The sequence below is a fragment of the Somniosus microcephalus genome, chromosome 22, assembly GCF_052327205.1.
Source record: "Somniosus microcephalus isolate GS21.2 chromosome 22, FLI_Smic_1.0, whole genome shotgun sequence".
NCBI lineage: Eukaryota > Metazoa > Chordata > Chondrichthyes > Squaliformes > Somniosidae > Somniosus > Somniosus microcephalus.
In genome coordinates this window covers 59,706,869-59,819,985 of record NC_141008.1, presented here as the reverse complement: position 1 = coordinate 59,819,985, position 113,117 = coordinate 59,706,869, and the positions used below count along the sequence as shown (strand labels likewise).

The following is a 113,117-nucleotide window of genomic DNA, read 5'->3' as shown; positions in this document are numbered from 1 at the left end:
GGCGCCGCGGGGACTGGAGTGCATAATTAATTTAGACAACCAAATTTTAATTTGATTGGTGGAGGGTTATTTAAAAGGGTTATTGGTTTTTTGTTCATTTATTTGTGAACTTGTTTTGGTTGTACAAAAAGAGGAACCCGCAGTCATCACTGGAGTGCATAATTAATTTAGACAACCAAATTTTAATTTGATTGGTGGAGGGTTATTTAAAAGGGTTATTTATTTTTTGTTAGTTTATTTGTGAACTTGTTTTGGTTGTACAAAAAGAGGAACCCGCAGTCATACCAAATTTTAATTTGATTTGTCAAGTTTTGTTTAAAAGGTTATTAGATTTTTAGTTACGGTTTATTTGTTTGATGTTTATTAGTTTACATACAAAGAGGAACCCGCAGTCATCGAGTGAATTATTGATGGACAGGTCGTCGTAACTATGATTGACAAATAAACCTTTGCACGGTAACGAGACCTCTTTTACTGCACGTTACCTTTGAAATTTGGATTTAAACTCACGACCACAGGGCGTGGTTGAAGCGAATAGTATAGATGCATTTAAGGGGAGGCTAGATAAGCATATGAGGGAGAAGGGAATAGAGGGTTATGCTGATAGATTTAGATGAGGAAAGACGGGAGGAGGCTCGAGTGGAGCATAAACGCCGGCATGGACTGGTTGGGCCGAATGGCCTGTTTCTGTGCCGTATATCCTATGTAATAATCCTCTTATCTATCTGTTCCTCAAATAATAATAATAATAATAATCAACTTTATTGTCATTGTTAGTGCACAAGTGCAGTACAACGAAATGTAGGCTTGCGGCTCCCGAGAGTGTACATTTAGATTAAGACATTTAAACATTCAACATTCATTTGGCTTGTAATACATTAACATAAACATAATAAAGTATCACTAATGCATTTGAGCAGTAGACATTCAGAAGGTTTTCACAGAATCATATATTAACATAACATCCGGAAGTTACTGACCTGGAACAACATTCAATATCCAGTTTCTAATAAAACAGTAATGAATGATCCTGTAGATTTGGTGCTGAAATAAGACGCCTCCAGCAGATTAATTGCCTCCCACCTTAATTAGCTCAAGCCCTTATCTTAGTAGTCGATCCCCAGGATTGCTATTTTATGACTATTTTTGGCAGATGTGAAAATGAAGACCATTAGAGATAGGTAGCTAATCTCATCACTCCCCCTTGGTGAGGGTGAAGAATGAAAGCCTGGACAGCGAACCAGAGAGATATGGTGCTGGATTGGCCATAAGCAGCAGCCTGTTTTGTGCTATGCTTTGTGACTGCCGCTCTTATCAGTGCTGCCTGGGCACAGTTTCAATCTCTGGCTGACCTCAACCATCACCACCAGAACCGATGAACCAATCAATCGTCCCACTGCTGCCTGTGGGACCTTGCTGTGTGCAAACTGGCTGCCGCATTTGCCTACGACACAACAGTGACTGCACTTCAAAAAAGTAATTCATTGGCTGTGAGGCATTTTGGGATGTCCCAAAGATGCGAAAAGCACTGTATAAATAAAATAAAATGTCTTTCTTTCTTACACAAGTATGGCTCTCTGCACACGTTGGCTTCATACTGAAGTTTTCATTGCCAAGGGGCTGGGCCATGTTCTCATTTATCAGCACAAGGTCTACCGCTGTCCTTTGTAGCACCGCCACACTCCAGCTCTGCAAATTGTCATTTTTGCCCTTTCTGGGAAATAAAACATAAATAGGAAAGAAAATATGAAAGAAAGACTTGCATTTATGTAGCACCTGTCAGGACCAGCGGAAGTCCCAAAGTGCTTTACAGCCAATGAAGTACTTTTTGAAGTGTAGTCACTGTTGTAATGTAGGAAACGCGGCAGCCAATGTGTGCACAGCAAGCTCCCACAAACAGCAATGCGATAATGACCAGATAATCTGTTTTAGTGATGTTGGTTGAGAGAATAAATATTGAACAGAACACCGGGGATAACTCCCCTGCTCTTCTCGAAATAGTGCCATGGGATCTTTTACTTCCACCTGGGAGAGCAGATGGGGCCTCGGTTTAACGTCTCATCCGAAAATAGGTAAAATCTTGAGAGCAGGAAGCCAAGTGAGGAAATATGACCTGTGTGCATGCATCTATCTGCGGAATCTTGATTGTGAGGAAGCAACTCCAGTGATAATGTACTTCTCTGATCGATTGCTGATCACGCACCAGTGCTATTGGCCCAGAATTTGTGGTTGTACCGACAGCGAAACTGTCAGCATTCGCCATCATTACGCTGTAAAATTGACAGCAACTTCTGGAGTCTGCACATGCGCATTTAATCGTGGAAATCCTGAAGTTGCTATCAGTGATACACTGCTCCTCCACAGGACGCATTGTTGCAGTCCTCACAGATGGAAATCAATTAGAAATCACTGAATTGATGTGAACTTCCACTTTTTATGCTCTATTCTTGCTGTAAACACCCTTGAAAAAGGTAAGCCTTGTTGAATGAGGTTTTAATGGCTTACTAAGTCATAATTACTGCTGAACAACCTCTCTGGACCTGAAAAACTAATTTTATATTTATGGAGTGTAATTTTCCATAGATTTTTAAAATTTTGTGTTTATGATATTTCAGCTTCTACCTTAATCCCATGTATATCTACCAATCTTCATTTTGCTTTCTGTAAAATTATAAAAAGTGAATGATAAAACCTGCTTGTTACTTCCTGGTTTGCTGACTGAGAATTCTTCAATGTGATTGGCTGCTTAGCCTGCTTGGTGGCATCACTGCTGCTGGACGCCACAGATCCCCTATAGATGGCGCCAGATTGAAATTCACACCGAAAAAGGTGAAATTGACGCCACAGAGCCCGCTAAAAGTTTGTGGGCAGCTTCCGCCGAGGTCAGCGGCGAGCGCCGTCACTTCGCCGCTGACCGCAAAATCCAGGCAATTTGCATTTATAATGCACACTGGTCCTGAAGCGGAAAATAAGCATTTTATTAAATAGTAAAACTGACGGTGCGGATGCTTTAGTACTTTTCCTTCAAGTTTAGCAGGTTGATGATGTGAACATTGTACCCCGCCTTTGGTAGGATAGTGCAAGGGGGTGTTAAGCAATATTGTGTATGCCTTTTATAATTTAACCAATAAGGATGGACTGGGTTGTCCCAGTGACATCAACAAGAAAACAAATAATAAATGTAACCCCTTTTTGAAGGCGCACAACTTATAACACAACTTAAAAGGAAAACGGAAGCTTATCAAACTAAGCAATAATGTTATACCTAGTGCCCACCAAACATTCCTGTCCTTGCGGTGCCCACTGGTTGTGGAAGGCCTTGAGCGTACCTGTGAACACCACGCGCTCCTTCACCAAGGCCACCCGGGTATGGACAAGACCGTGGAAAAGAGGCAGGCAACCAGAGCGACCACCCCCATGGGCCACATCCAACCGGGGCCTGTGGAGGGCCACCTTGGCCAGGTCCAGGAGCAGGCCCACGAGGAGGTCCTCCGACCCCCCCCCCCCAGCTCCCTTTGCATTGGGTGGCCAAAGATCAGGAGCAATATTGTTGTATGTGGAAGAAGGAAGAGAGCATCTTGTTAGAATCATAGCCCTGTTGAACCTAGCTCAGTGATATCATTGCTAATGGGTCTTATGCTAATAACTCATGGCATGAAGCAGAGGCTGTGGAGATGGGAAGAACAGATTGATTTGTTATGCAAAATGTTGCATTTTAATTTTCACTCAGAAGATTGCAAGTAAAGATGAATTAATATGTTCCTTGGTTTTTTTTTAAACGATCCTAAGATAGATACAGTTGAGGAACATCATTGAGCTTGCTCTATGTCAACCACCCATCACACATGGGGGTGGTGTTAACCCTACTCGTTCAGCAGAAACCTGACAGGTAGGCGGTTAAAATCGCCCTGGCTCTTACCTGTCTGAAAGCCGCCATGATCGCAACATCTGCAGTTTTAACCCTGCTCTCCTGAGCAGGCAACAAGGACACGGGCCCGGGGCCAACAGGGTCCTTCTTTACATATGCGTGTTGCGGCCTGATGACATCATTGAGACCCGACTGTAATTTTAACTCAGGCCTGAGCCGGGAATCCACCTGGAGTTAAAACCGGGGCCTTAAGTGTTTCTTAATGATTCCACTACCCTACCCAGGGGTCTCATAGATAGCCTTTGAATTCCTTAGTATTCCTGCTGTATTTCAAATACATTAATGTGTTTATTTCTATATGTATTATATATTGGCAATGTGTAAAAATACATCCCAGTCATTGCATTCAGCTGATGAATGCTTGGCTTACAGTGGGGCACAGTGACAAGATACATAGAGGCTGCATAACAGGCGACAGTAAGATGCAATAAATTTACTAGTGAGGTTGACGAGGTAACTCATGGACGAAGAGATTGAGGATAAGTTACAGTCAGGCTAACGAGTGGAAATATTTATCATGTCTCACTGCTGCCCATGGCCTGCTTTATTTATAACATGAAATATGTTTTTAACTGCAAAAAATTAATTTGAGTAATTTTGTCATTTTTGTTTTGGCACAAGAATATCAGCTAATAATGTCATTTTGCTTGATCGTATTCTATGACCTGAATTATGATATTTATTTCTAAATCTCCTTAAGGAGCAATTTAATAGCAATTCTAAATATGTAACCATTAATTCATGAAAATAATAAAGACAAAAAAATGAGTTACACCTCCATAAATCAGACAGCACTTCGAAATCATGACTGCCAGGTCTATGTATATTTAAAAAGGTTGGTACTGCTTTGCGGAGCTTAAGAGGGCTGCTGCTCGTTCGGGTATATCTTGACCTGGGGCCTGGGTCATGATCCTTATCACTAGATACTGGGTAAAATCTATTAGCCGTGTCAGCCGTGGCTCAGTAGGTAGCACTTTTGCCTCTGATAGCAAAAAGGTTATGGGTTAAGAGACTTGAGATGTTAAACCGAGGCCCCGTCTGCTCTCTCAGGTGGACATAAAAGATCCCGCGGCACTATTTCAAAGAAGAGCAAGGGGAGTTATCCCCAATGTTCTGGCCAATATGTATTCCTCAATCAACATCAATCAACATCACTAAAAACAGATTATCTGGTCATTATCACATCGCTATTTGTAGGAGCTTGCTGTGCGTAAATTGGCTGCTGTGGTTTTTTTTATTCGTTTATGGGATGTGGGCGTCGCTGGCAAGGCCAGCATTTATTGCCCATTCCTAATCGCCCTCGAGAAGGTGGTGGTGAGTACAACTGAGTGGCTTGCTAGGCCATTTCAGAGGGCAGTTAAGAGTCAACCGCAGTGACTACATTTCAAAGGTATTTCATTGGCTGTAAAGTTCTTTGGGATGGCTTGAGGTTCTGAAAGGCGCGATATAAATGCAAGTCTTCCTTTCTTTATTCAGTTTATGAGAATCATAACTGTATCATAGTAAATATTAGCAACCCACTGTAAGCTGGAAAAGTAGCTCAGAAGAGATCAATTATGATTATCCTGTCCATAATCATTATTCATTGTGTTTGCTGTTTGTGGGTCATTGCTGGCACAGAGTGGAAATGAATGGAAACCCTATTTGCCTGCAGTCACAACAGTCAATGTACTTCAATGAAAATCCATCACATAAATGGTACAATTTTAAAGGGGTGTGCAGGAACAGAGAGACCTGGGGGTGTATGTACATAAATCTTTGCAGGTTTCTCCACTCCAAGTTGAGAAGACTTTTAAAAAGGTACACAGGATCCTTGGCTTTATGAATAGAGGTGGAGAGTACAAAAACAAAGAAGTTATGCTAAACCTTTATAAAGCACTATTTAGGCCACAGCTGGAGTATTTTGGCTCATTCTGGACACCATACTTTAGGAAGGATGTCAAGACATTAGAGAGGGTGCAGAGGAGATTTACTGGAACGGTATCAGGGATGAAAGACTTCAGTTAGGTGGAGACAGAGATTAGAGAAACTGGGGTTGTTCTCCTGAGAGCAGAGTAGGTTAAGGCGTGATTTAATAGAGGTGCCCTAAATCACAAGCGATTTTAATGGAGTGAATGAGGAGAAATTGTTTCCAGTGGCAGAAGGTTCGGTAACCAGAGGACACGGGTTTAAGGTAATTGACAAAAGAACCAGGGGCGACACAAAGAGATTTTTTTTTAACACAGCGAGTTGTTGTGATCTGGAATGCGCTGCCTGAAAGGGTGGTGGAAGCAGATTCAATAATAACCTTCAAAAGGGAATTGGATAATTACTTGAAGTGCGAAAATTTGCAGGGCTCTGGGGAAAGAGCAGAGGAGTGGGACTAATTGGATAGATCTTTCAAAGAGCCAGGACAGACCTGATGGGCTGAATGGCCTCCTTCTGTGCTGTATCATTCTTTGATTCTCTAGAAAGCATTTTATATAAGTCCTATATAAATTAAGCATGCTATAAATACAAATGTTCCTTTCTAATGTGGTGATTCCTCACTAGCTCATGATGGTGTACGGCTCTCCTTTAACTTGTGGTAGGAAATGAACATCCCATTGTCTCCTGTTGCCTAAACGAATTATGGGCAAAGTACTCTTCCTATAGCTCTTTAGTGAACATCTCTATACAATATTAAAAATCCTTGGCACTTCCCGTCCACAAACCTTATTGCTTATCCAGGGACTTGAGCACAAAAATCTAGGCTGACACTCCAGTGCAGTGCTGAGGGACGCTGCACTGTCGGAGGTGCCATCTTTCGGATGAGACGTTAAACCGAGGCCCCGTCTGCTCTCTCAGGTGGACCTAAAAGATCCCACGGCCACTATTTTAAAGAAGAGCAGGGGCGTTACCCCCGGTGTCTTGGCTAATATTTATCCCTCAACCAACATCACTAAAAACAGATTATCCGGTCATTATCACATTGCTGTTTGTGGGAGCTTGCTGTGCGGAAATTGGCTGCTGCGTTTCCCACATTACAACAGTGACTACACTTCAAAAAGATTTAATTGGCTGTAAAGCGTTTTGGGACGTCTGGTGGTCGTGAAAGGCGCTATAGAAATGCAAGTCTTTCTTTACAAAGTCAAATGGCCCAGGGGCAGAGAAATTGCAGAAGACGTCAATGGTCATGGTAGCATTGAATGAAGTAAACCAGTCTTTCTTTCTTATTTGGCTTCTCTCATATCCTCAGGACGTCCCAAAGCACTTTACAACCAATCGATTATCATAAAAACGATTTAATGTTTAGTTCATTAGTCAGTTTAAATCTATCCTCTCAAAGGAAGGGGCTGATTCAACTGATCCCAGGTACTTATTGTAATCAGTATTCTCCGTTAGGTAATTAAATATGGATATGGGAGGTCTCAGGAACAGGAAAGCACCATTTGGCCCAAAACGCTCCACACTTTGTTAAAAAAATTGATCTCGATGTTCCCTTATCGGCATATCCACCTATCCCTTCTTTGTTTAAAAACTCACCTGGTTCTCTCTTAAACCCATTTAAACTATGGTCTCGTCCAATCGCTCGGCATTCAATGGCCTTTTCTGATAACTTATTCCATTTGTCTATTAGCCGTTTTATAATGTAAAATCCATTTTGCATTCGAGAGAAATCGCTGCCGATTGCTGGTGACTAATTTGATGTGATGTCATATTTACCATTTCTGTTTGCGGTGGAAGACTCAAGGAATTTAATTTTCCTACTACATTACCTGGTTATTGCAAATTGTGAACGACAGAATCATTTGTTCTCCACTGTAGACTGTAACCAGTGAATTGGAAAACAGTAATTCAATCAAGGAGTGGCTGGTCAGGTAACAAGCAGAAACCTTTTGATTCACTCTTGATAATATCTTTCTTGTCATTCTATATCTCATTCCCAAATATAATTATATACTTATCAAATGCTGTGGTATTTGTAAGGCAGCAGTTAGTATGTGTTAATAATGAAGAAGAATTTGATACCCAACTCTTTGTATCATTAAAAATTCCATTTGTGCTTTGATACAATTTGGGACTTTGATTAACAGTGGATTAACAGAACCCGACCACAAGAGGGCACTCATAGCACAGCATCTCGAACTATTTCAATGGTTTGCAAATCAGGCCAAATGTTTTATTTAGGTTTTGTACCTGGAGGTAATTGTAATAATGATCAGTGTCATGACTTTTTTCCACTGTTCTTTCCCCCCCCCCCAATTTTCTCCGCTATCGCTAGTGCACACTGGGGTACAGTTCCATGAGCGACAGCTCCATTCTCTTCCCTGCCCAAGAGCTCAGTTTTAATGTGTCGTGGATCGCCCCACCCTCTCATTTGTTGTGTATGTACCTTTAAGAGAATAACTGGTCTCAGACTGCAGTACCGGCAGTGACCACCCCTGTATAAAGGCGCTATTGAGCCTCTGTGTTTTTAGTTTCACTATTGACTTCCACCAGTAAAGACTTACTTTGTTCACTCCTGCTGTCCGTGTCTCAATTATTCACGGACGTAACACTGGCGACGAGTAAGAAACGAACTTACCTGCAACTCGGCAGCACCTCAGACGACGTTATTGAAGGTCGAAGCCAGAAGAAAGAAAAAAAATAAATAATAAAATCCAAAGAAACTCGAGAAACGGGCGTCGACCATGGGCAACCGCCCTCCAAATCGTCGGATTGGAAACTTGCAGGAGAGACTGTCCAGAGCCAGGCTTGGTTCCTCGGTCTGTGGTTTCCCAGCTAATCGGGCTGGTGGCAGGTAGTGCACTGATCCTTCCTGGGCTGCGGCGGGCTGAAGCTCGATCGGGTGGCTTTTCAACGGGGCCGGGCAGCGAGTCGGGAAGCAAAGAGAGAGAGAGAGGGGGGAGCACACAGGGCGTGGCCAGTGCTTCGGAGCCGGGCAGAGTTCGGACCTAAGAAGAGGGAGGAAAGTGTCCCAGAGGGTCCGCTCCACGACGGGAAAATAATAAAAGAAAAAAAAATCAATATTAAACGCGCAAGAAACCGTGGAAAGCAGCGCTAACAACAGCGGGGAAGAAGGCAAAGCGTGGGAGGCACCATTTTGTTAAATCGGGGAAGAAGGCAAAGCGCGGGAGGCACCATTTTAGATTTGCAAGATGCCGAAGACTGGCTGTATCACTGCTTTTGATAATACAATAGAGGACTGGACCACGTATGTGGAAAGAGTCGAGGTATATTTCGAGGCAAACGAAATAGCGGAGGGGAAAAAGGCATCGATATTGCTAAACTTAATGGGCGCTAGAACGTACGGCCTATTGCGGGACCTGATTACTCCAGCCAAACCGAAGGCGAAGAGTTTTAATGAAATTGTTGCTATCCTACAGGAACACTTAAACCCTGCACCGCTGTTGATAGCAGAAAGATTTAAATTCCACAGGAGAACTCAGCACAAAGATGAGAGCAATGCTGAGTATCTTACGGAACTACGCAAGCTATCAAAGCACTGCCAGTTCGGAGCAGGACTGGCAGATACCCTACGGGACAAATTTGTCTGTGGACTCCTGAGTGAAGGAACACAGAAGAAGTTACTCTCAGAGAAAGAGCTGACGCGAGATAAGGCTTTCAGCGTGGCAGTATCGTATGAAGCAGCAGCCAGGGGAGCTGCAGAAATTCAACAAAAACCACAGGAATACGGCACCCACGAAATGACACGGGGATTTGCAAAATGTTATCGCTGCGGCAGAACTAACCATGACCAGAAGGACTGCTGGTCCAAAGACAAAATATGCAGGCAATGCGGGAAGATGGGACACATTGCATGAGTTTGCAGGTCTGGGAAGAAGACCAGCGACAACAAAAAGGCTACTAAGGAACCGTACAAGAAAGTACAAAAGATGACGGACAGTAGTTCCGAAGACCAGATGAGCGATAGTGAATCCGGGAACAGGAGACTAAGCTGTCTCAAACTTCACAATGTAATCGCAAAAGAGGATCACCAAACCATTTGGGTCACCCTCACGATACCAGGGTCCCAAGTTAAAATGGAATTGGATACAGGATCAGCGCTAACCGTCATGAATCGACGAAGACTACGATGCCGCTTGGATTTGGTTAAGCCAAACGTCCGAAGAGATGTGGAGAACAGGCAGTTTCAGAATATGAATGAAAGGCCGACCAGGAGTTTTAAAATAGGTCAACCAGTTTTGGCCTGGGACTACCGCACTGAGAAATGGCAGCCAGGAACGATTTGTACACGACAAGGACCTCTCATGTATACCGTAGACGTTGGGGAGAGCATTGTAAGACGCCATGCTGACCAGATTCTAGAGTCACGGGAAAACGTCAACTCCACACCACGATCTGATACACCTGGTAATGAAATCGACGTTCCAATTGCAGCTACCGCAGAACCGGTAATATTGGAAGCAGATGAACCACACAACGACATTGATCCCGACTCAACATTGCCAGAAGAACCTGATACCCCAAAGAGGCGTTATCCAGACAGAATCAGGAAGCCTCCTCAAAGACTGAACTTATAATTGCTTAAACTTAACCAATGTATCTAGCAACAGTAATTGTGATTGTAACTAGTTATCATTTAGTTGTTAAATGAATGTTATGTACTGTTTATCTAAAAGGGGAGGAATTGTTGTGTATGTACCTTTAAGAGAATAACTGGTCTCAGACTGCAGTACCGGCAGTGACCACCCCTGTATAAAAGGCGCTATTGAGCCTCTGTGTTTTTAGTTTCACTATTGACTTCCACCAGTAAAGACTTACTTTGTTCACTCCTGCTGTCCGTGTCTCAATTATTCACGGACGTAACATCATTGGAAATGAAAATCGGGTGGGGGTGTAAAACGGGTGGCTGATCTGCTACTGCCCATTTCCCTCTTGAACCAGATGTGGCTCAGAGGGTAGCACCCTCACCTCTGAGTCAGAAAGTTGTGGGTTCACAGTCCCACTCCAGGGACTTGAGCACAAAAATCTAGGCTGACACTCCCAGTGGAGTGCTGCACTGTTGGAGGTGCCGTCTTTCAGATGAGACGTTAAACTGCTCTCTCAGGTGGACATAAAAGATCCCACGGCACTATTTCGAAGAAGAGTAAGGGAATTAACCCTGGTGTCCTGGGCCAATATTTATCCCTCAATCAATATCACTAAAAAAAATCAGGTTATCTGGTCATTATCACATTGCTGTTTGTGGGAGCTTGCTGTGCGCAGATTGGCTGCCGCGTTTCCTACATTACAACAGTGACTACACTTCAAATGTACTTCAATGGCTGTAAAGCGCTTTGGGACGTCCGATGGTTGTGAAAAGCGCTGTAGAAATGCAAGCCTTTCTCTTGCTCGGCCATTTCAGAGGGCAGTTGTAGTCAAATCATGTTGGTATGGGACCAGAGTCAGATATGGGCCAGACCGAGGAAGGACAGCGGGTTTCCTTCTCTAAAAGACATTCATGAACCAGTTGGGTTTTTACAACAATCCAAGAGCTCCGTGGTCACGTTTACTGGTAATGGCTCCTGGCTGGCCTTCTATCCTCCATAAACATCAGCTCATCCAAAACTCTGCTGCCTGTCTCCTATCGTGCATCATGTCCCACTCGCCTATCATCTCTGTCCTCGCTGACCTACATGGGGTTCTGATCCCCAAAGCCATTGGCAGCTGTGCCTTTGGGCACCTAGTCCCCACGATCTGGAATCCCTCTCCTGCCTCTCCACCTCCCTCTCCACCTTGAAGACCTCCTTAAAACTCTCCAATTTGACCGAGTTTTTGGTCAGCCCTCCCACGGTCTCTTCCTTTGGCTTGACATCCATTTATTTCGATTACGCCTCCGTGAAGCGCTTTGGGGTGTTATGTCCATGTTAAAGGCACAATGAGCAAGTTGTTGCTGTTGTAAGTTTGAAATGGGCAGCCCATCACTTTCTGATTTCCGTCTCACAGGCAATTGTGTATAACACTCCCGAGAAACTGATGGAGGTATTCTTCACTGTATGCAAGAACAGCAAAGTACATGATACTAAACAAAGAGAAAGGAAATACAATATGGAGTTGTGAAATGGGATGGCATGTCCAACGAGCATGTAGAATATAGTACGATAGCAAAATGCTGCAGATGCTGGAAATCCGAAATAACAGTGCTCCCTCCGAGACACACTAGTCCACTCCTCTATCACCCCCAGCATCCCTTCCCCTTCACCTGGCACCTTCCTGTGCAAGCGCCGGAGATGCAACACCTGCCCTTATACCTCCCCTCTTCCCACTGTCCAGGGCCCCAAACACCCCTTCCAGGTGAAACAGAGATTTACTTGTACTTCTTGCAATCTAGTATACTGTGTTCGCTGCTCACGATGTGGTCTCCTCTACATTGGGGAGACCAAACGCAGATTGGGTGACCGCTTTGCGGAACACCTCCGTTCAGTCCGTAAGGGTGACCCCGAGCTTCCGGTCGCCTGTCATTTTAATTCACCGCCCCATTCCCACTCGGACCTCACCGTCCTCGGCCTCTTGCATTGTTCCACGGAAGCTCAGCGTAAGCTCGAGGAACAGCAGCTCATCTTTCGATTAGGCACTTTACAGCCTTCCGGACTCAATATCGAGTTCAACAATTTCAGATCATAACCTCGGCCCCCATCACATTTTTACTTACATTTTTTATCCACACCTTTGTTTTGACCCTCCCCCCCTTTTTTTTTCTCCCACATGGCAGCTGTCTCCCATTCTGCCAGCCTCATTCACACCTAATCTAGAGCCGTCTTTTGTCTCCACTACTCCTATCACCATCTCCTCGTTTTGAATACCTCTTAATGGCCTAGAAATTGGGTTTTGGCTTAGCCAGGGCTTTAGCGCCGGAAGTTAGTGCCGGCGCTAAGTCCCCCTGCGCGCGCCAAAAATTCAGTAGCGCCGTGCCCAAACGGCTGCCGGCGCTACTGAAGGGTCTTAGCGCCTGGAAAAGGGCGCTAACTGCCGTTTAGCGCCGCAATTCCGGCGCTGCGGCACCCGATGCGGTGCGGCAGGCTGGGGAAGTGCAGGCCTCCTCCTTCCGTTAAGGAGGAGCTGCCTGCACCCGGCCGCGGCCCGCGCAAATCTGTTTAAAAATGAGCCCGGCACCTCGGACAAGTGCCGGGCTTGCATCTGTTCCGGGGGGGGGGGGAGAAGTCCGGGGAGGGAGCTGCAGGCAGGCGGCCGGCGGGAAAGCGGCCGGCCGCCGCGGGGCCTTTAATGCGCCGGCGCAAACACATGTTGGACTCTTTTGCCAGAGTCTTAGTTGCAGCTGCCACGGGCGAGGCGGCCGCAACTGAATTTCGGCGCTGGGGCCCATCGGCATGGCAACCGGGACGCTGCGCACACCGATGACGTCATCGGTGCCGGCGCAGCGCTACCGGTGCAACGCCGCTTTAGGGCCCCAGGGAATTTTTCAACTGGCCATAACTCTGGCGCTAGTCCCTCTAGCGCCTCAAAAGCGGCGCTAAGGCTAGTGAATTTCTAGGCCAATATCTCTTCACTTCTCTTTTGTTCTCTCCCAGCCTCCAAACTGGCCTTTTAATCTGTTTCATTTCCTGAGCTTCTTCAGTCTTGACAAAGGGTTTTGACCTGAAACATTGTCTCTATTTTCTCTCCACGGATGTTGCCTGGCCTGCTGAGTTTTTCCAGCATTTTCTGTTGTTATGTAGAATATAGGTTTGCACTAGCAATTCCCCACATGGTAGATTTCTGATCTGAGTTTAGCCAACATCATTCTCTTTACCTTGCTGGTGCGCCCACTGTACTTTGCCAGTATCTTCTGTTTAAATTTTAAACCTGATCTCCAGATATTCTGTTTTCCAACTCCCCAATTTTCTTTAGGCCTTCCACTGTATTTGTTAATAACTTCTATTACTTGACTGAAATGATCTTTTTATCAGCCAGCAATCATTCTATTGGTGCTTCTATGTTTTAATATTTTCCCCTTCTTGCCCCCTTTCTCTGATCCCTATTAGTCTGCTTGTTCATCTATTTTCAGTTCTGAAAAAGGGTAAAAAACCCAAAACATTGACCGTCTGTTCTCTCCACAGATGTCGATTGCCCTGCTGTGTGTTTCCAGCATTTGCAGTGTTTTTCTTTTCGATCATAAAATGAATACTTGTGTTTATATAGCACCTTATAACTCACTGAAATGTCTCAAAGTGAATCACTTTTGGGGTGCAGCAATTATTATTTAGACAAATGCAGTACTGTATCTATTCTGCAGCTGAAACAGCTCACAAAAGGCAATGATCTACATGGGTGGTTAATCTATTTATTGGTGGTATTTGTTAAGGCAGGAATTTTGGCCAGGAGTCCAGGAGAACTCTTCTTTGAATAGCATCACAGGATTTTTAACATCCATGTGAACAAGGGCAAGAACTCAGATTAGCGTTGCAACTGAAGATGGGGGATTCCTAACAACACAGCACTACCTCAGTACAACACTCTAGTGGCAACCTAGTTGATGTGCTCAAGTGGATGTTGAACAAGCTTCTGAATCAGAAGCCAGAATACTATCACCTGAGCCATGCTGACAAATAACATGGGTTGAGCAGAAGCCAGGTGCTTCTCCACAGGAAGAGGGGTAATATCAGGCAGACAGCATCCTTGGGCTGCACTTGTGGATTTCACTGTGGTGAATTTCAGGTTAGCATTGATTGAGGCTAGGGAGCACATCCCTGCACCCAATCGCCCAGCTAAGGATGATATGCTGTGTGGTTGATACTGAAGAAGGAAGCTGTAGACTGCAGGAAGATATCAATAAATTGGTCAGGTGGGCAGAACAGCAGCAAATGGAATTCAATCCGGAGAAGTGTGAGGTAATGCATTTGGGGAGGGCTAACAAGGAAAGGGAATACACATTAAATGGTAGGACACTGAGTAGTGTAGAGGAACAAAGGGATCTTGGAGTGCATGTCCACAGATCCCTGAAGGTAGCAGGCCAGGTAGATAAGGTGGTTAAGAAGGCATACGGAATGCTTGCCTTTATTAGCCATAACACAGAATACAAGAGCAGGGGGGTTATGCTTCAACCGCATAAAACACTAGTTAGGCCACATTACAGGAAAGATGTGATTGCACTAGAGAGGGTACAGAGGAGATTTACAAGGATGTTGCTGGGAGTAGAGAAACTTAGCTATGAGGAAAGGCTGGATAGGCTGGGTGTGTTTTCTTTGGAACAGAGGAGGCTGAGGGGAGACCTTATTGAGGTGTATAAAATTATGAGGGGCTTAGATAAAGTGGATAGAAAGGACCTATTTCCCTTAGCAGAGGGGTCAAAAACCAGGGGGCACAGATTTAAAGTAATTGGTGGAAGGCTTAGAGGGGATTTGAGGGGAAATTTCTTCACCCAGAGGGTTACATAGAAACATAGAAGATAGGAGCAGGAGTAGGCCATTTGGCCCCTCGAGCCTGCTCCGCCATTCAATGTGATCATGGCTGATCATCCAATTTCAGTACCCGGTCCCTGCTTTCTCCCCATACCCCTGGATCCCTTTAGCCTTAAGAAATATATCCAACTCCTTCTTGAATATATTTAATGAGTTGGCTTCTACTGCCTTCTGTGGTAGAGAATTCCACAGGTTCCCCACTCTCTGGGTGAAGAAATTCCTCCTCATTTCTGTCCTAAATGGCCTACCCCTTATCCTTAGACTGTGACCCCTGGCTCTGGACTCCCCGACCATCGGGAACATCCTTCCTGCATCTAGTCTGTCTAGTCCTGTCAGAATTTTATAGGTTTCAATGAGATCCCCTCTCATTCTTCTAAACTCCAGCGAGTACAAGCCCAATCGTCCCAATCTCTCCTCATACGTCATTCCTGCCATCCCAGGTATCAACCTGGTGAATCTTCGCTGAACTCCTTCCATGGCAAGAACATCCTTCCTCAGATAAGGCGACCAAAACTGCACACAATACTCCAGATGCGGTCTCACCAAGTCCCTGTACAACTGCAGCAAGACAGCCTTGTTCCTGTACTCGAATCCTCTCGCTACGAAGGCCAACATACCATTTGCCTTCTTAACTGCCTGCTGCACCTATATGCTTACCTTCAGCAACTGGTGCACAAGGCCACCCAGGTCTCGTTGCACTTCTCCTTCTCCCAATCTATTGCCATTCAGATAATAATCTGCCTTCCTGTTTTTGCCACCAAAGTGGATAACCTCACATTTATCCACGTTATATTGCATCTGCCATGTTTCTGCCCAATCACCCAACCTGTCCAAATCATCCTGGAGTTTCTCGGCATCCTCCTCACAGCACACACGCCCACCCAGCTTTGTGTCATCTGCAAATTTGGAGCTATTACATCTAGTTCCCTTGTCTCGATCATTAATATATATCTTGTGAATAGCTGGGGTCCAAGGACCGATCCCTGCGGTACCCCACTAGTCACTGCCTGCCACTCGGAAAAAGACCTGTTTATTCCAACTCTTTGCTTACTGTCTGCCAACCAGTTCTCTATCCAAGTCAATACCTTGCCCCCAATCCCATGTGCCTTAACTTTACACGCTAATCTCTTATGCGGGACCTTATCAAAAGCCTTCTGAAAGTCCAAATACACATCCACTGGTTCTCCCTTATCTATTTTGCCAGTTACATCCTCAAAAAATTCCAGTAGATTAGTCAAGCATGATTTACCTTTTGTAAATCCATGTTGACTTTGTCCGATCCTGTCACTGTTTTCCAAGTGCTCTGCTATTACATCTTTTATAATGGACTCTAGCATTTTCCCCACTACCAATGTCAGGCTTACCGGTCTGTAATTCCCCGTTTTCTCTCTACCACCTTTTTTGAATAGTGGGGTAACATTAGCTCCCCTCCAATCCATGGGTACTGTTCCAGATTCCATCGAATGTTGAAAGATGATCAGCAATGCATCTACTATTTCTAGGGCCACTTCCTTAAATACCCTAGGATGTAGATTAACAGGCTCTGGGGATTTATCGGCCTTCAATCCCATCAATTTCCCTAACACCATTTCCCTACAAATACTGATTTCTTTCAGTTCCTCCCTTTCATCAGACCCTATGTTCCCCGACATCTCTGGGAGGTTATTTGTGTCCTCCTTTGTGAAGACAGAACCAAAATATGTATTTAATTTGTCTGCCATTTCTTTGTTCCCCATTATAAATTCCCCTGATTCTGACTGTAAGGGGCCTACACTTGACTTCACCAATCTTTTTCTCTTCACATATCTAAAAGCTTTTACAGTCAGTTTTTATGTTCCCTGCAAGCTTACTCTCATATTCAATTTTCCCCTTCTTAATTAATCCCTTTGTCCTCCTTTGATGAATCCTAAACTGCTCCCAATCCTCAGGTTTACTGCTTTTTCTGGCCAATTTATATGTCCTCACCTTGGATCTTATGCTATCCCTAATTTCCCTTGTTAGCCACGGTTGAGTCACCTTTTTTGTTTTATTTTTATGCCAAACTGGGATGAACAAATTCTGTAGTTCATCCATGCGGTCTTTGAATGTTTGCCATTGCCTATCCACCGTCAACCCTTTGAGTGACATTCCCCAATCAATCCTACCCAATTCGCGCCTCAGACCATCGTAGTTTCCTTTATTTAAATTCAGGACCCTAGTCTCTGAGTCAACTACTTCATTCTCCATCTTAATGAAGAATTCGATCATATTATGATCGCTCTGACCCAAGGGGCCTCGTACAACAAGATTGCTAATTAATCCTTTCTCGTTACATAATACCCAGTCTAAGATGGCCTGATCTCTGGTTGGTTCCTCGACATATTGGTCCAGGAAACCATCCCGTAAACACTCCAGGAATTCCTCCTCCACAGTATTGTTACGAATTTGGTTGGCCCAATCTATATGTAGATTAAAGTCACCCATGATGACTGCTGTGCCCTTATTGCACGCTTCTTTACTTTCCCTTTTAATGGGTTGTGGGGGTCTGGAACTCACTGCCTGAAAGGGTGTGGGAGGCAGAAACCCTAACCACATTTAAAAAGTACTTGGATGTGCACTTGGGATGCTGTAACCTGCAGGGCTACAGACCAAGAACTGGGAAGTGGGATCAGGCTGGATAGCACTTTGTTGGCCGGCGCGGACACGATGGGCCGAAATGGCCTCCTTCTGTGCTGTAACTTTTTATGATTCTATGCATGACATGGGGAAAGAAAGACTTGCATTTATATAACGCCTTTCCCGGCCACCGGATGTCTCAAAGCGCTTTATAGTCAATTAAGTACTTTTGAAGTGGAGTCACTGTTGTAATGTGGGAAATGCGGCAGCCAATTTACGCACAGTAAGCTCCCACAAACAGCAATGTGATAATGACCAGATAATCTGTTTTTGTGATGATGGTTGAGGGATAAATATTGGCCAGGATACCAGGGATAACTCCCCTGCTCTTCTTCAAAATACTGCCACGGGATCTTTTACGTCCACCTGAGAGAGCAGACGAGGGCCTCGGTTTAACGTCTCATCCGAAAGACAGCACCTCCGACAGTGCAGCACTCCCTCAGCACTGCACTGGAGTGTCAGCCTAGCTTTATGTGCTCAGGTTCCTGGAGTGGGACTTGAACCCACAATCTTCTGACTCAGAGGCGAGGGTGCTGCCCACTGAGCCACAGCTGACGCAGGGAGAGAGGGAAAAGGGTAAGGAAATAAAAAGATTTTTAAAAAATGAAGATCCAAAGGTACAATCAGTAGCTGTGTAGCTTATGCTTTGGTCAACCCATCTTCCTCCTAATATATCCTTCTTTGGCTCGGTGTCCAGTTGCGTCTGATTATGCCTGTGTGGAACCCTGTGCGACGATTTTTTCCTATGTTAAAGGCACCATATAAATGCTTGTTGTTTAGAACAATTTAGGACTAAAAGCACTCATTCAGTACAGAACTGGTTTACGTGCCTACTTGTAGTGGTTCCTGTTGCTATCACCTTGCTTTTCGTTTTCAGGTATCATAAGATTTATGAATGAAGCAGCAAACTGTGCTGGCCTTTTGTCTGTGAACCTGCCTTGAGAACTTCATATTCTGAGTACTGCCGCTGTAACTACCCTCGTGCCGTGCATGGATCCGAGTTGTTACCTTAATGTTGATGTTCTTGCATGATACAATGACACAAAAGTGCAGACTCCAACATTCAATTAAAATCGTGGTCGTCTTCATCCCTTCGTGTGACAAAAACAAATTTGCTTACTACAGTGAGCATCTCCGTCGCAGACAATTAATTTATCCTAGTCACATTTTTTCTTCACTTTGTTAGCACAATGTGGACAGCTAATGTCCTTCTACATTCATTATGCTTCCCGCTGCATATTAAATCTTCACTATTATGCTTTCTGAAGCGTACTAAATCTGCAATATTGTGCTTTCTGATACATACTTCATCTGCAATACGGCTGCTCCTCTGGTGGATTTTCCAGTGTGGTGTGACTCTTCAGAATAGAACGTCTTAATCTCCCAAAATCCAAAGGGTGCAGCAGGCGGTTAAGAAGGCAAATGGTTTGTCGGCCTTCATAGCGAGAGGATTCGAGTACAGGAGCAAGGATGTCTTGCTGCAGTTGTACAGGGCCTTGGTGAGACCACACCTTGAGTATTGTGTGCAGTTTTGGTCGCCTTATCTGAGGAAGGATGTTCTTGCCATGGAGGGAGCGCAACGAAGATTCACCAGACTGATACCTGGGATGGCAGGAATGACGTATGAGGAGAGATTGGGTCGATTGGGCTTATATTCGCTTGAGTTTAGAAGAATGAGAAGGGATCTCATTGAAACTTATAAAATTCTAACAGGACGAAACAGACGAGATGCAGGAAGGATATTCCTGATGGTGGGGGAGTCCAGAACCAGGGGGTCACAGTCTAAAGATAAGGGGTAAGCCATTTAGGACTGAGATGAGGAAGAATTTCTTCACCCAGGGAGTGGTGAACCTGTGGAATTCTCTACCACAGAAGGCAGTTGAGGCCAACATATTAAATATATTCAAGAAGGAGTTAGATATATTTCTTATGGCTAAAATGATCAAGGGATTATGGGGAGAAAGCAGGGACAGGGTACTGAATTTGGATGATCAGCCATGATCTCATTAAATGGTGGAACAGGCTCGAGGGGCCGAATGGCCTACTCCTGCTTCTATCTTCTAGCCAATCCAGTTCTTGCAGAGGCACAGAGACTCTCAGGAAGGCGGCTGAGTGTTTTTGGGGGGACTGTTTCTCTGGCTTCCAGGATACAGAAAAACGCAGGCAAACCAGTACAGCCCAACATCACTGCTAGCATAAAATTCTCGCAAAACAGTATTGTACCATTCCGCATTAGATAAACTCTATGTAATTGTGAAACTGGTGTAGGATCATTAATATGTTTCAAAATGAAACTTTGGTTACAATTGGAAACTCTGCCCATCGTGGGGGGTCTTAAATAAAGGTAATTTACTGAGAAAGTACTGTTTTTGCAGGGACAGAGATTCCATTCCCACACGAGTAGCTCACAAGGCAAAAACATTGTTTGTCTCTTCCTGTGACTGGCTGATCCTCCCGCACTCTACATTTGTACGTCACCCTCCGTCATCGTCCTCATATAGCTGACTTTTCCACAGTTGCTCCCCCTTTCTGTAACTCTCCTTCCCTGTTTCTCAGATGCTTATTTCCTTGTATATATCTCATTGGCTGTGTGCCTCACAGTTAATTGTTTCACATTTACTTTACCCTCAATCACATCCCATGTTTGGTCAATGTATCGTTCCATATGTACAGCCCCCTCTCAGCGAATGAATTACTCCGTTTGCCAGTTGGCCACTCTCTTCCCATTGCAGTCTCACCAAAAGGTGCAGACCCCGCCTGCCCCAAACTTAAAATAAAGTGCTTACAGGTAAAGTCAAAGCTTGGCGGAGAGAGGAACGAGGTCACATAAACCGAATTGTTTATCAGGTTATTGCCAAAAACACTAATGTATTCGCCAAGCCTCTCGCAGCCAGGAGTCAATTTGAGTTAACAAAAAGGGTAAACGTTTAGACCAATAATCCCTTCCCATCCCATTTCATACATACAAGCATAGAAGATAGGAGCAGGAGTAGGCCATTCAGCCCCTCGAGCCTGTTCCACCATTTAATGAGATCATGGCTGATCATCCAAATTCAGTACCCTGTCCCTGCTTTCTCCCCATATCCCTTGATCCCTTTAGCCTTAAGAAATATATCCATCTCCTTCTTGAATATATTTAATGAATTGGCCTCAACTGCCTTCTGTGGTAGAGAATTCCACAGGTTCACCACTCTCTGGGTGAAGAAATTCCTCCTCATCTCAGTCCTAAATGGCTTACCCCTTATCCTTAGACTGTGACCCCTGGTTCTGGACTCACCCGCCATCGGGAACATCCTTCCTGCAGCCAGTCTGTCTAGTCCTGTTAGAATTTTTTAAGTTTCAATGAGATCCCCTCTCATTCTTCTAAACTCTAGCAAATATAAGCCCAATCGACCCAATCTCTCTTCATACGTCATTCCTGTCATCCCAGGTATCAGTCTGGAGAATCTTCGCTGCACTCCCTCCATGGCAAGAACATCCTGTCTCAGATAAGGCGACCAAAACTGCACACAATACTCAAGGTGTGGTCTCACCAAGGCCCTGTACAACTGCAGCAAGACATCCTTGCTCCTGTACTCGAATCCTCTCGCTATGAAGGCCAACATACCATTTGCCTTCTTAACCGCCTGCTGCACCTGCATGCTTACCTTCAACGACTGGTGCACTTCCCCTTTTCCCAATCTATTGCCGTTCAGATAATAATCTGTCTTCCTGTTTTTGCCACCGACGTGGATAACCTCGCATTTATCCACATTATACTGCATCTGCCCAATCACCCAACCTGTCCAAATCATACTGGAGTTTCTCTGCATCCTCCTCACAGCACACACGCCCACCCAGCTTTGTGTTGTCTGCAAACTTGGAGATATTACATCTAGTTCCCTCATCTAGATCATCTATATGTATTGTGAATAGCTGGGGTCCTAGCACCGATCCCTGTGGTACCCCACTAGTTACTGCCTGCCACTTGGAAAAAGACCTGTTTATTCCAACTCTTTGCTTCCTGTCTGCCAACCAGTTCTCTATCCAAGTCAGTACCTTACCCCCAATCCCATGTGCTTTAACTTTGCATGCCAATCTCTTATGCAGGACCTTATCGAAAGCTTTCTGAAAGTCCAAATACACCACATCCACTGGTTCTCCCTTATCTATTCTACCAGTTACATCCTCAAAAAATTCCAGATGATTAGTCGAGCATGATTTACCTTTTGTAAATCCATGTTGACTTTCCCTTGTAGCATGGGGAAAACAAAAAAATGGTGCAGATTCTGTAGTCACAGGCTGGCCCCTTGGTTTGTGAAGTTTGGAGAGTTTATTTATTTATTGGTAATAACCAGTTAAAAAATTAGACCTGGTTTGCATATGTAAATTGAAAATAAAAAACAAATCTTAGCCCCCTTTCTCAAAGCCACATTCTGCCTTTATGAAACGTATTTGGTATTAAGAGATTAATTGTTAATCAATAATTCAAGTTAAACCCAATTTACATATGCAGAACTTTTAAGGCTATGATCTCAATAGGATCGTCAGATGTTGCATTCATTAGTTATAATGGTTAATACTCTCAGGGTTTATTTAAAACCCTTCCACGGTGATGGACCACAACTACTTATAAAGTACCTTTAACGCAGTAAACATCCCAGGAGCTCCACAGAGGAAAAAGAGATGATTCATGGCATGGTCAAAGCGAACAGTTTGGAAGCTTTAAAGGTCAGGGAGAGATGTAGAAAGGTGGAGACATTTTTGGAAAGCTGAAGATCCTGCCCCCGATGGCAGAACAAGAGACCAGTGGTGGGAGGACTGAAGGGAAATGGGGCTGGAGGAGCGCGCAGAGGTAGGGTGGGACCAGACCATGGAAGGGTTTGTACACCACGAGGAGGATTCTGAATTCCTTGCCTTAGGGTACAGGGAGTTTGTGTAGGGCAGAGTTCGGAAGCTGGAGAAGGAAGATATTTGAGAGGTCAAGTCTGGAGGTAATGAAAGCATGAATAATGGTTTCAACAGTGGTGGGGGCGAGGTAAGTGTGAATGTCAAAGTAAGTATCTTGGGTGATGTATGATATGGATATGGGGTTTAAAACTCAGCTCAGGGCCCAAGACATTGAGGTTGTGAACTGTCAGGATCAGCCTCTGTGAACAGCTGGGAGTTAGGGCTTCAATGGGGACTGCAATTTTCCCTGGAGCAGAATAAGCTGGCTTCCGTCTCTCCATGTTCAATTGGACAAAGCTCTAGCTCATCATCACAAAATATTTTGCACTGAACTTGTCGGTTGTGATTTTTTTTGCCACTGACCAAACAAGGAAGGTTTCCTTGACCCGCTCCACCACACCCAATCTTCAATCACTGGAGGGTCGATATCCTCCTTCTTGGTAATTCAAGAAAGGGCTTCCTAAAAACTGAACATGGAAACAGACCAAGTAAGTAGATAAAAGATAGTTTACTTGGGTAGTCCGTCTCAGATGGAGGAAGGTGGAGGGTAGCAACTGCAATGGCGTGTCAACAATATGAAGAGTTTTCTGTGTAATTATATCAGAGCTGGTACTAAGCACTCTCTCTCTTACATGTTATGTGCTCAACAAGATTGAATGGATGTGTAAAACTGGGCCTTGAACACTGAAGTAGAAAGATGGATAGCAGCATTTGTGTTCGGCTGCTACTGATGTACGCTGAAAATTAGTCGGGACAAGAGAAATGACGAATGAAAAAGATCCTTGAACCAGCACAAGGTACAAGAGGCAACAAGGCTGATTACGGATGAGAAAAATGACATTTTGTGGCTATATTATTTGACAACCACAAAGGCAGCTGATGATGATAATAGATCAAGAAGCAGGCAAAAGAGATGACGACGTGGGCAGGTGTAACATCAGGGAGTGAGAATATCCATCTGTGCAGAAACTAGAAAATATGCAGTGCAACTCCAACAGAGAGCAAGGGGGGGGGGGGGGCGGAGAGCGAAGGGGGGGGGGGAGCGAGGGGGGGAGAGGGAGAGCGAGGAGGAGAAAGGGGGAGAAAGGGGGGAGAGAGGTGGAGGGGGGGGGGAAAAAGAGGGCAGTAGGCAGGGGAGAAGGAGAGAGATAGATGCGGATTTGTTTAAAATAATGAAGCACAATTGAAAAAAAAGCCTTTAAGGTGTCAAAGAAATAGAGAACATTAGCAGTGTAGTCACTGGGTTTATAATTATTGGTGCCAATAGGAAGAAAATCTGAAATCTCACTATACTACGAGGAGCTTTTACAACAAGTTACAGTCAACATAGTACAAAAACTGAAATTGTCGTGAGCACACTGATTAGGATCTCTCCCCTCCCCTGCATACTCACAAATGGAAGAAAAACAAACACAAATCACACCATTCTCAATAATATATGTATTTTAAATCAAACACAATTAAATAGGTATGATTTTAGATTAAGTACATGAATACTTATGCATCCGAAAACATAGAAATGGTACATAGTACCAAAAACCTAGACGCAGCCTTTATTTGCTCGTGTGTCATAATACTCAATCTCAATACAATTAGGTAGCATCTGAGTAAATACCTCCATTTATCATCTAGAAATGAGATTTTCCAAACCTTTTACAAAAAAAATCATACATATACAGGTATATAGATTTTTTTCCCCCCTCTGTGCCAATTTTCTGAACAAAAATCCTGAAGGTATTATCTAAGGGCTGACAATAAAACAGACTGCAACAAACCAATGGAGTGGCATTTAGAACACAGCAAAGCTCTATTGTAATAGTCACTTCAAATGTTCTCAAACCATACACCCAGAACCCAGATTTAAAGAGTGCTTTGTAACCCTTTGATTTGCACCCTGACGCAGCAACTTCATGAGAAAACCCTTCATTGTGCCCTGACTGGTATTAAAGTTGTTGAAACGTGTGCGCAACTCGAGGCTGGAGATCCTGGAATGCATAGGTTTCTTCATACAAACGACGGAGTAATATCAGACTGTGTAAAGTACAGTGTTGTTTCATGGCTGTGTTAACAGAAAGGAGGAGTCTTCTGCTGGACGTGGAGTGAAGCTGCTTGAGCAGAAGGGTACAGGAACCCATTCTTCTTCCTATTAGTCATAGCTAGAATTAGAACGAAGAAAACACACACAGCAATCAACTTCAAAGTTTGCAAAAAGCCAAGTTGCCTTCAGGGAACAAAGGAAAAACGTTCGATAGCTTTTATTGTAACTGTGATCTGGCATATATGGAATATAGGAACAGATACAGCACTTCAGCTACTTAACGCTGCACAGCTTTCATAACAGCCGTACATCTGGTCCATCCAAGTCTTATCCCTCTAACAGTCAAGCATGGCAGATGCAATATAATGTGGATAAATGTGAGGTTATCCACTGTGGTGGCAAAAACAGGAAGGCAGATTATTATCTGAATGGCAATAGATTGGGAGAAGGGGAAGTGCAACGAGACCTGGGTGTCCTTGTGCACCAGTCGCTGAAGGTAAGCATGCAGGTGCAGCAGGCGGTTAAGAAGGCAAATGGTATGTTGGCCTTCGTAGCGAGAGGGTTTGAGTACAGGAACAAGGATGTCTTGCTGCAGTTGTACAGGGCCTTGGTGAGACCACACCTTGAGTAGTGTGTGCAGTTTTGGTCACCTTATCTGAGGAAGGATGTTCTTGCCATGGAAGGAGTTCAGCAAAGATTCAACAGGCTGATACCTGGGATGGCAGGAATGACGTATGAGGAAAGATTGGGTCGATTGGGCTTATACTCGCTGGAGTTTAGAAGAATGAGAGGGGATCTCATTGAAACTTATAAAATTCTGACAGGATTGGACAGACTAGATGCTGGAAGGATGTTCCCGATGGCCGGGGAGTCCAGAACCAGGGGTCACAGTCTAAGGATAAGGGGTAAGTCATTTAGGACTGAGATGAGGAGGAATTTCTTCACCCAGAGAGTGGTGAACCTGTGGAATTCTCTACCACAGAAGGCAGTAGAGGCCAATTCATTAAATATATTCAAGAAGGAGTTGGATATATTTCTTAAGGCTAAAGGGATCAAGGGGTATGGAGAGAAAGCAGGGACAGGGTACTGAATTTGGATGATCAGCCATGATCGCATTGAATGGCGGAGCAGGCGTGAGGGGCCGAATGGCCTACTCCCGCTCCTATCTTCTATGTTTCTATGACGCAAACTCTCACTGCAGGTCAAATCAAGCGATAAACGAGCACGTTCTTAAACCGCTTCTCTCTCTTCCTGCTGTTCTTTGTCCATTAGTTGCTCACCACCCAGTAGAGTGCTCCAAGGCATGTCTCTGTCTAGAGATGCAAGCAGCTGTAACCTGTTTGCCATTCTATAAGCAGTATATAATGCAAATATTATTTGCCGTTCATTAACAGCAAATGCATTCTTGTATTTTGAGCCCTTCCTGTACCTCTTAAGCCTCAACAGGTGATTTAATGTACTCAAGGTCTTTCACCATAACTGTGGTTGTACCCACTGATTCAGCCACATCGTGCAGCATACACTCCTGCCAGTCTTGGGAGATAGCCGTGGTAGATAACGCCACTGTATTGCAGCAAAAAAAAACCATTTGTGCCAGAGTTCCCTGCACCTTGGGGAACTCTCGTGACTGCACAAGCTTCACTCTTTCGGTTTAAGTCGTCACGACTCATGCTGTTCTTCTTTGCTGCATCGCTGTTATGAAAGCAGGTGTAGCATTAAATAGCTGAAGTGTGGTATTAAAACAGCAGCTGCATGAAGAATCGTCACTCGCTGTGATCAGCAGCCCATGAAAGAGAGCTCAAGAATTGTCGAGCAGGACTTTTTCTGCCCATTTCGTGCTTCTATTATTTCACACAGCTTGGGAGATGAAGCTGTAAACAGACAATACAGCCCTTATTCACTGACAGACTACATTTAAAACAAAATCACAAGCTGACCAACACAACCCAGTGTCACCATAACATCACAAATTCTAAGTGCATTTACAAAAGTGGACAGGATCACCTTAGTGTTCTTATGTATTTTGTATAAAATAAATGCAAATTTAACAAGTGCAAAATTGGATGTTGCACGTCCATCCAATGTGGAATTAATGGACATTGAGAAAGCAGAGAAGTTTAAAAAACGGAGTGAAAATGAATCAGAAACCCTTTAAAACAACAATGAAGGTATGGTTTTCAGTTAGTATGCAAGAACTAAAGAAATGTCATTAATATAGCACAGACAGGTTATAGTCAGTATAGACACTGCACTACATCAACAGCTTCATTCATTTTGACAAACGGTGTAATCTCCTAGGAACGAACTGATGAATCCACTAAATCTTCACAAAAATGATATACAAGTGGGGAAAAATTGTTCCATTGAGATATTGGATACATATTCAACTATTCATAAACTGCTCGAGACAATGAGATCACTGATCTTGCACTTTAATAATTCACATCTCTACTATGGAATGCTAGCCAATAATTCTATAAGTAGTTCATATAAAACAAAACTCCCTCGCAATAAAATACATTAAGATATATCTGAGAGTGGATTTGGATGATGGGGGTCATTAACTGAAGTTAGCTGCTGTACAAATTTTTCTCTCTTGGCCTGTATATGTGCTGCAGTCTTCAATTTATCTCTATCTGCTATACAGAATGGAGACAAATTGCAAACGATGAGCAAGGGATACAGCAGTAATGCAAAGTGACAACAGATAAACAAAGGAAAACAGATCGTCAGACTGGGAATGGTCCGGGGTGGGGTGGGGCGGGGCGGGGCAGGGTGGTCGAGGGAAAAAAATACAAAGAAAGAAAGACGGGTTGTGGAAACTTTAACATGTTGGTCAAATAGGTGGGAGAAAAATTTTTATTTGGCATTCGATCGAGAAATTTAAAACAAAATATGTGCTGGGGTGATCAGATATTAACACCAAATTAAGCAGAATGCACCGTTCTGCATCAACTTTAACTGCGTTATGTAATTAAAATATCTTATTTCAAAAATGAATGGAATTGCATGATTACAACTGAACATTGTTAATATTAGCAAACAAGGGGACTAAGTATGGTGACATGTGAAGAACATTTGGAGACATTTATTTTATTCCACAAAACAAGCGTTCAGTTAACTGGTTTTCATTTCCACCTGGGCCTGCTGTCAGATGCTGTTATCCAAATATGCTTCAAGAGGATGACATTTTAAAAATATTGAGCTAAATAGTTCCAATTCTTCATTCCAATATGAAGAACCATTTATCTTATGGAAACCTCAAACTTGAGCTCAGTGAGTTTACCCAGTGGACAACTGAACCATATTCAACCAGGCTGTGAGTGTTAGCAGGCCTCAGTCAGGATCGGGTGGGGTGGGGGAAATTAGTCTGATTTGCCCGTGTACAGGACCAGGTTTGACTGCGATGGCCCCTGTAGTTGAACAGCCTGCCACCAGTCACACGTCGATAACTGAACGACATACCAGTGCCCATGAAACTTTACTGTGGCAAGGAGTCAGGAGAGAGAGAATGAGAGAGAGAGAGAGAGAGAGAGAGCGCGCGCGAGAGCAACAGTGAGGAAGAAAAAAGAAAGGAGAGAGAGAGAGAAGGAAAGAGAGAATTGACCTGCTGATGGGGCATGCTACCAGTGCTTTGCTAAAGGACCAGTCCACCACGGCCATGTAGCTTTCTTTACATAACTGCTTAAAATTCACAAACCGTTTAATGTTTGCTATTTGTTGTCATTTTCAATTCTCTTATACGCTTGACAGGTGAAAAATAACCACTTACCTGAGACACATAAATGTTTCCTTTACATTCTGGTCCACTGTGAACAACACAACATGTTATTTCAGGAGTTCTTAATAGTAAAAATGTTAAAGATGCAGTGTTTCAGTAGGACCAATTCATTACCTTTGTGGTCTTTGCAACGAGTGGCTCACTTTGTGCTTGTTGTATGACATCATTAACAATCATTTTGGCAATCTTCCATGCCATCTCTTCCTGGGCCTAAAACAGAAACAACTTCACAGTCCTGCATTGTTATATGGGTAGATGAGTAGAGCAACTCTATTGTACAGAATAACCCAATTACTTCTCTAGTTTCTTCCATTTCCTGCCAACCTCCCTCTGTGACATACTCCTTATGGCCATCTGGATCTGAAACATTGCACAATGAGGGGAATTAGATGGTGTTGCACTGCAACCTTAAAATGGGTCAGAGTAGAGGGTGTATTCCATATCTAACACATGTTGTTCTTGACCTGGGGGTGCTTGGGCAGGGAGCTTTACTCTGCTTTGAACACATGGTGTACTGCATGAGGAAGTTATCATGAGCAATCAATCCACAAGGAAGGAAGACAGACATGGAACAAGAGGGAATATTCGGATTAAAACCAGAGAAAGCAATGGAGCTGTGCCAACATGACAAGGGTCCATTAACAAGCCATAGGGATCAGTGCAGGGGCTATTGATGTTCACCACGTATATAGATGATTTGGAGCTGGGGACAGAAATAAAGTGAAGATTGCAGATGATACTAAATGGAGAGGGGGGGGGGGGGGGGGGAAACAAACAATAGGGAACAGGCAAATCAAATACAAGAGGCTGGAGTATAAACTAACTCACTCCAGACTACAAGACAACACAAGATAGGAACCTGGGGGTATTGGGGATAGCCATTTGCACTGTGTGCATCAGTAAGGAAATCTAACTGGATCTTGGGATGTATAACCAAAATGACAGAGAATATATCCCAAGGAGTGAATCTGAAAGTCACTGATACAGCTATGCCTTAAGTACAGTGCACAATTCTGATCACCATGCTACAACAAGGTATCCGAGCAATGAGGAGCATTTAAAAAAGTCTGGATTGTTTACTTTGGAGATCAGAAGGTTGCGAGAAGATAGTCTGATTCTCAAGGGATTGATAAATTGAACCCTGACAATATATTCAAGATTGACACACACTAGAATCAGGAGACACTGGCAAAACTTAGATGAGATTTTTTAAATTCATTTATGGGATGTGGCGTCGCTGGCAAGGCCAGCATTTATTGCCCATTCCTAATTGCCCTCGAGAAGGTGGTAGTGAGCCGCCTTCTTGATCCGTTGCAGTCCGTGTGGTGAAGGTACTCCCACAGTGCTGTTAGGGAGGGAGTTCCAGGATTTTGACCCAGCGACGATGAAGGATCGGCAATATATTTCCAAGTCAGGATGGTATGTGACTTGGAGGGGAACTTGGAGGTGTTGGTGTTCCCATGAGCCTGCTGCCCTTGTCCTTCTAGGTGGAAGAGGTCGCAGGTTTGGGAGGTGCTGCCAAAGAAGCCTTGGAGAGTTGCTGCAGTGCATCTTGTAGATGGTACACACTGCAGCCACGGTACGCTGGTGGTGGAGGGAGTGAATGTTTAAGGTGGTGGATGGGGTGCCAATCAAGCGGGCTGCTTTGTCCTGGATGGTGTCGAGCTTCTTGAGCGTTGTTGGAGCTGCACTCATCCAGGCAAGTGGAAACTATTCCATCACACTCCTTACTTGTGCCTTGTAGATGGTGGAAAGATTTTGGGGAGTCAGGAGGTGAGACACTCACTGCAGAATACCCAGCCTCTCACCTGCTCTTGTTGCCACAGTATTTACGTGGCTGGTCTAGTTAAGTTTCTGGTCAATGGTGACCCCCAGAATGTTGATGATGGGGGATTCAGCGATGGTAATGCCGTTAAATGTCAAGGGGCGGTGGTTAGACTCTCACTTGTTGGAGATAGCCATTGCCTGGCACTTCTGTGGTACGAATGTTACCTGCCACTTATCAGACCAAGCCTGAACGTCGTCCAGGTCTTGTTGCATGCGGGCACGGACGGCTTTATTATCTGAGGAGTTGTGAATGGTGCTGAACACTGTGCAGTCATCAGCGAACATCCCCATTTCTGACCTTATGTTGGAGGGAAGGTCATTGAGTGGAAGGTGCAGAGACAGTTCACATTTAACTATTTTACGAAGAGGGTGGCAAAAGTATGGAATGGATTTTCCAGAGAGGCAGATAGCGTGAAAAGAAATTGGATCACTCTTAAGAGGGAATGGGAGATTAAAGGCTATTAGATTCTAGGAATGGCCAGATGGACTGCATAGACTTTCCCGGTCCTGTACTTTCCTATTTTGTCTGGCTTGTCTGACTTTGTAGTTAGATGCTGCAGCATGTACTCTTTCATGCAGCATTGTGTGGTCACATTGTGTGGCTGCTCGTTTTAATGCAAATTATTTTCGATTTCCAAATCGGCACTCATGGAGTTGGGAGATTTTTCCTATTTATAAAGTAGGAGAGAAAAATCACAGAGAAAGCACGAAAGTCACATTCATGTCAACGTATCAGTACAATTACATTACTGTCAACGAAAATCATTTGGTGTTCATCACATGCTTTGGTGTGAGGATTGACTGCTGCTAGAACGCTGCGAAGTACCGTGGGAGGGATGAGGAAGACTGATTCAAATCAGTCACTGGATCCGCAGAAAGTAATAATCTTGTGACACTTTACCATCATTACCTTAAGCAGCCCAACAGAGCTGAGAATTTATTTGCAAAAATTACCAGTTACTGAAATTTCAGAGTAGAGAATGGGCAATTTAAAAACTGATTTAAAAAAATTAATTAAATTGGTCTCATAAAATGTACCTCATCTGTGCTCCCCTGTACCCATTTCTTCATGGCCTGTGAAAACATGGAACCTGTTTGAAATATAAAAATAGGTTTACAAATGTAATTGAGTACATAAGTAGAATGCCTCCTAACGATAAGAGTTTTCAGAAAAACAACACAACCCTCAGTTTACTACCTAGTAAGCTGACCGCTGGCATTTTAAAACAGTATTGATGCGGATTTTGTGTCCCATTTAGCACAGTTGCTGATGTCAATAACTGTTACACAGATTGCTAATTGCAAAGATCCACTGGCTGAGTGAGCCCTTAATCTCCACCAGCTCTGTCGAGGGAAAGCATCAATTCAAGGGATAGCGCTGGGGGAAGAGGAGGAATAAGCAAAGGGCAATTTTGGCTGGGTTAAGGGCCGTGATCATTAACAAACTTTATTTTTCTACTTTTTTTTTCGTCTCCATTTGTTCATTTCTTTCCATCTTCTCAGATCTTCTTGCACGATACATTGAACAGGTTAATTTGTCATGCCATGGCATTTGTGAATTTCTACACTTACCATGGACAGCATGCTGCACTAGACTGCAAATAATGCACGAGGCTTCCTCAGAGCAGATCTGAAGAATACCAATAGCAACTTGCATTTATATAGCGCATTTAATGTCGTAAAACGTCCCAAGGTGCTTCACTGGGGCGTAGTCAGATAAAACAGACACAGAGTCAATGGCTGAAAGATAAATCAGCTGGGACATTTCTCAAGTAAAAACAACGTGGGTGAACACTTACCTTTTGATTTTTTCACATCTGGCTCTGGTTCAGACTCTCTTATAAACTGGCCAAGTTCATTTATCTTCCCAAATGTCATTCTCCTGCAAAATAAATCAAGAAGAATTCTGACACAATTGACATAAACTTGTTACAATTTAGTGCTCGCACTTAATTTTCTTATTGGTTAGGGACTAATGGTGCAGTAATCTGGATGACACACGGCTCTCTACTGGAACTGGGAGACCCTGTAAGATAATGAGTCAGTCTAAGTGCAAACTGAAGGACTGAATACACAGGAGAAACACATGGGGTTCGAATTTCCAAGCCCCGTGGAGGTTGGTTTGGAGGCGGGGAAATTGCAGAATCGGGGGGGGGGGGGGGGGGGGGGCACGAACCCTTCCCGCCCCCATGCCCGTTTCCCAGGGGGCGAGTACTCGACCTGTGCTGGGAGCCACCTCCCTGAGGCGGGAAGGGGATTAGTGCCAATTAACTGCCTGTTAACAGGTAGTTAACGGGCAGTTTTTGGCCTAATCCCTATTTTTAGCCCTGAAGTGTGGGCTGCCCGACGGCTCCAAACCACGCCAAGTTACCGAGGCGGACCGTCGGGCTAAAGGGCTTGGAGGGTTCGAGATGTCTGGTGTGCAGGTGAGTGATGGGTGCATGAGTGCAGAGGTAAGTGTGTTTGGTGTGTGTAAAGTGTTTAAATAAGTTTTACTTACATTCACTTACTAATGCAGGCTTCCTTCCTTCAGGTCTCGGGAGTCCGTCATCTCACCGGCACAGAAAGCAGAATGGCCACGAGTTGTCAAAAGTTGCAGCATTCTGCTTTCTGTTCTGGAGAGATTTCTAACTGAGTCTGTGGAGAAGGACTCAAGTTAGAAGTCAGATTGTCAGTGTTTGACAGCTTCACAGAGCTGTCAAACGCTAATATTTCATCTGTCAAAAGCTCTTGACAGATGAAATGTCAATCCCTTACATCACCTGTTACCGGGTGTCCCTTAATTGTCCTGCTGAGCCCGTTGGGCGGGCTCAACAAGGTCAATCAAGGGAAAATCGCGTGGGTTGGCCACAAATCGATGGAGGCGGGACTAAACCCAAAAAGTGGGAGTCCCGCCTCCATCACGTCCCCAGTGACAACATCCAGCCCATGATCTTTGGTATGGCTGATGGGAAAGTTAAATGTGACCCAAGTTAATAAATGTTCAGAACAATATAAAGGATGGATAAAATTGATGAAACTGCTGATGGTTATGTAGGTATGAAAGCTATTGGACTACATCCAGATCCAAGTGTTTGTTTACATTTAAAGCCATCTCCAGTTAATGCATCAGAACTAAGGTGCGTCTGAATGAATCCCAGGAACCTTACTGTTCGCAATTTCCAGTAATAAGATCCGCTTTTTCCAAAAGCTTTCGAAATTGTGGTTTCAAGTTGAAGCACGAGTTACTGTAGTCCAACAGAAACTTGAGCGGACTAACCTTGCAGGTTCTGAAACAGTCTGAGTAATTGGAGGACAAATGAGTTAAAAATTATTTTTTCAAATTAAAAACTTTTTTTTTAAACAACAGACTGTTCAGTCAGCCTTGACGTCGCATAGTTAAAAGTTTTAGCGATTTAAAAAATGGCCTGTAGGTTTTGTAAGCGTTTTTTTCTCCCGTATCTTCGCTGGTCAGCTGTTACGCAGATATGAAAAATGACAGACAGGAAAAGACCTACTGGTCCATCCAGCCTGTCCCACAAAATGTGATGTCTTCTGTACCACAATACACACACTCCCGCACTCATCCGGCACCATGTAATCTCCTGGGAAGTGCGAAAAAAATAGGCCAATTAGGGAAATAAAATCTGGAAAATTCCTCTCCAACCCCTCAAGTGATTGAAACTAGTCCAGGAGACTACTCTGGCCCGGATTAATGTTATACAGTACCTAACAGTTTTTCTGTCATGTCCCATTTTGACATTAGCAAGTATTCAGTGACAAGATGGCAGATCATAAACTGCTCAGCCTCAATTATTTCCAGCAGTTGCCGTGACTCACCCCGCAAAGGTCCTGTGATATAAAGATTCCGGTTCTAGGCTCGCAGCGTCAACCACTATTGCTTCATCAAAGTTTTTCAGGATTTTTACCGTGGCCTTTCTGACGCTGTGCTATTTTAAAAAAAAAGAGAGCAATGTTGACACGAAAACAAAATTATACTGCTTGACATTTGCCCTGGTCAAGGTGGTTCAAGGGGAAATTAAATATTACACAAGAGATTGTACAAGGAAGGTAAAACTGCATGCAAGGTGTAAATGCTATTTGACCAATATCCAGCCAAATCACAAAGAATGGTTTGTGTTTTGCACCTGTCCATCCATCCTAGGCTCGTGTGGAGCATAAACTCCGGCATGGACCTGTTGGGGTGAATGGCCTGTTTCTGTGCTGTAAATACTATGTAATCATTGGGTCAGTGCAGAATTCCTCCAGATCGTCCAGGCAGTAAGCCCAAGCCTCAACCTCAAACGATTTCCTCAATGACATTTCAGTTCTTGGACCTATCCTATTGCCTCTTCCAGTGGGCATTGCGTATTTTTTACATAGGATCTACGGCACAGAAACAGGCCATTCGGCTCCACTTGAGCCTCCTCCTGTCTTTCCTCATCTAACTATCAGCGTAACCCTCTATTCCCTTCACAGTCTTGTCTAGCCTCCCCTTAAATGCATCTATACTATTCGCTTCAACCACGCCCTGTGGCAGCGAGTTCCACATTCTCACCACTCTCTGGGTAAAGAAGTTTCTTCTGAATTCCTTATTTGATTTCTTGGTGACTATCTTATATTGATGGCCTCTAGTTATGCTCTGCCCCACAAATGGACAAACACTCTCTGTATCCACTCTATCAAAACCTTTCATGATTTTAAAAACCTCTATTAGGTCACCCCTCAGCCTTCCCTTTTCAAGAGAAAAGAGACCCAGCCTGTTCAATCCTTTCCTGATAGGTATACCCTCGCATTTCTAGTGTCATCCTTGTAAATCTTCTCTGCACCCTCTCCAGTCCCTCTATATCCTTTTTATAATATGGCGACCAGAATTGTACGCAGTACTCCAAGTGTGGTCTAATCAAGGTTCAATACAAGTTTAGCATAACTTCACTACTTTTCAATTCTATCCCTCTAGAAATAAACCCTAGTGCTTGATTTGCTTTTTTTTTTTTTTTAAATGGCAACTGTTAGTGATTTGTGTATTTGTACTCCGAGATCCCTTTGTTCCTCTACCCCACCTAGACTCGCACCCTCCAAGTAATATGTGACCTCCCTACCAAAATGTAATACCTCATGTTTATCTGTGCTGAAACTCATCTGCTAATTATATGGCCATTCTGTAATGAATGTCCTCCTGTAATTTGTTGCAGTCCTCCTCAGTCTCGACTATCCCCCCCAATTTGGTGTCATTTGCAAATTCAGAAATTGTGTTTTTGATTCCAAAGTCTAAATCGTTAATCTAACTTGTGAACAACAGTTATTAATACTCACTTTGCTGAATTCTAGAGCAGCTTTGTGCTGTTCACGACATACCCACTGATTCCTCCTTCAACCAACACCAACAATATAGACTAACTGGTCATTCATCTCATTTGCTGTTCATGAGACCTTGTGAACAAATTGGCTGCCGCATTTGGCTACATAACATTCAGTACATTTCAAGAGTAATTTATTGAATATGGGGCACATTGGGATATTCTGAAAGCATGATAAGAAGCTATGTAAATAAAAGTTTTTTTTATTTTAAGATGTCAAGTTGGTCATTTTTTTAATACGCTGCAAGTAACAGAATATGGTGGGCCCTTCACTCCAGTACACTTTTTTTTGTTCATTCTCGGGATGTGGGTGTCGCTGGCAAGACCATCCCTAATTGCCCTCGAGAAGGTGGTGATGAGCCGCCTGCTGCAGTCCGTGTGGTGAGGGTACTCCCACAGTGCCGTTAGGGAGGCGGTTCCAGGATTTTGACCCAGCGGCGATGAAGGAACGGCGATATATTTCCAAGTCAGGACGGTGTGCAACTTGGAGGGGACCTTGGAGGTGGCGGTGTTCCCATGTGCCTGCTGCCCTTGTCCTTCTAAAGTATGGACTATCCGGTGTTTCACCAACTGAGCTACAAAATCGGATATATATTAAAATGTTCTTAAGACAAAGCTTTTCCATACCTGTGCCACACTACCATCAGAGCTGCCTGTGCTGGAATCATGTTCATGAGGGCTATTTGGTCCTTGTCCAGGAAAGGGAGTATAGGCTCCTGTAAATTCATCATTTCGCACTGAATGGATGAGATCATTCAAGTATTTGTAGTACAAATTACTAGACAAGAAACCAGGTAAGTAAACCTGAAAAGGTATAAAAAAAAGACAGGCTATTTTTATAAATAGGATGAAGAAAATAATCTTGACATTGATCAATATTGATGGTTTTCAAGCACAGTAAAAGATGTTTTACAGGTTTCCTCTGTTCTACAAGTAAGACAATTGGCAAATCACATTAGTGCTTTACCCCAATCTATCTCACCATTGTTAAGTTCTTTAGGTTGTGATAATAATTGTTTTATTTTTGTGCTTCTAGGTTGTTAGGTGCTCAACCGCAGACAAACTCTGGTGTGCTGAACAGCTCAGATACCAATTGTACCTGCACAAGTAGATTAAAGTGCAAGGAGCTCTGTTGCTAACTGAGCCAAAGTTGTGAAACTGCATGCATCATATAAACGCAAGTTATATATTTAACAAAGAAAACAGAATAAAAGTTAAAAGCATGCACACAGTACCAACAGAATCCATGTTTATGTCCACGGTTTTCCCCCAGAAAATATTTTCAAAATGGGTGCCAAAAAGTCCAAAGTGGGTCTAACATCCACTTTAAATAACAGGAATAAAGTCGATTATCATTCAATGTGGATTTAAAATCAGTAAATGTTGGAAGAGTTAAACAAAGTTAACTCACTTTTTCCATTGTTGTCCAGGCTTGCCTTAATGGAGTGGTGAAACAGTCAGGGAGTGGTCCTCCTTCTCTGCAGATATTTGACTCTATTTCTAATCGGACAAAATCATCAAATCCTAAAGGGTGTGTAGCTTGCAAAGAAAAGTACCTATAAACAGAAGCACAGCGTTTAAACAAGTGGTACTACAGGTCTGTCTTGCATTTCCACGGTAACATAGCTTTGTAGAACCACCCAGTACAACATTCAACCATACAAATGTTACAAAAGGACTGTAGGATAGAGGTGCTGAGGAGCATTTGCTCAAGTGAAGTTGCGTTGCTGCCAAAATGGCAACAGAAAGCTTAGCGACAAATGCGATGGCCAGCTCAAGAGCAGCAAAAAAAAAACTGGCTTTCAACATGCTCATGGCTTGTCATGAGACATGAAGGTAAAAAGGGATAATAAAAACTTGAACAGAAACACCCATCCTGATCACCGAAAGATTTTTTTTCTCTGCTAACAGCATGGCACAATGGCATTAGCACTTGGTTTCCTCTTACTGAATTAGAAGCCACATGTTTCATGCATACCCCGTAGTCTCTTAACATTATCTTTGATGTTATTGCTTTAGCCTAGGGACCTCGAGATATAATGCACCGCTGGCATTCACTTCCACAAAGCTGCACTATGAAATACAATGCTCAATCTGTCGTGGCCTACACACCAAATTTGACTCTTATTTTTTTTAGACTTACTTGTCATACAAGATCATGGCATCATTCTGTGCTTCTTGACCATCGTACTGCCCGTTTTTAGCAGCAAGTTGAGCTTGGAAGTTGTCTGCAGCCAGCCAAAACTGCAGGATATTTACAGCTTCTTCTTTCTCCATATACTGGAAAGAAAATAAGGACGAAGAATTAAATGCACTCCAAACATAAGAACATAACTTAAGAACTAGGAGCTGGAGTTGGCCATTTGGCCCTTCGAGCCTGCTCCGCCATTTAACAAGATCATGGCTGATCGCCTACCTCAACTCCACCTTCCCGCACTATACCCATATCCCTTAATTTCCTTCGTTCCCAAAAATTTACCGACCTCTGTCTTGAATATACTCAATGACCGAGCAACCACAGCTCTCTGGGGTAGAGAATTCCAAAGATTCACAACCTTTTGAGTGAAGAAATTTCTGCTCATCTCAGTCCTAAATGGCCTGCCGCTTATTCTGTGACTGATCTCGTGTTCTAGATTCCTCAGCCAGGGGAAACATTTTCACAGCATTAAACCTGTCAAGCCCCTTAAGAATTTTATATGTTTCAATTAGATCACCTCTCATTCTTCTAAACTCCAAAGAATATAGGCCTAGTCTACTCAATCTCTCATATGGAAATCCCCTCAACCCAGGAACCAGTCTAGTGAACCTTCACTGCACTCCCTCTAAGGCAAGTATGTCTTTCCTTAGGTAAGGAGACCAGAACTGTACGCAGTATGCCAGGTGTGGCCTCACCAATGCCCTGTATAACTGTAGTAAGACTTCTTTACTCTTATACTCTAATCCCTTTGTAATAAAGGCCAACATACCATTTGCTTTCCTAATTGCTTGCTGTACCTGCATGTTAACTTTATGCGATTCATGTACAAGGACACCCAGGTCCCTCAGAGTGCAAACATTTCCCAGTCTCTCACCATTCAAAAAAATATGCTGCTTTTTTTGTTTTTCCAACAAAGTGGATAACTTCACACGTCCCCACAAACCAAACCCTACAGTTTAGATAGCATCTTATCACAACCAAATGGATTACTTTACATTGAGAACATAAGAAATAGGAGCAGGAGTAGGCCATTCAGCCCCTCGAGCCTGCTCAGTGTGGTCCTCATTAAGTGCACAAAAGAAGCAGCCATTTTTTAGTGCAAAGCAAAACCACGGCAAATGACTAACCATAACCTGTTTTTGTAGGGATTGACTGTAGAAGCAATGTTAGCTAGATTACTGGGAGAACTCCATCCACTTCAAATAGTATTGTGGGCTCTTTTATGCCCACTTCAATTGGCAGACTTAGTTTAATGTCTCTTCTGAAAGGTGGCACCTTCAACAATGCAGCGGCTTCTTAGTACTACAGTCACGTGCCTTCCTAGATGAGATGCTCAACTTCTGTAGTACAGCTTGTACCTCCAACCTTCGGACTCAGATGCGAAAATGCTACCAAGCAGACACTAAAAAACTTGCACAAAACGTTCAATTTTCTTTTGAATCCTCACACAGTGTAAGAGAAGTGTTAACTGCTTAGCCTTCACCGCCTCTACTGCAAAAGATCATGGTGGACATTAGACTGTAGAGGAAAACTTTACAGAAAATCCTACACCAGAAGCAGCCTACACATTATCCATATGTGTTACAGAAAGTATACATAAGTTACTGCTTAAGCATACTAATTTATAAGACGCAATTAAACAAATTCTCCTCAATTTTGACACTATTTGACAGAGTCCTAGCCAATATTTCTCCCTGAATCAACATAACAAAAACAGATTATCTGCTTATTTTCACATTGCTGTTTGTGGGAGCTTGCTGTGCACAAATTGGCTGCCGCGTGTCCCACATTACAACAGTGACTATACTTCAAATAGTACTTCATTGGCTGTAAAGCGCTTTGAGATGTCCGGTGGTCGCGAAAGGCGCTATATAAATGCAAGTCTTTCTTTTATTGGGTCTGTTTTAGATAAGCTTTGTAATATGTGATGCATCACTGTAGACAAAGTTGTGCAAAACAATCTGTTGGAGTATACCATTTGGGAGATACTTTGTTCTAAACTACCATAATACCAGTAGAAATATTGAGTTATCATCTCACCTGTGATAGCATCATCATTAGTTTTAACCATTTAAACTCAACAGCAGGATTTATTTCAAGAATAATGATTAACAATAACGTTATTTCCTTCTGTAAATGTCCCTTTTTTACCAAATCAAGTTGAGGGATAACTCTCTTTAGAACATTTACTGATTTAAATCCACATTTCTCACATCCCTCTCCGCTGGTCTTTTCCTGAAGATGTTCCCACAGGTGGCTGCAGTGTGCTTCAACTTGTGACCCAGCCTCAGTCCAGACCTTGAGCTACTCCCTATACCCACCAGCCCGAGCCAATTTAAACACTCAATTCTTGCCCCCACCACCTCCCCCCGTCCTCTTCGCAAAACACATGACTTTTCCTGTGAGTTTCTGTAAGATCGCCCCTCATAATATAGTCAAAAGTTTCAATTTGTCCTTTCGCTTGGGGAAGACAGATAATCTCCTGTGAGAACACCATTTGAAACTGCTGCAAGACAGCTCAAGTTCCTGGGAAGATTACTTGCTCGTCTTCTTTACGTTGTTACTTAAAGAGTTTCACAATTGTATTTGCATTTTCAGTTTGGGACAAATGAAGAGTTTTGAGTGATTTCTTATTGCTCACGATTAAGCTAGTTATGAAACACCAAAGCTACTTTGTGCATGGCCCTTAGCGATCAATAAACATCCATTAACCTTAAGAGAAACTTGAAGCTCATGTTTTTAGTCACTAGGACCTGCTATAATAGTTTCATGAATTATTGATTTTTTTTTTTTTTTTTTTTTTAAATCAATTTCACTTCAGTATTATTCATTGTGCAAATAACTGAAATCACCTCAATTGCTAAGTTGTGAGCTGTATCACAGCAAGGTGACACCAGAGTAGGGTCGCCAACCCTCCAGGATTGTCCCGGAGTCTCCAGGAATTAGAGATTAACCTCCTGGTCACTGCCGCCAGCAACCCGGGGGGAAAAATCATCAGGGCATTAACAAAAGTGCGTTTTTTTTCCATTTTCTGTGAAGACTTTCTTGATTAGTTATAAAAAAATATTGGAGATGGGGGAAGAGAGTCGGTTTGAATGGGCGGGGCGGTTGGAGACAGGAGGTCATGAGATGAAACCCCTAGGTATACACGCAACCAGAGTTGGCACCTCTATACCAGGGAGAAAACACAAACCCACTCAACTCTATTGGTCGCTGTTTCCAAAGTAATACGAGAACTCCTGGAAGATGCAGAAAAAAAAGCTACAAACACAAACCATTTTCTCTAAATAAGATAGAACTACAAAAACAGGACTTCACATAAATGCTCTGCAGGTTCTCATGGGAACTGAAAAGGAAGGAGACAGGAAGGCTGTGCATTGATTGTCACAGGCTCCAAAGTAAATCAGTTCATTTTTATTTTAAAAATGATTCTCAAATTATGGAGTAGCATCAAGCAGTTGATGTACATAACAATGCAGGAATGAGAAAAAAGCCACTCCGATCAGTTCCTCCCCAAACCAATCTTACTGTTCACTTAATCAAGAACTGATCCAATTCCCGATGAGTATTTTGAGTCTTTATTTGCTACATTAGATTATAGAATCACTGCTTTATTGAATAGATGACTGGTGAGTTGTAGTACTGCTCTCGTGTCAATCCAAAGCAGCTTCAGGCTTGGACATGAAAGTGGCAGTATCACTCGGAAGTCAGGCTGCAATCTGACTAAATCGCAATAAAGTGCGACTTCCCCGCTAGGAGGCTGTTTCACATTGTTAAGTTTGCACCACACACAATAAAACAGGCTGATGCAAAGCCACATTTTAAAAGTGGCCACATGGCCACTAGAAGCTTTTTAAAGTTACAGGAAAGCCCCGAGTTTGCCTGCAGAATGGAGCTCCGTGCGTGTGCCCAGGTGAGTACACACAAAGCTCCTCAGTGTGATCTGGTGGGATGTGCAGTTAGTTGTGTAACTCTAGTGTGCTGAATATACATTCAAATCCAAGGATACCTATTTGACATGAGTAGTTTCAATAAAACTACAAAGATATCTCTTAACTTGCAGCCTCTTTCTGCCCTAGCTTTGCACAAAATACCTCAGCATCTTTGTTAAATTGCTTCCCTCAATTTAGAAAGAGCTAATGCTTCACCTCACTTTTATCCCCCCAGTAATGTTTTGACCTTTCTTACATAACTGAACGACATAAAATCTGGCCTCATCCTCAATCACTAGCTTCTGTTTATTATTTTAGACAATTTATTCTCTAATTTGCAGCTTTCCTATCCCAAGAACTTTCAATTTAACCCCAACTCTGATGGGACACAATAAAAATGTGCTTCTACTGTCCAACCACTTTCTCTCCTTAGTTTGAGGATCCAGTAAGGTAGCGTTTGAGCCCTCGCGTAATGTAATAGGTGGTGCCTCGGTGTTTCCAGTTTGTCACACTGTTGTGTTGACTAGAGGTGCAGTACCATTGCAATTCTGAGACCAATCATTGTTTGTAATATATTACAAATAAGTGAGAAGTTTAGAAAAATAAGCCTTCGGAAACATTTCCTAGCCTGGTTAAAAAAAAAGTTCAGCATTCTTTCTGGTGACCTCATTGATCCAGTGTTTTCCCCAGTTGGCATTTATGTTAAGCGTTTTCTCCTTAACTACAGTTAACTGTTAATTAGACCAGGCAACACTTTACTGTAGATTACAATATTTAAGTGTCAATGATTGTGTTAAAAAGCCTTTCTTTTAACAACTTGTATTTATATAGTGTGGTAAATCATCCCAAGGTGCTTCACAGGAGTATTAAAAGATAAAAAATTTGACACCGAGCCACACAGGAGAAATTCGAGCAGGTGACCAAAAACTTGGTTAAAGAGGTAGGTTTTAAGGAGCGTCTTAAAGGAGGAAAGAGAGGTAGCGAGGTGGAGAGGTTTAGGCAGGGAATTCCAGAGCTTAGGGCCTAGGCAACAGAAGGTACGGCCACCAATGGTTGAGCAATTATAATCAAGGATGCTCAAGAGGGCAGAATTAGATGAGCACAGATATCTTGGAGGGGGGCTGAAGGAGATTACAGAGACAGGGAGGGGCGAGGCCATGGAGGGAGTTGAAAACAAGGATGAGAATTTTGAAATCGAGGCGCTGCTTAACCAGGAGCCAACGTAGGTCAGCAAGTCAGAACAAAGGGTTTGACCCGAAATGCTGACTCTGTTTCTCTCTCCTCGATGATGCCTGACCTGCTGAGTGTTTCCAACATTTTCTGTTGTTATTTAAGTACGTTGGCTTCTAAGGAAGCAAAAGAAGTAGAAAAATTAAATCAGTATTAACAAAAGTGAAAATCTATCAGCAAAATGTCTCCCAAGACAGTTTATTAAGTGCAAGCAAACGCATGTTTTGGTGTTTAGATGAGAAGATGATTGGCCAGCGACTGGAAGAAATAAACGCCTGTTGTTTTGAACAGTACTGTGGAGTCATCAACTTCAAGATCTGAACCACTGCAACAGGCAGACAAGACCATAGTTGAACATTTCATCCAAAGTACAATAAAGTGACAAAACATCCAATTGGCTGAGTGACAGTTGAAGCTGTACATTGGTATTCCAAATGTCTCTGAATGGGTTAAGTTACATTTTAGTATTCAGAGGTTGTGGGTTCAAGTCCCACCCTAGAGACTTGAACACAAAAAGCTAGGCTGATACTCCAGTGCAGTACTGAGGGAGTGCTGCACTGTTGGAGGTGCCAACTTTCGGATGAGACGTTAAACAGAGGCCCCGTCTGCTCTTTCAGGTGGACATAAAAGATCCCACAGCACTATTTTGAAGAGCAGGGCAGTTATCCCCAGTGTTCTGGCCAATATTTATCCCTCAATCAACATCACTAAAACAGATTATCTGGTCATTTATCACATTGCTGTTTGTGGGAGCTTGCTGTGCACAAATTGGTTGCCGCGTTTCCTACATTACAACAGTGACTCCACTTCAAAAGTACTTCATTGGCTGTAAAGCGCTTTGGGGCGTCCGGAGGTCATGAAAGGCACTGTATAAACACAAGTCTTTTTCTTTTTATCTGTTCATTCATTCTCTCACTGCACTTATTAAATTTGGTCTTATATTCGCTAACTTTAGACAACACCTTTCAAGTTGAGCAGTAATTTCTGCCACGATATCTTCAAGACTCATCTCTGCCACCCATGCTGCATCAAATGGTCCCAAACTCATGACATCAACATCTCCTTTCACTTTCAATGCCCAAGATCTTCCCGTCAATGCACAATTACACCAACAAGCTTCTGTTCCCCCTCTGAGGATAGGCTTCACCTCACGAATGCAAGCCAGAGGCAATTTCTTTTAGGAAGCGGTCACTCTACATCAGGCAATCCATACTTGGCACAGTGGTGGTACTCTTGTCTCTGAATCAGAAAGCTGTAGGTTCAAGCCGTATTCCAGGTACTTGAGCACAAAATCTAGGCAAACATTTCAGTGTAGTACTAAGAGTGCTGCATTGCCATAAGTGCTGTCTTTTGGATGAGACAATAAACTGAGGTCCCATCTACCTGTTCAGGTGGACATAAGATTGATTGGCATTATTTGAAGGAGAGACACATGGGAGCTCTCCCGGTGTCCTGGCCAGCATTTATCTCTCAACCAAATACTAAAAATTAACTTTTTTTTTTGTGCTGTTTGCGGGACCTTGCTGTGCACAAATTGGCTGCCACATACGCCCACATAACAGTGACACTTCAAAAATACTTATTTGGCTGTGAAGCGCCTTGGAACATCTACAGATATAAAAGATGCCGCCTGAACAATTCAATAACACTGATCCCCTGTTTAAAATCCCTCTAATCAAACTACTTCATCTACATGGTGCCCTTTGGCAACATCATCTGCAGATATGCGATCAGCTTTCACATGTACGATGATGACATCCAGCTCTGTCTCTCTGCTGTCAGACTTCTTGCCTGACATCCGTAAGAGCAGGAGTAGGCCATTCAGCCCTTAAGAGTTTGTTCCGCCATTCAGTTAGATCATGGCCGATCTGTCCATCTACTCGCCTTGGCTCCATGCCCCTTAATACCCTTGCCTAACAAAAATCTGGCAATCTCCATTTTGAAATTTTCAATTGAGCTAGCCACAACAGCTTTTTGGTGGATGACCGTTCCAGATTTCCACTACCCTTTGTGTGAAGAAGTGCTTTCTGACATCACCCCCAAAACGGCCTAGCTCTAATTTTAAGGTTATACCCCCTTGTTCTGGACTCCACCCACCAGAGGAAATCGTTTCTCTCTATCTACCCTGTCAAATCCTTTAATCATTTTCAACACCTCAATTACATCAACCCTTAATCTTTTATACTCGAGGGAATACAAGGCTAATCCATGCAGCCTGTCCTCGTAGCCTTCCTTGTCCCACCACTGGCAGCCGTGCTTTAGCCACTTTGACCCCCACGTTCTAGAATTCCCTCCCTAAACCCCTCCGACTTTCCAACTCCCACTCCCCCCCTCTCAAACCCTCCTTAAAACTCACCTTTCTTTCACCAAGCTTTTGGTCTGTGGTAAACCACTGTTTGTATTCCACTGTGTACATGCCTGGACATGCCTCGGCTGACTCCTCCCACAAGTCCTAGTATAAAGGTAACTGCTCCCCAGCCCTTTGTATTTCTGGACCGGTCGACCACTCGAGGCAGACCTTCATTCTTTTGTTAATAAAAGCCTTTAGTTACTCTCTTAACTCTCAGCGCATCAATTTTATTAACAAAATTTTTATAATGGAGAAGATCCTCACACCAGCATGCCTGGACTTAGATCATCGGGAGGCGGACTCATCCACCAAGTTTACTCACTGGCTTAAGTGTTTCGAAAAATTCCTGACCGCCTCCGCAGCAATCAAATCGGACGAGGACAAACTGGATGTCCTGACCTCCAAAGTGAACCACCGAGTGTACTCGGTCATCCAAGACGTGACCTCGTACGCGGACGCTATCAAGCTCCTCAAGGACCAGTACACGCGCCCAGTGAACGAAGTGTACGCCAGGCACCTTCTGGGGAGTCGTAAACAACAACCTGGGGAATCGACCGTGGAATACCTTCAGGCACTGTCTGTGCTTGGCCGGGCCTGTGGTTGTAAGGATGTAAAGGCCGCCGTGTACACAGAGGAACTTATCCGGGACGCTTTTGTAGCGGGCCACAGATCCAATTACACCCGACAGCGACTGTTGGAGCAGTGACCTCGACCTCAACAAGGCCTCTGAACTCGCACTATCACTGGATGCAGCCTACCGGGGCATGGATGCCTACTCCTCTGCACCGTGGACGCCGCGGGGAATGACAGCCTGGGACACGGTAGGACCGCCTCATAGTGCCGTGCCACCCCAGCCACACCCCAACTACCGCAGCAGTGTCCCAAGGCTAGACAGCAGTGCCCCAAGGCCAGAAATGCTACTTCTGTGGCCAGGCAAAACACCCCAGAGCGCGCTGCCCGGCGAAAAACGCGATCTGATGGTTTGCATCCCAGGGTCTTGAGGGAAGTAGCGGTAGGGATTGTGGATGCATTGGTAATAATTTTCCAAAACTCACTGGACTCAGCAAAGGTCCCGGCAGATTGGAAAACTGCTAATGTAACACCATTATTTAAAAAGGGTAGTAGGCAGAAGGCTGGAAACTATAGACCTGTTAGCCTAACATCTGTGGTTGGTAAAATGTTAGAGTCCATTATTAAGGAGACAGTAACGGGACATTTGGATAAACACAATTTAATAGGGCAAACTCAGCATGGTTTCATGAAGGGGAAGTCATGTTTAACAAATTTGCTTGAGTTTTTTGAGGAAGTAACATACAGGGTGGATAAAGGGGAACCAGTGGACGTAGTGTATTTAGACTTCCAAAAGGCATTTGACAAGGTGCCACACAAAAGATTATTGCTCAAGATAAAAAATCACGGGATTGGGGGTAATATTCTGGCATGGGTGGAGGATTGGCTCTCTAACAGAAAGCAGAGAGTTGGGATAAATGGTTCGTTCTCAGATTGGCAACCAGTAACTAGTGGTGTTCCGCAGGGGTCAGTGCTGGGTCCCCAACTCTTTACAATCTATATTAACGATTTGGAGGAGGGGACCGAGTGTAACATATCAAAGTTTGCAGATGATACAAAGATGGGACGGAAAGTAGTGAGTGAGGAGGACATAAAAAACCTGCAAAGGGACATAGACAGGCTAAGTAAGTGGGCAGAGATTTGGCAGATGGAATACAATACTGGAAAGTGTGAAGTTATGCACTTTGGCAGGAAAAATCATAGAGCAAGTTATTATCTTAATGGCAAGAAACTGGAAAGTACTGTAGTACAAAGGGATCTGGGGGTCCTGGTGCACGAAACTCAAAAAGTTAGTATGCAGGTGCAGCAAGTGATCAAGAAGGCCAATGGAATGTTGGCTTTTATTGCTAGGGGGTTGGAATATAAAAACAGGGAGGTATTGCTGCAGTTGTACAAGGTATTGGTGAGGCCGCACCTGGAATACTGCATACAGTTTTGGTGTCCATACTTAAGAAAAGACATACTTGCTCTCGAGTCAGTACAAAGAAGGTTCACTCGGTTAATCCCGGGGATGAGGGGGTGGTCATATGAGGAGAGGTTGAGTAGATTGGGACTCTACTCATTGGAGTTCAGAAGAATGAGAGGCGATCTTATTGAAACATATAAGATTGTGAAGGGGCTTGATCGGGTGGATGCGGTGAGGATGTTCCCAATGATGGGTGAAACTAGAACTAGGGGGCATAATCTTAAAATAAGGGGCTGCTCATTCAAAACTGAGATGAGGAGAAACTTCTTCACTCAGAGGGTGGTAGGTTTGTGGAATTTGCTGCCCCAGAAAGCTGTGGAAGCTACATCATTAAATAAATTTAAAACAGAAATAGATAGTTTCCTAGAAGTAAAGGGAATAAAGGGTTACGGGGAGCGGGCAGGAAATTGGACATGAGTCTGGGTTCGGAATGGTCATGGCCCTGTGGGTAGTGGAGCGGGCCCAGGGGCCGTGTAGCCTTGTTCTGCTCCTACTGTGTTCTAATTCTGTTAGATTTCAGGAGATGGTTTTATTCCTGTTCCTGGCTGGGGTGGAGATCGCCTTTACAGAAGGTAAGTACTGTAGAAAATATAGGGACAGAGTGATCTCCTGGAAGAATTTCGATCGCCTAGATGGGTCGGAGAGGAATTTCCCAGATTTTTTTCTCCCAAATTGGGTCTTTATCTGGTTTTTCGCCTCTCCCGGGAGATCACATGGGTTCGGGTGGATGCAGAGTGATAGAAGATTTGAGGTTAGGATCAGATCAGCCATGATCTTATTGAATGGTGGAGCAGGCTCGAGGGGCCGATTGGCCTACTCCTGCTCCTATTTCTTATGTTCTTATGTTCTTATGATCTGCTCGGGCTGCGGGAAGAAGGGACACTACGCTAGCGTCTGCAGGGCCAAAGCCACCCCGAACCCCAGCAGCGCCGCGTGTGGGCCATGCGGGCCGCCATCTTGGGCCTCCCCGGCCATGTGCGAACCACCGGTACAGCAGCCATTTTGGACGCCTCCAGCCACATGGGGATCATGGACGCCGCCATCTTGGACGACAGCCGGAACGCAGCAGACCCCCAACACCGCCTCATTTGATACCCGCAGCGACACACCGACCCCTACGCTGGCATCCGTTACACTGGACCAAGCGAGACCGCACCAGCTGGCCAGTTCCACAATGGACATTAAGGTAAATGGTCACGATACAATCTGCCTTTTTGACTCTGGGAGCACGGAGAGCTTCATCCACCCCGACACGGTGCGGCGTTGCTCTCTCCCAGTCCTGCCTGCGCACCAGCGGATTTCTATGGCCTCCGAGTCCCAGTCGGCGGACATCGGCGGCTACTGCGTGGTGACACTCGTAGTAGACGGGACTGTGTACGATCATTTTAAACTTCTGGTCCTGCTGGGGTTAGATTTTCAGTGCCACCTTAAAAGTGTTACGATGGCGTACGGTGGACCCCTACCCCCACTCAGTCCGCAGCCAGCAGCTTCCAAATTGCCCGCCGCGCACCAGGTGCAACCTCTCCACACTCAGAGTCACCCCCCCCCCCCCCCACTGTTTGCTAACCTCACCCCCGACTGTAAGCCCATCGCCACAAAGAGCAGGCGATACAGTGCCGGGGACAGGGTTTTCATTAAAACCGAAGTGGAGCGGCTCCTGAAGGAAGGGATTATTGAGGGCAGCACCAGCCCCTGGCGAGCCCAGGTTGTGGTCGTTAAGACCGGCGAGAAGCAGCGCCTGGTCATCGACTACAGCCAGACAATAAATCGCTACACCCTGCTGGACGCCTACCCACTCCCCCGCATAGCTGATATGGTCAACCAGATCGCGCAGTACCGCGTCTTCTCGACCATTGACCTGAAATCAGCGTACCACCAGCTCCCTATCCGCCCTGAGGACCGCCAGTATACTGCCTTTGAGGCAAACGGCCGCCTCTATCACTTCCTTAGGGTTCCCTTTGGCGTCACCAACGGGGTCTCCGTCTTCCAAAGGGAGATGGACCGGATGGTAGATCAAAATGCGTTGCAGGCCACTTTCCCATATCTGTACAATGTGACCATCTGCGGCCGTGACTTGCAGGACCATGACGCAAACCTCGAAAAATTCCTCCGCACCGCCCAACTCCTGAACCTGACATATAACAAGGAGAAGTGCATATTCCGCACAAACCGCCTCGCCATCCTTGGCTGTGTTGTGGAACACGGAGTCATCGGCCCCGACCCTGACCGGATGCGTCCCCTTATGGAACTCCCACTGCCTCAAGGCCCTGAAGAGGTGCCTAGGGTTTTTCTCCTATTACGCCCAGTGGGTCCCCTACTATGCGGACAAGGCCCGTCCGCTGATCAAGTCCACCTCTTTTCCCTTGACGGCAGAGGCCCGCTTAGCCTTCCACCGTATCAAGGAGGACATTGCCAAAGCCACCATGCACGCAGTGGACGAATCCATCCCCTTCCAGGTGGAAAGCGACGCGTCCGACTTTGCCCTGGCCGCTACCCTCAATCAGGCGGGGAGACCCGTGGCCTTCTTTTCACGAACCCGCCAAGGCCCGGAGACCAGACACTCCGCTGTTGAGAAGGAGGCCCAGGCGATTGTGGAGGCTGTGCGTCATTGGAGGCACTACCTGGCCGGAAAACGATTTACCCTGCTCACTGACCAACGTTCAGTTGCTTTCATGTTTAACAACAAGCAGAGGGGCAAAATCAAAAATGACAAGATCTTGAGGTGGAGAATCGAACTTTCCACCTACAATTACGAGATCTTGTACCGGCCCGGGAAGCTCAATGAACCCCCGGATGCGCTATCGCGTGGCACCTGCGCCAGCTCGCAGATCGATAGACTGCGGGCCCTCCACAATGACCTCTGCCACCCGGGGGTCACCAGGTTCTTCCACTTCATCAAGGCCCGCAACCTGCCTTACTCTATTGAGGAGGTCAGGACCATGACCAGGAACTGCCAAGTCTGCGCTGAGTGCAAACCGCACTTTTATAGACCAGACAGGGCCCACCTGATAAAAGCCACTCGCCCCTTCGAGCGCCTGAGCGTTGATTTTAAAGGGCCTCTCCCCTCCTCCGACCTCAATGTGTACTTCCTCAATATTATTGATGAGTACTCCCGTTTCCCGTTCGCCATCCCCTGCCCGGACATGACCAGTGCAACGGTCATTAAATGTCTGAACGACCTCTTCACCCTGTTCGGTTTCCCCAGCTATATCCATAGCGACCGGGGCTCATCGTTTATGAGCGACGAACTCCGTCAGTACCTGCTAACTAGGGGTATTGCCACAAGCAGGACCACCAGTTACAACCCCCGGGGGAACGGACAGGTGGAAAGAGAAAATGCGACAGTTTGGAAGGCCGCCCTGCTAGCCTTAAAGTCTAGGGGCCTTCCAACCTCTCGCTGGCAGGATGTGCTCCCCGATGCGCTCCACTCTATTCGGTCACTGCTCTGCACTGCCACTAACGCCACCCCTCATGAGAAAATGTTTGTCTTCCCAAGGAAGTCCACATCGGGGACATCGCTACCGCCATGGCTGACGTCCCCAGGGCCGGTCCTACTGAGAAGACACGTGAGGACCCATAAAACGGACCCCCTGGTCGAGAGGGTCGACCTCCTCCACGCCAACCCCCAGTATGCTTACATTGCATACCCGGACGGGCGGGAGGACACAGTCTCCATAAGAGACCTTGCACCCTCGGGGGCCGCAGTAACCCACTACTCACTACCACCCCCCCCCACGATCCGATATCCAGCCCCAGCAGACGGCAGGCCTGGGCCCCGCGACCCGCTCCCCGCGACCCGCTCGACATCTACGAGGACGACACGCCTGTGCCACAGCCTACGCAGGACTCGACGCCGGAAGCTCCACTACCCCTGCCGTCGCCACGCCGATCACAGCGGCAGACAAGACCTCCGGAGAGACTCCAATACACTAACTTTTAATACACTTCACCCCGCCGGACTCAATTTTAAACAAGGGGTGAATGTGGTAAACCACTGTTTGTATTCCACTGTGTACATGCCTGGACATGCCTCGGCTGACTCCTCCCACAAGTCCTAGTATAAAGGTGACTGCTCCCCAGCCCTTTGTATTTCTGGACCAGTCGACCACTCGAGGCAGACCTTCATTCTTTCGTTAATAAAAGCCTTTAGTTACTCTCTTAACTCTCAGTCTTTTATGAGTAATTGATAGCGCATCATGGTCACCCCTCTTAATGCTCCTTTGGCTCACGGTGTTTTTCAATATTAAAGGCATTACAGAAATGTAAGTTGCATTTGCTTTAGATACTTATCTTGCATTACATGCTAGAATTCTGTATTTCACAAATTTCATAAATGAGAGACAGTAAATCACTACACAGAACATTTGGTGGCATTGTGAATATTTGATGACTGCCCATCACATATCCCTGAAGAATGACCGTCTAATTTAACACAAACATGTTCGGTTTTGTCCGCTGACTCTGAAACAACCAACCAGTGATTTCCGCACGGTACCAGCCAATGTGTTAAAGACTCCGCACACTTACCTCTGAGAAATAGAAGAGTGCTGACTCATTGAAAAGAATATCAGCCAGGTAAACAGTGCCACTAGTCAACACTTCAATTTGGTATTTACAAAAATGATGACTCCGTAAAAATTCTGTAAAGTGCCTGTTGGAGAATGAAAAATGTCACCATTCATTTTTTATATGGTGCACAAAAGAATAATATCTGAAACTTCCCTGAATAAATGTCTCCTGGAAATTGCATTAGTACTTTCAGTATTTACCGAAGGAAAGTTATGCGGTTTTAAAAATGTAAATTTAGGTACAATCCAAAAAAAATTAATACTCTTCCTTAACAAAATAAAACAAAGTTAATATCCGCGATATTAGAGCTGTTTATCTTAATTTTGCTAAATGTGGTCTCTTTTCAAAAGTTATCCCTTTTAATAATCCAGTTTCCTTGGAGACTAAAAGGTAAAATGGCTGTGTAAAATAAATTGCTCTTCTCTTCGATTGCGGCTCAATTATGGATGTCCCATTATTTACAACATCCCCATTGTGACCTTATAATAAATCTGTTTGCAGTGCTGGACGATATCCGATGTCTTGTGCTGTAAAAAGCCAAAAGATTTGGCAGAGCAGTTACAGTGCAGTGAAATGCATCTGCACGGGCCATCTTTGGGATTGACCAAGGTGGTCTCCTAATAAAGAGTCAAGTTTCAATAATTTAATGTTGGGGTGGGTGTTAGGTGCCCATTGCTTCAACAGCCTGTCTACTTGTACAAAGTTACAGGCTCATATTAAAAGTGGAGCAAGCAATCAGGCAAATTTAACAGTAAGTTGAAGTAGTTATCTGAAAGATTACTGAGAGCCTTGCTTTGTTTTCACTAAAGCTAATTTACCATTTTTTTTAAAATGCGTGTTATCAACCATGAGAGATCTTTATGAACTATTTCAAAAGGGAATTGAATATATACATGTAAAGGGAAAAAAATTGCAGGGCTAGAGGCAAAAGAACAGAGGAGTGGGACTAATTGGATAGCTCTTTCAAAGAGCCGGCACGGGCACGATGGGCCAAATGGCCTCCTTCTGTGCTGTAAGATTCTATGAGAACTTGAGCATGCGTTTCACTGTAAAAAGTGCAGCAGACACTAGCAACACTTATCAACACTAGCAAGTCCTGGATTAGCAGAATAAAAAGGAAAAACTGGAAAACTGAAATAAACAGAAGTTGGCTGATCTGCTTTGCATTTCCACAATTTTAAATGCAGCTTTTGACATCTTTAAATGTGACATGCAAATTGCAAGCCTTAAGTAATTTCCACAAACTGTTGAATTCACAAATATCAGCAAAACTGCAGTTATGTTAACCACCCCCATTGCATAATACACGGTTAGGAACATGCAAGATTAAGTGATATTTTAGTTCATGGAAATAGTTTACAATTCCCCAAACCCTGAGAGTATTACAGCCTTGAACACACTCAATCACCTATAGATGTAAAGAGTGCTGCATTTTTTGGGGAGTTTTTGCACAGTTTGGATAACTTACATACATTACAACAGTGACAACACTTCAAAAAGTATTTCATTGGCTGTAAAGCGCTTTGAGACGTCCAGTGGTCGTGAAAGGGGGTATAGGAATGCAAGTGTTTCTTTCTTCCTTACTTGTTGCAGCTCCCCACAATCTGAATGTAGAGTATCGGTGTGTAGTTCATTCTCACCCATTAAAGGGTTCAGGGCAATAAGGAGAAAAATGGTATGATGCTGGACCATGAGTGAACTGGATGGAGAACATTAATGAGATACAATACACTGTTTACAGAGGTATAATGTTGTACGTATTGACATGAATCAGTCATTCATGAAAGAAAGACTTATGAAATAATACTGAGCGGCCTGCGGGTGGCGTTGTCCAGGGAGAGTATAAATACTCGGGCACGGGCCCAGCTTGCGCAGGACATTCTTAACAGGAACTAGTGAAGGACACAACTAGACCTCCATGTTGTAAAACAGTTGATTAAAGCTTTGTTTAACGCTTAGACCAAGTGCCTAGTAGTTTTCTTACGTCATATATTATCAAGTCTGAAAGTTTAACAGATAGGGGGAGATTGATGGATATTTCAGCACTCCACTTCTTAGTAGTTACGATACTAGTTTGTGCAACACAGGGAATTGTTGCACTTCTGAAAAATAAACTACGAATTAAGAAAAGACCATCAGTGCTATTGAGTCTGCTCCTATTCCATATCGAGCACGAGGGGGCAGGAGAGTGGAGATGGAAAATTACACAAGGGATAGGGAGCTGTCAAAACGGCAAACACATAAGCTTTAATACAAAAGCAAAATACTGCGGATGCTGGAAGTCTGAAATAAAAACAGAAAATGCTGGAAATACTCAGCGGGTCAGGCAGCATCTGTGGAGAGAGAAACAGAGTTAACGTTTCAGGTCGATGACCCTTCATCAGAACGGTCATGTTCTGACGAAGGGTCGTCGACCTGAAACGTTAACTCGGTTTCTCTCTCCACAGATGCTGCCTGACCCGCTGAGTATTTCCAGCATTTTCTGTTTTTATTATGCATAAGCTTTCACTGCTTCTGATCCTGCAACAGTAGATGGTAAGCTTCCTCCCAGCCCTATGCATGATGCAGCTATGATGACTGAAAGTTACTTTCCACTGCCTTTTTTGAATAAGTATTAGATTTTGGTTCATAAATTGTGGCGTAGTAGCAGTCAGAATGCATAAACCACAGCCAAATTTTAGTTCAGTGTTTAACCACAAGGTGGCAATACATCATCAGTCACAATTTCCTCAGTCTCATCAAGGAGTTCATTTCACTTTATATCTGTGTCCGAGAGAATGATCAGCGTGCGCCAGGGAGCGTCATTCCAGCTGAAATCACACTGCCACCTTAGTAATGCAGAGTTTTATCAGTAATTCTATTGCAGGTACCATCGCAGCTCTGAAAACATAAAATAAACCTCCACATGCTTGGGACAATGTGCTGTTTACTGAAGCAAAGGTAGACGACTGTAAAGGAGTAACTATTGCCATTTACGCAAGAGTGTAAAGGAAATATCTTTGCAAATTATTACTTTGCCCTGATTCTCTTGCACTTTGGGAAATACATGTAGATTATCCCAAATGTACCACACAGATCAAACTATGTGTAGCTAAGCACAATAAGGGTGCATTGGTGTGAAGTGTTTTAGCTTTACACTGACTTGGAGCTATGCAGTAAACGCACCCTGAATTTGGAATCGGGGCTCTCCCCGACACTGGAGCAAAGCAGAGTTATACTCACTAGAGGAGAGTCTCTCCACTTTACCTTGGAGTCAGTTCGGCCTTAACACCACTATGCAAGGCACAAGTGTTTCGGACTGACGCTAATGCACCGTAAGGTCTTAGCGGTGGTGGTAAATCCTCAGTTACTAAGACGGCAACATGCACCTTTATAGCACGTTAGCATTTATCATCCAGTCCAATAACATCACCTGTACAGTTTTGTTTTAGAGGAAAAGTGCATCAGTAAATTTACCATTAAGATATTGGGGCAGTAATTCCTCCCCAAACGCGTGAGTACGGAAGGGGTACTCACGCGTCTGGCCGGAGGAAATGCCGGTTTTCAGCATGCACAGCGCATGCGCTGAAAACCGGCATTTCCTCTCCTCTAGCCCAAGAGGTGAAGAGGCTAGCGCGTGCGCTGTAGGGGGCAGCGCGTGCGTCTTGGATTTCCTCTGTTTTGGGGGATTTGCGCATGTGTAAAGGCCTCCGGTCTTTACGCTTGTAAAAAGCACACGTAAGTATTTCTTTTTACAGGTAAGTGGTGTTTTAGTGCAATTTAGAATTTTTTTCCCCCACAGGTTTATTATTTTAAAGAATCTACAATAAGGTAAGTTTAGTTTTAGACCTTTATTAAAATTTAAACAATTTTTTTTTGAAAAAATAAAAAAAAAAATTTTTAAACTTATTTATACTTAATTTAATGATTGGGATGTTTCTTAAAATTTTATTTAAAAGTTTAAGTAGTGTTTTGGGGTGCAGTACTTTTCATGAGTTTGACAGTTCTTACTCTCAAACTTATGAATGAAGTTTCCCCTCCCCTGATTGGCTGAACAGTGCTCACCTGATCCCAGCCAGCACATCGCACTAACTACGCCGCTGGGTCAGGTTAGCACAGCGCGCCGACATCAGAACCTGGCCACTGACAGGAAATCCACTGCGGGCCAGGTTTCAGATGTCGGCGCGCCGGGTAAGTGCACATCGGGGGCTTGCACGCGCGGCAAGCCCCGACACCAAGTTCTGGGCCATTATAGAACATTGACATGACACATTTTACTTTGTTTCGCCCCCAGAAACAATATGTCTAAATTGTTTACTGAACGATTTTGCTGTTCTAAAATGCATTCATTATAATCTGCAAAAGGCATATGGTAGCACAGTGGCTATGATACTGCACTAGCAATCCAGAGATCTAAAGCTCAAATGAATTCAATAAAACTGGTCATTTGTGGGCTCGCATCAGAAAATGACCATGAAAGCTGCTGGATTGTCATAAAATCCCAACCGGTTCACTACGGTCCTTCAGGGAAGGGAACTGCTATCCCTACTGGGTCAGGTATATTAAAAAATTGTTTCTAAATTTACCTCAACCATAACAATTAAGTTATTATTGGAACAAGTAGCACAAATGTTGTTTGGCGGAAGGGGAAGGGAACGCGGGCTTCACTGTGAACTGAATCAGCAGGAATTCCTCCTCCTCCTCTCCCCTGGCGCCACTCTTTAGAGAAAGAATGGCTCGCTGTCATATGTGACAGTCTGTCAATCGCTTCTAACAATGAACTAGACCTCACAGCACAGTGCGAACAAAGGAACAGAGAAGATATTAGATTTGAGAACACACTGCAATACAAGTTTAAAAAACGGTGTATTTATTTAGAATTAGAAAGTCATGACAGCTTAAGTAAAGTTTGTACTGGCTTCAATTTCAGAGTTTCTATTCAATAAAACTGAACAAAGCTTGCTACAATTGTAGTTTTTTTTTAAACATATAGTGCGTGCCCATTGCTACAGATATTGCAACCCAGTCAGTCAGCTAGCTGTTTTAGGGTAAGTGACAGACATCTGAACTGTCCGAATCAATGCACGGTTTGCAAACAGTATGGAGAAATCTCCTGTACCTAATTACGTTATCAAGTAAGTTTGTTTACTGTGCTTTTTGCTAAGTAATTAGAACATAAGGATAACAAAGGTTTTTTTTAAAGGTGTCAGTGGATGGTGATTTGGGTAGGAGCTCTGACTGATTAACTTTTATGTTCCGTATTACTCAGTACCACACTAGACAGTGTACTTAAGACAGGCACCAGTGAGCCAGCAGAGCTTTTCCTCCGGCTTGCTTTTTGGTACACTGGGATGCTGCAGTATGACATGGCATGACGCCCCATTACTAAACATACACCTCCTCCAAACTTTACCATGGCAAACAGCAGCTTTCGCACTTTTTTCCAACAGCCACGCTGTTTTGTGGTACAGTATTACCTGCTCACCATGTATCCAGTTTAGACAAAAATCCACCTGTAGCAAATAGATTGCAATGTCTCAAATTGAATATAAAAGCAAATACTGCGGATGCTGGAAATTGGAAATAAAAACCGAAAATGCTGGAAATACTCAGCAGGTCAGGCAGCATCTGTGGAGAGAGGAACAGAGGTGCTGCCTGACCTGCTGAGTATTTCCAGCATTTTCGGCTTTAGTCTCAAATTGAATGCAGGTTTTGGGTCAGCCCCAATTTCGATATTTAATATTTGCCTCTAATCGGGTAAGCTCTTAATACGCTGAACTAATTATTTCAGTCAAATTTACTCACTCTTGTTCCATCATAACGTACACTACATCTTGTGCAGAAACAAAACAGTTGGGATCTACTTGTCCATCTTCTCCACATATCTTAGCTGTTAAAACAGAAGCACATATATTTATTCAAGGCCAGATTTCAGCACTGCACAATGATGTACAACAGGGATACAGAATTATTGCATTTAATATTTTCAAAAACAGACCATTTCTAATTATGTCCAAACCACAGCATCAAGAGAGGAGAGTTTTCGGTAGATTTTTTATGGCCCATGGTACCAAACACAAACTGCAAGGGAGCATTAGGTGTCAAAATGAAAGTAAAATGTGCAGTTTTAATCACTTTTAGCAGCTTCCAGGGGTTTTGTACAGAAATAGAAGCCTCATTTCACAATCTGCCACCCAGTATCTCTTGCAAACTCAACGCATGAAATTCTGGATAGACACTCTTCAAAAAAATAAGAGCGCTTCTTTCTCGGATACACCAATCAGGTCAGTCAATTAACAGGCGGGAAGTTCAAAATTCAGATGCCAGCAAAATGAACTATTTTACCATTGCAGCAAACTTTGTTGTTCGACAGGAAGATCAAAGTTAAAACCTTTCCGAAGAATTTCAGTTCTGCGCATGGGATGAGGGGGAGAAGGGGGCTATGAAGGACCATAGTCTCAGAGGACTGATGCAGAGCACAAAGAAAATCAGCCCAACTGGTTAAGTAAACTATAGTTAGATTGGGCATTTCAGACAGCTCAGTAATTAATGTTTGAAGATTCGAGGATAGAAGGGAGGCAAAAGGAAATGTCACATTGACAGCGAAAAGTACCCTTCAGAGGCTCTACTGAAAATGCAGAGTCAGGGTGTTATACGACATACGACATTGCTCCCTCCTATTCTGTATTGCTGATGCCATCCCACTTAGGAAAATTAAACATAAGTACAGTTATTCCTCTGCTTGATAAAATAAAGCTCCATGTACTTTGGAAGAAAAACTCTGTTCTGGGCCACAGTTTATAGCTGTTAACGGGTATAGATTATCATGTCCATAAATAAAGCCTGAAACTAAGGCCCCAGGAATGCAAAGATGGCACTCTAACTCCGACATATTTCATCTGTTGTCCTGAAAATTGATGAAATACTTGGCACGGTCTTGAGTTTTGGTTTGTTTACAGGATGATCCTCTTTAAAGGTACCTCCGTAAAGTGATAAAATAGGAATCACATTAATAGACATTCACTTTCATCAAAAGCTATCAAATCAGAAACATTACAGTATTTTACAGATAATGATTGTGTTGCAATGAAATCTTGAAATCACAAGGACAGCAATAAGAGTATTATTCTCAAATTAGAATTGCCACTAAGCATGTGTACATAAAAACAGTCCAACCATTTAACAGCTTAGTCTGAGAGCAAACAATCTCCCTTTTAGATTCAACTCAAACTGCTACATAAGTGCTCCCAACATGACCAGATTTGCATATCCAAGCCACCAATCAGATGATCAGAATACTACTTTTTGCTTACAAACTTGTACGGTTAAGATGTTACAAGATCCACATACAAAGGGAAAATGTCCACCCTCCCAGGCTTCAATACGACTGCCATGGCAAGCTCACAACTAATAGAATCATAGACTAGTACAGCACAAAAGGAGGCCTATCGGCCCATCGAATCTGCGCCGGCTCTTTGAAGAGCAATCCAGTTAGTCCCACTGCCCCGCTCTTTCCCCATATCACTGCAATTGTTTCTCCTTCAAATATTTATCTAATTCCCTTTTGAAGGCTACTATTGAATCTGTATCCTCCACCCTATCAGGCAGTGCATTCCAAATCCTAACCACTCGCTGCGTTAAAAAAAAATTTCCTCATGTCACCTCTGGTTCTTTTGCCAATCACCTTCAATCGGTGCCCTCTCATCATCGACCCTTCAGCCGCTGGAAACAGTTTCTCTTTATTTACTCTCTAAACTCTTCACAATTTTAAACACCTCTATCAAATCTCCTCTTAGCCTTCTCGGCTCCAAAGAGAACAACCCCAGTTTCTCCAGTCTATCCACGTAACTGTAATCCCTCATCCCTGGAACCATTCCAGTAAATCTCTTCTGTACCCTCTCCAAACCCTTCACTACAGCACAAATGTTAAAAACCTGGAAAAAAAGAAATGTTTTAAGGGGTTTCCATTTCAACAGGTAGTGCAAGACAATCTCCTTCCGTATACAGCTACTCAGTGAAGTTCAGCAGTTCAAGGCAACATGACAGAGCGTACTGGAGCAGCCACAGTGCGGTGCCTTGGAGTGACAGGACACAGATCTACACTCCTGATTCTCTGCATGCAGTTACCAATGACACATTTTCACTGAGGAGTCAACTGAAGACCAGGTGCTTCCTACAGGAAGGGGGAAAAGAAAAACTGGAGGAAGCGTGTGCCAGAACAGTCTCTCAAAGCACATTGCGGTTGGTTACAGAACAGACCCGGCAGAACCATGGGAACAGAGAGTCAACCTACACTCAGCATGGGTTGGATTTTAATATAGGAAGAAAATATAAGTAACTTAAAGTGTACTTTAGTGAAAAGTCATGGGCCTAGAAATTGGGTTGGGGCGTCAAAGTGGCGCAAAAGTCGCCTGAGCGCAGGATTTAGCGCAGCGTTCGCGGCTTCAGCGATCGTCCGATATTCAGTTTCATTGCCCGAGGGACACGGGGCGAGGCTCGAGGCGCTCCGCGTCCCTCTTAGGGCGCTGAAACTGAATATCGCAGCGCAACGTGCCGCAGCGCCACACGCTGCGGTACTGCAGGCCTTCCTCCCACTGTTAAGGGGGAGGGGCCTGCAACAGCGCGAACCCCGATCGCGAGTGCCGGCAAACGAGCCCGGCACCAAGGAGAAGTGCTGGGCTCTCAGGAAACAGCCGGCAATGCCGCGGAGGGGGGGGGGGGTCAGGAGACCAGGGACGGAGGTGCTGGCAGGCAGCCGCCGAAAAAGGCAGCCGCCCCGCACCTCCACCTTAACTTGCGCCGCTGCCGGCACAGTAAGGCCCCGTGAACCAGGCGCGGGTAGCGAACGGCGCAACTGCGGCGTTCGCTACCAAATATCGCGAATGGGGCGCTGCGCACACCGATGACGTAATCGGTGGTGGCGCAGCGCAAAAGACTAACGCCACCATTATCGCCCCAACTCAATATCGCGGGAGGCGCAGCCAGTGGCGCTACAGCCACTGCCTGCCTCTTTAGGCGCTAACAAGTGGCGCTACTTACCCAATTTCTCCCCCGTGTACTTTAGTGAAAAGTCTAAAAGGAAGATACCTGGACATTTAATATCCCTCACCTATTGCCCCCACTGCCGCCTTTGGATGCTGATCTTTCAGTCACTGGCTCTGCTCTTTGGAATTTTCTCACTAAACCATTTGTTACTTCTCCACCCACACCGCACTCCACCCCCTACAGCCCATTTTCAAAAGCCTCCTAAAAAAAAATCTGACCATGCCTGTGAGGAGGCCGACAAAAATGCAACAGAGTGTTTCTTAGTCATCCTGCATTATTCCAACTCAGAGCTACTGTTAGAAATAGTCAGAAGACGAGCATTTTGTGTAGAACTCACCCTGATGAGACATGAATAAAAATCCACTCTCGTGGCATCAGGAACTGGAACAGATTGAAGCAGCGTTCCCCATTCGTGACATTAATGAACTTCATGACATCACACAAGGGGGAGTTCGACACAAACTGTTTATACTCAAACTACCACTAACCAGAAGTACTAAAGCATAAAACAGTAACATGGGAGGGCCGAATGATGCAGGTACTGTACGGGTAACTCCCTCTGTAAGATTTAAGATTATAGGGCAATTAGACTGCACTGCCCATTTAAAAAGAGAGACCGTCACCAAAAAGACACTCAGCAGTTCAGGAACACCTGTCCAATTCGCTATTTCTATCTAGCACATCTCCAGAAGTACATGTGGATAGGATCCACCTCATCGGTGAAGGCCTCCAGAATGGATATGCCCAACACTCATTACCCATGTTCATACGAGGTATGGCCACAATGGCAAGATACTGGAAAAGCACGTGGAACAGCAGCCCAGCTACTACCGTGAGAGTCGTTCGGAAGAATGGCACTAGTAGGAAATTTAATTGGGGGGGGGGGGGGGGGGGGAAATCTAGTTTTGTCACATTTTTGTTTGCTTAACTTGCAAAATAGATCAAATTCCCAAGGTCGGCTCGTCCCACCCCTCCCCCCATTCTAAAGAGCAATTCAGCCTGTTACTTACCTACTATGTCATTTCTCATTGCTTCTATAATTGGAATTGGTCTAGAAGCATCTGGTGAAATGTATTTAGTAAATATATTAACTGCATCACGCTCTATACCTGCAGAGGGAAAAACAATCATGAATTTAACTGTTCAAAGTAAAACCCTTGGGTGCAATAACAAATGCATTACAAGATACTTTTTTCCACAAGCCTGTTAATTATGGTGATTGAAATTTTATTATAAACTGAAGAACATGGAAAAAGGAAAACCTATTGATCAGCAAGTTTCAAAATTGCCACACTACAGAAAATTCATTTTGCATGGTGGGTCAGAAGTGGGCACCATGTGTTTTACATCTCTCGTGAACAGAAATCGCCTCATTAGCAGTACTGTGCAATCGCAGCAGAAACAGCAACTTACGATACCAGACGCAAGAGGCGTTGCTGCCGAACTTTCAGCAGCACCTCCCAAAATGAACTGGCTCACACTCGGCCAGCCCAAATTATTTTAAAGCAATTTGGTGTCAAATCTATCGATGGGGTTTATTGCCGAGGGTGTGGAGTCTTCTGTTACAAACACATTGTCCTGTCGCGATTCACAATAACTTTAGATTATTTGGACTTGGCTGTCCATCTGTTGTAAAATTACAAGATTTATTTTAAACATGGCGCAGTGTATACATGTTAAAAACGAAAGTTCCTAGATTCAGTCAGGATTACAAAAATGACCTTTCCTTGGGTCCTCCAGTTAACTGGCAAGTTCCCACTACAGTGAGGATGAAGGGAATGCTATCCATTTGTACGAATTGGGAGCTTAGTTGGGTGAGAGATTGGAGGTTTGCAAGCGATCACGCACAAGATACCTTATACCAACCACGGGGTAGGTAATAATTTAATATGCTTTAAATTTCAGTGTATAAAGTATTTCCCCCTCCAAATCTGTCTCTGACTAGTTAATGGTCTCAAAATCTGTGCAGGAAATGTAAGCGTCCTTTACTGTTCCTATTTTGTGTTTGAAGAATTTTTCAAATATTAGACTCAAGTACAGGAAACTTTTTTTTAAATCCAGCACCGACGTGGTGCCGGTTCATCAAAAATTCTGGATAACCGAAAGTTATAGTAAAAGATATGGAGCGGAGAGCTCCGTATAAAGCAACAAACCCTGTTGCTTAGCAACAGGTTCAGAACAATGGCCACAAGTTCCAAGCGTCTCTGTAGCTTAGCAACAGCTGCAGCCACACCCTTGCACAGCAACAGATGGAGGAAGGCAAGTAATAAAAGTTACCTGAACCTACCTCTGAATTTTGCCGGTTAACCGAGATTTCCGGTTATTTAGGTGCCGGTAAATCGAAAGTTTCCTGTATTGTGGCTTTATAAACTGAGGACACTGCAAGCCTACCTTGGGACACTTCCTCAAGCAAATCCTTCTCAGATTCGTAATGTTAAAATAAAAGCTGCACTGCACGTAGTATTTTATTACAAACTTTTTTTTTCGGGGGGGGGGGGTGGGGGAGGTGAAGAGGAGAGGGTGTAGAGTTTGACCAGTCCTAGAATATGCATGAGTTTAAGAATTGGCACTGGGATGGAGAATCCTGAAATTTGAAACAATAACCAATCGAAGCCCGTGGTCTTTCATTGCACTGGGTGAAAATATAAATCTAAATGAGTTTGGTCTCATTTAAAATTACGACAAATCTGAACATGTATTTAAACCAGGAGCTTGCACCATTTTTGAAGGATTAACGTTAAAAAAAAATTAAATTCCCAATAACGTAACATTTGGAAGAATAATGGACCCTTTATTATACAAGTGCTGAAAAGGCTTAAAATACTGAATATACACTTCCAACTCGTCAAATACTGCGCTCTCAGTGGATTGATCACTAATGCGGTCTGTTGAACCTTTATCAAGCTTCCGACATTATCTTTCAATCGAAGGCACCATGCAGTGTAATAATTCAATCGAAAAAGAGGGGAAATATTTAACTGTAGATTCAGAAATCCAAACACTCAATTCAAGCGATCAGATTTCCAGTTCTGATGAAAGGTCATCGACCGGAAACATTAACTCTGTTTCTCTCTCCACAGATGCTGCTTGACCAGCTGAGTATTTCCAGCATTTTCTGTTATTTTAGATTTCCAGCATCTGCAGTATTTTGCTGGTGTGTCAGATTTTAAGTACCTGCTCAGTTTGGGGATTTACTTTGTCTGAAAATTGTACTGTATTCATTCAATATTTTGAAGTTTTGAGTACAATTTTTATGTCATGATTGAAGAGCGACCACATACTGTAACTAATTAGGTTTGTCACTGAAACTTTGCCTTCTGATAGTTAATTGTTTTACCAAAAGCTCTTGTTTTGGGGGCTGGGGGGGGTCAGCACTTGTACAACTAGCACACCAGCAAAAACCACAACATTGTCAAAATATTTGTCTTTATAACAGCACCACACAATACCGGAAACTCTCGTTTAAACGGCACCTAAATATCCGGAATTCTCTATTAACCGGCAAAATTCATACTCCGAAAACACCTCAATAACCGGAAATGTTGCCGAGTTCGAGTCCGAGTCTCCCGCAGTGGCCGAGTTAGTCAGTGGGGGTAGTTCTCCAAACTGCCACTACTCGGCTTCTTGGCACTGTCAGAAGTCCGAACACCTCAATAACAGGAGTCTGACTCGGTAGATAACCCTCTCCGTCATCCAGAATTTTTAATCAACCGGCACCATCCCGGTCCCATCGGTGCTGGATACCAAGAGTTTCCTGTATTGCTGAATTGTCTCAAACCACTTCACTAAATGAATAACTTCCAAACTGCAGTGACTTATAAAAAGACAAATGTATCAGTGATTCCATTCCAGCAACTTCCCACAAAGCAATTAAATAGATTACTAGTTAATCGGTTTTGTTTGGTGCTGGTAAATCATTGGAAGACCTCCTAACTCTTTTGATGGTCTTGATTGAGTGAGAAATGTTGGCCAGGATACCCAAGAGAATTTCCTGCTCTTCAAATAGTCTCAGAATTTTTAGTATCCAATTGAACAGGCACATTGGACTATGGTTTAATGTCGCATCCAAAGGACAGTACCACCGACAGTGCAGCACTCTCCCAGTCATGCAGTGGAGGGTCAGTCCAGAATCAGATTATGTGCGCAAATCCTGGTGTCGAGACTGAAAGTCCATCTTCTGACTCGGTGGTGAATGCTACCAAGTTGTTCATACAGCGTTATTCCAGAATTATACTTCATTCTTTGTAAAGTAATCTGGATAGTTTAAACTGAACCAAGTCATTACATATACAGATTCTTACACACATACACTACAAGAGAGCGTGAGATCGAGCCAGAGATAAACGGCGTGACTGAGCCGACCAGTGGGGCTACAAGAGAGCGAGCCCGGAGCAGCGCCAACCGGCCTGGGAGGGTAAGAAGCAGAAAGATTCAAAGTGTGACCTCACAGGAAAGTAGGGAAGCGATTGGTTGGTCAGTATTTCTCTCTTTTTCTTGGGCATTGGTTTAAATTAAGAGCCAGGATTAAAAACTAAACGTTCAAAACTTAAACACTTAATTAATTAAATACATTAGAGACGGCAGGGCAGGCGATGTGTTACTGCTGCAACATGTGGGAGCTGGTGGACACCATTGAGGTCCACGTCGACCACATTTGCAGTAAGTGTTGGTTGCTTGAGGAACTTCAGCTCCTTGATGATGAGCTGGAGTCCCAGCTTCAAACACTGCGGCACATCAGGGAGGGGGAGAGTTACCTGGACGATGTTCCAGGAGGCAGTCACACCCCTTAGATTAATTAATTCAAATTTGGTCCGTAGCAAGGACAGGTGGGTGTGAATGCGAGCGAGGCAGGTATGAGGACCCAGGACGCAGTGGTGGAGGAGTCTCAGCCCTTGCTCTTGTTACGAGGTTCTTTCTCTCTGTGTGGGCGAGAGCAGGGACTGCAGTGAGGACGAGCAAACTGACCACAGCACTGTGGTACAGGGAGCCATTCAAGTGGGGGGGGGGGGGGGGGGGGGGGAACAAAAAGAAATGTGGCAGTGGTAGTGGACAGTATAGTTAGGGGGATAGACACTGTCCTCTGCGGCCAAGAGCTCGAGTCCCGAAGGCTGTGTTACCTAGGTAAAGGACATCTCCTCTGGGCTGGAGGGGAACTTAGAGTGGGAGGGGAAAGATCCAGTTGTCGTGGTCCATGTAGGTACCAACGACATAGGTAGGACAAAGAAAGAGGTTCTGCTGAGGGAGTATGAGCAGCTAGGGGCTAAATTAAAAAGCAGAACCACAAAAGGTAATAGTCTCTGGATTACTACCTGAGCCACGTGCAAATTGGCATAGGGTCAATAGGATCAGGGAGATGAATGAGTGGCTCAAAGATTGGTGTGGGAGAAATGGGTTTCAATTCATGGGGCACTGGCACCAGTACTGGGGTAAGAGGGAGCTGTTCTGTCAGGATGGGCTTCATTTGAACCAGGCTGGGACTAGTGTCCTGGCGAATTGAATAACTAGGGCTGTAGATAGGGCTTTAAACTAAATAGTGGGGCGGGGGGGTGGGATCCGCTAAGCGGAAATTTAAAAAGTCAAAGAAAAATGAGAAGACAAAAGTGCAGGGTAGCGATGCGGTAATGATAACCAGAGTGTGTGACAGGAAGGGTCAGAGCGTATACACAAGAGTGCATCAGAAAGAGGGGTCAGAGTAGGGGAAAATGGTAAATAGACAAAATGAAAAGCTCTATATCTGAACGCACACAGCATTTGTAACAAGATAGACGAGTTGACAGCACAAATAGAAATAAATGGGTATGATCTGATAGCCATTACAGAGACGTGGTTGCAAGGTGACCAAGGCTGGGAACTGAATATTCAGCAGTATTTGTCATTTCATAAAGATAGGCAGAAAGAAAAAAAGAGGTGGTGTAGCTCTGTTAATATAGGATGAGATCAGTGCAGTAGTGAGAAATGATATTGGCCTAGAAGATCAAGACGTAGAATCAGTTTGGGTGGCGATAAGAAATAATAAGGGTAAGAAGTCGCTGGTGGGAGTGGTCTACAGGCCCCCAAACAGTAGCCACACTATAGGACAGAGTATAAATCATGAAATAAGAGGTTTGTAAGAAAGGTACGGCTATAATCATGGGAGATTTTAATCTTCATATTGATTGGACAAAGCAAATTGGCAAAAGTAGACTTGAGGAAGAGTTCTTAGAGTGTATGCGGGATGGTTTCTTGGAATAATACGTTGTGGGACCAACCAGGGAGCAGACTATTTTAGATCTGGTAATGTGTAACGAGGCTGGATTCATTAATAATCTCGAAGTGAAGGATCCTCTTGAGAAGAGTGATCATAGCATGATAAAATTTCAAATTCAGTTTGAGGGTAAGAGAAGCTAGGTCTCAAACTAGTGTCCTGAACTTAAATAAAGGCAAACTTGGTTAAGGTAGACTGGGAAAATATATTACAGGGTAAGACGGTAGAAAAGCAGTGGCAAACATTTAAGGAGATATTTCATAACTCTCAGCAAAGATATATTCCAGTGAGAAAGAAAGACTCCAAGAGAAGGATGAACCATTCGTGGTTAACTAAGGAAGTAAAGGATGGTATCAAATTGAAAACAAAGGCATAGGTACAATGTTGCGAAGAATAGTGGAAGGCCAGAGGATTGGGAAATTTTTTTAAACCAGCAAAGGATAACTAAAAAAATAATAGAGAAGATAGCTTATGAGAGTAAGCTAGCAAGAAATATAAAAACAGACAGCAAGAGCTTCTACAGGTATATAAAAAGGAAGAGAGTAGCTAAAGTTGGTCCCCTAGAGGATGAGTCTGGGAAATTAATAATGGGAAACATGGAAATGGCGGAGACTGTGAACAAATATTTTGTATCGGTCTTCACGGTAGAAGACACTAAAAGCATCCCAATAATGGATAATCAAGGAGCTATTGGGGTGGGGTGGGGGGATTTAAAACAATTACTGTAACTAGAGAGAAAGTACTAGGCAAACTAATGGGACTAAAGGTGGACAGTCTCCTGGACCCGATGGCCTGCATCCTAGGGTCTTAAAGAGGTGGCTGCAGAGATAGTGGATGCATTGGTTGTAATCTACCAAAATTCCCTAGATTCTGGAGAGGTCCCAGCGGACTGGAAAACTGCAAATGTAACGCCTCTATTTAAGAAAGGAGGGAGACAGAAAGCAGGAAACTATAGGCCAGTAAGCCGAACATGTGTCATTGGGAAAATGCTGCAATCCATCATTAAGGAAGTGGTAGCAGGACATTTAGAAAATCATAATATAGTCAAGCAGAGTCAGCATGGTTTTATGAAAGGGAAATCATGTTTGACAAATTTGCTGGTGTTCTTTGAAGATGTAACGAGCAGGGTGGATAATGGGGAACCAGTAGATGTCGTGTATTTGGATTTCCAGAAGGCATTCGATACAGTGCCATGTAAAAGGTTACTGCACAAGATAAGAGCTCACAGGGTTGAGGGTAATGTATTGGCATGGATAGAGGATTGGCTAACTAACAGAAAACAGAGAGTCTGGATAAATGGGTCATTTACAGGTTGGCAATCTGTAACTAGTGAGGTGCCGCAGGGATCAGTGCTGGGGCCTCAACTATTTACAATCTATATTAATGACTTGGATGAAGGGACAGAGTGTAATGTAGCCAAATTTGCTGATGATACAAAGATAGGTGGGAAAGCAAATTGTGTGGAGGACGCAAAGAATCTCCAAAGGGATATAGATAGGCTAAGTGAGTGGGCAGGAATCTGGCAGATGGAGTATAATGTGGGAAAATGTGAGGTTATCCATTTTGGTAGGAAAAATAAAAAAGCAAATTATTTAAATGGAGAGAGATTACAAAATGCTGAGATACAGAGGGATCTGGGGATCCTTGTACATGAATCACAAAAAGTTAGCATGCAGGTACAGCAAGTAATTAGGAGGGCAAATGGAATGTTGGCCTTTATTGCAAAGGGAATGGAGTATAAAAGTAGGGAAGTCCTGTTACAACTATACAGGGCGTTGGTGAGACCATACCTGGAGTACCACGTACAGTTTTGGTCTCCTTATTTAAGGAAGGACATACTTGTATTGGAGGGAGTTCAGAGATGGTTCACGAGGTTGATTCCAGAGATGAAGGGGTTGTCTTATGAAGAAAGGTTGAGCAGGTTGGGCCTATACTCACTGGAGTTTAGAAGAATGAGAGGGGACCTTATTGAAACATATAAGATTCTGAAGGGGTTTGACAGGGTAGGTGCTGAGAGGATGTTTCCCCTCGTGGGGGAATCTAGAACCAGGGGGCATAATTTCAGAATAAGGGGGCACCCATTTAAATCGGAAATGAGGAGGAATTTCTTCTCTCAGAGGGTCGTGAATCTTTGGAATTCTCTTCCCCAGAGAGCTGTGGAGGCCAGGTCATTGAATATATTTAAGGTGGTTTTTGAATGGTAAGGGAGTGAAGGGTTATGGGGAGCGGGCAGGGAAGTGGAGTTGAGGCCAAGATCAGATCAGCCATGATCTTATTGAATGGCGGAGCAGGCTCGAGGGGCCAAATGACCGACTCCTACGTCTTATGTTCTTATGTACATTCACCACTTCCTATTGGCAGCAGAGTTCTCCATAAGGTTAAATCTCAGGAGCCTCAAACTAGAGCTCATTTTAAGAGCTCTTCGTTCGAAGTCAACAGAGAGAATCGTATCTTACTCTGCTATAAAGTGACGGTTAATTTCAAAATATGCACTTTACTTTACAAAGGAAGAAATTGTAAGCAACGTGATGAACTGTATACCACTGAAAATTATTAGGAGGTCTGAATGGCACTTTAATTGAACTGCACAGCCCTGCCTTGCTGCACCCCCAAAAAAACAACCATCTTTAAAAATTAGACATTTTTCTTCCTCATTCTTTCTCTAAGCACAGACTAGGGTGGAAGGTGGGATGTCCTGTTTCGTCTGGCTCCGCTGCTTGTGGATCAACTCACTAAACCATTGGGGGAGGGCATTTTATTATTAAAGTTAATCATTGTTTGTCCATCCTAGTTAATTATAACTAGCCAGCAATGATTTAGGGAGCCTCTCAATGCCAGCAACAAAGTGAATTCTAGTATCACAGATGAACACATCTGTGAAGAGAAAATGGGATCAAGTAATTATCTTTGAAGGAAAATGATACAAGCACACTTACTTTTTATCAGTTTGCCCGACAGCCCTGTTGGGTGTGGATGTCCTTTGAATGCAGGTTTGAAAGATTCTCGACTTGCAGCCTCAGTCTGAATGGTTACCATTCTTGATGTCTCAACGTGCAATGGATTGAGATCACTGCCATCCTGGTTTAATGAACGGTTTGGAGATGTTTTAGTTCTACCTACACAGTCCAGGCTTGTGGGGTCTGCAACGCTAAGTTTTCCACCGCTAGAAACCCGACTGCCCTTTGCCTCCAGCTCAGGAGACGTACTGGAGTCAAGCGATACCGGCACATCAACATCACAATGTCTGTTTGCAGGGGAGGCTGGTTCTGCTAAAGAGCTATGTTTTACTGTGTTCAGGCTGTGGGCTCTGATGCGAGACCAGCTTGTGGAGCGGAAACTTTCTGCTTCCAACCAGAATTTAACTAAATGTCCAACTCCTTGCATCTCCATGAACTGGATGATATACGGGAGGGCAGTGCTGTCCTGCAAGACTTGTTCAAGAGTCTTTGAGAGTCTGGAGTTAGTCTCTTCAGCTTTGTAATTCAGGCAAGAATGACCTATTTAAAAACAAACACATGAAAAATAGGATGAACGCTTTTTATTCCGTACAATAGTATATTTGCACCAAAAGAGTGTGTCAAACCAGAGCACACTGCAGGAGGAAAAACATCTGTTCCAACACATTCTGGATTCTAATTCTATTAATAGTCAATAATGTTTCATATTTGCTGAAAAAACACTTACATAACTGTGAAATTGTTCCAATCAATTATTGTTGGATATGGTACAGAAAAGCTACTACCATCCAGAGTGGAATAAAGCAATTATATTTTAAGAAGTAATGCCTTCTTTTAGTTTTTTTTAAATGCAGCACTTGCAGGATGGCCCAGTTGCACTGTGTGTTGCATCATCATGCACTGGTAGTTGCACACCCGCCATATTGCAGATTACCAAACTCAGCCAAGCCCTTGGGAGAGCTGTCAAAATGGAGACAACACATTTTCCAATGCACCGAATGTGGTGGATCCGTATATAGCCCACGATGATGTTATGTTTTATTGTAGGTCCAGACAGCAACTTTCACCCAGTAATTCTTCAATGTCTGACCTTCTAGGGAACTCACTGCACACTTCACTGCAGACAGCTGTCGACATGCACCTCCTGTTGTAAAAGGTACACATACATCAGTTATACAAACAGCTGGTTGCAACGAAGTATGAAGTGTGTCTATTAGAAATTCAGAGAATGCAGCACAAATGGGGGACAAATGCTGCAAGTTAACTCTAGATGTACTGTTACACTGCCAAGGCACTTGAGCATAGAAAATTATATATAATGTGGGATACAAATGTGTAAAGATATGAAATGAGACCAAGTTATTTGGCCCATCATGAAACTCCTTCCAAATAAATATGCATAACTTGAAATGCCATGAATTTTCAAGAATTGTTTCATCTTTTGAGGAAGTCAGATATACACGACAAAAACCTCCAAAATTACTCGTGAATTCCCAAGGGCAATAAGAACAAAAAACTCATATCAATTTAACATTAGAATATACATTATTCAGCACGCACCCCCCTGCAAACTATTCCATGGTTCCCATGCTGTATAATTCAGTACATATTATTAAATACTATTTCTAGAAGGTAGCCACGAGAATATTTGATATTATGCCTCTTAGAGACTTATTCTAAAGAGCAATCTAACCCAGCAAGAAATCCGCACTATGAATTCGGTTTATAGCTAGCTGCTTCATAATTAACTCATTTGCTGCTTTGGATGAATTTTGTTCACATTCTGAACCTGACTTCCCCTGCTGATGTGGCACAATTAAAGAGAAAAAGACACAAGGTATTCTAATAGATGCTGCACAAGAACCATTTCCTGGCTGTGGCTCCTTCTGCTCTGCAACTTGTGCAGTGATGCTGTGCAATTCAATACACTGCCTGTCGCCTGGATTGCCTCACAAAGTCTGCCACAGCACATCATGCTTCTGCATTTAGAGCCATAGATCTCATTTTTCTCAGCAACACTACTTCATTCAGAATTAATATTTCTCACTTGCCCACAGGGTGCTTAAACTAAATTCACTGCTGAATTTTCAGTAGCGCACACAAAAACCAAACCAGTAATTTCTGGAAACTATTACAGCTGCAAAGTGTAAGATCATTGAATAATTTTTAAATTGACCTGCATATGAAATTAGAAATTCAGATAATTGTCTTTAAGAAGCAATTCAAATCTCCATTTGCACCATTATGGCCCTGACAACTTTCATGATCTTCAAATGACCTGTCATACTCTATTCCACTTACATAACTTTGAATCAATTCTTGAGTACCAAATACTATTTCAGAAATTAGATTATGTACACAACACTACAATTTTTATTTTATTCAAACAATACAATGAACAAAAAAGCCTTAGGTTCTTTATTTCCCCTAATTCTATTTTCAAACATTCAGCATTAAGAAGTTTATAGACACTGTTGTAGAATTTATATGAAGGTATCTTGTCTCATTTTTGAAAGCCGAAATATTTCAGGAACCACAACTGTCTCGATCAGTAATTTCTCAGCATGAAATAAATTTGGCCGTGGCAAAAGAAAACCAATGAGATGCTCGACCAATTTTAGCTCTAACCCTCACTCTCTACTTTTCCAGGGTAAAGCGTGGTACTGGATGCGAAGCAAGCTTAATAAAAAACAAAAGGGGCCTGAATGGCCTACTCCTGTTTCTATGAAAGGAAGTACGCATGTTGTCGAAGATAGATGGGGGGGGGAGCGATCCTAGGACCCCTGTTGCTTCTAGTCTACATTAAATAGCCTAGGTGTTGAAACCAAAACATAACGCTGTCAAATATGCTGACAACACTAAATTATAAACAGGCGCAGAGACAGATTTGTAGTAAAATATTAATAAAGATTTGGATTGGCTATGCAATTTGGACACTGACTACAAACTAATCCGGACCACGGCCCCAGTTTCTTCATCACTGTTCCATGTTCTCCCATCTCCCAACCGCGCAACATCCTATTACTCCCTCGGTCACCTACATATCTGAAAATTTTCCTGCTCCCCACCTCTTTCACTCACCAGCCCTCAACTCTCATTCACCTGGTCCTTTGAAGCACAGTGGCCAAACCCCTGACGGCCACAGGCTTATTTACAATGTCAAGCTGAATTCCTAGACTCCAATACACCAACCTCACATTGCCTCTATGAAAATGTCTCAACATATTCCAAATAAGATACACAGCATCCAAAAACTGTCTTATGGAATTCCAACATAGGAACATAAGAAATATGAGCAGGAATAGGCCATTTGACCCCTCGAGTCTGCTCTGCCATTCAATATCATGGCTGATCTTGGGCTCAAAGCCACTTCCCCACCCGCTCCCCATAACCCTTCACTCCCTTATCTTGCAAAAATCTGTCTATCTCCACCTTAAATGTAGTTAATGACCCAGCCTCCACGGCTCTCTGGGGTAGAGAATTCCACAGATTTATGACCCTCAGAAGAAATTCCTCCTCATCTCAGTTCTAAAAGGGCGACCCTTTATTCTAAAACTGTGTCCCCGCATTCTAGATTTCCCCACGAGGGGAAACATCCTCTCTGCATCTACCTTGTCGAGCCCCCTCAGTATCTTATGTTTCAATAAGATCGCCTCTCATTCTTCTAAATTCCAATGAGTATAGGCCCAGCCCGCTCAACCTTTCCTCATAAATCAACCCCCCTCATCTCTGGAATTAACCTAGTGAACCGTCTCTGAACTGCCTCCAATGCAAGTATATCCTTCCTTAAATAAGGAGACCAAAACTGTATGCAGTATTCTAGGTGTGCTTTCATCAATAACCTGGTGCCAATCATGTGAAACATCACAGAAATTAACGCTACTTTCAACGCAGTCTTAAAAAAAGAACTTTAGGGTAACCACTGGTCTTTCATACAAGCTAGAATGAAGCAAAGACAGCTCTGATCTGGAAATTAACACTGATCAATTAATTAATGAAAACTGCTGCTAACGACAAAGCCATTACAGAGCCTAAACCGGGAATACTCCTTTAAATGTTGAGGGAAAATGGCAGGATCACTGGCATTGTTCTGTGTATACTGAAAAGCTACAATAGCCCCAGAAATCGTCTGGCTGCTGTGTGTAATACAACATTGATCTTAATCTTTGATTAATTTGTGTTCCCCCATTCAAAAAATTAATTGTTACTTAAATGCACGTCAACAACAACAACTTGCATTTATATAGCCCCTTTAATGCAGTAAAATGCCCAAGGCGTTTCACAGGAGCGATTATCAATCAAAATTTGACACCAATGTACACAAAGAGATATTGGGCCGTATGTTGCGACCCCTACAAGGTGTGTACGTGCCAGTAGGGGCCACGCAAGTGCCGGGTTTAGGCATGCAAAGCACACGAGCTGAAACCCGGCACTTGCAATCGGTTAGGAATTCTCTTGACAGATCCTCCGCATGCCCAAGAAAAGTGTCTCTGCGGGTGGGGAGTTGGGCTATTTGCACAACTTCCGCCCACTGAAATCCTGTCAAATTCTTACGCCTGGTAAAAGCAGGCGTAAGGCCTGCTTTTACCAGCATAAGAGTTTTAAAAAATAGAAAAATAAAATTTTATCACTCATTTATAAATTAAAAATATTCTTCAAAAAGTTTATTTTTAGCCCCGTAAAATATTTTAAAATAATTAAATGGCATTTTAAATATGTAATTAAAAAAATTATTTTGTGTTGGTGTTTTTTTTTTTTTTTTTTTGAGTGATCCCCATTCATACTTTTGACAGTTCTGTACGTACGGACCCAGCAAAAGTATGAATCGGGATTCTCGTCTTTTATTGGTTGGGCCAACCCATGTGATCCCAGGAGCGCCTACGAACCGCATGCGCCCCGGGATACGTGGGGCTCTGCCCGCGCGGACCCGGAGAGGCCCAGGAGCGCAAGCCGCCATTCTCCCCGGGCCACCAGGCACTTTCGTAGAAATTTTGCAGGTCGGAGGCGTCCGCCCGCGGGAAGCCTCCAATCGCAAATGTTGGCTCGTTAGAACAAGTGACCAAAAGCTTGGTCAAAGAGGTATGCTTTACGGAGAGTCTGAAAGGAGAGAGAGGTAGAGAGGCGGAGAGGTTTAGGGAGGGAATTCCAGAGCTTGGGACCGAGGCAGCGCTGCCAAACATATTTCACTGCACATAACCGAAAAGGTAGCAGTGCAACTTGATCCAGTCAATATTCACTGCACACTCAGAAGTGTTGAGGATGATTTACTTCAAATTCTGAAGTCCATCACAAGGGAAAAAAGCAGTTATAACAAGAGCTTTGTGATAATAGAGTTTGTCATTGGAGGTTTAACTGTATAGATTTATGCTGTCACATATACCAAACTGGATATGAACATTAACTGGTGAAGGCTTACAATAGATGTCTCCTCAATGTTGATACGATAGAAATTCTAGAAGGCTGGAGGGTGACTGCACTGCATTGATAAAGTCAAGGTGGCAATTTGTAAACTTGCTCGCTAAAGTTATAATGGGATAGTTAGTGGTGCAATCACCCAACACCGATGCAGTAGATATATGAACACACAAAGGACATTAACAGCTACTGCAAAAAGGGTTCAAAATGCTTTCAAAGGCTGATGGCATTTTCCCTAGTTCTACATAGTCCCTTCAATATTTAATCCTGATCTCATATTGAACAGCATGCTTGGTTTAGCAAATATAAAAGTCAAACCTGGATCAATTTAAAATTTAACTCCATGGCATCTGGAGAGTGTCTTCCTAACATTTCTACTATATATGCACAATTGCTAAATCATTTTATTGAATGTTTTAAAACTTTTACAATGTTGAGACAATAATTTATTGCAGCTTTAGCAATTATAACTCCCTCTGGTACAACAACAGCACCATAACTTCAAAAGGTCACATGTTGACTCTCTAGCCTTGTCTGAGGATATATATAGTTAATTATTATTTTACTGCATATCATGGGTTTAAATTAACAAATATAACTTTACCCAAGTCTCCAAAATGTGCAGCTTCCATAAGAATCGGCTGTTGCTTGAGAACTGCTGTTCTGCCCCGGGCAAAGGAGTCCATGTTGGCAGAGATTGCATTGATCGCCACGTTACTCGGTCCTGCAGTTTCCAGAAGTGCATGGTTCCTGCTTGGTGATGGGGTCGCAACAAGAATGGGGGCTAGGACTGCCACAAAAAAAGAGAAAGCATCGAGAATAAAGCAGACTCAATTACTTTGCGAAAGCCTACCCTGAATCATAATTGTAATTCATTATTGGTAAAATGACTTTGAGATCCATCTAAAAGATGACTAGTGATGGGCAGACAGCACATTAAGAAGGGTCAAACCCGAAACGTCAACTCAAATTTCTCTCCATGGATGTTGCCTGACTTGCTGAGTTTTTCCAGCATTTTCTGTTGTTATTTCGGATTTCCAACATCTGCAGTATTTTGCTATCGAACCACCAGGACCTTGTTGTCTTGTTTCCACGGTTCTGAATTCCAGGTCTTGGAAATTTTTATACATTTGAAAACAGTTGAGCAGAGAGAGAGGATGAAGGTTCTTTTTGGAGATCCTATCAAGGATCCGAAGTGGAGTGAATTTGGGCAGTCTCTGCCCAGTTCCTGATAGAGCCAAGTCCCCCAAGCACAAGACATTCGTTAACACAAATTAATTTTTTTTTTTTTTTTAATTAAATGTTCATCCTATTCCCAGTAGGAAAAAACTGAGCAAAATACCAGAAGAGGTTTACTGTGGCTGGACACACTGACAGAATCTTAAAAACCCACAACAGGGTTAATGCCTCTCGTTACGTGACCGTATATTTAATGTCAATTAATTAAAATAATCTTTTTTGTTGCCCAATTACATCCATTCTAATTTAATTGCATAGTCACATAAATATACTTTATATATATATATATATATATGAGGGACACCCAAACTTAAGTCAGCCACGTGTGTTCTACCCATTAGGAGATGGTATCGGCAGTTCAGTGGGGAAGAGCCAAGTGAAAGCATACGTTTATTAATACTTAGCTATTCTGCAAGTTCTTTTTAAATTTTAAAATGTAGAAACTTATGGACAGACAGCATCAATAAAGCTGCCATTGTGCACTGCACAGAGTTGCCCAACTCTACTATAATTTAATACATATTTATTTTATTTTAGTCCAACAAGGAAAAAAACAAATGGGAAAAATGAACTCTCAGCCTTATCTTCCAATTACTGTAACACAACTGTCCTCCATTACAGCCTACTTTATTATGCTTATAAACACTGAATCATAAAACTTTAACCAATTTACCTTTCACTATCATGTTACTGAAAACATTGCACCGTGTGTACACAGTGATAAAACCTCAATGGTGCCCGCCTCAACAATGATCCTGCTACTGAACTATAAATGGAGGTAGTCATCACTAAAAGTAATAAATTAACACGGGAATTGTAAGGGAGCTAAAAACAAATTGTTATGAACTAGAACATCATTTGGGACCACAGGAGAATAACTCTACTAATACAAGCGCCTAGAAGTAGGGAGCACTCACGGTCACACAATACAGTTCAGTCTTCATCATTAGTATACAGGAACTGGCCATTGCCAATGTACTGGTGCATGTGTGAAGCCTTGTTAAATGCCAAGATCTCCGTCATTCAGTAGAACAAGAGCTTTATGTTTTTTAATGTTATCAGAGTATTCCAGTGAACAATGCCTTCGTTTGTTAGTAATTACTGTTAGAACTCCTGCAACAGAAAAAATGCTAAAATAAAAGGAATTTATTCCATTTAAATAGAATTTATGCTATTTAAATAATTGTGGATAGGTTGCCTTAGGCTGATATTTGAAGGAAATACAGGTATTGATACTGGAATTATTTTAAATCACTAAGGATGAGTATTCAAAGTTAGATTAATTTTTTTTTAACATATTAAGAGGAGCTCAATGATAAGTGACCAAGTTATATAGGTATTTGGTATTACATAATTACATCAAATGAAAACACAGATGCGATAGGAATTGAGTATTAAAGTAAAGATTGCTTGATGATTAGATCATCACGGAATAAGCTCCATATACAAAACCTTCCTTAGACCCCAAATTCAATCGAAATGTTAATATTGGTGGCAGTTCCCACTGAAGTTTTATTGCCTCAAAAATGTCACATTTTCAACAGCACGGCCAACATTAGCCGAGCCTGCAGGAGATCCTCGCTGCTTTCCCCTTCCACCCCCAGCTTCCCAATTTCCATCTTAAATTTTTTAAACCCTGCACTGTCATTTTTATTAGTGTCCTATTTATACACTGCCTTTAATGTAGAAAATTATCTCAACGCTCTTCACTGAGGCATAAGGAAATAAATATTGAAGCAGAGGCAAGGAGGAGATATTAGGAAGAATTAGCAAAATCTTGGTAAGAGAGATGGGTTTTAAAGGAGAGTCCTGAAGGAGAGGGAGGCGGAGAGACAAAGGGATTTAGCGAGGGAATTGCAGAGTGTGGGGCCTAGGCAGCTGAAGTTCTTAGTGTTCTGATTTAGGATTCATCCACCAATGAGGCAACAGCCCTTTCCAAACCTCCAAGCCCACAATATTTAAAAAGGACAAATGTAAAAGTAATAAATACAATTAACAATAACAACTTGCATTTATATAGTAACTTAAATGTAGCAAAACATCCCATGGCACTGAAGTCAATCATTAATAAATACAATCAGTGAGAGTGAGATGCCCTGGGCTTCATATGGGTTGTCAGGACTCAGGGAACACAGCCTGTAGTTTGGACACCACTGGTTTAGGGCGCTATTCTTTTCCTGGTGTTTCAAATCCCTCTACGGCCTCGCCTCTCCCCATCTCTGTAAGCTCCTCCAGCCCTACAACCCTCAGAGATCTCTGCGCTCTTCCAATTCTGGCCTTTTGCACATCCCCGGTTTTTTTCATTCCACCACTGGTGGCCGTGCCTTCAACTGATGAGGCCCTAAGCTCTGGAATTCCCTTCCTAAACCTCTCTGCCTCTCTCCTCCTTTAAGATGCTCCTTAAAACCTACCTCTTTGGCCAAGCTTTTGGTCACCTGTCCCAATATCTCGTTATGCGGCTCGGTGTCAAATTTTGTTTGATAATTGCTCCTGTGAAGCGCCTTGGGACGTTTTTTACTACATTAAAGAAACTATGTAAATGCAGAGTGTTGTTGTTTTGGGACCCAGAGTGAAAACTGCTCGACTAAAGCGATAAAATCCACTCTTTGTCCGCTGATTATAAGGGTTCTGTGAATTTTGGGTGCTTTAACTTAGTTATAGTGGGTGTGGGCCACAGCACAAAAAATGGTAGAAATTGGGAGCCTCAGTCAGAGACTAGTGTTCAAAATGGAAATGCCACACTGATGCACTAGAGAGCAAACAACTGGGCTTGGGAAATTTCCTCATGCTATACCAGACTTGGGATTGCACTGATGCTGAAGCTGGGAGCATTCTCTCCTCGCTAAGCATATAAATTCAAAGCACCATACCTGCTATTTTAGTCATAGAAACACAGAAGATAGGAGCAGGAGTAGGCCATTCGGCCCCTCGAGCCTGCTCCGCCATTCAATGCGATCATGGCTGATCTTCCAAATTCAGTACAGTGTCCCTGCTTTCTCCCCATATCCCTTGATCCCCTTAGCCTTAAAAAATATATCTAACTCCTTCTTGAATATATTTAATGAATTGGCCTCAACTGTCTTCTGTGGTAGAGAATTCCACAGGCTCACCACTCTCTGGGTGAAGAAATTCCTCCTCATCTCAGTCCTAAATGGCTAACCCCTTATCCTTAGACTGTGACCCCTGGTTCTGGACTCCCCTGCCATCGGGAACAGCCTTCCTGCATCTAGTCCTGTTAGAATTTTGAAAGTTTCAATGAGATCTCCTCTCATTCTTCTAAACTCTAGCGAATATAAGCCTAATCGACCCAATCTCTCTTTATACATCATTCCTGCCATCCCAGGTATCAGTCTGGTGAATCTTCGCTGCACTCTCTCCATGGCAAGAACATCCTTCCTCAGATAAGGTGACCAAAACTGCACACAATACTCAAGGTGTGGTCTCACCAAGGCCCTGTACAACTGCAGCAAGACATCCTTGCTCCTGTACTCGAATCCTCTCGCTATGAAGGTCAACATACCATTTGCCTTCTTAACCTCCTGCTGCACCTGCATGCTTATCTTCAGCGACTGGTGCACAAGGACACCCAGGTCTCGTTGCACTTCCTTCTCCCAATCTATTGCCGTTCAGATAATAATCTGCCTTCCTGTTTCACCTTGCAAGCCATTACAAGTTTTCTTTGTTTGGTGGTGGGAGAAGAGGAAGAAGTATTTTTATTCCACCTCGTCACCACGGAGGGCGAGCAGATGATTTGTTTACAGGTCACCATCAATGCTGCCTTGGACTGGGGCTAGGAAGTGTCAAGTGATACAGGCAGATTTTTTTTTTTTTTTTTTTTTTTTTTTTAAATCCCTCTTCCCAATTCTCTCCTCGCATCTGCAACGAAGCACATCACCTTCATTCAGCAGATTCCCAGACAAGCTGCAAAATTGTGTTGGGAACCTGGTGCACTGCAAATTTAAGAAAAAGAAAATGCACGTACGAGGAAGGAAAGAATAGAAACAGACAAATCGTTTCATTTCATAGCTAGGAAAGTAAATGCCAGTACTAAGGACACTGCTTCTGCTCTGAATAAACACAGTTTCTTAAAGCTCACGGCTGCTGATTCTTAGTACAGGAAACGCTCTTTTAACCGGCAAAATTCAGGAGTAGGTTCAGGGAAGTTTTACTATATATTAGTGGCCGTGTAACTGGGGTTCCTGGATCTGTGGCCATACAACAGGGACTCCTGCACCTGTGGCCGTGTAACCGGGACTCCTGCACCTGTGGCCGTGTACGGGGCTCTCGTACCTTGGTAAGTATACCACTCTGTAATCCGGACTTTTTGATCAACCGGCACCATGCCGGTCCCGTCGGTGCCGGATAAAAAAAAGTTTCCTGTAATACATTCAAAAAAATGTTCCATACCCCCAACGGTAACAAATAGCAACAATCCTTCCAAATACCTACATAACAGGATCCATTTACCCACATTATTAAAACATCTGATTACCACCATTGTTCCAGGTAGAATGTTTAATTCCAGTTTAATTCAGACACAGTTGGATAGGTACTGATTCAGAGACATGCCTGCTATTTAAACAGGTAGTGCAATTGTTTAATTAAAATGAGCAGATGATGTTTCATCCTGTTCACAGCACCTACAGTTTATGCCTGCGACTGGCAACAGGAAATGTTGACAGCATTTGACTGCAATTGGCAGGTATAAATTTACCGTGCAGCAGCCAAGATAGTGGGGATGAATGGATCCAGCATCACTTCTTGTTGAAGGATTTCTACACGTAGATGAAACCAAACTGTGAATTTCCATGTAAAACAATGGGAGCTTCTGAAACTTACAGGTGGGAATACTCCAACACGGGTTCATTCAGCATTTCGGAAAAGAAGTGGCATTTCACCAACTTGGACAAAGCGCATAATTTTCTACTCAATAAAAAAATTAGAACCATAATCACATCTTTATTGTTCAATTCACTCGAGTTATCAGGATAGATGCTGCATCAAGATGCAATAATGTCATAATTTGCATATGCTAAAGGTCACACGACAGCAAGATGTGATACTCTAAATGGGCAGGCATTTCAAAATTGACAGTTTTACACCATTCCATGTTCTGCAAATGCACTGAATCACAATTATTTGTCTTGAAATCATATTACTTAGTAACATAACTAACCCCATCAACACCGGAGGTTTAAATCCATTTGGAAAGTTTGCACAATTCAACCTAAAGCAATTTATTTTCATGGTGTTCCAATTCCAGTCTGTCAAACATCACTTCATTGCATTGAATGATGGATCAAACTAAATCATTCCTTAAAATCAGTAAAAAGAAAGAACTTGCATCTATATAGCGCCTTTCACGACATCAGGATGTCCTAAAGAGCTTTACAGCCAATGAAATACTTTTGAAATGTAGTCACTTGTAATTTGGGAAATGCGGCAGTAATTTTGCGCACAGCAAGGGCCCACAAGCACCAATTAAATAAATGACCAGATAATTTGCTTTAGGTATTGGTTGAGGGATAACTGTTGACCAGGACACAGGGAGAACTTCCATGCTCTTCTTCCAATCGTATGGTGGGATCTTTTACATCCATCTAAGAGGACAGACAGGGCCTCGGTTTAACATCTCATCTGAAGATCTGCACCTCCGACAGTGCAGCACTCCCTCAGTTCTGCATTGAAGTGTCAGCCTAGATTCTGTGCTCAAGTCTCTGGAGTGGGACTCAAACCCATGACCTTCTGACCAAGAGTATCACTGAGCCAAAGCTGACACTTCTAATAGGAACAGGAATCAACATTTATGGGGAAATAATTTTGGCTTCAGACAAAATAAGCCATTAAAATACATTTTCAGCATTTAAAATACTTTTGAGGAATACTGAGAACTCCTTTCTTTGATGTTTAATTGTAACGTTAGCAACATGTGTTGAAGTTCTCATGAACTAAATACAGTCTTTTTAATGGCCCTCCCGTCTTCTTTTTCATCTCCTACAAGCAATTTATATAATGCAGCTCACATTGACGTGGAGCAGTTTCACTTTCACATCAATACAAATGGTGCTGTGTTAGAGAGGCATTAAGTCACCTGAAGCGGACTAAAAAGCAAGAGGCAGGAGCCAACTCCAGAAGGTTGTCTCACCATTTCAGCTTCACACCTGCTGCACTACAACTCAGGTCAGTGTGAAGCAAAGTTTAAAAAGTTCCCAGCAATACAGCATCTTGTGCAAACCACCCTAGGCCCATTATTTGGAAACCAGAATTTGGAATTTATTCAACAGATTGTTTTTAAGTGCTTTAAGAGGTGATTTTCTTATAGTAATATTTTTAGTTACCCCTTAAATTAAAAAACATATCTATAATTCCCCATTCCAGCTAGTTCTTTACAGCTGTTGGAATTTCTACTTCATAGAGAGTGTCAGCCTTGGCTCAGTGGTAGTATTTTCACCTCTGAATCAGAGGGTTGTAGGTTTCAATCCCACACATAATCTAGGCTGACACTTCAGTTTAGTACTGGGAGAGTGCTGCGATATCAAAGGTGCTGTCTTTGAAATGAGACCTCCACCTGTTGAAGCAGACGTAAAAGATCCCAGGGAGCTCTTCTGGTGTCCCAGCCACCATAAATATCCCTTAACCAACATCATCCGGTTATTTATCTCATTGCTGTTCGTGGGACCTTGCTGTATGCAAATGGCAGCTGCCTTTGCATATGTTACAACAATGAATCACACTTACGAGTAAAACACTATTGTAGGATTGTTGGACATGAAGGAGCTAGGGGAAATCACATTGAAGCCGATATGCTTTCATTTGAGATACGCTTTTTGCCTGGGTCAGAAGATTGGGAGTTTAAGCCCCACTCCAAGACTGGAGCATACAATCTAGGCTGACATTTAACTGTACAGCGGGAGTGCTCCATTGTCAGAGGTGATGGGCTGGATTTTCATTCAGGGGACGTGATGGAGGCGGGACTACAACTTTCGGGGTTGTTGTCCCGCCTCCATCGAGATGTGGCCAATCCACGCGATTTTAACTTGATTGACCTTGTTGAGCCCGCCCAGCTCTGAAATTTCATTGGTCAAGAGGTTTTGACAGATGACAGTGTTTGAAAGCTCTTTGAAGCTGTCAAACACTGACAGTCTTACTTCTAACATGAGTCCTTCTCCACAGACTCAGTTAGAAATCTCTCCTGCACAGAAAGCTGAAAGCTGTCACTTTTGACAGTTCGCAGCCATTCTGCTTTCTGTGCCGGTGAGATGAGGGACTCCCGAGACCTAAAGGAAGGAAGGCTGTAAAGGTAAGAAAAGGTAATTTAAACTTCTTTAAACACTTTAGACACACCAAACACACATCACTCACCTGAACACCGACATCTCGACCCCTCCAAGTCCTTCAACCCGACGGCCCTCCTCGCAAACTTGCCGTGGTTTGGAGCCGTCGGGAATCCCACACTTCAGCATTAAAAATAGGTATTAGGCTAAAAACTGCCTGTTAACAGGCAGTTCATTGTCACTAATCCCTTCCCGTCTCGGGTAGGCGGGTCCCAGCACAGGGCAGGTACCCGCCTCCTTTGAAATTGGCATGGAGGCGGGTTGGGTTCGTGCCCCCCGAATTCGCACGCCTCCAATCCCGCCTCCACGGCCCAATGAAAATCCTGCCCGATGTCTTTCAGATGAGATGTGAAATTGAAGCGAAAGGTCATCGACCTGAAACGTTAACTCTGTTTCTCTCTTCACAGATGCTGCCTGACCTGCTGAGTATCTGCAGCATTTTCTGTTTTTATTTCAGATTTCCAGCATCTGCAGTATTTTCTTTTTGTATTAGTGTGACATTGAAGCCCTGCACTACATTCCCTGGCACTACTTTAAGAGCAAATGAGTTTCCCCACTGTTCTGGCCAACAGTTATCCATCAACCAATACCAACAGAACAAGGTAACTGGTCGGTTATCTCATTTGCTGTTTATGTGAAATAACAGAAAATGCTGGAAAAACTCAGCAGGCCAGGCAACATCCGTGGAGAGAAATTAGAGTCAACGTTTCGGGTCAAAACCCTTTACCAAGACTAAAGAGGCACAGGGAATGAAATAGATTACGAGGCCGGGCTGGGAGAGAACAAAAAAGAGACATTAAGAGGTATTCAAAACGAGACGAGATGATGATAGGACGAGTGGAGACAAAAGACGGCTCTAGATTAGGTGTGAAATGCGCTGGCAGAATGAGAGACAGCTGCCATGTGGGAGAGAGAAAAAGGGGGGGGGTGGAAAAAGGGCCAAAACAAAGGTGTGGATAAAAAAAATATATATAAAAATGTAATAGGGGCCGAGGTTATGATCTGAAATTGTTGAACTCGATATTGAGTCCGGAAGGCTGTAAAGTGCATTCTTCTCTTTTGTTCTCTCCCAGCCTGGCCTCGTAATCTATTTCATTCCCCGTGCCTCTTTAGTCTTGATAAAGGGTTTTGACCCGAAACGTTGACTCTAATTTCTCTCCACGGATGTTGCCTGGCCTGCTGAGTTTTTCCAGCATTTTCTGTTGTTATTTCAGATTTCCAGCATCTGCAGTATTTAGCTATCGTGCTGTTTATGTAACTTCTGTTATGTGCAAATTGTCTGCCACATGTGTCTGCATCACAGTGACTGCACTTCAAAAGCAATTTACTAGCTGTGAAGTGCTTTGGGGTGTCCTGATAACATGATAGTTGCTATAGAAATGCAAGATCTTTCTTTAACCTTAATTTATCACCTCAAACTGCTCATTATCACCACCAGTGATAGATCTGCAATCATTAGCACTTCACCCTCGTGTTATGCATCTCAAAATACTCTCTACAGACGCAATCAAGTTCTGAAGGACAAAACCTTTAGTTATTCTGTATAAGCCAGGTGACCTTTCCAGTTCAAGTAGGCAAGTCTGAAAGTTTCACATATCCACCATTACACTTTATTATAATAATAATGGATGGAAATGGCTACAATAGAGCTTCCTTAAAACTGACACTCTTCATCGCTGCACTTTACTGAAATTCTACTGACAACACTATGAATAATGCTGCTCAGTGGCCGGCAGTTAAGCAACAGTGGGGCGAGGACAAATCTATCAAGCAGCTCATCTGGAAGCCAACAACACTTGAAAATCTCGTTCAGAGTCTGGAATTCTATTTTAAGCTCCCTAATGTGAGAGAACTGTTGCTACTCTATTTTCAAGTCACTTTAAAAAAAAAATCTTTTGATGTTAAGATATAATCTTTTCTCTCAAAGGAGTGAGTCAGTCACACCACCAAAGAAAAAAATTAAGTCAAATCAAATGTGGAGCGGAGCACAATGCTCCAAATAGTAACAGCCCCGCTATCCTCTTTGCATTCACTTTGGTCAAACTTTATTGAAAGCATTAAAGACACCGAATGATTTGCCAATCACTGTGCTAAAGGTTTATAATTCTATTTCAAGGAAAAGTCACACAGGTATATTGCCACGGCTTTTAGATAATACATTTAAATGTGTGTAATAAATATTACATATTTTAAACATACACCTGAATATCTAAAAACAAAATGACTAACAACAACAACTACCTACAAAATGTTGCTAGGAGTTGGTTGAGGAAACCATTAAAAAGTAAGCAGCCTAACACCATGAGAACACAAGCAAACGCTGGCAAATCTCACTGCAAACAGAACATCTTTATTTGTGGATTACAGGCTATATTTGATTCAAGCTTTTTAAGCGTTAGTCTCTACGCTATGACTGAAACGTGTGAATGCAAATTCCAGAATCGCTTCCAGAGACATAAAGCTGAAGCAGGTCACTGAAATAGGACAAGGCAAGACCACGGAGGCAAGTGAAGGATAAGGACGTTGAAATTGATTCATGGGGCGCAGGGAGCCAATGGAACCTGGCCTGGACCATTGTAATGGAAGTGCAGGGACTGAGCAGGTAAGCACTGCCATTCCAGATGAGTTGCAACTTATGAAGGGTGAAAGTGGTGGGACCAGCTAGGACAGCTTTTCAAAAATAAAGCCTTGAAATTAAAAAAGTTCTGAATTGGAGTCTCTACAGGAGAGGTAGTGACCAAGACATGCAATGTTACGAAGATAGAAGGTGGCAGTCCTGGTGACAGGAACATATGCAGAAAAACAAACTCAGCTCAATATCAAATAGCATGCAGAGGCGCTATACCACTGAAAGGAACTGGAGATGGCAGGCGGGAACGCTGATGCAGTGAGGGGCAGAGGTGGTTAGAAGTTTACAGGAACCAAAAACAGTAACTTCAGTTTTTCCAACATTAAGCTAGAGGAAATTTCAACAACGTCAAATGGATAGTTGCAGTGAACAACTGCCTTAGAATCAAAAGAGCTGGAAAGATAAAGCCGAGCATAAATATTGAACCTGATCCTATGCTTCTAGGTAATGTCACTGAGGGGATGCATAATGAAAAGGATGAAGAGAGGAGTAAGGATGAAGCCCTGAGGGACATCAGCTGTGATCAGCAGGAAACTTTAAACGGCACCTAAATATCCAGAATTCTCTATTAACCGGCAAAATTCTCACTCCGAAAACACCTCAATAACTGGCAATGTTGCCAAGTCTGAGTCTCTCGCGGTGGCCGAGTTGGTCAGTGGGGGTAGTTCTCCAAACTGTCACTACTCGGCTTCTTGGCGCTGTCGGAAGTCGGAACACCTCAATAACAGGAGTCTGACTCTCCCGCGCTGCCGGTAGTCTCTTCTGATCCACCATTTTACAGGGGTACTGTGTGTCTCCCACACTGCTGGTAGTCACTGCATTGCATTACCCTCAACTGGCAGTACTGTACTTAATCAAACATCTTCCACCATCCATTTAACACAACATTCTGTAGGTGAGTACCCAATTACTGTATATTGCACATATCTTGATTTTTTTTATTTTTCTTTGTTAAAAATAGCTTCGATAGATAACCCTCTCCGTCATCCGGAATTTCTGATCAACCAGCAACACGCCGGTGCCGGATACCAAAGTCTTTCCTGTATGTTGTTTTTGGGACAGGCACAATTGGAACCAGGAGAGAAAGCAGTGCCACAAAGGTGGACCATTGAGAAATGTTAGAGGAGGATACAATGATCAATGGCATCCAAGGCAGCTGTAAGTTCAAGGAGGATGAACAAACCAGAGTCAAACAGAAGACAACATTTATGACTTTGACAAGGGCAGATTCAAAGAATGGTGGGAGATATCGGGAAATTATCACTGGGTGACACCAAGTTTTAAAACCTTGTAGATTACAGGAGGCCTTTGGTAAGTTGCCGTTTAGCAAAAATGCAATTGTTGGAAATGCATTTGTCTTGCACTTTTGCCAACATAATAACACTGCGCTGAAAAAATGGAATTGTGTGAAACTCCGATGTTTCAGAAACATGATAATGTGTCATGTAAATGCAAGTCTTTTTTTCTTTGTTATTGACCTCAAACATTGCTCAAACATTCCAGCTATTCTAGGTCTGACGATCCTAAATTACAATTCAAATAATATTATCAGAAAGCAAACACTCAAGCCAATTACGTTTTTAAAAAGTCCTTCAGGAAGTACATGCAGTAAATTAGTTGATCCTTTTTCAACACACTGTGAAGGAATCAATTCAAAATAAGTAAAATGCCAGACAAAAAAAGTTAGTAAAAATAAAAAACCTCTCAAGAACCATAAATGATTTTCTATTTAAACATTTTCAAGGTGCCAAGGTTGCAGTTGAATGGCTCTTCGCCTTCCCCCCCCCACCCCCACCCTCTCAACAACTCCACAGTTACAGAAGAGATATGTTCTTCTTTGGAGTAGACTGAAATATCTTCCAATGGGTTCGATTTTATTGCAGGTAGGTCGAGGTTGGGCAATTCGGAAAGCGATCGACAAGTTCTGGATCATTTTTGAGCGGGGGACAGGCTCGAGGGGCTGAATGGCCTACCCCTGTGATCCGAGCTCAGCGTTCCTCACAAAAAGCTAAATATTTGTTAGCTGACCAGGTGTCACAACAGAAATCTACATTATTGTAGAATAAAAATCAAATATTTTTAGACTATTTACATTCATGAATTCCCAAGATTGAGGCACTTCAAATCATGAATACTTGTAATAAAAAGACTGGGATTTTTATGCAGGTAAAGAATTTAATAAAAACGACAAAGTAACACTGACCTAGATTCTCAGCCACTTACTGCTCCAACACACAATCATTTTCTACTGTATATTTCTAGCATTACATCTGTACATTACATTGAGCTTCACTGCATCATATCCAGAGAATCAAATATCTTCATCCTCACCTTCAAATTTCTCTACTGCTTTGCCCTCTCTACCTTGACGATCTTCAACTACATACTATCGTCTCCTCCAAAACTGACCCACTTCTCATTCCCGCTTCTTCATGAAGACCTTCAGTTTTGACAGTGCTTTAGCTTCTTTCCTATACTCTTTCGGCCTCCTGCTTGGTGTCCACTTGATATTCACCGCCCTATAATGCACTCAGACGTCTCTCTCTGTACGTTAGAACAGCTACTGAAATATGTGGGGAAGTGTAAAATTATCCACTTTGGTAGGAAGAATGGAAAAGCAGAATATTTTTTTAAAAGGTGAGAGACTGGTAAATGTTGGTATGCAAAGGGAATTTAAGGGCCTTGTATACAAATCACAGAAAGTTAACATGCAGGTATAGCAAGCAATTGGGAAGGCAAATGGTATGTTGGCCTTTATTGCAAGGGGGTTGGAGTATAAAAAGAATAAGGAAGTCTTGCTGCAATTATATAGGGCTTTGGAGAGACCACACCTGCAGTACTGTGTACAGTTTTGGTCTCCTTACCTAAGGAAGGATATACTTGCCTTGGAGGCATGCAACAAAGGTGCACGAGATTGATTCCTCGGGTGAGAAGATTGTCCTATGAGGAAAGATTGAGTAGAATGAGCCTATACTCTCTCTGGAATTTAGAAGAATGAGACGTGATCTCATTGAAATGTAGAACATTCTTAGAAGGCTTGACAGGGTAGATGCTGAGAGGCTGTTTCCCCTGGCTGGAGAGTTTTGGAACCAGGGGTCACAGTCTCAGGATAAGGGGTTGGCCATTTAGGACTGAGATAAGGAGGAATTTCTTCACTCAGAGGGTGGTGAATCTTTGGAATTCTCTACCCAAGGGGGGTGGATGTTCAGTTGATGAGTATATTCAGGACTGAGATCAATAGGTTTTTGGGCACTAAGGGAATGAAGGAATACCTGGATATGGTGGGAATGTGGAGTTGATGTAGAAGTTCAGCCATGATCTTATTGAGTGGCGTAGCAGGCTCGAGGGGCCGTATGGCCTACTCCCACTCGTATTTCTTATGTAATATAAAATGCTATTACAGTTTCTTCAAGGCCAGTGAATAATGCTAAAAAAAATTATTCTCCATGTTGAGTAACAGATCCCCTTTTTTCTCTTTCGCTTCCCACCCCCACTGTTGCACAGTCAGCATGAAAACAAAAGACAAGAATCTACAAAAAAAAGACACAGGCACAAACAACACAAGTAGGAGGGGAAAAATTCTATACCACTTAGAAAGGATATGTTTTTAAAAAGCCAATATTTCTAATCTGCTTACAAGCTTATCCTGCATCAATAGGCCATCTAATTGACCTCTGGATGTCCCTCGGAGCAATTAGCCCCCAGATGACCCCGAAAAAACTCCATGACATTTGCATCTAAAATAATTAATAAAACAAATTACAGCTGAAGAATGTCAACTTCCATCAGCAACAATAATTAAGACTCCGGCTGACATCAGGATGCGCCGATTTATATTACTTCTGCACGGGGGAGTCCACTTGATGGTCTTAAAAGTAAAGGCCGAATTAAACCACCCCACTGCCTATCCTCCAACTTGCCATCAGCAATGACTAAGCTCAGCTGTTACAACACGATATTTCAGTTACACGACTCTTGCCAAATGTCCCCAGTGCTTTGCTTTTACAAGTAGCAGAAGAGGTATGAATACTAAATGCACATTTCAAAAAGAGTTTACTTAAAACTAGGGGACCACACCTCCTTATTCTCGATAATGATAACGCTGTCTAAATTCCAATTGAGACAGGAAGTGTTATCATTCGACACCACCGAGCTGTGCATGCGGTATCTGCTAAAGCAAGACGTCACGTGTTGGAAGAGACTGATTCAAGAAACTAATGGACGAATAATCCCAGCATTGCTGAACATTAAAACCCCCCTGACACAGCAACCTCATTCGAAATGTCCACTATAATCATGAGGCAAGCAATGAAACTCAAGCAACTTTAGAAACATAGAAACATAGAAGATAGGAGCAGGAGTAGGCCATTCGGCCCCTCGAGCCTGCTCCGCCATTCGATGAGATCATGGCTGATCATCCAAACTCAGTACCCCGTACCTGCCTTCTCCCCATATCCCTTGATACCTTTAGCTCTAAGAAATATATCTAATAGAATATTTGATGTTGCGGATTTATTGAGACAGCCTCCTTTTGTGGGGAGCTGAGCTTTGCTCCAGTTCTCACCAACACGCCCACACGGCGCCCCGGCCCCGCCCACACATTACTTTTTTTTTTTTTAAACTTACATTTATTGGTTTGTGGCTCTGAGAGTTTCTCTTTTTCTCCTTTGGCTTTACCTGTAGAAAACACAAATATAGTCATTAATTGAATGCCCAGTCAGGAGGTTTAGTGTGTCTGCAGTTAGCATCATAAAAGTTCACCTTGGTACATGCGTGCACTCCTTAATTCACTTTAAATGAACAATCTGGGGATTTAACTACATTTCTTCAGATACGGGTATATTCAGCAGAACAGGGAAAGATCTTACAATAATCTACTACACCAGCGAGGGAAAAATCTCAAATTTGAGGTCCCAATCTAATATTGGGTTATTTACACCGGGCAGAATGCTAGCTGTTGTTTTAATGCACTATATGGAAAAAGATTAATAATTTTCACATCTGACAGATATTTTTCCCTGAGGCACAAACAGAGAACGTTTACTCAAATTTGCTAAAAAGTGACTGAACCTGGTCAATGGTGCAAATAGATGTTACCTACATAAAAGGAGAATGGCCAAGAACATCCACCATAAGACTTGCATGCAGCATATTCCTGACATCTTTATATGTACCAATTAATTTTTGTTTGAGTCTGTGCATTTATGAGAACGTCATCGCTGGGCATAAAGTTGCATCCTCTACGCTGCGGATGGTGAACAGCAGAGAAAGATTTTAAGGGAGGAGATAATACAACAGAAAAATAAAGTTACAGCAACGGTAATGGGAACAAACTTGATAGCTTTAAAGCATTATGTAGAAAGAAAAGTGGACCAATGGTCCATTGCCGAGTACCGATATCCGTTCTCAATACATTATAATTGGAATGTGCACAGCACTTAACAGATGGAATCGAGTGATTGTGATCTAATCGGGCAATGCCAGAGTGGAGGAATGCACTGTTCTGATCTCGACCATGCAGCTTTGAGCTTTGGGAAGGTGAAGTCCTGAAGCTGCAGGAAACTGAGGGGGGGGGGGTGGGGAGAAAAGATGGGAAAATATTGGTGTGCCTCCTCAGGGACAGCAAGAGAACAGCATCGGCAGTGGCCTGACAAAAAGCTCCTTGCCCTCCCGGATACAGCAGATGCCTGGCACAGAATGGAGGCAATGAAAAACAGAAAGAAAACTGAGAGGGTCAAGAGGGGAAAAGAGGTCACCGTTTAAAAAAAAATTACAATCTTAACCCTAGGGTTCAAATCCTATTCATAAGACAGCTGTATTTGACCATTGCTGTTTCGGATGTCACTGGAATCCCTCATTTAGATGATAGCAGCACTCACTATTACTCTACGCTGTATAGCTTGTTTCCCAGTAAACCACCTGATGGGCAGATAAATAAACCCAGAATATTGGTCACTTGATGCCATCCATCCGATTTATTATTTTTGTTACCATTTCACTTACAGTATCCAAGTCCAGCACACCCACCATGCTCAGGTACAACACTAAAACAAGTGTTAAAAGAAATATGCACTATAAATTACAATAAACAGCCATAATTGATGATCACAGTTCTACTAATGTTCTTAAAAACCAAAAATCAAGCTTCAAGATTTTATCAGAACCAACTTGCACATTTGTAATTCATTATTCCTTGTCCTACATATAACTGACAATAAATTTACACTCCTTACTCAATTCATCAAACCAGTCAGCATGTGCACATTAGAGTATAAAATTATAGTATTTAAAAAGAGCAAGGCTACAACAACAGATGTTTGCAAATTTAAACTAGAAAATAGCATGGTGGGGAGGCAAAGAGTTGAAGATGATCACTGGGTGCGATTCTTTTTATGCCTGTCCTGCCTGCCATGTAGAAATGTCTCATTGGCCCGGATTTTGCGGTAAGAATAACGGCGAGGCTCTCAGCGCTCACCGTGATTAAAGGGTAAATCAGACAGCAACTTCCGGCGACTGCACATGCGCAGTTAAACATTGCGATCAGGAATTTTGTGCATAATCTTTGCATGTGTCAATTGGCTTAATGACCGTCGCCTAATCCATTTTCCACGTCAATTACAGAAGTTCACAAACTGCCTCAACAGTATGACTCTAAGTGAAAACAAAAGCAAAATACTGCGGATGCTGGACATCTGAAATAAAAACAAGAAAATGCTGGAAATACTCAACAGGTCAGGCAGCATCTGTGGAGAGAGAAAACAGAGTTAACATTTCAGGTTCTGACTAAAGGTCATCAACCTGAAATGTTAACTCTGCGCTTCTCTCTCCACAGATGCTGCCCGACTCTAAATGAACACTGGTCTCCCAGATCAGGGCCAGTAATTTGAGGGATGGACCAGTGACAGTGAAAGTACTACTGGTTTGGCAGACCAATAGATGCAATCATACTACAGTACTTGTAGCACCGTACTTCCCTGCAGAATTGCAATTTTTTTCTAAATCAAGCATGTATAAAAGGTAATTTTAGTTTCTATTTTGCCAGATTAATGCACTTTTTTTTTTTAAATTGAACACCAGCTCCCTTTGTAAACTGCTGCTTCTGTGCCTAGTTACATACTCAAGTTCAAGCTCTGCCAGGTGGAGAAAGGGAAGGGAGGAAACCAATTCATTGTAAAAATATCACTGTTTTTACATAATTGTCATCTTCTGCACACACAATTATCCTACTTAGCACTGCAGGTAATTACACACTCCTACATCTGCAACATTCATAACCATATATCCATAATGATACGTTACACCCTGCGGTAAATGTCAAAACCAGAAAATACAATCTGACAGGTAATACTTCAGAGTGTAAACCCCGAGCTGTCAGACCAGTTTCACAGGCGAGGCAGATTCAGTCATTTAGCAAATTGTATAAAATGTCAACAATACAATGCAACTTGTACCCATTCTTTCAAATCAACACAAAAAGTGTCAGAATTTGAGAGAGAGGATGCAACATTTGTAATACCTTACACCCCCTTCTGGTTCAATGAAACAAAAACTGGTCCAAAAAAAGTACCAGTAAGTCGCTTCCCAAAATTAAATTCGGGAATTTATTTCCTGGTCTAATAACTTGTAGCTGCAGGGCTCATGGATCTCTTTATTACCAACGTTCCCTCTTATTTTTTTTGGGCTGCGATACCATTGGATCATTGGTGGTCAGATCATTCACGAGTGCGCTCAGTGGCAGGGACACCATGCATCTGCTGTCAATGGCACTCCGAGTTAAAAGCACCTGTACATTTATTCAGCAGGAAACATGGCCATTTCACAGCAACATCACCACACTGAGCAGATACATCCATCCCCCCCGAAAAGTAAAATCACTTATTTTTCAAAAAAAGGGGCAATCTCACCACATGGCCAGGTTCTGGTTGGCAGTGTTCCTGGAACAAGAAAGATGTGTTCCAAAAACTGCTAACCTCTGCAAGAAATTTTCCACTGCAGATGCTGATAAATGTTGCAACATGAACTTTGTGAAACTTTCTCTCCCCCCCCACCCCCAGTTCTGATGAAGGGTCCCAGATCTGAAACGTTAACTTTGTTTCTCTCCACGGATGCTGCCTGACCTGCCGAGTATTTCCAGCATTTTCTGTTGTTACTCCAAAAGTACTTAATTGACTGTAAAGCGCTTTGGGACATCCGATGGTCGTAAAAGGCGCTATATAAATGCAAGACTTTCTTTCTTTACTGTACAAGCTCCAATGTAACAACTCCAAAACCAAATATATTTGGGGAATTTATAAAAGGAACTTTGCAAAGCCGGTTTGAGCAGCAGCACAGTATATCCTCAGGCAATCGACAACAGCCACAGGATAGTCCCGGAAAAAGAAATACGTCTGCCTAACAAACCATACATTCAAAAAAGAAGTTTATTATTGTTACTTTTTCATACTTCCGTTCAGTAATGTGGTTTATTACATAATCATGATTAATCCAGTGGCCTAGAACCTCAACTCTGTACTCTATTAAGACTTCATCTCCTCTGTGAAATTACCTCATCTCGCCTTGATGTCTCAACCTAGATGTGCCTGCTGAAACTGCAAACTAACCAGGCGAGAAAATCAGGAGCAAACCAAATCCTTAATGCCCATGGTACAATATATCACGACTTTAACTCAAAGCCACTTTTCACTGCTAAATTTTCTTTCGACTTCCGACCGCAGTCTTACTTGCTTTTTAACAAAATTTCTTGTACTTTCAGGAGCAGATGGAATCCCTGCCGAGGCACTAAAGCATGGCGGAGAAGCACTACTGGCGCGAATTCATGAACTCATTTCTCTTATCTGGAAGGAGGAGAGCATGCCAGGGGATCTCAGATACGCCGTAATTGTGACCATCTTCAAGAAAGGGGACAAGTCCGATTGCAGTAATTACAGAGGAGTTTCCCTGCTGCCTGCCACAGGGAAAGTCATCGCAAGAATCTTCCTCAATCGCCTTCTTCCAGTGGCTGAAGAGCTCCTCCCAGAGTCGCAATGTGGATTCCACCCACTAAGGGGCAAAATGGACATGATCTTCACCACAAGTCAATTACAAGAGAAATGCAGGGAACAGCACCAACCGCTGTACATGGCCTTCTTTGACCTCACAAAGGCCTTTGACACGGTCAACCATGAGGGATTATGGAGTGTCCTCCTCAAATTCGGCTACCCTCAAAAGTTTGTCACCATCCTCCGCCTGCTTCATGACGACATGCAAGCCGTGACCCTGACCAATGGTTCCACCACAGACCCAATTCATGTACGGACCGGGGTCAAGCAAGGCTGGGTCATCGCACCAATGCTCTTCTCGATCTTCCTTGCGGCAATGCTCCATCTCACCCTCAGTAAGCTCCCTGCTGGAGTGGAGCTAATTTACAGAACAAACGGGAAACTGTTCAACCTCCTTCGCCTCCAGTCCAGATCCAAGGTCGTCTCATCCTCTGTCGTCGAATTACAGTATGCAGACGACGCGCGTGTCTGCGCTCACTCGGAGGTCGAACTCCAAACCATCGTTAACACCTTCACCGAAGCTTACGATAGCATGGGCCTTACACTAAACATCCGCAAGACACAGGTCCTCTACCAACCTGCCCCCGCCACACAGTACTGCCCCCCGATTATCAAAATCCATGACAAGGCCTTGGACAACGTGGACCACTTTCCATACCTCGGGAGCCTACTGTAACAATTACTTTGCAACAGTCACATCACACAGTAGTTTTCAACCTATGTAGATTATCAATGTCAATCTTACAATCTTTCACAATTGGGTGCAATTAATTGGATGAAATTTACAACTGACACATGCACTTTCACTCTGTTGTAAACACACTAACTCAAACATCGAAATCATACTTTACCAAACTCTCCGTGAAGGGATAAATCCAAGATGTTCACCAGTGGGACTTCTATTTTCTTGTAAACACCACATAGCACAAACTGGTGCGTTGATTCAACAATGGCTTGCTGCAGCCTTTCATATACAAATATTGCTTTCTTTTAAAACTTGGCATAACTGAATAAAATCCAAAAAAGTCACCATAATAAATTTGAACGGGTTTGGTTTGTAAGAAAATTTTACGCCATAATTTCACTAAGTATGCTGCGCTGAGAGAGGGGGAAAAAAATATATATAAAATTTTTTAAAATTGAAAAATTGAAAAATTCAGACTGCTGCAATTCTGCTTCAGCTGCTCCGTGGGGGAAGCTTAATGCTGCACCGAACCCATGCTAAACCTCACCTGGGAATGATCATTCCATTATCCCACATCAATATCTCGAAGAGAGCCAAAAATTCACCCATTCTTTTTTTAAATGGTGTATATAATGAACCCCTATGAAAGAATAATATTGAGCATTATTCACAGATCACAGAAACCCCACAGTGCAGATAGAGGCCATTTCGGCCCATCGAGCCCGCACCGACACATATCCCACCCGATCCCTGTAACCCCTACACCAACACATATCCCACCCTATCCCCGTAACCCCACGTATTTAATCCCCCTAACACTAAGGGTCAATTTATCATAGCCAATCATCCTAACCCGCACATCTTTGGACTGTGGGAGGAAACCGGAGCACCCGGAGGAAACCCACGCAAACACGGGGAGAATGTGCAAACTCCACACAGACAGTCACCCGAGGCCGGATTCGAACCCGGGTCCCTGGCGCTGTGAGGCAACAGTGCTAACCACTATGCCACCGTGCTGCCCTCTGTCAGGGGATAAGTATTTCTGGAGTACTTTAAGAGGCAACTCTCTCTGTCCTATCTTCCCAGAGATACCGGTTTGAGGAACAGGCTCGATGGACCAAAGGGTCTTTACCTTTCCGTCATTGTTCGTATGAACTAGCCTCAGATTGTCCTCAGCTTCAAGACGAATCTTTGTTTTTGATGCCCTGCTTCTGGTTCTGTTTATATTTTGATGGCAACAATTACTTTCGGTTTAAATTCAAGCCACAAATGCAACTGCCTGCTAGCATGCAGTATCCTGTGCACCCCTCCCCCTTCATAGCATTCAATTTGTATGTGCTTTGGATCTATTCATTGTTTTAATTCATTGCTAGATCTCCTTGGCTGATTTTGATCGCCTGAGGGGGTCGGAGAGGAATTTTCCAGAGTTTTTTCTCTTGTTTCTTGCCTCTCCCAGGAGATTACATGGCTGTGGGAGAGGGGAAATATCTAGTCAAGATGCTCCAGGCATCGTGAGTGTGGAGCAGGCTTGATGGACCAGCTAGTCCTTTCCCTATCTGTCATTTTCATATGCTCGCATTGATTAAAGAATACGAGATAAAGCTCCTGTGGGCGTTATCCAGTTTTAAATATCAGATTCTCCATTTCCTTACTTTTATTTCCACCCACATTATGTTTACATTCCCTCAAGCCTCCTTGCATAACAGACTCAACAATTTATGCCATTAATGTTACTTCTTGCTCAACCATCAGGGAGCATGACAAGTAGGGTACAAAATGGAGTGCATCAGGTTCTACTGCTTTACGGGAATAACACTCTGCAGCAGTAACGCACAACTGGATACTGGCAAAGCTTATGAATATGCGGCTACTTGATTCCAGTGTTACTGTAACCTGGAACTTGAAGATACAACGGCTCGATCCACCGGCAAAATTCAGGAGTCGGTTCAGTAAGTTTTTTTTTCTTTTCGTTGCTTTTTTTTTTCCACCAGTCAGGCTCTGCAAGGTCTAGCTAAAGCTGTTGCTTAGCTACAGAGACGCTTGCAAGCTACGGCTGACTGTTTAGAAGCAACAGGGTTTGTTGCTAGATACTGAGCTCACTCCGTATGTTTTAACATTAGCGCTGGTTTGTCCGGCAGTTTTGATGGGACGGCAACAGCTCGGTCCCGTCGGTGCCGGATATCACAAAGTTTCCTGTACGTGAAGTAAGCGTCTTAACTGCTGCAATACTCAACCTAGGTTTCCCATGAAAGGTAGAGAGTCTACCTCACTGACAACTGTACAGCAACATGGCTCCTTTCATGAAATTCACATGCATGACATCAGCTACACTGACACACTCCTTAGCAAAAACTTCAGCACAAGAATAGGTCTAGGGCCCAGATTCTTTGGTATTTAAATGAGGCAGATGAAAGGGAATCTTATTAAAGTACAAGCTGCTAATTGTAATAGAAAAGGTTAATCGTGAGCACTGTTACAATAATTAAATGACGACAACAGGACAAGGGGACGTAGGTTAAAAAACTGGAGAGAGAGATCAGGGTTCTGTCAGGAAGCAATTCTTCGCAAAGAGTGGGATTGCCTGGAATGGTCTTAAGGGTAAGCTGGCGGAGACAAGCTCTGGAATTATTCAAGAGATAGTTACATGCTCTGATGGGGGAAGGAAAAAGAGGGAGGGGGGAATCCTGGGTTTTTACTAAAGACTGCGCTAGATGGGCTCAAAAGTGGATCAATAACAGCAGGTTGTAGCACAATCTGTGGCTCCCAAAACAGACTCCATCCCAACTGATTGCCATTATTTTGCAATTATGACAGATGTAAAAATATTCAGAAATAGCTGTGCGACGGCATTCAAGAATCTGCATGTTATGAGGCCATGGAACGTTAAAAAAAAAATTTTAAAACAGAAAATTGTGTTTCTAAACATGAAACCAGATGATCCAAGCAGAAAAGCACCAATTTTCGCAACAGATAGGATTGTGCACATTTTAAATGATGGAGGATCTTGCCGGGGTTAACCTTGTTATTTTCTCTCTTCTCATTTGCAAATTTCCCCTTGCAATATACATCAGAGGCAAGTCGTACATGAACTACCCGCCCTTGAGTCTCCACCAACGTCGCTGTTGATCTTGCTGCCAAGATGTGTAAAGTGCCTTGTGATGGCTTACAGTTGTTGTTTTTCTTCCTTTCTTCTCTTTAGCTTCATCATTTGGGGGCAAAGCAGTTGGTCTCTGGTTCATACCTCTCTGGAAGGCACAGCTGCGATTGGGAATTTGCTTTGTGGGCACAAAGTTGCATCCTAGCATTGTTACAATACATTCAATTTGATGTAACATAAGAACTAGGAGCAGGAGTTGGCCATTTGGCCCCTCGAGCCTGCTCCTCCATTCAATAAGATCAGGGCTGATCTTCTATCTCATCGCCACTTTATCTCATCTCCACTTTCCTGCGCTATCTCCATATCCCTTGATTCCCTTAATATTCAAAAATCTATCAATCTCTGTCTTGAATATACTCAACGACTGAGCCTCCACAGCCCTCTGGGGTAGAGAATTCCAAAGATTCATCATCCTCCAAGTGAAAACATTTCTCCTCATCTGAGTCCTAAATGGCCGACCCCTTATTCTGAGACTGTGACACCTGGTTCTAGACTCCCCAGCCAGGGGAAACATCCTCCCTGCATCTACCCTGTCAAGCCTTATAAGAATTGTGTATGTTTCAATGAGATCACCCCTCATTCTTCTAAACTCTAGAGAATATAGGCCTAGTCTACTCAATCTCTCCTCATAGGACAATCCCCCATCCCAGGAACCAGTCTGGTGAACCTTCGTTGCACTCCCTCTATGGCAAGTATATCCTTCCTTAGGTAAGGAGACCAAAACTGTACACGAGGTGTGGTCTCGCCGGGCCCTATATAACAGTATCGTGACACTGCGTGGGGAATAAGATGTTTATATGGAAAATATGATTGACCTGGTTAGGGTTCTGCTGCTTTGAGATAAAAGTTTTTTTTTGGGCGGGGGGGGGGTGGCAGTGGTGACGATCTAAACAAATACCTGCTGAGATTGTTGTAAACTAATAGGCCAAAAAAAAAACAAATCTGCTTGGATCATCCACCAATCACAGCATTAACAGTGACAGACATAGCCCCAAGATCATGGTATACTATATCTGTGAAGCAACTGCCTTGAGCGGTTCTACGTCATACCTTCACCATGCATCAGATGCTAAAACGTTCTGTAGTGTCGTCAATGTACTGATTTCATAAGAACACAAGAAGTCAAGGACACAAAAAGACCATTCTGCCATTGAAGCTCATCCCTAGCATCTGGTCGACTACTGCAACCATTTATCACTCCTTAAGCAAAGTAGTTCTTAATATTTGGTTTAAATTTACATCCTTTGGCTCTGCTTTGCTGGATTAGTTTGAAGCAAGTTTCAGGATTTACATTTTCTGCACTATTTAATATTTTAAAGACCTTAAAGAAGTCCTCCCTTGACTGCAGTCTCTCTAGACTTGAGCTTCTTTAGTCTCTACTCGCAGATCACCCCCTTTACTAGTGGGATTGATCGTGTTACTTTCCTCTCCAATTCGTGTAAATGAAGGTTTTATAGTCGTCAACCTCCAGTGGCACTGCACACAGGAAGTCAAGACCAAGTATAGTAATTCAGGTCTAGCAGGTTAGAAAGCACTGCAATAACTGGACCCATGGGGAGGGGAGGATTATTGGAGAAGTGCAGACTCAGGTTTTTAAAAAGATGATGGTAATTGTCATAAATCTCATCATCGAGAAACTACCTATGAAATAACACTGGGCGGCCAGCTGGTGGCGCCGTCCAAGGAGTATAAATACTCGGGCGTAGGCCCCAGCTTTGCAGGGACATTTTGTAAGACAAGAAACCAGTGAAGTACAACGAGACCTCCATGTTCTGAAACAAGTTGATTAAAGCCTTGCTTTATGCTCAAACCAAGTGGGTAGTGAGTTTTATTACGTCAGTAATAATACTGTTTGGATGGATAGGTTATTTGAGCTTTATATGGATGGGAGAACTAGGGGGAATCAGTGCAATAAAAACCAAAACACAGTTGAGATAGATGCTATGAAAATGTATTAATCACAGAAAGCAATCAATTGCTCCAGCTTCCTCCTTAGATTAGCTACTGTTACGTGCTATTTAGACAAATGAGTCTGTAGTGGCCTTGGTCAGACGCATCATCTTTTTAAACAGAGATATAACCTCACTAGTGCCCAAATATTCCCTCATGCCAATAGCCACACCCCACAAATTTCCACAAATGGCCCATGGGATTTGTTGGGGGGGTTTTATTCGTTCATGGGATTGGGATGTGAACGTCGCCGGCAAGGCCAGCATTTATTGCCCATCCCTAATTGTCCTCGAAAAGCTGGTGGTGAGCTGCCCTCTTGAACCGCTGCAGTCCGTGTGGTGAAGGTACTTCCACAGTGCTGTTAAGCAGGGAGTTCCAGGATATTGACCCAGCGACGATGAAGGAACGGCGATATATTTCCAAGTCAGGATGGGAGGGGAACCTGGAGGTGGTGGTGTTCCCATGCGCATGCTGCCTTTGTCCTTCTAGCTGGAAGAGGTCGCAGGTTTGGGAGGTGTTAGTTGAGTCCCTCAAGTGCTCCTTTCACACAGACCTCAAAGGCCTCTAGGATATTGGGAATACAGTACTACAAAAATTGAATAGCAAGTTAATATTATCCTGTTGGTCAAATACTTCGAGAAAGTATTCACTTAATATTTTAACTGCAGTCTCACCAATTTTACTTTAGAATTCTAACTTCCTTGCTTATTACTCCTTTATTGCAGTGATACTGGAAGGACACTATAGCCGCAACATCTTTAGTTCTCACCTCATAGACCTCTTTTAACCTGTTTCAGTAATTCCTATATTCCTCCCACTCTTATTTCTTGTAATCATTGTACCTTTTTGTAGTGTCCGTGTGTAGATAAAGACACTGAAGACAGAAGTTGGTTCATAGGTATTTACTAAGCAAGTCTTGGGTGGTGGGGGGGGGGTTTCTAAAGGATATACACAATACACAGGCTTATATAGCCCAAGTGGCAATTACCGGCATTACGCACACCTGGGGCTCTTAAAGGCACATACACCATAATTGCTCTTAAAGGCACATACACCACACTTTTCTTTATCTCTTTTATTCCTATTTAATTAATTGCCTTATGCATCCATCTTGAAGACTGCTCATTTAGTTTACACTTATCTATCTTAAATAATTCAACACTCTTTCCTTCTATGTCAATTATAGTAGACAACTAATAAAAATAAAACATATACACAGATGCTAGAAATTTGAAATAAAAACAGAAAATGCTGGAAACACAGGCAGCATCTGTGGAGAGAGAAACAGAGTTAACGTTTCAGGTCGATGACCTTTTGTCAGAACTGGAAAAAAGTTAGAGATATAACAGGTTTTAAGCAAGTGCAGAGGCGGGGAAAGATCTGTGATAGGGTGGAAGGCAGGAGTGATTAAATGACAAAAGGGATGATTGTACAAAGCAAAAGGAGATATATACAAAAAATATATTATATATTAAAGCAAATGTGAAGCAGTCACATAGCAGATAATGAAGCAGTCCATGCCCAAATGCAGCAAGACCTGGATGACATTCAGGCTTGGGCTGATAAGTGGCAGGTAACATTCGCGCCACACAAGTGCCAGGCAATGACTATCTCCAACAAGCGAGAGTCTAACCACCGCCCCTTGACATTCAATGGCATTACCATCACCAAATGCCCCACCATCAACATCCTGGGGGGTCACCATTGACCAGAAACTTAACTGTACCAGCCACATAAATACTGTGGCTACAAGAGCAGGTCAGAGGCTAGGCATTCTGCAGCAAGTGTCTCACCTCCTGACTCCCCAAAGCCTTTCCACCATCTACAAGGCACAAGTAAGGAGTGTGATGGAATACTCTCCACTTGCCTGGATGAGTGCAGCTCCAACAGCACTCAAGAAGCTCGACACCATCCAGGACAAAGCAGCCTGCTTGATTGGCACCCCATCCACCACCTTAAACATTCACTCCCTCCACCACCGGCGTACCGTGGCTGCAGTGTGTACCAACTACAAGATGCACTGCAGCAACTCGCCAAGGCTTCTTCGGCAGCACCTCCCAAACCCGCGACCTCTTCCACCTAGAAGGACAAGGGCAGCAGGCGCATGGGAACACCGTCACCTGCAAGTTCCCCTCCAAATTGCAAACCATCCTGACTTGGAAATATAGCGCCGTTCCTTCATCGTCGCCGGGTCAAAAATCTAGGAACACCCTCCCTAACAGCAGTGGGAGTACCTTCACCACACGGACTGCAGCAGTTGATGGCGGCGGCTCACCACCACCTTCTCAAGGGCAATTGGGGATGGGCAATAAATGCTGGCCTTGCCAGCGACGCCCACATCCCGTGAACAAATAAAAAAGTCACTGACACTTATGATTTTTAACACCCTTGCTCACAAGAAATATATTTAGTCACAAAAATAATTCAAAATAAATTGCATTTCTAGGTTAGGTAAAGCCTTGTTTACTGACCAGCATATACAAGTGTTCACAAAGTTACTGTCTGCTCGCCACCACCCACGTCCCCGTCCCCCCTGAAAAAGTACCTGTTATATAGTGTAATCAACTATACACAAGTTAACATAATCCGGCAATTTTCTGGAAAAATACGAAATACATTTTCAGCTGCGAGGGTGGATGAGTAAGCAACAGACGTCAACAGCCCTCAGTGTTAAACTGACAGGAGGTGCAATTGCTGCAGGGCCCGACGCTTGCTATTTTTACATGCGTTGGCAGTGCTGATCTTACTGTGAAGCGAACCTGTTGTCTCCAAAAACCGTTCCCAAACTCTTACTTCAGGCTGAAGCAGACCTTAAAATTATTAAGTGTGCGTATATACTGAATATATTGCAACTAAAGAGCAATGTCTTCGCAAACATTGGGGAACTAGGTTTATGAAAGGCAGCACATGTTTTACAGGAATATGGACATTGAGTCTTTACATGCACGTGTGTGCGAGGCCGATGTAGCAGAGCCTGGTCTCCAATCGTCTTGGATCCCCTTGCCATTGGACCAAGACCTTGCTCTGTCAAGCCCGTGTAGTAGCTGGTGTGCAACGACCACCCCACGGTAAAATAATTCACGCACCGGCACCTTCCACCCTTTAAAATGAAGTTCGGGACCTGGAACGTCAGGACCCTCATAGACAACCCCAACAGTAACAGAGACTGAAGGTCCCGCATTGGACTCACGGTCACCTGAGAACTCATTTTTAGTGTGGAAACAAGTCATCCTCGGTTCCGAGGGACGGCCTAAGAAGACGACGACGACATGCATTTAAATGCAAGAAATGTATTTTGTACATTAAAACGCAGTGCGTATTCTTTTTGTAAATCTTCTATCCAAGGTGTGCATATTACATCAAGCTTGCAATGGGCAGCACATATGTATTCCTGGAAGAGGAAGGAATAGGTCCCAGTTCGGAAAAGACCTTTTGGAAGGCTGAGATGGCAAACAACAACAACTACTTGTATTTATATAGCGCCTTTAACGTAGTAAAACGCCCCAAGGCGCTTCACAGGAGTGTTATCAAATAAAATTAGACACAAGGAAATATTAGGACAGGTGACCAAAAGCTTGGTCAAACAGGTAGGTTTTAAGGAGTGTCTTAAGGGAGGAGAGAGAGGTGGAGAGGTTTAGGGAGGCAATTCCAGGGCCTAGGGAGCTGAAGACATGGCTGCCAATGGTGGAGCAATTAAAACCGGGGATGCGCAAGAGGCCGAGGAGCACAGAGCTCTCGGAGGGTTGTAGGGCTGGCGAAGGTTACAGAGAGAGGATGGGCGAGGCCATGCAGGAATTTGAACACACGGATGAGAATTTCAAAATCGAGGTTTTACCGGACCGGGAGCCACTCCAGGTCAGCGAGCCCAGGGGTGATGGGTGAACGGGACTTGGTGCGACATAGGATATGACAGCAGAGTTTTGGATGAGCTCAAGATTATGGAGGGTGGAAGATGGGAAGTCGGCCAAGAGAACACTGGAATAGTCAAGTCTAGAGGCAACAAAGGCATGGATGAGCGTTTCAGGAGCAGATATGCTGAGGCAAGGGCGGAGGCAGGCGATGTTACGGAGGTGGAAGTAGGCAGTCTTGGTGATGGATCAGATGTGTGGTCGGAACTCATCTCAAGGTTAAATACGACACTATGGTTGCGAACAAAAACGAACTTTCATCAATTTAATGTTCTCTGGATGAAGCACTTCTGGTGTAGTCACTGTTGTAATATAGGGAAAGTGGTAGCCTAGTTGTGCATAGCAAGATCCCATAACTTGGTTTTAATTGGACTTTCAGAAGGCTTTCGATAAGGTCCCGCAGAAGAGATTAGTGTGTAAAGTTAAGGCACATGGGATTGGGGGTAAGGTACTGACTTGGATAGATAACTGGTTGGCAGACAGGAAGCAAAGAGTTGGAATAAACGGGTCTTTTTCCGAGTGGCAGGCAGTGACTAGTGGGGTACCGCAGGGATCGGTCCTTGGACCCCAGCTATTTACAATATATATTAATGATCTAGACAAGGGAACTAGTTGTAATATCTCCAAGTTTGCAGACGACACAACGTTGGGTGGGCGTGTGTGCTGTGAGGAGGATGCCGAGAAACTCCAGTGTGATTTGGACAGGTTGGGTGATTATACTGCATCTGCCATGCATCTTCCCAATGTGGATAAATGCAAGGTTATCCACTTTGGTGGCAAAAACAGGAAGGCAGATTATTATCTGAACACAATAGATTGGGAGAAGGGGAAGTGCAATGAGACCTGGGTGTCCTTGTGCACCAGTCGCTGAAGGTAAGCATGCAGGTGCAGCAGGCGGTTAAGAAGGCAAATGGTATGTTGGCCTTCGTAGCGAGAGGGTTCGAGTACAGGAACAAGGATGTCTTGCTGCAGTTGTACAGGGCCTTGGTGAGACCACACCTTGTGTGCAGTTTTGGTCGCCTTATCTGAGGAAGGAGGTTCTTGCCATGGAGGGAGTGCAGCAAAGATTCACCAGACTGATACCTGGGATGGCAGGAATGACATATGAGGAGAGATCGGGTCAATTGGGCTTATACTCGCTGGAGTTTAGAAGAATGAGAGGGGATCTCATTGAAACCTATAAAATTCTAACAGGACTAGACAGACTAGATGCAGGAAGGATGTTCCTGATGGTGGGGGGAGTCCAGAACCAGGGGTCACAGTCTAAGGATAAGGGGTAAGCCATTTAGGGCTGAGATGAGGAGGAATTTCTTCACCCAGGCAGTTGAGGCCAATTCATTAAATATATTCAAGAAGGAGTTGGATATATTTCTTGAAACTAAAGGGATCAAGGGATATGGGGAGAAGGCAGGGACAGGGTACTGAATTTGGATGATCAGCCATGATCTCATTAAATGGCGGAGCAGGCTCGAGGGGCCGAATGGCCTACTCCTGCTCCTATCTTCTATGTTTCTATGTCTATAACAGGAATCAGATAAATGGCTAAATAATATGTTTTTAATGGTGTTGGTTGAGCGATAAATGTTGGCCAGAACACTGGAAGAAATCCCCTGCTCTTCTGCGAGTAGTGCACGGGATCTTTCACACCCGCCTGAGGGGCCAGACGGAGCCTCGGTTAAATTTCTCATCCAAATGACAGCACCTCTGACAGTGCAGCACTCGCCGCTCAGTATTGCACTGAAGTGTTAGCCTAGGTTATGTGTTCAAGTCTCTGGAGTGGGCTTGAACCATGACCCGCTGACACAGAGGCGAGAGTGCTGCCACTGAGCTAAGGCTGACCCTATAGGTAGGAACACAAACAAGATAATGACGTGAACTTGCATTTTTCACATCTCTCAAAAATAGTCCAAAGTGCCTCACATACAATTAATTAATTCTGAAGTGCACTGACAGTCATGTATGCAAACTGATCTGAATGGAAGAGTGGTATCTGACAGACAGCTGCAGGAACTGGCAGAGGACAGAATTGTACTCATGAAAGAAAAAGACTTTCATTTCTATAGCGCCTTTCACAACCACTGGACATCCCAAAGCACTTTACAGCCAATGAAGTACTTTTTGAAGTGTAGTCACTGTTGTAGTGTAGGAGTCCTGTGGCATCTATAGTCATATTGAGTGACTACCCAAGATAGGCTGTTTTAGCATTTATTGTTTCTCCAGGAACAGCTATCCTTATAATTAGAATAAAGATTTGTTTAAGGTTGACTGAAGTATATGGGTTATATACAAGTTCGTTTGAGATGCTCCACCAAGCAGCCTGATCAAGAGCTAACAAATACATCACTAACTGGGATATAAAGCATTAGTAGCACATAAGTTGTGATGTAGAAACCTGTCATTTACTGTAATAATTCAAAGCAAGAAAAAACCCCACAAATTATACATCTCATTTCTATCCTGCACATGTGAGGTGGGCAAATGGCAGAAACAGGCAACCAATGCTAAATTTGAATTCATATTTGCACAACCCAATATTAAAAGTTGGCTTAGAGTTTGAAACGTCTATCATCAGTCAGCTCCACCTCATTTTGTGTTTGCCCCCCCTTCCCTCCCTCCCCTCTTTTAAAAGCTACACAACGCCAAGGTGACACAGTGCATAACAACACTGTGTAGTTGTGACTACAGTCAGCAACTAAATACAGCCGCCTGAATTGCACAACAACACTGTCTCTTCAAAACACAGCAGAGACCCTGAAGTTTTTTTTTCGCTGTACCCCATCTCTAAATTCTCAGGTTAAATTAAATTCCTTTGCATAAACTGTTCAATTCATTGCATTTAAAATTGGAGCAGGGATATTTTGATTGTTTTACATATACAATAAAAGTACAGCACATCAACAGGAAATCAGTGCAAAAATAATATGTGGGTAAAGGTTGTTCACCACACGGGTCAGGCAGGAGCTGTGTGGGAGGGGTGTTGCCTATAAGGCAGCAGCCGGCTCTGGGAGGCCTACCCCCCAGCAGCAGGGCCTGCTCCTGCCGCCTCCCTGACATGGAAACCCGCCCTCCTTCTCCTCGTCCTCGTCCTTCTTCTTACCTTTTCGCCTAAAAAATGACATGTTCGGAATTGTGCGGGAACCGTGCCGCCGCTCGTGTTCAGTGCATGGCCGGCGGCTGGGAGCTCGCTTCATTCATTGTACGAGACAAGAGGGAGCTGTCAAACCGGCACTTCCTCCTCCTCATAGTCCCCTGTCCGCGGCCATCCCCCCCGAGCGCCGAGCGCAGCCGAATGGAGCCGAGCACAGCCGACCGCGCAGCATCATGGGTAGAATCCTGCGCCCGGCCGGGGCACCCAAAGGGACAAGGGACCCTGGACCCAGCATAACCGCATTCACACACTCTCAGCAACAAACACATCTCCTTTCAAACCGTTTCACAAGTCAACTATATATTTTTTAAATCAAACCAAGATTTCATAGATTGTCTGTCAAGCCGCCGAGGCTACATTGTAACCGTTAAAAGTGGAAGGATTTGGGAATATTAATACTCTCTATTCATGGTCCGGGGCGCCCATCACAAACTAGAACATCATTCACAACATTTGTGTATTTTATGCAACAAGATTTAATGGTATTGCATTCTTAGCTTTTAATAACCGGGTCACAAATGGCAATGTGTGGAGAATTAAAAAAAATACTAAAATCATTAAGTTAAATAAATAAAATATTTATGTAAACAGCATATACTTTCAGGACTGTTTAGACTGCCTTTCTGTACATTTTGCCATCTTTTTAATTGTAATTAAGAAACGCCTTTCCGAAGAGGGATCTTAACACATTAGTATTCAGGGTTTGGAGGTCCCGCCACAAACAGTGACATCATTTGAAAGGCACATCCTAAATTAATGTTTTGACCCCTTCCATTAATTGAATTACAGTTATTTGAGAAAGTTACAGCTTGAGGTGAAATTTAAAGCGATTTAGCCAAATTATGGAGGCTCTTGTACTGTGACTGTCACAGCTGGTTTAGCAAAGCGTTAATAACATTTATAATAATAAAATACAGTACTTCACATTGGACAAGTGTTCATAGATTATAAATGAAGTTACTGCAAACTATATGCTCTTTGAAGTATGTGCAATCGTTTTGAAAGCAGGTACATTAGTAGTTGTTTAGTTTCATTAAGTTGGCTAAACACATATTGTAATCATAACAATTCAAGTGGCTCTTTTTATAGGTGCTAGTTTGAGTTGAGGAACTGCTGAGAATTATGGGTGATATGCATCCTTTGATATACAGAGTCCAGGGTCCCAGTACACAACATTGTTCCTGCTCCTGTATGTTTAATACTGGTGTGATCACAAGATAGATACAGATAAGTAAGGCCTTTATCCAAATATAAAAACCTGCAATTTCTCTTCCCCACACCACAGCATCTAGTTATCAAAGTATTAATGATATTGTATAGATAAAACAATAACTGTTAAAACAAATAGATACATGAATCTAATATGAATTCTAAGGTGTTCTATTATAAGAATCACATGGGATTTGATTGTACCAGTGGGAAAATACTACAACTTTTAGTAAATCGTGCTTCCTTTAGATACTACACAACACTGGCTTTGAAAACAGATACATTCCAACATCATTCGTCACACAGTGTCAGCCAAAGTTTGATTGTAGATAATGGAAGTGATTTTTTTCTGTATTAAAATTTGTGCATTCGAGGAATGCACAAACGGGAAACTGTTCAACCTCCATCGCCTCCAGTCCAGATCCAAGGTCGTTTCATCCTCTGTCGTCGAATTACAGTATGCAGACGATGCTTGCGTCTGCACTCATTTGGAGGTCGAACTCCAAACCATCGTCAACACCTTCACCGAAGCGTACGAGAGCATGGGCCTTACACTAAACATCCGTAGGACAAAGGTCCTCTACCAAACTGCCCCCGCCACACAGTACTGCCCCCCGTTTATCAAAATCCATGACAAGGCCTTGGACAACGTGGATCACTTTCCATACCTCGGGAGCCTACTGTCAACAAGGGTAGACGTCGATGACGAAGTCAAACACCACCTTCAGTGTGCCAGTGCAGCCTTCAGTCGCCTGAGGAAGAGACTGTTTGAAGACCAGGACCTCAACCCGGCACTAAGCTCATGGTCTACAGAGCAGCAGTGATACCCGCCCTGCTGTATGCCTCAGAGACATGGACCATGTACAGCAGGCACCTCAAAGCACTGGAGAGGTACCACCAATACTGCCTCTGCAAGATCCTGCAAATTCATTGGCAGGATAGGCGCACCAACGTCAGTGTTCTTGCTCAGGCCAGCATCGAAGCTTTGACCATGCTCAATCAGCTCCGATGGACGGGTCACATCGTCCACGTGCCCGATACGAGACTCCCAAAACAAGCGCTCTACTTGCAGCTCTGGCACTGCAAGAGAGCCCCAGGTGGGCAGAGGAAATGCTTCAAGGACACCCTCAAAGCCTCCTTGAAAAAGTGCAACCTCCCCACTGACACCTGGGAATCCCTGGCCCAAGACCGCACAAAGTGGAGGAGAAGCATCTGGGAAGACGCCGAACACCTCGAGTCTCTTCGCCGGGAGCAAGCGGAAGCCAAGCGCAAACAGCGGAAGGAGTGCACGTCAACCCAAGCACCCCACCCACCGTCTGCCCCACCTGTGACAGAGACTGTAGATCCCGCATTGGACTCATCAGTCACCTGAGAACTCATTTTTTTAATGTGGAAGCAAGTCATCCTCGGTTCCGAGGAACTGCCTAAGAAGAAGAAGAAATACTACACAACACTGGCTTTGAAAACAGATACATTCCAACATCATTCGTCACACAATGTCAGCCAAAATTTGATTGCAGATAATGGAAGTGATTTTTTTCTGTATTAAAATTTTTGCATTCAAGGAACGTTTTAGAATTTTTATTTCTTTAATTGCCTATCTTCAGATTTAAGGTGATTGGCAATAGAGCCAGAGGCGACATGAGGAAAACATTTTTTACACAGTGAGTTGTTGTGATCTGGAATGCACTACCTGAAAGGGCGGTGGAAGAAGATTCAGTAGTAACTTTCAAAAGGGAATTGGATAAATACTTGAAGGGGGGAAATTTGCAGGGTTCTGGGGAAAGAGCAGGGGGAGTGGGACTAATTGGACAGTTCTTTCAAAGAGCCGGCACAGGCACGATGGACTGAATGGGCTCCTTGTGTGCTTTATGATTCATTAGCAAGATATGCTTGTACATTCAAAATATGAAAAAGAGAAATTTGTCTATTCAAATTAGTATTTAGATACAGATATACATACATTGGCACAGATAGTGTTTTTGCTGCAAAATATAAGGTGCATTTAACCTGCAACCTTGGAACTGATGTGATGTTAAAGTTGTAGTATAACTCAAGATTCAGGTCCCTAACTTTGGAGAAGGGTTGTGAGACCCCTTGGAGAAGGCAGTCCCAATCCACTTGAATTTCACATTGTATGGAGTACAACACCAGTGCAATGTCAAATCTTATTTAAAGAGTGTTCCAAGGGTCTCTAAACACCACAAAGGATCATATTTACAATTAAATTAAGCAAAGAAGCTGTAAGAATTGTCAACCTTCCCAATCATTTCCTGTCCTTCCTACTAAATAGTCAGCTAGTATGGAATCATAAATGTTACAGCACAGAAGGAGCCTATTTGGCCCGTCTGCCTGTGCTAGCTTTTCAGCTGGCGCTGCCCACTGTAATCCCATTTCCCAGCCCTTTCCTTGTATCCTTTTATAGTCTTTGCAAATACTTATTCAATTCCTTTTTAAATGATACTGTACACTCTGCCTGAATAGCCATTTATGGTAACACATTCCATATTCTAATTATTCTGTGTGGGGAAAAAAACGTTTTCATAATTCCCCATTCATTTTTCCAGTGATAAGCCAGTCTGTGCCCACTTGTTAGTGAGTCACCAGCCAGTGGAAACAATCTTTCACTATTTATCCTTTTAAAACCTTTCATAATTTTGAAAAGCCTCTGCTGGATCCCCCTTAACCTTCTCTGATCCTGGGGGGGAAAAGCCCCAATTTTTTGACCCTTTCTTCACAACCAGAACCTTTTGCTGCTGGTATCATTCTAGTGACCCTTTACTGTACCCGTTCCATGGCTCTGATATCCTTCCTATAATAAGGTATGTAGAACTGCAAGGGATATTCCAGTAGCCTAACCAATGTCTAGTATAATTTCAACATCAGTTGTTTACTTTTATAGTCAATGCTTTTCATGTCATTTTCAAGCTGTACCTTTAAAGATATGCTCCCCTACATTACTCTGTTCCTCCACTCTGAAAAGAGTATTACCATTTATGGTATATTT

The 113,117-nt window shown here is 43.3% G+C and overlaps 1 protein-coding gene across 8 annotated transcripts; it reads right to left on the bottom strand.

Moving 5' to 3' along the window:
- Positions 1 to 24,058: 24,058 nt before the first annotated feature.
- On the bottom strand, positions 24,059 to 109,078 carry akap10 (A kinase (PRKA) anchor protein 10). Of its 8 annotated transcripts, none has more exons than XM_085964859.1 (16): positions 108,851 to 109,076; positions 91,642 to 91,692; positions 76,418 to 76,603; positions 70,378 to 70,938; positions 62,208 to 62,306; positions 57,958 to 58,042; positions 52,132 to 52,255; positions 38,004 to 38,140; positions 37,272 to 37,416; positions 36,488 to 36,664; positions 34,341 to 34,450; positions 32,321 to 32,403; positions 31,560 to 31,612; positions 28,809 to 28,904; positions 28,686 to 28,722; positions 24,059 to 25,031 (listed from the first exon to the last, which is right to left on the bottom strand). In XM_085964859.1, exons 1-15 carry the CDS (start codon positions 108,942 to 108,944, stop codon positions 28,708 to 28,710), a joined length of 2,016 nt encoding a protein of 671 aa, XP_085820985.1. In that variant the 5' UTR covers positions 108,945 to 109,076; the 3' UTR covers positions 24,059 to 25,031; positions 28,686 to 28,707. The 8 variants fall into 8 exon arrangements, with proteins under 8 accessions (XP_085820985.1, XP_085820984.1, XP_085820987.1 ...); XM_085964860.1 differs by having other exon boundaries at positions 24,952 to 25,018; XM_085964858.1 differs by lacking the exon at positions 28,686 to 28,722 and having other exon boundaries at positions 24,059 to 25,018.
- Positions 109,079 to 113,117: the final 4,039 nt, after the last annotated feature.

Bases quoted from the DNA above. Each gene is read 5' to 3' on its own strand.
- akap10 (XM_085964858.1), bottom strand. From the start codon at position 108,944: ATGAAGCGAGCTCCCAGCCGCCGGCCATGCACTGAACACGAGCGGCGG. The intron at 91,693-108,850 runs GTAAGAAGAAGG...TGTTTTCTACAG, and splicing joins GTCATTTTTTAGGCGAAAAG to GTAAAGCCAAAGGAGAAAAA. The intron at 52,256-57,957 runs GTGAGTAAATTT...ATTCTCCAACAG, and splicing joins TACGTTATGATGGAACAAGA to GCACTTTACAGAATTTTTAC.